Genomic DNA, 126,303 nt, shown 5'->3' on the forward strand with positions numbered 1-126,303 from the left:
GCTGCGGGTCGGGAGTGAGGGGCACTGGCAAGGCTGGGGGAGACCAGGGCTGGGCTGGGAGGGGCTGCGGGTCGGGAGTGAGGGGCACCGGCAGGGCTGGGGGAGCCCAGGGCTGGGCTGGGAGGGGCTGCGGGTCGGGAATGAGGGGCACTGGCAGGGCTGGGGGAGACCAGGGCTGGGCTGGGAGGGGCTGCGGGTCGGGAGTGAGGGGCACTGGCAGGGCTGGGGGAGACGAGGGCTGGGCTGGGAGGGGCTGCGGGTCGGGAGTGAGGGGCACTGGCAGGGCTGGGGGAGACGAGGGCTGGGCTGGCAGGGGCTGCAGGTCGGGAGTGAGGGGCACCAGCAGGGCTGGGGGAGACCAGGGCTGGGCTGGGAGGGGCTGCGGGTCGGGAGTGAGGGGCACCGGCAGGGCTGGGGGAGACCAGGGCTGTGCAGGGAGGGGCTGCGGGTCGGGAGTGAGGGGCACTGGCAGGGCTGGGGGAGACCAGGGCTGTGCAGGGAGGGGCAGTGTGACCGGAGTGAGGGGCACCGGCAGGGCTGGGGGAGACCAGGGCTGGGCTGGGAGGGGCAGTGTGACCGGAGTGAGAGGCTCCCAGCTCAAGTTGACAGGTTGGATTACATTTGCCCTTTGCCCTTTGCTGATTGGGGCAGTCCAGATAATTGATTGACAGCCCAATATTTACCCTGGGAGCAGGGGAGGCTGTAGGTCGGAGCAGTGGGGTTGGGAGCCAAGACTGTGTTGTTCCCACCGGACTAAGGTCCTGCTTCCCTTTATCTCACAAGACCCATTTGCCATATGCATCCCCATAATTGCTCCCAGATCCTGAACCGGGAGGGGGAGCAGGTGGGCACCAGCCAACCCCTCCCCAGACCTGTTCCACTAATATTGGGGAGGTTGGGGGGGGCATACAAATTGTATTGCTGAGCTCTGTTGGAGGGAGGGGTTGGTCTGTGATTTTATGAGGGGGGGGGGCCTTAGCTACCCCTCCCCATGTGCACACCCCCTGCCATAGCTGAGTTCAGTGGGACAAGTGGGAATGGTCGAAGGCCCTGCCCCTCACCCCCCCCCCCAGTCGGGCAGGAGTGAGGCACTACAAGCCTCAAGCTGCCCCTCTCCCCAATTCCCTTCTCGGCACAGCTGGAAGGTTCCTGTGCCCATTGCTGGGGGGAAGGGGGGGGGGGGCGCAGGCCTTGGGTAAACCCAGCTGTGGGTTTGCGCCAGCAGATTCGAGTGTGTGGAGCCGCAGCGGCTGAGTTGGAGTGTGCACAGTACAAATCAGACCCTCCCCCCCCCCCCAGACCTACAGGGCTCCCAGGGGGGAAGGGGCAGAGGGTGCCCCCCAGGGCAGAGGAGGGGAGGCTGGAGGGTGTGTGGGGGGGTCCCCGCACGGTGAGGGACTGCGGGGGCACAAGGGGCGCGAAGACAAAGCAGCCGTTTGCAAAGCGCCAGAGCCTGCCAAGTCGCTCAGAGTTGGCACCGTGACAAAGTCAGCTGGGGACGTTCGTGTTGGCGCGGGCCGGAGCCGTGCAAAGGGGAATTTTTCCTCAGCGCCCCATTGGGCCAATTGCCCCCAAACTTCACACACTTTCAGGGGGGCCCCGGGGCTGCACTGAGAATTTTTTGCGGATTTTTCCTGCCCATCCAAGGGGGTTTATTCAAGTGTAGAAAGTTGCGTGGGGGGAAAAAGACCGAACCTCTGCTGCTCACCCGGGCTAGGTTTTTTTTCCCCTCCCTCTGCACAATTGCACCAAAAGGGCTTGCAGCTCGGGGGGGGGGCACCCAGGGAGGGGATCCCCCTTTCTATGCACCCCCCCCCGACCAAGCAGGAGTGCACAGCCGCCGGAGGGTGGCTTTGGAAAGGGGACCTGCCCCATTGTGCCCAGAGTGGGGCAGAACATAGAGGGCTTTTTCCCAACCCTCCCCAGATGGATACTGATTTTTATTTTATTTTTTGCCAGAGGCTTTGGATTTGTTTGTCCCGGGGCGCCCGGTGGCACCCCACCCAACTCCCCGAGTATCTGTCAGGGCTAAGAAAGGAGCTGATACAAAACTCGGCCCCCGGCCTGGCAGCAGGTAAGTGGGTGCGCAGGGGGTGGCGGGGGGCCACGGGTCCCCACCTGGCACAGACCAAACCAGGGGAGCCTCCTGCTCCGCTTGCAGGGCGTGTGCAAGTGAGGATGCCGCTGTGTTGCTTGCTTGGGATTTGGGTTGGTGTTTTTTTTTTTTTTTATGTGCAAGGGGAGGAAAAAAAACAACAAACCACCCAGCAGTGGGGAAACCTGCCGGCAGCGAAACACCCCCAGTGTTTTTTTTGTATGGGGGGCAAACAGGAACCGAACAAAGCACCGGAGGGGGGGCAGAGGCATCGAAAAGTGAACAGATGGAAAAGACGGAGGATCGGCCCCCCAAAATGACGGCGAAAACCCAGAATCGTGCCTGCGAAAACCTCCTGGCGCTGGGCCCCCAAATCCTTTAGAATCAAGGGACCACCACCCTTGAAAGAGGACAGACATTGGCCTGAGGGGCCCCAGATTTGGTCTCACCCCGAATCACAACCAGAAAATCATCATTTTTCCAGAAAAACCCACCAGCGCCACCAGCCCCGAATCGGCCCAAGGCCTGATAGGCCTCCATGTCCTGGGGTTTCTTGCAGACAGGCCAGGGCAACAGCTTCCAAAAAACCCTCTGAGGGGCCTGCAGTAGCTGGGGCGGGGGGGGCACAATTCTACCACCATTTGGAATGACTCTTTCAATGACTCCCCCGGGGGGCTCACCCCAAAGTGGCAGCAACACGTGTAAACTGCACCCCTCCCCCTGCTGCTGTGCAGGGCTGGCCCCTGAATTGTGGCAGCAAGTTAAATGATACCGCCCCCCCAAAAAAGCCCAGCTCACCCCAAATAGCTTGAGGAGGATCAGAAGTGATTGGCTCCAAAAGCCCGTTCCTCCCCTCCCCCTCCCCCCCCCAGGATTTTTTTTTAGGAAGAAAAACTCAGTATTTGCCTGGACATGGGGGGAGGGGTTTTGTCCTGACATTTGGGGATACAGGTGCCATTTCTGCCTGTGTCACCCCCAGTTTGCTCCAGGGTGTGGCAGCTGGCTCCACTCAGGCCCAGGCATATTGCGGGGAAGGGACTGCTTAAATCTCCCCAGATTTACACAAGACAGCACTGCTCCACTGGCATCGGCCTGGCTGCCCCCCTGAAATCCTGTCGTGGCTTTGGGGCTCTGGGCCAGGGGGCGAATGAGCCAGGCACAAGGTGTGGGGGGGGGGGTATATTTTTGCATGGGGACAAACGGGAAACAAATGGGGATACATGAGCGGAGCATCAATCTGGCTTCCTGTCCTGCACGGCTTGGTGCATGCACTGTAGTTTGGGGAGCATAGCTGGGAGGGGCTCAGGTTTGGGGGGGCTGGGTGCCATGTATTGGTGTGAACTGCTGCCCTGGGTCATGTACCCCAAGCAAGCAGGCCAGGCTGTAAGCCACTCACAGGAGGGGGGGAGATTGGAGTGGGGAGATCTGGGCCCTTGATTTTACCCCAGCTGGGAAGAGGTGGGCACTGGGAGGGGTCTGCTCTGTCACACCCTGACAAAGACAGAGACAAAATGACCGATGGGTGGTGGGTGCTTGGGAGGGAGCCATTGTGAGGTTCTACCCTCCCACCCTCATTTTCAACTGTTTACCCACCCTGCACACGCACCTCCCTGGATGCAGGGGGATTTGCTGTGTTTGCTGGAGGGGGACCCTCGTCATGCAGGATGGAGGGGGCTTGCATTGGGCTCTGGTTTTATGGAGAGAAGGGTGATAAAATTAACCCTTCAGAGCAGAGCTTTTTTACCTGGGTGGGGAAAAGGGCCACGTCTTAAAGGGGGGGGGAGCCTGATGTCAAGAGGTGGCCCCAGAGACTGCTGGGAAAACTCTCCATTTTCTCACTAGGACCTGACTCCATTTTGAATTGGGTGGGAATTGGTGTGGGAGGGTGAACACCGTGGTGACTCCCCCACATGCAGAGTTGGAAGCCCCCTCGTTCACCCCCTCCAGCAATGGACCCCCACCTAGTCCCCCCACCTCCCCTTATGTGGTGGAAGAACACCCCCTCCCAAAAAAAATCCGGTCTGACCCTGGATTCCAGCCCACCTGCCCCCCCCCATCCCAAGCAGGCTGTGCTTGTTCTGCTGCAGATGCAGTCCCCACCCCAGTCTGGTGGGGCCTGGACACCTCTCCCACCAGCCTTCGCCCCAGCAGCACATCATGGTTTGTCTGGAGCTCTGAATGCACAAACCATTTTGTGATGTTACCGCGCGGGCCGGGATTGTGGCCATGGAGTGACACGCATACACACACGCCACCAGCCCAGCATCAGACCCCCGTGCCTGTCCCGCTCCAGCAGCACATAAATATTGGCAGCGTCCTGGGCATGCCTGCCTGCCAGTATTTCCTTGTGCTGCTCCAGCGGGGCCGGGCCACGCGCCACTGGACCCAGCCGCCTGCAACTGGGGGGGGGTTGACTGGGGGCAACAGCAAAACAATAAAGGGTTAAAAAACCAGGAATCTGCATGTGCTTGTGCCTGCTGGGGCCTGCAATGCAGCCCAGGGTGGCTGGTTACCCAGGGCCACCTCTGGGGCAGGGCAGCAGGTAACACAGGGACCCCTCGCCCAGAGCTGAGATGCAGCCACCTCTGGGGCAGGGCACCTGGTTACACAGGGACCCCTCGCCCAGAGCTGAGATGCAGCCACCTCTGGGGCAGGGCACCTGGTTACACAGGGACCCCTCACCCAGAGCTGAGATGCAGCCACCTCTGGGGCAGGGCAGCTGGTTACACAGGGACCCATCACCCAGAGCTGAGATGCAGCCACCTCTGGGGCAGGGCACCTGGTTACACAGGGACCCCTCGCCCAGAGCTGAGATGCAGCCACCTCCGGGGCAGGGCAGCTGGTTACACAGGGACCCCTCACCCAGAGCTGAGATGCAGCCACCTCCGGGGCAGGGCAGCTGGTTACACAGGGACCCCTCACCCAGAGCTGAGATGCAGCCACCTCCGGGGCAGGGCAGCTGGTTACACAGGGACCCCTCACCCAGAGCTGAGATGCAGCCACCTCCGGGGCAGGGCAGCTGGTTACACAGGGACCCCTCACCCAGAGCTGAGATGCAACCACCTCCGGGGCAGGGCAGCTGGTTACACAGGGACCCCTCACCCAGAGCTGAGATGCAGCCACCTCCGGGGCAGGGCAGCTGGTTACATAGGGACCCCTCACCCGGCGTTGAGTTGGAGGTAGCCCGTACTTCCTGCCAGGGACACCCTCGGCCTAGTTTTATGGGGTTCTATCAGCAGCACCTCCATCACAGAGCCAGATCCAAGGCGTAGCTGTACCCCCACCCCTATTGGCTCCTTCCAGGCAGGAAGTTGCTTTGTCCGCCCTCTCACTCAGCCCCACAGGGCCTTCCCTGCCTCAGTTTACCCTTTCAGAGCGTGCAGAAGCCTGACCCCTCTGCTTCATGGGGTTGGGCGTCCCCACTGGCCCCTGGGCTCTTGCTCCACCTGTCCAGCATCCTGCCAGTCTGGGGCAACCCAGGTAGTTGACCCATCATGCCCTGCTGGAGGTAAATGGGGGGGGGGCTCAGCCAGGCTGTACCTTCGCTTTCCCCTCTGCCCAATCATGCAGCTCTCAGCTGGTTCCAGCCTGGATTGCACCCTGATATTTAGGCGGGCCTTGCCCAGTGACAAAGCCAGCAGGATTCATACCATGCCACCCGCTGCCTCAGCGTCTCTCAGTCACCCCTGGGAGTGATGCAGGACGGGAGCCAAGGATTGGGCCCGTGTCTCTCACGCAGACAAGCGGGTGGTGGTGCAGATGATAAAAGGGGCTTGGGGAGACCTGCCAGCAGATCTGAGGCTGAAGTATGAGTGGGGGAAGCTCCCAGAAATGGTACTCGGGGAGGGGGGGTGTCCCTGGCCCGTGGCTGGAGAGGGGAGTGGTTTGCCAACTGAGTGCAGCCCCCAACCTGGGGCTCCGAGACCACATCCCACTTGGAGATCTGGCTTCTGGCTGGGAGTGGCTTTGGGCATGGCCCGAGGCCTGACTTCTCCTCAATCCCTAGGGTTGCCAAATGGTTTCAACAAAAATACCAGACACACTTGACATTCCATCACAATCTACATTACATCTTATTTAGGAAATACCGGACAGTTCTATTTCCTCAATTTGTTTCCCAAACAGAAAGCTCAAATACTGGACTGTCTGGTTTAAAACTGGACACCTGGCAACCCTATTAATCCCTAACTCCCAGTACCCCCTGAAGAGCCTAGCCCCTGTGCAGACTTGCCAAATCCTCCATCAGAGAGAATGGCTCCCTCTGGGGGAACTGCTGCCATGTCCAGGGAGAGGGGGGCAGGGAAGAGCTGATGTCACATGACATCTCCCCAGGGCAGGGGTCCTTTTTCGCCTCAGCATAGAGTTCCCAGCTGAGCCCCTGATCACCACCCAGCCCCCATCCCATTATGCCCAGTACAGCAACCCCCACTGAACCTCCACCCTGCTCCCTTGAGCACAGCACCCCCAAGCGCTTCCCCAACAACTCACAAGACACACCCAGGGGTGGGGGTGGGGTCGGGGTCAATCACTTTTATTTAAAGTAGAAAACAAACACAAGGAAGGGGAAGCAGTGGAAAGAGGGAGTCACTTGAGAGGGGTCAGCCCAGGATTGGGGGAAGCAAGGACACCAGTGACACCTCCCAGCAGCCCTGCCCCACCCCACCCTCCCCTGCCCTGCGGTCCCAACATATAGGGGCATGACTGGGGGGGGGGGGGGAGGAAGAGAAGAGGAGAAAAAAGTGACTTCTCCCCAAATGGGCAGGACTCCTCTCCCACTCACAGGGAGTCCCTGCCTCCCCAAGTCAGGGGCCTAGACCATCCGTCCGTTAGCAGAGGGGTGTCTCAGCGGGACAGCAGGGGCAGGTCACCAGGTGTCATCAGCAGCCCGGAGTCCAGGGTCAGACTGTCTGAGAGAGGGAGAGAGAGTACAGAGAAAGACTGAAGGAGACATAGCTTGCGCCCAGGGGCAGGGCCAATTCCAGGGGCCCCAGAGAAAATGAACAGAACAGAGCAATCCATCCTGTCGCCCATTCTCAGCTTCAAGCAAACAAAGGCTAGGATGCTATCCCTGCCCATTCTGGCTAGTAGCCATTGACGGACCCACCCTCCATAGATTCATGTAGCTGTTTTTTTAACCCTGTTCAAGTCTTGGCCTTCACAACAACCTCTGGCAGACTGTGCGTGGTGTGCAGAACTACTGCCTTTGGTTTGCTTTAATCCTGCTGCCTATTGATTTCATGGGGTGACCCCTGGTCCTTGTGTCGAGGAAATGTCCTTTACACCTTCCCATATCTACTTTCTGCACATCCCTCATGGTTTTACAGGCCTCTCTCACATTCCCCGAGATGTCTCTTTCCCAAGCTGAGAAGTCCCAGTCTGATGAACTCCTTGTACAGGAGCCAGCCTGCCCGCTCCATCAGCCGGGCTGCCCTTCCCTGATCCTTTGCCAGTAGGCTAGTTTCAAGTGGTGTTGCCCATGTCTGCAGGCAGGATTCAAGGCGCAGACACCCCAGGTTCTGATGGAAAATCTCAGTGTCTCTATCCCATTGGCTTTGGGAGATGGGCAGACACACCCAGGTCTCCAGGGAAGGGTAAGAGTGAACTTATCTCCCACCAGGGTGGATGTAGAGCTGGGTGTGTTTCCCAGTGGAATGCAGCAGGGAGAGGAAAAGGGCAGAGCTATCCCCCAGCTCAGAGACCACACCTGATCCCCATACCCTGGGGATTACACCCAAATACCCCTCTTTCCCAGCACACACAGCCTCCTGGGTGAACCTGTCCCTCTGCCCATACCTCCACAACTCCCAGCTCCTGTCCCCCACAGTGCAACCCCCCCAGCCCATACCCTGGTCGAAGTTGAGTTTCTTGGCGGGGGGAGCGTCGCCCAGCCCCTCGATGTCGACCAGGTCACTGTTGGCATCTGAGTCATTCAGGGCGCTGAGCGTCACGTCTGCCGGGGAGGGGTGAGAGAGAGGCTGGGACAGGTCAGCTGTGAGCACAGGGCTCAACCCCCACCCCTTGGCACCTCCATCCACAGACTGCTCCACATCAGCTGACAGACTGCCCCCCCATCCCAGGACACCCTCTATAGATCCCCACTCCAGGACAGCCACCCTCCCCAGCCTGTTGGAGGGAAGCCTGAGAGGTGTCTCTTACCTGATGCCTTCTGCTTTTTCATGGGCAGGGTGGGCGTGTCCTGCAGCCCAGCAGGCACTGGTGCCTGGTTAGGAGGGGGCAGGTTGGGTGCTCCCCCTGCCACCGTTCCACCCAGTGCATGACCCTTTCTGGGGCCCTTTTTGGGGGAGTCAGCAGGCAGGGGCACCCCGCTATCCTCATAGGCCTTACGCTTGGCCGTGGCTTTGATCTGTGCCCTGGGATGGAGAGAAAACGGAGGGGGAATCACTGCACTGCACTGACCCTAGGTCCCCCCCTTCCCCGTGCCCCCCCTTACACCGTCCGGTCCTTGATGATGGCGCTGATCCGGTTCAGGTCATCGCCGAAGCGCGTCACAGCCGCCCGCAGCATCTCGATCTCCGTCTCTGTCCACTTGGCCCTGGGGGGGGACACGGGTCAGGCCACCCTCCCCCGCACTCGGGCTCCTTCCTGCACCTGCTCCCCCGTGCGGGGCTGAATTGCCCTGCTCCTCACCCAAAGACCCCAAAACTCCCCCCCTTACCCGGCAGGGGACGAGTCAGCCACGGGGTGCAGCTGCATCGTCAGTTCCCCCAACTTGGTGAAGGCGGCGCCTGCCGCGGAGAAAATCTCGCCGACCTGCAGGAGAGGGAAAATGGTGAGACCCCCCCGCGGGGGTCCCCCCCCATCCCAGCTACCGCAACCCCTCCCCTCCGTATACCCCCCCCCTCACCTCTCCCACTGCAGGCTGGGCCCCTCGGCCTTATAGGACCCTGCCCCTTCCCCCACCCCGAGGGAGAGAGAAAATGGTGAGACCCCCCCGCGGGGGTCCCCCCCATCCCAGCCACCGCAACCCCTCCCCTCCGTGGACCCCCCTCACCTCTCCCACTGCAGGCCGGGCCCCTCGGCCTTATGGGACCCTGCCCCTTCCCCCACCCCGAGGGAGAGAGAAAATGGTGAGCCCCCCCCCGCGGGGTCCCCCCCCACCCGGCCACCGCACCCCTCCCCGGACCCCCCCCTCCACGCCGCTCCCACTGCGGGCCGAGCCCCTCGGCCTTATGGGACCCTGCCCCTTCCCCCACCCCGAGGGGCCCCGAAACCCAGCCCCTCCCCCGGGCACCTTAGTGGACGCTGACGTCATTGCAGCCCCTCCCCCGGGCCGCCCGGGGCTCACTCTGCGCCGCGGGGGATCCTGGGAAGGCGGCGCCGGTAGGGAATTCAGCGCGCGCGATGACAGCAACCACTTCCGGCCCCGGCGCGCGGTGACTTCTGGGGACTTCGCTGGAATCCAGCCCCTAGGCCCCGCCCTCGCGCCGCGATCCCGCCCCAACTCCGCTCAATGCTCTCCACCCGTCAGGCCTGTAGCTCCGCCCCTTCCTCATGGCCACCCCCCCCCCAGCATCTCCCCCATTCTGCCCTAGGGAGAAGCAGGGGTGCTTGACTGCAGCCCCCCATCTCCCCTACAGCCACCCCCCCACCCCATTGACCCCTGCGCGCACACACACACACCAGAGACCTCCAGCAGCCAGCACTGTACCCAGCCAGTTTATTGCACAGGAGCCCATTCCAGGAGCCAATCAGAGCAAGTTGAGCATCTCACAAAACCTCCCTCACACAGGGGCAAAAAGGGAGGGGGGGGGGAGAAGAGAAGAGGGACAGGATACATAAAGGCGAAAAAATAGACAACTCTACTGGGGGAGCACAACATATGACACTCCCTCATTCTGTTATCTGACAGACACAGAGAAGTTGCAGTCCAGCAGGCAACAACCCACACGCCCCACCTCCCCCACACAGGTGCTGATGACATCCCCACATACAGAAACACAACCCTCATTACCATTTCAGGGAAGGGTCAGCACCAGGAGGGGGATTTGGTGCCTCCTGGCACAGCCCAGGCAAAGAAGGGGCTCCTATATGGGTGTGGCCTAGGCAGAGCCCCACCTATGCCCCCAGCAGGGCAACTCCAAAGTAAAAGGGGGTTGGGGCTATAATAAATAGGGCAGGTCCAGGTGGGGGCAGCTGCTCAGGCAGGTCCTAGCGCACCATGTACTCCTTGCGCTTGTTCAGCCGGACCTGGCAGAAAGAGAAACCCCCAAGCAGCACGTAGAGTCCAGCTGCGATGAAGCAGTTATAGCTGACTTGCTCGTAGAGATGGTAGATCCTCTCCGGGCCGCTGGAGGGGGGCGGGGGGAGAAGAGGTAGAAGGTCAGTCCCAAAGCTGGCACTTCATTTCCCACCCTCTGAGCTAGCCAGTCCTTGCCCTAGGCTGGATGGAAGCCAGCACCCCCTAAAGGGGACAGGCTCTTGCTTCATTGCACACAGCAATGAGCCAGCCAGTCCCCTCCTGGGGGACAGTGGGATCCAGTGCCCCCTAGAAGCACTTACTCTTTGAAATCTTCCTCTGTGAAGGGAACATCTTCGATGAGAACAGCTGAGTGCACATTGAAAAAGATTCCCAGGAGAATCTATGGGGACAGACCAGAGACTGGGAGTGAGCAGGTGGAGCAGTTCTCCATGAACAGGGTATAGCCCCTTGTACAGGAAGGTGTACAACTTCCTCAGCCCAGTGCCCCCTCCCCCACTAGAATCTACACCCCATAGGGCAGCTGCTTAGGCCCAACGTAGGGGGCAGCAGCTGCAAGCCAGAGGGACCTAGCAGGGCATCCCCTCCCCTCTGGGAATCAAGATCTAGCCCAGAACCTGTTTACACAACACCGGACATCTCAAGTATCCCTGCCATGCCCTGCTGGCTCTCAGCAGAACCGGCCACGGGTCGGAGGGAACCAGCCAAGGAGGAAAAGCATGACCTTCCCAGGAACAGATCAGAGAAATGAAAGGACAGCCTGACTGGGTCAGAGCCAAGGTCCATCCAGCACAGTGCCCTGTCTACCCACCATGGCCACTGCCAGGTACCCCAGAAGGAATGAACAGAAACATCAAGTGACCCATCCCTTTGTCACCTTTTCTCAGCTTCTAACAAACAAAAGTAATAGAAATGTAGCCGTGTTAGTCTGGTGTAGCTGAAGCAAAATGCAGGTCAATGTAGCACTTTAAAGACTAACAAGATGGTTTATTAGATGATGAGCTTTCGTGGGCCAGACCCACTTCCTCAGATCAAATAGTGGAAGAAAATAGTCACAACCATATATGGTCCTGCATTTTGCTTTAACAAACAAAACTGAGGGACACCATCCCAGCTAATAGCCATTGATTGACCTATCCTCCATGAATTTAGTGCTTTTTCAAACCCTGTTAAAGACCTGGTTTTCACAACATCCTCTGGCAAGGAGTTCCACAGGTTGACTGTGCGTTGAGTGAAGCAGTATTGTTTGTTTTAAACCTGCTATCTATGAATTTCATTGAGTGACACTAGTTCTTACATAATGGAAAGGCTTCTTTATTCACTTTCTCCACACCAGTAATCTCCCAAGTGGAAAAGATCTAGTCTTAATAAAAAAAAAAAAACCTTCACAGCACAGCCATTCCAGACCCATTTGTTGCCCTTTTCTGACCCTCTGCTGATTCCAATAGAGGTTTTCTGAACTAGGATGACTATATTTCAACGCAGCATTCACAGGCTGGGTGCACCAAGGATTTATGTAGGGGCACTAGGATGTTTTCGTCTCAACAGCTATCCTTGTACTATAATCCTTGTACCCCACACTGTTAACTCTGGGGAGCCAGGCACAGTCCCGGGATCCAGGAAAGGGAGGGTAACTGCACAGGGCACTCCACCTCCAGAAGCACCCATGGTGACAGAGCCCATGCCTGAGCCACCCTGTCACTTTTTCCAGCTGGTGGAGGAAGTCATAATGGATGAGGAAGTGTGCATGGGAGCTGAGGTGTCCCCTCCCTGAGCCACAGCCTCCACTGGATCCAACCACTGTGGGCCCCTCACACACACACACACACACAGAGCATTCCCCATGTAACCCATCCAGGCCGCCCAAAGCCAGGCCTCTCTTCGGCCTCCTGCCCCCTGCCCCCTCCACCGCCAATCTAGAGCTCCCTCTACCTCCTTCACCCTGACAAGTTCCCAGCACTTCCTCACCCCCTGCCTCTCACACCCACTTGGTCCCACATCCCCCCAGGCATATCTAAATCCCCATCTCCGGCCCGACCCAACATCAGTTTCAGCTCCCTTCCAGCCCTGCACAGACCTCCCATTGCAGTAGTGTACCCCAAATCTTCCCTTCCCCAACCTGCCAAATACCCCATATTCCGCACCCCCAGGCACCCCAAGCCTCCCCACACCCGACATGCAGCTGAACCATCCAGCCCTGCACACCTCTCTGGACCCCATGTCCCCCAACCCATCAGGCGCCTCAACCCCCACTCCCATGCATCCCCCCGACCCACAGAAGCCCCAGCCCCACCTTTCCCTACTCCAACTCCGGCACCACAGACTATCCCTACCCCCCAAGCACCTACATCTCCCCCAGCAACTGCGCAGCCCACCCCTCCCCCCGCTCACCAGCATAATAACGCCCCACGCACTGAGCACGATACCGCAGGCGGCCAGCTTGGGCCCACAGCAGAGCAGGGAGGCCATGGCCGGACCGAAGGGGGGCGGGGCGGAGCGGAGAGCGGGCGCGTACAACTCCCGAGCTGGCCTGCCGCTGGCTGGGCCGTCGCAGCAGAATGAGACTACGGCTCCCAGGAGGGAGCGATCACGTGACTAGAATGAACCACTCGGCAAAGACTAAGGGTGGTACAGAGCCACTCCCCTTGTTGTGCAATAGAGGCGGCCGCCCGCTCCTAACTGCGCCTTTTTATTGGTCGAGACGCCCCGGTCAGTTCCATCCTCTCCCCTTGAAGGGGAGGGAGCCTGGTTCTGCTCGCGCCCCCAAACCCTTCAGGAGTGGGGGGGGTGTAAAAACCCCGTTGGCTGGGGTGGGTTCTTGAGCAACAATCTCTCCCCTAGCACAAATGGTACTGTCCAAAGAGCTGGATGGGTAGGGCGGAGTTATCACGATAGGGCCTTACCCTAGGCAAGGACAGTGTCACGTGACTGAGTAATGGCTGGGTCATATAAACAGGAAGGGCAGTCACGTACTACTAGGCCACATGACTGGAGAAGAGCAGGGTCACGTGACTCAAGGCAAGGTCGGGGTCGCAGGACTAGGGCTGGGTCACATGACAGAGCAAATACAAGGTCATATGGTTTTTCGGCAAGGTGTGGTGGTAGAGCCAGCTGCCTGGAGGAAGAGTCCCTGTGCCAGTGACACACACCCAGGTCCCCCACCTGCACCTCCCCTCACCATTCCTATGCACTGAGCATCCACACTGCAAAGCTGCAGTCCTGGGCCAGTAGGATAACCAAACCGGCCTAGTCCCACACCCTGCTGGCTGCCAGCCTTGGCATTCAGTGCAGAATTCAGCATCTGACCCAGGCCATTAGGAAACAGTTTGAAATCAAGCTAGATCCCTTCCATGTCTTTGTGCTGGCTCTGGAAGCCACTCCAGCCCTGCCCCTAATGCCGGACGTGGATGGATGTAGTGACATGTCCCTCATGAATGCGTGGGATCAACATCCCACAGCTGAAATGTGTCACGGGAGGAAGGGGAGCACATGGTCTGCACAGAAAAGTAATCCACAGCACAGGGTAGCTTCCTAGAAATTGGTCCCAGACAGAACCTGCTTCCTGTACTGTATTTATAAACCTGATGCTGGGTATTTGATCTCTTGAATGTATTTCACATCAAACCACGCTGTATACGCAATCATCACCATTCATCAAATGGAGCAAACGGAAGCCAAAGTTCAATTAGCACAAGTAATATTTTGCGGATGGTGTGCCCCAACCTTCCCTTAATGGCTATTACTTATATTTTTCTCTGGCTGGCTGCCACTAGCAACTTCATTATCAAATTGAACTCAGCAGCTTGGGAACTGAAGCAACCTGCATATGGGCTTTTTCTGTAGTTCTCGTCCAACTATTTTTCTAATCTCATCATGCAGACTGACCCACGGCTTGCCACGGGACATGAAAAGTTTGGTAGAACCTGAATTGTTTTCATTTTTCCCCAATTCTTGATGTTTTTGCTTTCCACTTGGACTTGACATCTTCAAAATCCTCAGCCATGTCTTCTACGTTTGGGAAGGCTTGGAAAACAGATGACCCAATTTCTTTGTACAATGTTCTTTGAATAGCTTAACCGTGTTAATAAATTACTCCCACAGTTTCTGTGAACTCTTCTAAGGAGTGTCCCTTTGGCAAAGACCAGAAAACATCTCAGGAACAGCCTTCTCACTCAGGCTGGAGACCTTCACAAAGACTTGTGCACACATTAAGAAATGAGCAGAAAATCTGTGACTGTATACATTGGTCAGTTAGGGTATGTCTACACTACAGCGCTAATTCGAACTAACTTAGTTCAAATTAGTTAATTCGAACTAAGCTAATTCGAACTAACGCATCTAGAACTAAAAACTAGTTCGAATTAGCATTTTGCTAATTCGAAATAGCATGTCCACATTAAGTGGACCCTGAACCAGGGTTAAGGATGGCCGGAAGCAGTGCCAGCAAGGCATCAGATGAGGACTTAGAGTGTGGAGCTGCTGTCTCAGGCTAGCCGAGGGCTGTGCTTAAAGGGACCCAACCCGCATCCCAGACAGACAGTTCTCAGGGGTGCCCCGCTTGCAAAGCAGTCCTGGCTTGGAGTGCCCTGAGTGCCCACACTGGGCACATCACACCACTCGGCCATCAGACCGGCTGCACTTGCCGCAGGCTGCCATCTAGGGAGAGGAGGCAATTGGGGGGCTGCAGGAGAGCTTCCACCCCCACAAGCCCGCAGAGCCAGCCCAGTCCTCCCCATTGAGGGCTCGTACCCCATTCCTCCCTCACCTCCTTCCACTTACCCTTCCCTAGCCCCCCTTCCTGATGTACAAAATAAAGAAAACGTGTGGTCAAAAATAGAATCTCTCTTTATTGAACAAAACTCAGGGAGGCTGGGAAAAGGAGGTGGGAGGGGAAGAGAGAGGGTGGGAGAGGGGAGAGCAACTAAAATGATCAGAGGTTTGGAAGAGGTCCCATATGAAGAGAGGCTAAAGAGACTGGGACTTTTCAGTTTAGAAAAGAGGAGACTGAGGGGGGATAGGATAGAGGTCTATAAAAGCATGAGTGGGGTGGAGAGGGTGCATCAAGAAAAGTTCATTAGTTCCCATAATAGAAGGACTAGAGGACACCAAAGGAAAGGAATGGGTAGCAAGCTTCAAACTAGTAACAGAAAGTTGATCTTCACAAAGCAAAGAGTCAACCTGTGGAACTCCTTGCTGCAGGAGGCTATGAAGGCTACAACTAGAACAGAGTTTAAAGAGAAGTGAGATAAAGTGATGGAGGCTGGGTCCATGGAGTGCTATTAGCCAGGGGGTAGGAGTGGTGTCCCTGCCCAAAGTTTGTGGAAGGCTGGAGAGGGATGGCACGAGACAAATGGCTTGGTCACTGTCTTTGGTCCATCTCCTCCAGGGTCCCTAGGGTTGGCCGCTGTCGGCAGACAGGCTACTGGGCTAGATGGACCTTTGGTCTGACCCAGTACGGCCATTGTAAGCTCAGGGCTCAGGGTCGGGGGTCTCAGTGGACCACCTTGATTTTCATGCACACCTGCTCCTGGGTGGCCAGGCTGGCAGCTCTGCTGCCCTAGACGGCCGCTTTCCTGTACCTAGAGCGGAGGTCGTGGACGAGGTCCACAATGTCCGCACTGGACCAGGCGGGTGCCCATCTCTTGCAGTCCCGGGCAAGCTCCTGGGAGCCGCCAGCCTGGTCCCGGGAAGAGGGGGAGGGCTGGGTGGCATCGGGTGGCTGGCTCGAGCCGTGCCAGGTGCAGGGTCTGCTAGCTGGGTGCTGGCAGGCTTGCACCTGGCACGGGCATCGTACCAGCCCGTGCCCCTTTAAGGGGTCCGGGGCCGGGAGGGGGGCAATAGAGTTTCCCTGGTGTTGGCCAGAGTGGCCACCAGGGAAAGCTGGGGAGGGCTAGCCTCCCACTAGTTCGAATTAAGGGGCTACACACCCCTTAATTCGAACTAGTAAGTTCGAACTAGGCGTTAGTCCTTGTAGAATGAGGTTTACCTAGTTCGAACTAGCAGAGTGCTAGTGTAGCGCCTATCAAAGTTAGTTCGAACTAAGATCCATTAGTTCAAATTAACTTTGTAGTGTAGACATACCCTGTCTCTACACTCTAGATTCTGGTTGTGATGAAGTGGGAATGTTCTTAAATTTTGTCTCCTCTAAATACTCTGGGTGCCTCGGTTTCCCTACTTTACTCAAGCATCCAGGTGGGATGATATGGGTACATGATGGGCACAGAGATGCCCCAGAGGCCTTGACTGCCCATGAGCACAGAAACCAACCAACATACTGTACCCAGGCACCCTACCCTGCACACAGCTGGAGAACAGAGAACCCAGGGGAACAGTTTGCCTAGAAAAGATACAAAGGGGGTGCAGGGGCAAGACAGAAGCTGAGCACCTGATTCGAGTCAGTCTCCTGGTTTGGGACTTTATCCTGCAGGTTCCTGTTCCCTATGCTAACAAGTTGTGCATATCCCTGCCTAATAACCTGTCACCCACTGACTAGGAATTGCTGATGGTTGCAGGTGGGGCCCTGTGGGGGCATGAGGCTTTCCCAGAAGCCCCCACTGTGGGAGTCTCATGGGGTGAGCGGGATGCCTTGAGCTAAGATCCAGAACATGCCAAAGCTGAGCAGGTTCCTTGCCTGGTTACAGGGGCTGCCCCCAAACCCCACCTGACTTCCTCTGGAGTGGTTCTGAGCCCTAAGCCTGCATTTGGGGCCCATTGTTCCCAGGAGCCTCAGGGTATTCTGAAAGAGCCAGGCTGGCAGAGAAGGGTCTGGTGGGAGGGCTGGGGTGAATGGAGAGCCCAGGTGTGGCTTCAGAGAAGAGGAAGTCACCCCATTATTGGCTCAGAGGTGATCCTTAAGGGTACATCTACACTACCTTATTTCAAACTAACTTAGTTCGAACTAAGCTAATTCGAACTAACGGATCCAGATTAAAAAACTAGTTCGAATTAGCGTTTTGCTAATTCGAACTAGCATGTCCACATTAAGTGGACCCTGAACCAGGCTTAAGGATGGCCGGAAGCAGTGCCGGCAGGGCATCAGAGGAGGACTTAGAGCGTGGAGATACTGTCTCAGGCTAGCCGAGGGCTGTGCTTAAAGGGTCCCGACCCCCACCCCAGACAGACAGTTCTCAGGGGTGTCCCGCTTGCAAAGCAGTCCTGGCTTGGAGTGCCCAGAGTACCCACACTGGGCACATCACAGCACTTGGCCATCAGACCGGCTGCACTTGCCGCAGGCTGCCATCTGGGGAGAGGGGACAATTGGGGGGCTGCAGGAGAGCTTCCACCCCCACAAGCCCACAGAGCCAGCCCAGTCCTCCCCATCGGGGGCTCGTACCCCATTCCTCCCTCACCTCCTTCCACTTATCCTTCCCTAGCCCCCCTTCCTGATGTACAAAATAAAGGACAATTGTGTTCAAAAATGGAATCTGTCTTTATTGAACAAAACTGGGGGAGACGTGAAAAGGAGGTGGGAGAGGGGAAGAGAGAGGGTGGGAGAGGGGAGGGCAACTAAAATGATCAGGGGTTGGGAACAGGTCCCATATGAAGAGAGGCTAAAGAGACTGGGACTTTTCAGCTTAGAAAAGAGGAGACGGAGGGGGGACAGGATAGAGGTCTCTAAAAGCAGGAGTTGGGTGGAGAGGGTGCATCAAGAAAAGTTCTTCATTAATTCCCATAAAGAAGGACTAGAGGACACCAAAGGAAAGGAATGGGTAGCAGGCTTCAAACTAGTAACAGAAAGTTGTTCTTCACAAAGCAAAGAGTCAACCTGTGGAACTCCTTGCTGCAGGAGGCTGTGAAGGCTACAACTAGAACAGAGTTTAAAGGGAAGTGAGATCAAGTCATGGAGGTTGGGTCCATGGAGTGCTATTAGCCAGGGGGTAGGAGTGGTGTCCCTGCCCAAGGTTTGTGGAAGGCTGGAGAGGGATGGCACGAGACAAATGGCTTGGTCACTGTCTTTGGTCCATCTCCTCCAGGGTCCCTAGGGTTGGCCGCTGTCGGCAGACAGGCTACTGGGCTAGATAGACCTTTGGTCTGACCCAGGACGGCCATTGTAAGCTCAGGGCTCAGGGTCGGGGGTCTCAGTGGACCAGCTTGATTTTCATGCACTCCTGCTCCTGGGTGGCCAGGCTGGCAGCTCTCCTACCCTAGCCAGCCACTTTCCAGTGCCTAGTGCGGAGGTCGTGGACGAGGTCCACAATGTCCGCACTAGCCCAGGCGGGTGCCCGCCTCTTGCGGTCCCAGGCAAGCTCCCGGGAGCTGCCAGCCTGGTCCCGGGAAGAGGGGGAGGGCTGGGGGGCATTGGGTGGGTGGCTCAAGCCGTGCCAGGTGCAGGGTCTGCTGGCTGGGTGCTGGCAGGCTTTCACCTGGCACGGGCACCGTAGCCAGCCCGTGCCTGTTTAAGGGGTCCGGGGCTGGGAGGGAGGCAGATGAGTTTCCCTGGTGTTGGCCAGAGTGGCCACCAGGGAAAGCTGGGGAGGGGTAGCCTCCCACTAGTTCGAATTAAGGGGCTACACACCCCTTAATTCGAACTAGCTAGTTCGAACTATGCTTAATCCTCGTAAAATGAGGTTTTCCTAGTTCGAACTAAGCGCTCCGCTAGTTTGAATTAAATTTGAACTAACGGAGCGCTAGTGTAGCGCCGATCAAAGTTAGTTCGAACTAACGTCCGTTAGTTCGAACTTTGTATTGTAGACATACCCTAAGAGACCCAGACCCAGTAGCCCCTCAGGGGATGACCTAGCAAACCCTTGCTCAGCTGGGTCATGAAGGTCCTGGCCTGAGCGTGGCACCCACGAAGGCAGGTCCTTGTGCCTCACAGCTGCTGGGGGACACAGACTCACTTGAGCCCATGCCCATGGCCCAGCCCTGGCAGGCATCTCTGCTGCCTCCCTCAGGACTATACAGATGCCCGCTAGGATCCCTCTGCTACCCCAATATACAGTCAGCCCACACACTCCTTTTGGGGGCACTGGAGTTGGAGGTTTGATACTGGGGGGGAGGGGGTGGCCATTCTGGGCCGTTGGCAGGGGGAGGCTGGGTCAGACAGGTAGTGGGGGTTACCCCTCCCCTGGAAGTGCAGTGGGGACAGATGTCCCAGCCCTCCCACAGAGTGCAGGGTCTGTGGGCAGTCATGTCCCCCCCACTCTGGACAGCTGGCAGGGTTCTGGGGCAAGATGAGGCCAAGAGGCACTCTGTGGGGTGGGTATGATTCCAAATGAGGGCTGTCAGATGGGGAGGGGCAGTGGGATGGAAGTTGCGGGAGCAGGATTAAGTGCAGCCCTGCGGAAGCTGGGGGCAGCAGGATGAAGTCAATAGCCTGTGGAGAGCTCTAGAGCTGTGGGGCACAACCGAGGGTTGTGGGGGTAGAGAGAACAGTCCTGGAGAACCTGCCGGGGGGGGGGGAGGGGCAGTACAGAACCCATCTGTGATTTCCAGTGGTAGCTCCACATAAAGAAAGGCTGAGAATGAGGGCATGAGAAGGGGGCCTTGCTGGAACTGCCCTGAACTGTGCCTCCTCCCCCCAGTAACCCCCCGACCTCATAACCCCTCACATGGACTGCACAGCCTGGAGGCTCAAGTTATTTATTGAATCATCTAACAAACTGGGGGGGAGGGGGGCTCCCAAGACTGCTGGGGTGGGCAGGCAGGTCAGGGGCTCCCTAGGGGCTGGGTTCAGGGGGCCCCTTCTCATCATCGGGGGGGCAGTCAATGAAGTCAGCCAGCATGGTCGCCGTCTCATCCACTTCTGCCTGTTGGGAGAGCAGGGAAGATCATTTAGGAGCCCTCACCCTAGGATCAGCCCCACCTCCCCCTACAAGTCTCTACCCATTAGGGATGTTAAAATTAAATTAATCAGCTAATCAAACAGTCAATGGGATTTCTATGGACTATTCAATTAGTCGATAAGGGCGCCTCTGCTTTGAAATGTAGCAAGAGCTGCCCGCTGGCCCTGGCCTTCACGCTGCATTTCAAGCTCTTATACATTTCAAAGTGGACGCACCGCTGGCCCCCGGTCCCTGCTGGGGCTCTTGTACATTTCACAGTGGAAGCGCCATGGAGCCTGGGGCCAGTGGGAGACTCCCTGCTGGTCCCAGGCTCCATGCTGCGCTTCCACTTTGAAATGTACAAGAGCCCCAGCAGAGCTGAAGCAGGGGGGATTGGCTTTTAAGCCAGCTCCCCCCAGCACCCTCCTCCTCCCCCGTCTTTCTGATAGATGCAGCAAGAGGTGGGGAAATGACCAGTCGATTAGTCGCTTACATCCCTACGACCCATATCTTTCCACTCCACACCAGGATCTCTGCACCGTAGCCCCTGCTCCCCGCCTCCCCCAGGGCCTCAAACCTTAACCTCCTCCCGCCAACCTCACCTCTTCCTTCCCAGCCACAGCCAGCTGCTCCTGCTCAAGACTGGGCTGGGTCTCCTGGCCACCCTCCAGCCCCTCGCCAGCACCATCTCCTTGCTCCATGCCAGGGGACATTCCTTCTTCTCTTGAGAGCTGCTCTGCCTCCAGAACTGGGGGCGGGTCATCCAGCAGTGGTGGCTCCTCCCCCATTTCCTCCTGGCAAGGAGGAGGGGCCGGGAGGGGGCTGGCCCTTGGGGGTGGAGTAGGTGGAGCAAGTGGCAGTTCCTTCCCCTCCTCCTGCTGCAGCTGGGAGGCTGGTGGGGAGCTAGCCTTCATCACCATCACCTCCTCCTCTTCCTCCTCCTCCTCCTCCTCAGGAGGTGGCAGCTCAGCTGCCTGGCTCTCCTCCACCTCCATGATAAGGTCATCTGGTTCCCTGGGGGCCTCCGGCAGCTCCTGGGCAGCAGGGGGTGGCTGCTCCTCCTCTGAAAGGGCCCCCTCCTCCTCCTCTTCATCTTCGGACAGGCCTTCCTCCTCCTCCTCCTCCTCGTACTCCTCCTCTTCTTCCAGCTCTTCCTCCTCCTCAAACTCTTCCTCCTCCTCTTCCTCAAAGTCCTCGTCCTCCTCATCAAAATACTCCTCTTCCTCCTCCTCCTCCTCTTCCTCCTCCTCCTCGGGGAATTCCTCCTCCTCCTCCTCCTCCTCACTGCTGTTGATGTTGATCACAGCTGGGTTCTCCTCCCCCAGGCTGGGGGGTGCCTCAGTGCTGGGGAGTGGGAGTGGGAGTGGCGGCGCAGGCACCTCCTCAGGGGACTGGGCGGGGGGTGGGGAGGGAGGGGCGGGAGGCGGCGGAGGAGGCGGTGGTGGTGGGGGGAGCTTGGGCAGCAGCCCTTTGGGGACAATAACAACACTGTCGTCTGAGTCGCTCTCTAGGGAGATCTCCACGTCTGACTCCTCCTCCTTCTCGTAGTGCACATAGACAGGGCGCCGGGGTTTGCCCCCTGACCCCATTGCCCCCCCTTCCTCTGTTCCCCCAGGAGAGGGTGGAGCCGGCAGCCGGGTCTCGACTGCCTCCCCGCACTCCTCCGACAAGGCCAGGCCAGGCATGGCTGGGGGGGGCAACTGAGACGGAGCTAGCCCCAGGTGGTTGGTGGCAGGTGGGGGGCGGGCGGGAATTGGAGCAGGAAAGGGGGGGACCTGGTGGAAGGGGGAAGCAGCCACCTCAGAGGGGGCAGGGCCAGCAGAGGGGGCAGGGCCTTGCAGGGGTAGTTGCAGAGAGGGTACACGGGGGCGCGCCAGGGCACTGCAGGTCACCAGAGCTTCGGCGCAGAAGGACGACACCTGCAGGGGTGAGAAAGAGGGAGGCGTTGGAGTCAGGGAAGGGAGACAGAATAATGGGGAATGCTGGAGCCAGGGAGCAGGGGCACTGGAGCTGGGAGAAGGGGTAATGGCAGGGAGGCACTGAAGCCACGTGAGGGGAACAGCAGGGAGGGTGCTGGAACTGGTAGAACAGCGGGACAGGAGGGTGGGCACAGGAGGTGGGGACAAGAGGCAAGAACAGCAGGTGGGATTCCAGCGGGGTCTCACCTGCAGACTGGGATCCCGCTGGCCCAGGGCAAAGGCCCGCAAGGCGCACTGCAGAGGCGGGGGGCAAGCAGGCGCAGGTGCCAGCAGCAGCGCCAAGAGCAGGCGATAGAGCTGGTGGCGACAGGCTGGGCTGGTGTAGGGGCCTACTGGGGACACATCACCCTGTGCCAGACGGAGTAACAACGGCACCACCAGCTCTTGCAGCTTCTGGAGGGACAGATTTGTGGGTCAGAGACAGCATAACTTAAAGCACATACAGCCCCTCCCCCCCTCGCCCTGTGCCCCTGAATCCCCGTCGTCGCATGCCTGTCCCACCTCCACTCCACGCCACCCCTTACTCACCTTGTGGGTCTCCTCCTTCACCAGGCTGCCTCCCAGCAAGATGGCCCGGTTCAGCACTGTGGGGAGATGGGACGGGTTCAGGAGGGAGATGTAGTTCTATGCCTCTCAGTCCCCAAACAGGGCAGCCCCCAAAAGATGGGTGGACCATGCAAACCTTGGGGGCTCCCATCCTGCCGAGCTGGAACCCTTCTGATGTATGGGGGGGACTTGTATGCAGAAGAGATGGCACTGTGTGTCCCCGGCTGTTACTGGTTTAACGAGGGGAAGGGGAGGGAGTTTGTTGTTCTAGGGATCAGCACAAACTGGAGGTCCCAGTGACTAGTGACCGGGAGACCCAGCTGGGATGGCACAGCCGGGTCTGGCCAGCAGGCCAATGGGCTGTGGGGAGAGGACCCCGGTGACCTGCCCAGGTCCTAGCGAGGAGGAGAAAGGACGGAGGAGAGGAGAGTGGAGAAGAAGGGGGCTCAGGCAACAGAAGACCGAGGCCAGTGAGGGGCTGCTGGGAAGGGATTTAGGGGCTGGGCTGGGAGGAGGGGGCTGCTGGCCTGGGCAGGGGGAGCAGGCAGAGCCCACCTGGCTGCAGGGGAGACTCAGACGTGCTGGGCTGAGGGGGGCCAGGCCTGCAGGCCTGAGAGTTCCTGTGCTGTGATCAGTGCTCAATGAACCCTCCTGTGTGCCGCTGGCGGAGAGTCGCTCCGGTCTGAGAACAGGGCTGCACTGGCCTCCTGCGAGTGGAGTCCCCAGGGATCCAGAGCAAGTGAACTTCCCTAGGGGGCCACGGCAGACAAGTGTGCTTGAGGCCTGAGAAATGTGGGCCCAGAGGTGAGGCACGGAACCTCTGGAAAGGAGTGACTGCCTGAAAAGGGGCTGTCATAATAGTGGGAGTTCCCCCAGGGACCATACAGCCCAAATGTGAGCATGATTGATGAGTCTGTGACACCCTCCCACACAACCAGCCAAGCCCTCCATGCCCCCGCCTCAGGGAGAGATGGGTGCCAGGCTCCCCCTCCCAGGGCCCCGTACCTTGCAAGGCAGCTCTGCACACATCGCTATTGGCCATGGAGTCCTGCTTGCGGTGGAGGGATGGGGCCTCACCTCCCTCAGAAAGCTTTGGCTTCTTGGGTGCACTGGGCTTCCCCTCCGAGCCTGGCCGCCCCACTTTCAGCTGGGGAGAACAGGAGGGGTTGGTATGGTGCAGGAGAGCGGCTCTGCCGGGGTGCTCTCCACAGGCAGGCAAGGCTGGCCCTAGGCCACATAAAGGGCGCTGTGGGGAAGGAAGACTGATAGGGGTTCAGCAGTGGGCTCTCTCCCCAGGTAGGCAAGGCTGGCCTCAGGATGGTGTTAGGGGGCACTGTGGGGCAGGGTGCACGGTGGGGGGCTCACCAGGGGGCACTCTTCCAGGTAGGCAAGGCTGGCCTCAAGATGGTGTTAGGGGGCACTGTGGGGCAGGGAGCGGGGTGGGGGCTCACCAGGAGGCGCTCTCTCCTGGCAGGCAGGACTGGTCCGAGTCTTGCACAGGGTCTGTCTAGGGGGTGCCATGGCACAGGGGATGGGGTAGGCTTACCTTGATGCTGTCCGTGGGAGGTGCGATGTCACCGAGCAGGTGGGCCAGAAGCGCCTCGCTGCGATGGGAGGGGCCCTGCAGCACCCCCGCACCAGCCCCGCCCACCTGCACCCACAACTCCAGCACCTGGTACAGCCGGGTGCGCACGGCGCTGCAGAGGGGGCAGGAGGTCAGGGCCTACGTCCCCTCAAAGCCACATGGCCACCAAGTAAATCCCATGCAGGGGCTCAGGGCTGCAGCAGGGAGAGATGCCTGTCCTCAAACCCCAGAGCCAGTGCGGTCAGGGGACCAGCACCCATTCCCTGGTTCCCACCCACCCCAGCTATGCCCACTCACCTGGCCCTAAGCTGCTGGGAACAGCCCTCTCCCCCCAATGCAGTCTGCATCCCAAACCCTTCATCCTCAGGCCCACCCCAGGGCCTGCATCCCCAGCCAGAGCCCTCACCCTGCACCTCCCAAAACCTCTTCCCCAGCCCTAAGCCCTCACTGGCCCTGTACTCCAGCCCACTGCCCCAGCCCTGAGTCCCTTCTTCACCCCAACCCCCACCTCACCCTGCTTGTTTGCACAATGACTTCTTGTACCACACAACACCCCTAGTGCTGTGCATAATACGTCAGTCCACATGGGTATGTCTACACTACCACCCTAGTTCGAACTAGGGTGGTAATGTAGGCAACCGGAGTTGCAAATGAAGCCCGGGATTTGAATTTCCCAGGCTTCATTTGCATCTTGCCGGACGCCGCCATTTTTAAATGTCCGCTAGTGCAGACTCCGTGCCATGCAGCTACACGCGGCACGGACTAGGTAGTTCGGACTAGGCTTCCTATTCCGAACTACCGTTACTCCTCGTGAAGCCTAGTCCGAACTACCTAGTCCGTGCCGCGTGTAGCCGCGTGGCACAGAGTCCGCACTAGCGGACAATTAAAAATGGCGGCGCCCAGCTTTATGCAAATGAAGCCCGGGAAATTCAAATCCCGGGCTTCATTTGCAACTCCGGTTGCCTACATTACCACCCTAGTTTGAACTAGGGTGGAAGTGTAGACATATCCCATGTGACTTAGAGGGAACCCTGGTCTGGGGAGTGGGCCCCGCTCCCAGCCCAGGACTAACCTGTAGGGCTTCTCCTGGCCCGGTGGTACCGCCTCCCTGCAACCGCTCCACGTGCCCAGCACTTGGGGGAAGAGCCGGCCCAGAACACTGCCCCAGCGCGCCAGCCGTGCCCCACACCTGAGAGGAAGGGGTCAGTACAGTGAGCTAGGGAACGCCCCTACCCTCACAGCCCATCAGCCACCCACTACACCAGGGGGAGGGGTCCTCATGGCGCCAGGCAGGTACCCCCACAGACTCACGCCAAGATCAGGGCTGCCAGCACATCTAGGACCTCCAGGTGGACAGAAGGCAACAGCAACATTTTCAGGGGGCCGTCGCCAAACCAGCTCTGGGGAGGGAAGCAGAGGGGCATCAGCCAGAATCCAGCCCCTCATGGTGCTCAGGGAGCTCAAGCATATGCCCTCCTGCAGGGAAGTCAGCAAGTAGCCTGAGGAGAAGGGGACAACCCCAGCCCCACACTCCAGTCCTGGGGGGGCACCACACTGCTCTATGAGATCCTGACAGAGGGCCCCAAAGCACCACTGCTTACAGGGCCAAGCACCCACACTGGAGAGTCCTTCTAACACTGAGAGGATCCCCGGGATCCCCGCCCCACAGAGGTTGTCCTCCCAGCCACACACCCCCTCTCCCACTCACCATGTTCTTGACGGAGATGTTCAGAGCCCGGCACACAAGATCCAGAACATCTTGGACCGGAACTGTCACGGGGGCCACAAATTCACAGCTGAAATGGGACACAACAGGGGAGGGGTTAGCTGGGGGCCTCCCCCCTTTGAGTCAGTACAGACCCCCCTGCTACAGCACTAGGGAGCGCCCTCCTGTAGGGAATCCAGCTGGGGGCAGTGACCACGTGACAAGTTCTTTAAGATTGTCTCTGACTACTGTGTACGTGCCTCAGTGTCCCATGTGTTACTCGAGTCTCGAGGTGGGGGATGGGCGCAGAGACGAGGCAGGTGTGGCTGCGAGGGGCGAACTGCACACAGAGACCAGCCGGGCCCGTCCCATGCATGGACCCAGCTGGAGCTGCTGGAGATCAGAGCCCAGGAGACCAGTTTGCCTGGGAGAGAGAGACAGTTTGGGGGAGGTGTGCTAGGGGTAACTGCAGTTAGTCCCAATCCGGTTCCAGCAGCCTAAGAGGGAGTCAGAACTGGCCCCAGTACGACACCGGGGCAGGGCGGAGCAGGGCTCGCTTTCCCTGGCAGCCAGGGCTGGCTGCAGAGGGATACTAGGGTCAGAGGTTCAGCGGGGGGCGCTCTTGCTACCACTGGGGAGCTGACAGGCCCCAGTGCCCATTGGCATGAGGCTCTGTAAAGCTGAGCCAGCCTGACCCCTTGATGCCCTGAATCTAAGGGGGATCCTGGGAGGTATCACCTATCCCCCAGTACAAGCACAGGGGCAGATGGGGAGCGAGTACAGTCACACCTGCCCACTGGGGTTACATTCCTAACATGCCATGCATCGACTGCACTTTCCCAGAGCCCCGTGAGGCTCTGGAGGGCAGCCAAGCCCCACTCAGCCAACCAACTAAGGGTTTTGCTGACGTTCAGGGAGGGATGCAAGAGCTGCATGCTTATCTTGGCGACTCCGAGCCCCAGGATCACTAATCCTCACCAGCCAGGGAGCGGGAATGTGGAGTCTAATGATTCAGGGAACCCCAGAAGCATCCTATCCCAGAGCCGTGCACCACAGGAGGGCTGAGACCACTGTGCTGTTGGGGGCCAACTGGGGGGCCAGGTGAGTACCTGAGCATAAGTTGCAGGCACTTGGCCAGGCCAGAGAAGCGGTTGCAGAGGTTCAGGACGAAACTGGTCTCCCCATCGGGTGGTGCCGGCGGCAGCAGCAACTCCACACCTGGGCCCTCGTAGGGCAGGGGCTCTGGGGGAGAGCCGAAACTGTCAGTGGCTGGTGTACCTACCCCTCCACAGCACCGGGTCAGACACCGGAGTTCCAAACTTCCCTCCCTGCAGCTTTTATACCTCCCCATAGACCAGAGAGTCCTAGGGAAAGGGAGTCCTGCCTTGCAGGATGACTGAGTTCACTGCCCCCCTACCCTTGCACTGGCTTTTGCCCCCGGAGAATGCTGAGGCAACCCCAGAGGGGACACCAATCCACAGGATGCCTATGTTCACTCCCCCGCCATTGGGGCACCAATCCACCAGACACCACCTGGGTTCACCCCCTCCTCCCAACCGGTTGCCCTATCACCTTACCGGTCTCGGCAGCCTCATAAAGGTTTCCCAGCAGGCTGTGCAGCGTGGCCAGCAGGGCGTGCAGCTCCTGCTCCCAGCACTCCCTATGCTTCAGCCCCTGAGTGAAGCCAGCACCCAGTGAGGGCAGCAGGGCATAGCATTCACATGCCAGCTGAGGAGGAAGACAGCGTCAGCAGCACCCAACCAGGGGGAAGTCCCAGATGCCTCGCACGGGCCCCCCACTGGCTTCCCTCCTCTCATACTCAGGGTAGCCCCTGCCAGCCAACCACAGCCACAGGATAGGTGATCCCCGCCCCTAATGCAGCTGTAACAAAGCCCCCAGCCCCTCTGCATCCCAGGGCCAACCAACCATGCTGTCCCATCTGCTCCCCCATGCGCTACCCCCACACACTCTCCCCATATATCATGATGGAGCAACTCTCCCCACACTCTCCCCAAAGTGCCACCCTTCCCAGCCAGGGGAAACCCCCCCAGTCCCTGCAGATCCCTGCAGGCCCAGATGAGGAAGGTGGAGATAACCACACACAGCTGACCGGGGGGTTCTTCCTAGCATGCCTTGGGCCAGCACATAGCATAGAGTGCTGTGCTAGCTAGCTAGCCCAGCCCAGCCCAGCCCCACACAGTACCTGCTGCAGCTGAGGCGAATCCGAGTCCACATGGGACAGGAAATAGGCAGCCAGTTTGCCCTGAGGGTGAGGAGAGAAAACGGGTAAGCAGCCAACCTCCAAGCCCCAGGCAGCCAACACTCCACAACACCTGGGGGCCCCAACAAAGTAGTCCTCCCCACAGCAGGGAGACAGACCTACCCGGAGAGAGCCACAGGCCCGTGGGTAAAAGGTCATGCAGGCCTTGATGCCTTCCAAAGCTGAGACCTGGCACTGGGGAGAGAGCGGAGATGCAGTCAGACACTGCCTTCTTTGGGGTGCCAGCTCCCACCTGGCCCCAGGGTAGGGACTGGCTGGCTCACAGGGGTGGGGAATGAAGCAGGGGGCCTGTCCCCTCTAGGGCCTCACTTCCACCTGGCCCTAGAGGGATTAAGCTGCAAGAGGGGTGTGGGCCACACTCACCTCAGGTTTGAGGGCCAGCAAAGATGTGAGGAGCCCAGGGATGTGGTTGGTGCCAATGTCCCGGGCCAGCTCAGGCAGCTGGCAAGAGTAGTGTAGCAGGTCACGCAGCACAGCCACCCCCAGAGCCATGGTAGAGGCCGGGTCCTGGGACTGCGGAATGGGGGCAGGTGTCAGGCCACACCTCTTGTTCCATCCTGCCCATACCTCCTGCTCTGCCCCCTTTCCCAACCTCTTTGCTCCCCACTCCCTGTCCCACACCTTTCACATTCCCCTGAAACTCCCTTCTCCTAAAAAGCCACCCAACTCACTCACAGCCCCAGCCCGCCCCACTGCATATCCCTCTCCCATGCTCCTAGCTCAGCTCCCAACCTCCTCACCTGGAGCAAGTGCTGCAGGCTGCGCAGCCAACTCAGGCAGTGCAGCTGGAAGGCCTCTGTGGGAGTCTCACTCACAAGCAGGGAGAGCAGGCACAGGCCCTCAAACCTGGGGGGAAGGGGCAGAGTAAGCACATGGGGGAAGCAAGGAGAGAAGGCTTGTGGAGGGGACCTAGGAGGGGCAATGAGGGAGATGGGTGGAGGCAGCTCCTGCTAGGAATATTGGGGGGGGAGTTCCCAGAGGAATAGGGAGTCTCTGGTATCCCCTACAAGGGAAGCTAGAGAGTGGTTCCTGGGAGGCTCAATAAGAGAGGATGGGGCGCTCCAATGTCCTCCTATAAAGGGAATCAGGGAGGGTTACCGGTAGGCGCCAATATCCGCTATAAGGGAAGCCAGTGGGGGCAGAGCTTCCGCAGGGGGCTCTATACTGGGGGCTGTGAGACTCAGATATCCTCCTATAAAGGGAACCAAGAAAGGTTTCTGGGGAGACCCCAGGATCTACTATAAGGGAAGCCAGGGGAGGTTCCTGGGGCACCCACCTATCCAGTGGAACTAGCTCTGGGCTTCCTTGGCCTCCAGAGCAGGATGTGTGTGTGGGAGGGAGCTCACCGTGTCTTGATGGTGCCCAGCCGGGCATTGGTGACCCCAATCAGGCCCCCCAGGGCCGGCAGGTTCTGCAAACACAAAATGAAGGAGTAGGGCGGTCAGTGAGGTGCCTCAAAAAGCACAGGCTTCCCCCTAACCCCACAAGTAAAGAAGCCAGCACAACATCCTGGCCCCAGCAGACAGAGGGAAACCCCTCAGAACCCTCCCACCTACCCTCCAGGCTCTTCTGCCCCATGGACTTCTACTCTGCCCTGCACCAGGCCCCGGGGTGTCAGAATGGGGGAAGAATGAGTGGAGACTGGAGGCACCACAGCCACAGAGGCTGGAGGCACCACTGCCACAGCCACATAGCTGCAGATCAGCCCCGGAGGCCAGAGGTGGACCAGAAGCATCGCTGCCATGGCCATGAGGCCTGGGGCCGGCCTCAGAGGCACTGCTGCTATGGCCATGCAGCCTCAGGCCGGCTCCGAAGGCTGGAGACGCTACTGTCACAGCCATGGGCCAACCCTGGGCTATCCCCGGAGGCCACTGCCACAGCCTCGCAATCCAGGGCCGTCCCGAGGCGCCACAGCCCAGGGCCAGCCCCGGAAGCTAGAGGCACCGCTGCCGCGGCCATGCGACCTGCACCAAAGGCACCGCAGCCACATGTCCTCAGGCAGGCAGCTTGGCGCCGGCCCCAGAGGCGCCATGTGCCTCCAGCGCCAGCCCTGGACTGCGTGGCCAGTGGTGGCACCTCAGCGCTGCCTCCTCCATCAGCTGTGTGGGGGAAGGAAGGGCAGGGCTGAGCTCCTTCCCCCAACATGTTGGGCATGCCTGTTAGGGGGCAGGGCCTGGAATAGCCTCGGGGGCTAGACCAAAGCCCTAGGCGGGCTGCTGAGAGGCTTTTGCCCAACCCTGCTCTAAGGAGTAGGGTGCTGATGAGAGGGCTGAGCTGCAGGGCAGAGAGTGGGGCCTGGGTAGGGCAGAGCCTAGAGCAGGGGTCTCCAACCTTTTTAAGCACAGGATCAGTTTTTTAATTTAAATGCAATCCAGGATCTACCTCAAACCCAAATATCCTTGCCCCACCTCCTGGCTACGTCTACACTGGCCCCTTTTCCGGAATAAGAGCCTCCGGAAAAGGGCACTTTTTCCGGAGGATCGGGGCCAGTCTAGACGCTCTTTTCCGGCTTTTTTAAAAGCCGGAAAAAAGCGGCGGACATTTTTATTTAAATGCCGCGGGGGATATTTAAATCCCCCGCGGATTTCCCTACGACGACTCGTGAAATTTACATGCCCCTTCCGGAAAAGGGGCCAGTGTAGACGTAGCCCCTTTGTGCCCCTTCAGCGAGACCCTGCCGCTGTTCACTCAGACCTCCTTCCCTCATTCTCCCTTCCTTTAATCAGTTAGGGGCACAGGCTCTGGTCTTGGGCTAAGGGATTTGGAGTATGGGAGGGGCTCTGTGCTGAGCCTGGGGCAGGGAGTTGGGGTACAGAAAGGGTTCAGGGTACAGGTGCTGTAAAAGTTTGGGTCCAGGGGGGCTCAGGGAAGGGGCTTGGGATGCAAGAGGGAATTCATGACTGGGGCAGGGGTTCAGAGCTGGCTCCACATGGATGTGGCTCCTGGGTGATGGTGCAGTGGGGCTAATGGAGGCTCACCCCTGCCCTGGCCCCACACCACTCCCAAAAGCAGCCCGCAAATTCCCTCCATCCCAAGCCCTGTTGTGCCCCCTCCGTTCTGTGGAGATAGAATACAGCAGTGGTCCCCAACCATTAGAGGTTGCCGGGCACCAGGGGGTGTGGCCGTTCGCCTGCCGGGCGCCAGGGGGCGGGGACACTTGTGCATATGGGGGGCGGCCCCCCCATAGCCGCATGCCCGGGGGCGGGGTCCCCCATAGCCACGCGCCCGGGGGCGGTGCCCCCTCCAAGCACCGCGTGCCCGGGGCCGGCGCTCTCCTCCCCCCAAGCGTGGCGCTCCCGGGGCCGGCACTCACCGTACGCCATGTGCCCGGGGCCGGCTCTGGCACCGCGCATGTGCCACGTGCCCGGGGCCAGGCCGGCCCCGAGCACTTGGCGGGCGCACGCAAATGCCCCCGCAGGCGCACCGTGTTGTGGACCAGGGGAATACAGGGCGGGAGAGGGGGCACCCTGACGTCAGCGCCCCTCCTCTCCCATCCCTGCTCTGTACCGCAAGGGCAGCAGACGCGCAGCAGTGGGGGGAGGGGCAGCTGCAGTGCTGCGCTTGATCATCTCTTGGCCAAACCAGGAAGGATCGATCCCCATCTACTGCTCGGTGACCACTGGCCTAGCGAGCCTGGGAGACGAGGAAGGGAGCCTTGCAGAACGGCTGGGCCCTGGCAGTGCAGCGGGTCCAGGGCAGAAGGGGCGGAGCCTGGTGACAGGGGCGGGGCCTGGCAGGAAGTGGGCCTGGGCGGGGCTCTAGGAAGGCGGGGCTCTAAAAGGCTTTAAGGAGCGAGCGGGATGCCTGGTGGGTTCTAAGCAGAGGGGGCGGGGCCGGGGCCCGAGCCCCGGGCAGAGGGGGCGGGGCTCTCACCTGCCCGCCGGCTCCGCTATCCCGCAAGCCGCGCACGAGGCCGGGTAGCGCGCGGGGACTGGGCGGCCGGACCCCACCCAGCGCCTCCAGCACCAGCCGCCCCGGGCAGCCCGCGACTCCCACCGCCGCCATGCCAGCACGCCGCCTGACGTCACCGCCTCGCGACTAGCGGCCCTGGAGACCGCCCGCGCGCGGCCGTGACGTAATTGCAATGCGACGGAAGGTGGGGCTTGGCAACAGCCTTGAGAAACTGTCTGGGCCGTGGGTGTGGCTAGAAACCGCCATGTGCACCCGATCTTAGTGGGGGGCCTGGAAACCGCCATGTGTGGCCTTTCCCCTGAGAAAGGGGACTGGAAACTGCCATTTGTAATAAATCCCAATGGAAGGGGGCTGGAACGGCCTTGTGTGACCTTTCCCAACTGAGGGAAGGCTGGAAACCACTGTGAGTGGTTCCTAATGGTGTTGAGAGACACCATGGCTCTGTCTACACTGCTTCTTTTGCCAGAAATATGCAAATAAGGCTAAGCATGGAATATCCCTGAGCCTCATTTGCATACCTAATGAGCCACCATTTTTACAGAAGAGGCTCTTGTGCTAGAAGGAGCTGGCTACACTGCCCCTTCTTGCACAACAAAAACCCTCTTGCGCAATGTCATTCTTCCTGAAAAGTAATCAGCGTAATGGCATTGCGCAAGAGGGTTTTTGTTGCGGGAGAAGGGGTAGTGTAGACAGCTCCTTCTGGCACAAGAGCCTCTTTTGCAAAAATGGTGGCTCATTAGGTATGCAGATGAGGCTCGGCGATATTCCATGCTTAGCCTCATTTGCATATTTCTGGGGCAAGAAGCCATGAGTGTAGACATAGCCCATTTGTGCCAATTCCCAGTGGCATCTAGACATCATTGTTCCCAATTGTGAGAAGGGATGGAAACCACCATATGTGACCATCCTGGTTGTCCCACATAGAGATTACGCAGAGCCTCTGCCTCAGTAGAGGAGTAGGCCCTGGATCTCACCCAGTGCATGCCTCACTGAGGTGGGTCACCAGAATACCACCAGGCACATGTGTCTCCATCAGAGGATCCTATAAACCACTGTGCTTACCTGTGGGGTGGGACTTGAAACAGCTATGCACACCTGGGAGATGGCTGTAGTGATGCAAGGGTAGCAGAGTTTGGGGTCCAGTCTTTCCTGATTGGGGGATGAGGGGCTTGGTAACCATTTACTGACCTGGAGTGGGGAGAGAAGTTTGGGTCCTGGAGCTGTCTAGGAAGGAACAGTGAGTGTCCCCTAGATGTAGGGCAGCCACGGACCTGAGCTGGGAGTAGCTGGGGGGGGGGGGGGAAGCTGAGCCACCCTACTCGGGGATGGTGAGCTGTACCAGCTAGGGACCTCAAACAGGTCTCAATCAAAGGCGTAATCCCAGAGAGACATTTCATAGAATCATAGGACTGGAAGGGACCTCGAGAGGCCATCAAGTCCAGCCCCCTGCCCTCAAGGCAGGACCAAGCTCCGTCTACACCATCCCTGACAGATGTCTATCTAACCTGTTTTTAAATATCTCCAGAGAGGGAGATTCCACCACCTCCCTTGGCAATTTATTCCAATATTTGACCACCCTGACAGTTAGGAATTTTTTCCTAATGTCCGATCTAAACCTCCCTGGCTGCACTTTAAGCCCATTACTCCTTGTCCTGTCCTCAGAAACCAAGAGGAACAAATTTTCTCCTTTCTCCTTGTGACACCCTTTTAGATATTTGAAAACCGCTATCATGTCTCCCATCCCCTGCCTGTGCCTGCCCTGTGCCCCAGAGATGGGGAGACACCTGTGAAATATGGGGATAGAGCTAAGTAACCCCTGAATAAAAGTCCATCTCTGCAGTCTTCTCTCACTTCTGCTTTCACAGTTGGTTGAGTAACTTCCGCCAGCACAAACCACAGCTGTCCCATTTCCAGGCATGGGGCAGGGCTCATGTAGAGCATGGGGGAGGGGGACGGGCCGGGCGTAGCAGGGTGCATGCAGGGCATAGGGGTGCTGCATGGGGCAGGACAAGGGGGAGCAGCCTTGAGCAGGGCCCAGGGGGATGGCAGGGACTGTGCAGGGTACTGGGGTCACTGCATGGCCCAGGGTGCCGCAAGATGCATTCAGGGCACGTGCAGGGGGGCTAGCTCCTCTTTGTGCTGTTGAACGCTACGTGCCGAGCCGCGGGCAAGGGGCTGTCTGGGCGGGGGGGTCATTCCCCTCGCTCGCCACAAGGTTGCAGCAACATCCCCCGCCCCTGACGGCTCCTCCCCGGCGCACCCTCGGATTGGCTGCGCCGCCACCCCACGTGACGCGGGCCTGGCGCTGGCCATGGCTTCACTCGAGTCCGCTCCCTCCCGCTATCACCCGGAGCCGGGACGTGAACCCCGAGTCTAGCGCGGCGCCTGCACCCGGAGCCGGCATGGGGGAGAAGGCGGGCACCAGGTGGGGGCTGGTCCGGCGCGCTACAGGGCGCGGGGTGGGGAGGGGGAGCTTGCATCCCAGCAGGAGAGGGAACCCAGGCGTCCTGGCTCCCCCCCAACCACCAGCCCCCACTCCCCTCCCACAGCCAAGGAGTCCTGACTCCCAGCCCCCCCCAACCACCAGCCCCCACTCCCCTCCCACAGCCAAGGAGTCCTGACTCCCAGCCCCCCCCCAACCACCAGCCCCCACTCCCCTCCCACAGCCAAGGAGTCCTGACTCCCAGCCCCCCCCGCTCTGACTCACCAGCCCCCACTCCTCCCCAGCGCTGGGGAGGGAACCCAAGAGTCCTGGTACCCAGCTCCCCTCCCCCCACTGACTCATCAGCCCCCTCTTGCCTCCCAGAGCTGGGGAGAGAACCCAGGAGTCCTGGCTTCCCTTGCATATGAGTGGGAAAGGCCTGATCCTGGTGCAAGGATGTAGGTCATGGCTGGGGGAGGGGCAGCTAATCCAGGAGTAAGGCAGCAGCACTGCCAGGCACTGGGGGTGGAACCAGATTACGGAGATATCGGACCCTGGTGCCAGCCCTGCCTCGGACGCCTGGGTTCCTCAGGACACCTTGGGAAGCTGTCATTTAACACCCAGATGCCTCGGTCCTTTGAGGCCTTTGGGAAGGGCTCCCTCCAGACAGGTGCAGGGACCTGGCCCATGATATGATATTCTCCCCCTGCCCTGTCTCTGCGTTGGGTGCTAGGGATAGGCTGGAACCTGGCAGCAGCTGTCAGGCATGTTTGGTCAGAGCGCTCTGGAGTTTATTGCCCCAGAGATAAGGGCAGGAGGCTAGAGAAGAGGGGGCCAAGGGCTGCCTGGCTCCACCACTCCTGCCAGTGCCCCTCACTCCCAATCCGCAGCCCCTTGGCTCTGAGGCTGTTTGGGATAGTGGGTCTCTCCTGGCGTGGGGGTGGGTCAGAAAGAGGAACTGGAAGCTGCGTAGCTCAGCAGGCAGACTGCAGAAGCTGCTCTGAGGAGCAGAGCAGATGTGGGGGGAGGGCTGGGATTGGGGGAGCAAAGGGATCCCAGCCCTAAGTTTTTCTTTACAAACACTTTCAGTCCCAGCCCTAGGGAGTCCCACACTCTGCATTCCGTCCCTGGTGCAGAGATGCAGCCACCTCTTGGGGGAGCGGAGAAGTTGTACAGAAACCTATGTTGAGGAGGGAGGGGGGCCCAACGCTGTCCCATCCCCTTGGGGCAGTGCTGTCCCTTCCTGAGGCCATAGAGAGGGCTCAGGATTAGGGCCAACTGGCTGAGTGCTGAACCGCAGGGGTGCACGGTGACCTCCCCCAACTGTCACCCAAGTGCCTCCCTAGGACTTCCTCACAACATCCTGTCTAGGAAACAAAACAGGAAACGCCACGTCCTGTTGGAGACACGTGTCCTAACCTTGTGCCAGCCCTGCCCCATGCCAGTGCCCCTCACTCCCAAACAGCAGCCCCTGCCAGCCCAGTCCTGGGCTCCCCTCAGCTCTGCCAGTGCCCCCCATTCCTGACTCTCAGACCCTGGCAGCCCAGCTCTGGACTCCCCCAGCTCTGCCAGTGCCCCTCACTCCCAACCTATAGCCCCTGCTACCCCAGCGCTGGGCTACTATGAGTGCTCCTCACACCCAACACAAAGCTCCCTACTGCTGTTTCTGTTCCCATGTGCTGGGTTCCCTGTTTACATCCTGGCACCCCATATGTCTGTACCTTCCAGGTGGGGCTGCTTCTTGACTCCTCCTCCTCAACCTGGTTGTTCTGAGGAAGGGGGCCAACAGCCAGTGGGGTCAAAGGTCAGCCTGGATCTTCCCCAGTGCATGAGACATGGGACTAGCAATTTCCATAGCAACCTGAATATGTAGGGGGAATCCAGCACTGAATCCTCCCCCCAAACTGTATGAAATGTTTGGGGAGATGCTCTTAGAGGGAGGCTCTTAGAGGGAACTGGGCAAGCCTGGTGGGGCAGAAGTTGGTTCTCTCCCCTTTCTGGAAAATTGGGGAGGGCTTTATGGAGAGCTGTGGGGGACCCTTCCCCCCAGATCCTGCCCCCCTCATTCTGAATCAGCTGGGTTGTTCCCCCTTCACTCCTGGGTGGTCCCTGAATTCACTCCTCCCCACCCCCCTGCTGCTCCTGTCACTATGGTTACACTGGGACAACCAGCCTGGATCCTGTTTCTGTGGCAACCAGCTAGACCTGAGGCAGACAGGTGGATTCCCCCCCCCTTTCCCCCAGCTGAGCTACTGCTTGGAAGGCAGAGGTCAAAGGTCAGCCTGGTGGACCCCTGAGATGGGGGGAGCTGAAGTTGGGGAGGCCCATGTCAGTCAGTTCTGACCTATGCCCCTTCCCCCACCCCTTTTCCTCCCCAGGGTCTTCAAGAAATCAAGTCCCAACTGCAAGGTGAGTGACAGCCCGGTGCCCCTCACTCCCAACTCGCAGCTCCTGTGCCCCACCTGACCCCAAGCCAACCTAGCCCCATCCAGTGCCTCTCACTCTCGACCTGCAGCTCCCAGCCACCCCGGCCCTGCCCGGTGACCCTCACTCCTGACCCCCAGTAGGGATGTTAAGTATCGGGTAATTGACTAGTCAATAGGACACCTCTGCCTTTGAAGTGTAACAACAGCTTGAGGGCTGTTGCTACACTTCAAAGGTGAAAGCACCAAAGCGCTAGGGTCAACTGGGGACTCCCCCACTGACTCCAGGCTCCATGCAGCATTGCTGCTTTGAAACGGCATTTCAAAGCAACAGCGCTGCACAGAGCCCAGGGTCAGCTGGGGAGTCCCCAGCTGATCCTGGGCTCCCCACAGCATTCAAAGCAGCAGTGCCACACGGAGCAGCTGACCCCACGCTCCATGCAGCGCTGCCGCTTTGAAGTACCCCCCCTTGTCGCCCCCCTTGCTGCCTCTTTCTGATAGAGCCAGCAAGAGGGAGGAGCAACTAGTCAACTATTCTGTCGACTATCCGATAAGCATTTGCTTATTGGATAATTGAATAGTCTTTCACATCCCTTACCCACAGCCCTTGGCCCCACAGCCCGGTGCCCCTCACTCCTGACTCACAGCCCCCCATTTCCCATCTGACGTGTAGACTCTGGCCGTGCCCGGTGTCCCTCACTGCCGACCCGCAGCCCCTGGCCAGCCTTTCCCTGCCTGGTGCCCCTCACTGCCGACCCACAGCCAGCCCAGCCCCACCCAGTGCTCCTCAATCCCAACCTACAGCCCCTGGCCTGCCCAGCCCCGCCCAGTGCCCCTCACTCCTGATCCGCAGTTCCCGGCCAGCCCAGCCTCATCTGGTGCCGCTCACTCCTGACCCGCAGCCCCGCCCCTCCCAGTCCTCCTCAATCCCAACCTGCAGCCCCTGGCCAGCCTGGCCTTGGGTTCTGGGTAAGAATGTTAACTGGAACAGCCATCCGCCCGTTGTGGGTGTGGGGCTGCTTCCGCTGTGGGCGGGGAGGGCAGGGTGCTCCAGCCTGGCCTGAGCAGCTCTTGTTTTTGTTTGCTGTGGGTCCAGCCCAGCCAAAGAAGGGGTTGCTCCAGCCTGGCCACGGGCAGGGGCTACCCTGCCCAAGTGCATTTAATAGGTTAACCAGTTAAACTTAATGTTTAACCAGTTAACTCATTAAATGGGATTTTACATCCCTAGTTCTGGGTGTTATGGTCTCTTCCCCCCCCCCCCCCCCCCCAACCTCAATGGTTTCCTCTTGCGGCTCTTCCCCCGCCTGGCTTCCTCCCTTGCGCACTGACACGGGGATCCTGCCATGTCTCTCCCCTCCCCCCATGGGCCTTTGCACACACTACTGAGTGCCCGTCCACGCAGAACTTGGCCTGAGGCTTGTGCATAGAGAGGTGGGGGGGCTAAGGTTGGGATGGGAGTGGGGCCCTGTATTGTCGAGGGGCAGAAGGTGCAGTGTAAGGGGGGCTCTGAGCTAGGGAAGAGTCATCCCAGGTTCTTGAGGGAGAAAGGGGGAGAGGCCCTGAGCTCCAGGCAGTGAAGAGTTAACCACCACCCACTTCTTCTCCCTCCTTCCCCCCCACACAGTTTGTTTACATTGGGTTTCCACACACCTGCCCCCCCCCCTTTCCTGATTGGCTGCCCCCCTCCCTAGGGCCCCCTCAAATTCCTAGGGGGCGGCAGAGCTGCAGATAAACAGACTCTGGAAGGAGCAGCGGGTGTGGGGGGGTGGTAGGTACAGTGAAGGTGCGTGGGGGGGCAGCAGGCGTGGCTGGGGCAGGGAGGGCATCTCAGGGTGGGGATGGAGCCCCTGGAGCTGGACAGGATTCGATGTGAGATGTCTGGGAGCCTCCGGGTCTTCAGAAAACAGCTGGGAACCCAGGTAAGGGGGTGCTAATTGGGGACTGACAGCTTGCATCAGAGCAGTCCTGATCTGGTAGAGTTCCCCCCCACCCACTGGGTGCTGCAATGGGCTATTTCCCCACGTGGGTGTGAGGATCTGTCTGTCCCCCTTCCCCATGTCTGTCTGTTCCCACAGCTCACTGTCTATCTTGGCAAGCGTGACTTTGTGGATCACCTGGACCGGGTGGACCCTGTGGGTGAGTTAGGGGGTTAGGGAGTGGGGAGGGTAGGGGCCTTAAAGGATTGGTGGAGGCTGGGAATTGGGGATATTGGGGGGCTGGCAGTTAGGGGGTCAGACATGGAGGAAGGTCAGTGGGGGTCTGGAGTTCAGAGGGCCGGTTGGCTCTAGGAGTGCTGGAGGTTGAGGGGCAGAGATGGCTGAGGGGCAGTGGGGTGCTAGGGCTGGAGGTGTTTGGGGTGCTGGGAGACCAGGGACTGGTTGGCTATTGGAGTGGGGTGGTGGTTACGGGGATGAGGGTTCAGGGTTAGGAGACATGGAGTAGGGAGTTAGAGGGCTGGTCAGAGACTGGGGGTCAGAATGCTGAGGTGGCTGGGGGAAGTCTGGGGGTCCAGGGACTGATTGGCTCTGGGGTGGTTGGGGTGCACAGAGCTAGTGGGGATCAGGGGATCCTGCCCAGTCTCACCCCTGCCCTGATTCCCATGCAGATGGAGTGGTGCTGGTGGACCCCGAGTACCTGAAGGATCGGAAAGGTGAGAGGGGCTGGGGGGGGAGGCTCCTGCTCTGAAGAGGGGTGAGATTCCAGGCTCCACCACTGCCCCTTTGACCCAGACTGGCTAGGGGCGAGGCTGAGTGATCAGGCTCCACCCCTGGCATGTCTGTTCTTGGGTAGGGGGAGGCATCTTGGGGAAAAGGAGGGTGGGAAACAGCTTGGGGAATTCTGAGTAGAGCTGTCTGAGGCCTTCACCCTGTCTTGCTGCCCTCTTCCCCACCCCTCTTCTGCAGTGTTTGTGACTCTGACCTGCGCTTTCCGCTATGGGCGTGAGGACCTGGATGTGCTGGGCCTATCGTTCCGCAAAGACCTTTTCGTCGCCACGTGCCAGGCTGTGCCCACCCTGCCTCAGGAGCAGTGCTCCCCCACCCGCCTGCAGGAGCGGCTGCTGCGCAAGCTGGGAGCCCATGCCCACCCCTTCTCCTTCACGGTGAGCGCCCCGGGGACTCTCCAGGGACCCTCAACCTTCCAGTGCCCTCTTTCACCTTCATGCTGAGCCCCCAGGAACCCCAGCACCCCCTAACCCTAGGGATGTTAGTGGCTAGTTGCCTAATCGTTTAACCAATATGCGATTGTTTATCAGTTAACAGTCCCAGTTAACTGCAACACACCCCTACGTGCTCTGCATTTAAAACTCGGACCAGCAGGTTTGCTCAGTCGCAGCCCATAGGTCCAAGTTTTAAATGAAGAGAACATGGGAGCCCCCTACCACGCCACGCTACTGCCTTTGAAACAGCTCAGAGCCTGCGGGGCAGCAGGTGGGAGTCGATACGTGCCAGCAGCTGGTTTAAAAACCAGCTCCAACCTTCCACCTGCACTAATGCCTCTGAATCAGCCTGAGCTCCTGTCCTACTCCTGGAGTCCTAGACAGGAGCTGCTGTCACCAACACGGAGTGGCAGGGGGCTCCCCAGGAGTAGGACAGGAGTTCACTGGCTGCCAGGCCCAACCTCAGGAGGGAGCATTTTAGTAACCGTGTACAGGGCGCCCCCACTCTAAGTCCCCCTGTTATACATCTGTTCCACACTGAAGTCGTTGCCACTTGTAGGAACTGATGCATTATAAATCCTCCCATTCCCTGCTCTTCGGTCATGCCAAAAACAAAACAAAAAACCCAATTTGAGCACATGGAAGTCATCCGTGGGGAACAATGCCCTGGTTTCAGTTTCACTATAAGTCCAGGTTTTTTTAAACATATCTTGGATTTATCGCAAGGCCGGCCTGTAACCACTAAGCACTGCTGACACTACACAATTACTAAAATAAACCATTTCTGACATCCCTGCCTACTCCCCCCATACCCTCTTTCACCTTCACAGTAAGTCCTCAGAGCGTCCCCTCATGTGGCAAAATGGGGATTTTATGCCCTTTATGTTGCTTGTTAGTTCTGGTGTCATGCCATGTGTTGCCTTCGTTTCCCTGGGCACTGTACCAATGCCTAGACGGGGCTGGGCATTTCAGTGTGACAGCCTCCCCCACATCCACAGTGGCTGATACTTTCTGGAAGTTGAGCCTGGGAGGGGTGCGTGTCTAAGTAACATCTTTACACCAGGAAGCACCACAAAGGCTGGAGGAGGGGCCTGGCTGGGACTACCCTGACTCTGGTCCCCCCTCTCCCCAGATGGATTGTACTGGCTGCTGCTGGTTTCTATGTTGACAAGTCTGTTCTACACTGTATCCCTGTCACCTACTAAACTTTCTGTTTTACCTGCCGGCTGGGAGTCACATCTGACGGCACATGGGGATGCAGGGCCCTGTGACACACCCAACCCCTAGTGCCCTATGAGGGGTCAGAGCCCTGCTTAACCTTCCCTGTGTCTCAGATCCCGCAGAATCTGCCCTGCTCAGTCACGCTGCAGCCTGGCCCAGAGGACACAGGCAAGGTATGGACTGTGGGACTGAGAGTCGGGCGTGAGGGGCACCAGCAACACTGGGGGAGCTTAGGGCGGGGCTGGCAGGGGCAGTGGGTCAGGAGTGAGGGGCACCAGCAACACTGGGGGAGCTTAGGGCGGGGCTGGCAGGGGCAGTGGGTCGGGAGTGAGGGGCACCAGCAACACTGGGGGAGCTTAGGGCGGGGCTGGCAGGGGCAGTGGGTTGGGAGTGAGGGGCACCAGCAGGGCTGGGAGAGCCCAGGGCTGGGCTGGAGAGGCTGTGGGTCGGGAGTGAGGGGCACTGGGAGAGCCCAGGGCTGGGCTGGCGAGGCTACGGGTCAAAAGTGAGGGGCACCAGGCTAACAGGATTTTTCTCCCCCTCTCAGGCCTGTGGGGTTGATTATGAGATCCGAGCTTTTTGTGCCAAATCCCTAGAAGAAAAGATTCATAAAAGGTACTAAAGTCCCCCATGTAGGGTAGAGGCTACAAATGTGCAGGAAGATCCCCTATCCTACCAGAACCTGGGAGAGAACCCAGGAGTCCTGGCTCCCGGTCCATCTGTCCCCATTATAACTCACCAGCCCCCACCAGGCAGAAGACCCAGGTATTTGGGCAGGCTGTGACTTCCCTTCCCCACAGGAACTCAGTGCGCCTGGTGATTCGAAAGGTTCAGTACGCTCCAGAGAAGCCGGGCCCCCAGCCCATGGCAGAGACCACCCGACACTTCCTGATGTCTGACCGGTCCCTCCACCTCGAGGCTTCACTGGACAAGGAGGTGGGGGCTGGCCAGGGCATGGATCTGGGGAGGGGAGAACTGTAGATCCCAGGGGAACGGTGGGGCAATGGAGCAGGGTCAGATGGGGGAGGGAAGTGGCACCAGTAGAGCTGGGGGAACTCGTTGCTTATCCCCTCGTGTCCTCCACAGCTCTATTACCACGGGGAGCCCATCAGCGTGAATGTGCATGTCACCAACAACTCCAGCAAAAGCGTCAAGAAAATCAAAGTCTCAGGTGCGTCACAGGGTGTGGGGGGGAGTTGAGGGGGTGCACTTGCTGGGGAGTTTTGACTGTGCATACCCAGTGGGAAATAGCTCACAAGTGCGGGGGGTTGCCCCTGGGCAGAGGGCAGCATGGGAAGGTGTTGGGGGGCTGCTTATGCCCCCGACATGGCTGACACCCCTCTCCCTCTGCAGTGCGGCAATACGCAGACATCTGCCTCTTCAGCACCGCCCAGTACAAGTGTCCAGTGGCTCAGATCGAGCAAGAGTGAGTGCTCCCCTCCCCCCACCCCAGTCCCTGGGGCAGAGGGGGGGTGGAGAGGTCCTGAACTCACACATCAGTGGGAGGGGCAGGCAGGGCCAGTAGGGAGGGATACATGGAGGGCTGTAGGGAGTCCTGATCAGAGGGGTATAACTAGCAGGGGCATCCATGGCTAGGCTGCAGAGAGGTACTGGGTATTCACAGGGGTCCTTGATGGGGTTTAGGACTCAACTGCTCACCCCCTGCCCACTCTGTGTCCAGTGACCAGGTGTCACCCAGCTCCACATTCTGCAAGGTGTACACACTCACACCACTGCTGAGCCAGAACCGGGAGAAGCGGGGCCTGGCACTCGATGGGAAACTCAAGCACGAGGACACCAACCTGGCCTCTAGCACCATGTGAGTGGGGTGAGGGGCTCATGTCCACATCCCCATAGCCTCCGCTGTCGTCCCCCCCACCCAAGTGGTGGCTGCACCTCAGGCTGCCCTGCCTGAGTTAGGTGCATTCTGACCTCATGCTCTGTTTCAGAGTCAAGGAGGGGGCGAACAAGGAGGTTCTGGGGATCTTGGTCTCATACCGTGTTAAAGTGAAGCTGGTTGTGTCCCGGGGAGGGTAAGTATCTGGCTCTGTTACCCTCCAACACCCCTGATCCTGGCCCCTCACTGACTCTCCTCTTGGCTCTTCTGCCCTTGCAGGGATGTGTCTGTGGAGCTGCCCTTCGTGCTGATGCACCCAAAGCCCCCTGAGCAGTTTGCATTGACACGGCCCCAGTCAGGTAGGGGTTAAATCGAGCCCCTTTAAACCAGCCACCACGCTCCAGAGGTGGCTGCATCTTGGAGCTGGAGGAGGGACACTAGGTTGCCTGGGGGAAATAACCCTCTTTTCATCTCTCCTCACAGTTGTCCCAGAGGCAGACACACCTGTTGACACGAACCTCATCGAATTTGAAACCAAGTAAGAGTCCTTCCCCGAAATTACCCACTCCAGCCCAGGGCATTGGGTCGGACAGCAGGCGGTGGTGTGCAGGGGGCCCCAGGGAGGCATTTGAGCAGCTGTATCCGTGAGGCAGCAGTCGAGTGCTATACCAGACTGTCAGAGGGGTAGGGATGTAGGTGTTTCCTGTTATGGCCCTGCTGGGTCTGACTCCACCCTGAGTGTTGGTAATGGTAGAGGGGCTCCCAGACACCCAAATATACATACTTGGGGAGGGGGCTTGTTTATGTTTGAAACCCTAATTGGGCCCCACAGGACATTTTGTGCTAGGGGCAAAAAGGGGAGGGGTGCTTACATTGGGCAGAGCCTACCCCCTTGTGGGTTCTGGGGCTGGGAGCAGGCTGGAGTCTATTACTCCCAAGCTGGCTGGGAGCAGCCCCCCTCATCCTGCATCCCTCCATCCCCCCAGCTACGGCCAAGACGACGACATAGTTTTTGAGGATTTCGCCCGCCTGCGGCTCAAGGGAGTCAAGGATGACAAGGACGACGACCATTTCTGATGGGGGGGGTAGGGGCTGCATTGCTGCCCCCCAGGGGCCTGGCCTGTGCTAGGGGGTGGATTTTAACGGTGTCTGCCTGGGCTTTTTAATGCTAGCCCCTGCAATGAGGGGGCTCCCTCCCCATCCCATCTCACTGCTGTAGGGCCCTAACCCAAACTGGGGTCTCGCTTGGGGAGGTCCCCATCTCCCCTCCCCCAGGAGATTTTTAACCTTGCTAAGCTCTGTAAGGGGTTGCCCCTCTGCTCCTGGGGCAGGGGCAACTTCCCCCCTCATAACTGCTCAGGGGGGACCCTGAGCAGCCCTACCTCCCATTAAAGCACTGGACCCCCTCCCTGGGCATTACTGCTGCTTGATCGCCTGCCATCTTCTTATGTACACGGTTTTTTAAAATTGTTTTAATCTGTGGGGTCCTGCCCCTCCTCTGCTCCACAAGCCCTGAGGCTGCTGGGATCCCAAATGGGGACCCAAGGTGGTCCTGCCTGGGAGCTGCAGCTGTGTGCGCTGTCTGTTGGGATTGCAGGGGATGGAGTTGTGGCTCTTGTGCTATAGCCATGTGTGACATGGGGCAGGGGGCTAAGGCTGAGCAATGGGCACAAGTAAAGAAAATATCAACCAGTGTCTGGTGTGAGTGATTTCCTGGGAGGGGTAGAGCTGTTCTACCTGCCTGACACTCAGCCTGCCCCAGAGGTGGCTGCATCTCAGCGCCAGGCAAGGGGGCTGCTGCAGGAACCAGTGTCTACTTGTCACTGCTGGAGGAGAAACGAGGTGGGGGAAGTGGTTCCCCATCCAGGGGAGCTGCTCTGTCAGTGAAGAGCCTCCCCTTTGATGCACTGGTTCTGGAGGACTCCCCAGACATAGAGAATGGCTGAGCGAGGGGGGGTGCTCTAGGCTCATTTGTGGCCTGGAGGACCAATGGCCACCTGCCTTAAGTGTCCCTAGTCCACTGTGTGCTCTAGTGAGCCACCCCCTCCCTGACCACTCTGCTAGCATAGGGAGCTGAGCTAGAACCATACAGTACTCCCCATAGAGCTAGAGCAATGCCAGCTTCAGGCCTAGTCAGAGAGACCCTACCTGGAGTGCTCTGCTTATGAATCTCTATGGCAAGGGACAGACTCTATGGTGGTACCTCTGGAAGGACTCTGCAAGGGTTTACCCCAGAAAGGCCACCCTAAAACTGTAGCTTTAAAACCCTGTCTATGCAACTCAGGGAGGTTCTCTAGCCTGCCTCTGTGACCAGAGGCCTGGAAGACCACACTAGGCCTCTGCCCATAGCATAGCTAGAGCATAGCTTCCCCAGCCACAGAGCAATCTCTACCAGGTACCAGAGTGTCACCCAGCATGCAGAGACTCCAGGAGATAGTGGCACCTGGTCATGGCTGGGGCAACTCGAGAAGCACATTCCAGGGGCAAGGCTCTATTTATGCAGATCATCCATGTACATTCAGATATACAGATCAGCACAACCGGTCTTTGCATAGAATGGCCAGTTTTCCTTCCCCTGCTCTCACAGCTTGGGGTGGTCAGTGGCTGGGCCCCAGCAGGGAGCAGGTGGAGCCAGACTTCCCCAGCAATAGGGGGCCCAGGCGCAACCACTTAAGGAGCTCCAGCGGTGGGTGGGAGCACTGGCTCTGGAATGACAAAGGGAGAGGTTGTTAGGGGGAAACAGCCGGCTGCGTGTTTAGGGAGCAAGGCAGCCAAAGGAGGCAGGCAGTGCAGGGATGCTGATCTTCCTCCCGTCTTACCTGGTCTCTCACCAGGCATCTCCTCTCCTCTACCAGGGGATGAGCTGCCCCTGAAGTCCAGTCCCTCCGCTGCCTGTTTCAGGGGAGAAGGGGGATGGAAGACAAACCATGAAACCCCATTCTCCTCTCACTGGGGACCAAACCCAGGCTTCCTGGCACCCAGCCTCTCCCCCCCCCAATCCCGGAACTGAGAGAGCCCAAGAGTCCTGGTCCCCAGCCTTGCCCCTACTCCAGATCTAATCACTAAGCCCCCTTCCCTTCTCACCAGCTCCTCGCAGGACGTGTTACATCTGCTTTCACTGGTCACCAGCTCAGCTCCAGGGGATCTGGGTGGGGGATAGGTATTAATTTGGGGGTGTGCACTCAGCCCTTCCCCACAGCCTGCTGGTGGGGGTGGTGCATGAAGTCTCCTCCCACCCTGCAAAGGGCTGAGCACTGAAAGTCACCCACACACTGCTGCTCTGCTGAGGTTGACTCATTATGGCACTCCCTTGCAGGGCAGTGTCAGGGAGCAAAAGACGTCATATGCTCCCCCTCCCCAGGCCCTTATTGACCAGGGGGCAACAGCGCAGAGCACTCAAAGTTTCCTCCCACTGCCAGGGGCACAGGTACCTAGAGGGTCTGCCAGCTGTTCAGAACAGCAGGTGGGAGGGGGGGAGAGGAGAGACTTTGCAAGCTCCCCCACCCCCAGACAATCAGGATCTGTGGGTGAAGAAGCACAGAAGTGTCTGGGCCCTGCCCCACTTGTGGCCACTTCAGAAATTTCTGACGTGGCCCCCAGTCAAAAATTATTGCCTGCCTCTGGCTTATAGGGAGGTGTGGTATACAGGGGCAAGGTAGGGGCCAGGCTATGGCTAGGGGGCCATGGTAGGATGGAGGTGATGTGTGAGGTTTGGGGGGGGGGGGGGGGGAGACCATTACCCAGCCATTGCTCCCAGCCGCATTATCTCCAGCTTCTGGTGCAGTCGAAACACCTGATTCTGGTACCTATAGGGGGTGCAGACATGCAGGTTGGGGTGGTTGCAGGGGGCAACTGGAGAAGGGGCTGCCAATGCTCAAGGCAGGGAGGGCTTGTGGGGAAACTGTCCCATGTGGGGGGCCATGACCAATGGGGGAATTATGGGAGGGCATGAGCCTCACCTTTCTTCCCGGACATTGGCCTCATTGACTCGCTGGGCCTCCAGTTGCTTCTCCTGCACCCACCGGGCCTCCAACTGGTCCCGTGCCTGCAGTGCCGCTCCCAGTGCCGTCCGCAACCCCTCAACCTCCTGCGACCGCTCCCACAGCTGGGCATGCAGCTCCTCACAATGCCCAGCCAGGCCTGCCAGCTCCCGGGCACAGCGCCCTGCCCTGCACCAGACATACAGGAGCATATCAGTTCCTTATAATCCCCTGGGGTGCCAGCCACTGACAAGGCAGCAACACAAGAACAAGAGGAGAAATGGGGGCAGCCCAGAAAGTCCCCAGAGGGTCATGAGGGTATGGGGGTACCAGGAGGGGTCAGGCATGCTGACAGGACTCCAAGGGGAGTCAGGGAGATGACCATTGGGCACCTGTGAGGTTGGAGACTCACCTGGCCCGTTGCTCCTTGCATTCGGCCTCACTGCGGTTCAAGGCATCACTCAGGTGGGCCACATGCTGGGCTAGCTACATGGGAGACATGGGATGAGGGGGGTTAATGGCACAGATGCAGCTCCCTGCTCCACTATTCCACTCCCCCCAACTTACCGTGTTCTGAGCCCCCCGCAGCTCAGCCAACTCCACTGCATGCTGCAGCCGAAGAGACGCTATCTCCAGGCTGGTGCTGGGGAAAATGGGGGAGGGCTAGGTGAGTTCTGCCAGTGCCCCTCACTCCCAATCTGCAGCCCCTGCTAGCTCAGCCCTGGGCTCCCCCCAGCCCTGCCAGTGCCCCTCACTCCTGGCCCACAGCCCTGCTAGCCCAGCCCTGGACTCCCTCAGACCTGTCAGTGCCCCTCATGACCTGCAGCACCCTTTCTTTGGAGCAGAGCATTGGGGGTCTCATCTCTACCTGAATTCCTGGGTTCCAGCCTCCAGATGCAGATTGGCGGCCAGTAACTGCTCCAGGTCCCTGCACGCTGAAAGCTTTTCATCTGTAAATCAAGGAGGGAAAGGGGGCTGGGAACCAGGACTCCAGGTTTATCTCCCTGGCTCCGGGAGGAGTGTGAGGGCTGGTGTGGTTGAGTGCGGGGAGAGGAGACTGGGACCCAGAACTTCTGAGTTCTTTCCAAAGTTCATCTGCCAAATTAATCCTGCTTAGGGATCTGCAGTGGCTAGGGGAGAGACATGCTTCTCCGACCCTAGCACCAAGGCCAGATTAAGAAAGGGGCTTTAGGGGCAGCAGCTTGTGAAGACCAGACCTGCCTAGTGAAGGAAACAGCTCTGTGCACTGTTGTCTCTTCCCCCAGCCCCAGCTGGAGCCTGGTCACGGAACACGAAGAAGTTCTGGTCCCCCCAGCTCCCATTAGCCAGGAATCACAGCCAAAGGGAGCTGGGGGAAGTGGTGCCTGCAAGTGAGCACAGACAAGATGGACCAGCTGTGCCCCACCACCACCAAATGGGAGCTGCACCCCAAGTCATAGACTCATAGGGCTGGAAGAGACCTCAGGAGTCCAGCCCCTGCCCAAAGCAGGACCAACCCCAACTAAATCATCCCAGCCAGGGCTTTGTTAAGCCCAGACGGAAAAACCTCTAGGGATGGAGATTCCACCCCCTCCCTAGGGACCCATCCCAGCGCTTCCCCACCCTCCTAGGGAAAGAGTTTTTCCTAATATCCAACCTAGACCCCCCCCTGTAACTTGAGACCATTGCTCCTTGCTCTGCAGCTATCACCACTGAGAACTGCTTCCTAGAGCCCACATCCCTGCGCCCTAACCCGTGCCCCCAGCAGCGTTTTGTGATATGCGGCTCGGGGGTCACTACACCCCGGACAAAGCCGCGGCGGGGCACTGGCTGCCTGCCGGCTCGGGAGGGGCGGGGCTGAGAGGGAGCTCAGGCCACGCCCCCACTCATGGTCATGCTCCAAGCCTTGCCGTCTGATCGGGCCCCACCCATCCCGGTAAGGCTCGGCCCACACTGGCAGCTGTGCCACGCCACGCCCCCGCTTAAGCCCCGCCCTGCTCACGGCTCTGCACCAATCCCCGCAGCCGCCGCGTTTCTCTCTCGCGCCGCTCTAGTTCCTGCCTCACGTGGCGCCTCCAGGCCGGGCCGGGTCCCGCCCTCTCCATCGCTTGAGGGTCACGTGGGTGGCGAGGGGCGCCGGGAGATGTAGTGCCGGGTGGGGCCGGGGCCGGGCGGCGCATGCGCGGCGGGGCGGAGGAGACGCATGCGCTAACACTGGTCGCGTGGGGTCATGGCGACTTACAGCGTTGCCAACGAGCGGCTCCGTGTGCTAGAGGATCTGGAGCGCGAGATCGGCACCTCGCTGCAGAGCGCGGGTAGGGCGGGGCTGGGGGCGGGACCAATGGCCAAGCGGTCTGGAGAGTGGTAATAGCTGGGGTTGGGGGGTGTGGCAAGGTCTGAGTGGGCGTGGTCAGTCTGGGCGGGGCTTGAGGAGGGACCCGCCCCCATTTCCTGTTTGGGTCCCGGGTGAGGGGTGTCCCCAGGCGGGGGGGGGGGTTGAGGAGAGATGGGAATCCCTGGGGCGGATAGGAGCCACTTAGCTCGCAGGGGTTTCCCCTCTGCTGCCAATGCCACTGACACCTCTTTCTGCTCCCTGGGCTCCCCGCCACTTGCCCTGCTGGGCCAGATCCTCTGCCGCCCCCAGACACGGCCCCCTGCAGAGCAGCACAGACACTGAACCACCCCGCTCAGCGCCCGGGAACCAGCTCCAACAGGGACTCAGACCCCAAACATCCACCATGGCTACGCTGACCATGCAGTCCAAATTTAAATGCTCTGTCCCGGTGCCGCATCAAGTAGTGAAATGTCCCAGAAAGCTCCACTGGACATTTCACTACTTGATGAGGACATCGGCTTGTGGGAAGAAGGGACGAAGAAATGGCTCCGTGTCATTGTGCCTCACGCAGCACAGCAGCCTCTCCCCCGCCCCCCTCTTAGCAAGGTATGTAGGCAGCTCCATTGGAGCTTTGCTGGTGGGCACCTGGGCCAGCTTCCAGTGGTGTGCAGCCCCACCCTCTCCCCGCAGGACCGTCTCTTCCACGCTGGGTCCCAATCCAGTGACACCATTTCCTCCTCTTCCAGGCCACTTGTTAGTACCACTGCTTCTGGGGGGCCAGGCAGGTCCAAGACAAAACCCAGTGGAGCTGCTCCCAGACCTCCATGCCATGGAGCCCCAGCAGGAGCCACACAGAGCCCGGCTCAGGCACTGCAGGGTGAGGCATGCTCAGGCTCAGCAGATGCCGAGACTGCATCAGAGGCTGCCCACAATGCTATTTTTACTGTGGCGGTCTGGATCCCCGCAAGTTGCCTGGCTCCAGCTGAAGTCAAATGGCAGCCACACAAGGTGCATTCCAGCTGGGGCAGCCTCATTGGAACAGGCCTCATGCAGCTGCTGTTTTACTCCAGGCCACCCACGGGGACTGGGACCGCGGTACTAAAATAGCATCACGGGCATCCTCTGCTCCCATCCCGGCATATGGTACCATCCTGGAATCAGCTGGGATCGGGCCCACAGTACTAAAAATAGCACTGTGGTCCCAGCTCCAGCCCCTGCAAACTGCATTGAAGACAGATGGTGAGGGAGGGGTGGGGGAGACCTAAGAGGCTGCGTTTAGACTGGCATGATTTTGCAGAAATACTTTTAACAGAAAAGTTTTTCCATTAAAAGTATTTGCACAAAAGCATCCGTGGCCAATCTAGATGCGATTTTGTGCAAGAAAGCCCCAATTGTCATTTTAGCCATCGGGGCTTTTTGGGGCAAAACAGTTCTTCCCTGTTTACACTGGCCCTCTTACGCAAGAGGGCTTTTTCCCGAGCGGGAGCATGAAAGTATTTGTGCAAGAAACACTGATTTTGTACATTACAAAGTCAGTGTTCTTGCGTAAATTCAAGTGGCCAGTGTAGACAGCTGGCAAGTTTTTGCGCCAAAATCTTGCCAGTCTAGACACACCCAAGGGGAAAGAGGGGTGAGGAGAGAAAGAGGCTTGTGCTGAGGGGAGGGCAGGCACGGCAGGAGAAGAAAGGAGAAGGCACCAAGGGGCAGGGTGGAGGATAGACAAATGCCAGGGGCCCAAAAGGAGGCAATGAGGAAAAGGGCAGGATGGGAGGGAAATATCAGTTAGGGCGGGAGAAGGGAGGGAACAGGGTGATGCTGGGTGAGGAAAGGGGAGGGACAAGAGGGCTGTGTCTAGACTGGCCAGTTTTTCCGCAAAATCAGCTGCTTTTGCCAGCTGTCTACACTGGCCACTTGAATTTCCGCAAGAACACTGACGATCTCATGTAAGATTGTCAGTGTTCTTGCGGAAATACTATGCTGCTCCCATTGGGGAAAAAGCCCTCTTGCGCAAATCATTTGCGCAAGAGGGCCAGTGTAGACAGCACAGTACTGTTTTGTGCAAAAAAGCCCCGATGGCTAAAATGGCGATCGGGGCTTTTTTGCGCAAAAGCGCATCTAGATTGGCATGGACGCTTTTGCGCAAAAAGTGCTTTTGCGGAAAAGCATCCGTGCCAATCTAGACGCTTTTTTCCGAAAATGCTTTTAAGGGAAAACTTTTCCGTTAAAAGCATTTCCAGAAAATCATGCCAGTCTAGACGTAGCCTAGGGGTAAGAGGAAGGAAGAGGAGAGGAGAGGGGAGGAGTGAGTGCCAGGAGAAGAGGGGTTGAAAGGAGGAGTGGGCATGAGGAAGGCAGGGGATGGAGCAAGTCATGTGTGAGGGCACAGAGGGCCATGAGGGGAATTAGGGCAGAGGATGGTGAGGGGCTGGGCACCAGGGAGAAAGAGGGCAAGGAGGGAAGGGGGAGGCACCAGGAGGGCTCACGGGAAAAGGAATGTGCAGGTGCCAGGGTATTCTGGGGGGTCAAGCAGAAGAGCAGACATGTGGAGGGGAGGGACAGGCACCAGAGGAGAGAGGCAGGGTAGATAGATAGAGGAAGGTGTTAGGAGAGGGGATGGGGAGGGGTAGCTACAGATGATCAGTGGGGCTAAAGGAGGAGTGGACACAGGGAAGAGAAGGGTTGGTGCAGGGCGGGGGGGGGCAGGTCCCCAAAGGGCTGAGTGGAGTTGTCTCGGCAAGAACCAGGACAGCAGAAGAGGAAGAGGGATATGGGGGCAGCAGCAGACACCAGGGGATCAGATGGGGTGAGGGGAGGAGACATGGCAGCAGAAGGAAAAGGGAGAGGTGTATAAGATATTTATTAATAACTTGGGTGCCACAGTGGCACACATCCAAGCAAGCCACATGAACTCAGTACTGGTGCACAAGACAAAATTCACTCTGCTCATGGGAGGAAGATCTTAGAGGGAACCTGCCCCATGTCTCCTTCCCCGTCCCCCCAAGTTAATGCAATGCAAGTTGGGTTAATGCAATTGCAGGATAGTTGCATGGGGGGGGTCCTATGGGGGTCAAACTAATCCCTATTGGTAGGAGGAAGGTGGGAGGCTATCTTAGAGGGGTCACATGACACCCTTTACTTATGGTTATGTGTCCATCTTGACCCCTTGTACTACCTCCAAGGTTGGGACTTGTTGTCGCAGGGGGCATGGCTAATGAGAGTCAGAGGTGTAGCTAATGTCCCTAATTTTGACTCAGAAAGTATGGTCACCATAACCATAGCCTCTGTAAAAGCTGGTATGGCCAACTCCCTTTATCAATGAAAGAGAGCTGTACCGTGGTCATCCCCCTCCCCAAAAAAAAAATCCATTAGTTACACTGGTTTTGATAATAAGCAAAAGTGTTTTTATTAAGTATAAAAGGTAGGATTTGAGTGGTTGTGAATGAAAATGGACACCTCAAAGTAAATTACTAATTGAAAATAAACAAAACAGGTCAGTTACATACAAATTCTCACCCTAAACAGCTGTTCTAATTCTCTCTTTCACAAGCTAAGCAGCCCCCCAGCTCAACCCCAACCCTTCCCCTGTCCAGTTTTAGATGTTTCCAGGAGGCAGTTGAGGTGGTAAGTGTGTGTGGCGGGGGTGTCTCCTGGCATCTGGCAACTGCCCCAATTGTTTAGTTCCCCCTTTTGCCCAATGTGGGAATGTTTTGTGTTCAGTTCAAACTTTTCTCACCTAAGGTAAAGTACCAGATCCAAAGTGGGTTTTGGCATTAGCTGGCCTGGCCACATGTCTTCCTAGGACCAACCACATTCTGGGCTCGCAGGACAAACAAGGCTATTCACAGGTTCTTGAAGTACTGAGTCCTTGTGTTTCCCTAGCCAGTAATGGCCCTCATTAGCATATTTAGAATGAAGACTAGCTCCACACTTTACACATCTAACCTCACATACAAGAATGACAGGTGCTCACAAATAGGAAGTACACGTTCAGCGGATTGTAACATTCAAATGACATGTCACGTAATCCGTTTTGCATAAAGTGCCTGAGTTATGCATTTTCATACTCAGACCAATTTTCATAAAGCGTGGGTGCAACACTGGGGATCCCCTGGGAGGAGGAGTGGCAGGGGTGGATCCAGGGAGAACGCCAGACCTGGAGGTGGCGCTTCGAAAGGGGGGGGGGTTAACTGAGCAACCCCGACTGCCCTTCCCTTCCCAGGGAGCGTGATCCTAGAGCTGTCGAAGGAGAAGCCCAATGAGCGGCTGCTGGAGCGTCAGGCCACCCAGTTCAGTGCCTCCATGCAGAAGGTGGAGTCAGAGCTGTCGGGCCAGATCCGCTACCTCACCCAGGCGAGTGGGCATGGTTGGGGGCAGGGCCGGGGGCAGGGACTGGGGCATCCGGATTCACCTTCTCTTTCTGCCTCCCCTTCCCACAGGTGGCAACAGGGCAGCCACATGAGGGGTCCAGCTACTCGGCACGCAAGGGCTGCCAGATGGCACTGAATCGCGTTGACTACGCCCGCCTCAAGCTGGGGGAACTGGCTCGCACCTGCGAGCACATGCTGGAGCAGTAGGGGGCGCCAACACCCCGCAGCCCCCTGCCGGCACTGGGTGCCACACAGGGCACATGGCAAGATGCAGAGAGAGAGAGCAAGGGGTACATATCCTGTGCACACTAGACAGGACGTGCTATGTCATGCCTGGGCCGGCCGTAGGCTATGTTTCAGACTGGACACACTCTGCTGGGGAGTCAGGTGCCCCACTGGACACATGCTAACATAGGACACGCCCCAGAGTGTGCCAGCCTCTCTGCTAAGGATCAGGCAAGCCATGGGAGGACACAGGACCCCAGACCGGCGCGACGTGGGATCAACACTCTCTGACACATGTTCCTGTCTGGGCACACAGTCTCTGTGTGCCAGGAACACGCTGCAACCTGCATGGCCAGCAGTGCCTGGCTCTCCCCACCCCTGTGGCTTAGCACCCTGGTGGGGTGGGGGGAGGAGGGCACCAGGAGGGGGTCTCTTTTTCTGCTGCCTGTGTTAAATACAAGGGAAAAACCCCAGATGACTCCAATCTGAGAACCTTTGTCAGGTGGTGTGGGGGATGGGGCTAACATGAGGGCTGTGTCTACATTGGCACCCCTTTCCGGAAAAGGGATGCTAATGTAGACTTTGGAATAGGCAAATCCGCGGGGGATTTAAATATCCCCCGCGGTATTTGCATTAACATGGCTGCCGCTTTTTTCCGGCTTGGGGAAAAGCCGGAGAAAAGCGCCAGTCTAGACGTTATTCTCCGGAAAATAAAGCCTTTTCTGGAGGATTTCTTATTCCTAGTAGGAATAAGAGATCCTCCAGAAAAGGCTTTATTTTCCGGAGAATAACGTCTAGACTGGCGCTTTTCTCCGGCTTTTCCCCAAGCCGGAAAAAAGCGGCAGCCATGTTAATGCAAATACCGCGGGGGATATTTAAATCCCCCGCGGATTTGCCTATTCCAAAGTCTACATTAGCATCCCTTTTCCAGAAGGGGTGCCAATGTAGACATAGCCGAGGGGTAGGGTGGAGAATGGTTAACCAGTTAACCTCACCTTAATGTGTGAGGCTTACCAGTTCCAGTTAACCAGTAAGGGCTGGAGCAGCTCCCCACCCACAGCAGGCAGGGGCTGCTCCAGCCAGCCTGTCCGTGGTGAGTCGCTCCAACATGGCCTCAGAGGTCAGGGGCATGAAGGAGGAGCCCTGAGTATGGGCAGATCTCACTGGAGGGAAGGGGGGAGCAGGTATATTCCCTGCTCTCTGGTTCCCCACCATCAACAAATGCCCCCCTGTTCAGGTGTGTGAGGATCCCAGGGGGACCAAGAATTTGGGGGGTGGGTCTGGGCAGCAGTGTCTACTCGCTCTTCCCCTTTTCTGTGCCTCCCCCTGCATGGAGCGGGGTGATCACAGCCCTGCTCCCGCCTCCACGCAGAGGAAGTGAAAGTGTCTGGTAGCTAAGGGTGGTTTCTTCTTCTCTTGCCCCCCCTCCTCTCCCATCAGTCTCTGGGGCCAAGGGACAATGCCCCCCTGCATACTGGGGTTTCAGGCTGGTTCCAGGTGCCCCCTGGCACAAAGGCGGGGATCTGGGGGCTGCAGGGAGGAGGACCCCCCCAACTAACCCCCATTAATAACCAGCTGCAGCCTATGCAAACGTCTATATCAAAGCACCGACACACCATACAAGGAGGGGATGGACGCACAGCCCCCCAGGAATAGATTAGTCAGGGTCTGGGTACCTTGCCAATGACTAGAGGTTAGTTTAGTGGGGGGGGGCAGCTTTGGGGGAGTCCCCCCTGGAGCCAGGGGGACTAGTCCAATGGAAGGCTGGGCATCACATCTCCCCACTACAAACTCTCCCCTCCATACCACACCCCCTGAAATCCCATGGGGCTCAGAGCTGCAGATTGAGGGGGCACCATTTGCGAGCACAGCCATCTCATCCCAGATCGCAGGGGTAGTACAGCAGCCCATTACCTAGGGGGGACAAAACGGGGGGGTTAAAAGCAAACTGATGAGACCCCCTCCCAACTCAGCATGGCCAGGGCCAGGTCTGGGAAGCTGTCCCGCCCACGGAGGAGAGGAGCCCCCTCCCTCAGGAAACAACCCACATGCACTGGGGTTGGGGGGACAGTGACTGGGCAGAGATGAGGCGCGGGGGGGGTCACAGCTCAGGAGTGGGGGTTTATTACACAGGGGTACAGATAGGTGATGGACTAGCCATGAGCTATGGGTAAATAGCTAAGGCCCCCCAGGAAAGCCAGGTCTCCCCAACCCTGCTGCCCTACTTACCGGGGCTTCTGTGTGGGATGCCAAGTACCTGGTGGGGCCTCCGGTTCCTCTGGCACAGCAGGTAAGTCACAACCCCCACCAGGGCCAGGGTGATGCCCAGCAGTGCCAGCACGGCCGTGGGGACTGAACCAAATTGCACAGGACGGGGCCCATTGCCAGCTCCTTCCCCCTGCTGGGGTGCCAGGCTGGGCCCCCCAATGGAATCTGCAAGACAAAAGGGGAGTGTTAACCTGGGGGGATGGATCCCCACACACCAAGGATACCCCACCCACAGGGGAGGAAAATCCCCACTGAGAGCTCACCAGTGGGCAGGTCTCCCTCTGTGGCTTGGGCCGAGGGTCCTCGCAGCACTGGGGGTCCGTGCAGCTCCGTGGGTCGGGCTGTGGGTCCGTGCAGCTCCGTGGGTCGGGCCGTGGGTCCGTGCAGCTCCGTGGGTCGGGCTGTGGGTCCGTGCAGCTCCGTGGGTTGGGCTGTGGGTCCGTGCAGCTCCGTGGGTCGGGCTGTGGGTCCGTGCAGCTCCGTGGGTCGGGCTGTGGGTCCGTGCAGCTCCGTGGGTCGGGCCGTGGGTCCGAGCAGCTCCGTGGGTCGGGCCGTGGGTCTGTGCAGCTCCGTGGGTCGGGCTGTGGGTCCATGCAGCTCTGTGGGTCGGGCTGTGGGTCCATGCAGCATCGTGGGTCCGTGCAGCTCCGTGGGTCGGGCTGTGGGTCCGTGCAGCTCTGTGGGTCGGGCTGTGGGTCCGAGCAGCTCCGTGGGTCGGGCCGTGGGTCCGTGCAGCTCCGTGGGTCGGGCTGTGGGTCCGAGCAGCTCCGTGGGTCGGGCTGTGGGTCCGAGCAGCTCCGTGGGTCGGGCTGTGGGTCCATGCAGCTCTGTGGGTCGGGCTGTGGGTCCATGCAGCATCGTGGGTCCGTGCAGCTCCGTGGGTCGGGCTGTGGGTCCGTGCAGCTCCGTGGGTCGGGCTGTGGCTCCATATGGTTCTATGGGACTGGGCGGCTCTGTGGGTCGGGCCATGCTTGGCATCTGGGCATGGGTGTTGGGGAGCTGCGGAGCATTGGGGGAGTTTGGGGCTGGCCCCCTGCGCTCCTGGCTGGCTTCTGCAGGGCACTCTGAGTTAGTGAGCTGGCTGAGCTGGGCAGGCCCTCTCCCCATCCTCACAACTGTGTCAGCTTCATCCCCCAGCAAACCCCTTGCTCTCCACCCCTCTGCCCCCCAGCATCTCACAGACGCCTCTGCCCCACCCACCCCAGGCCCTCCCACTCTCCCTCTGTGGGGCCCCAGCATTGCTCCATTGAGGAGGCAGCAGCTGGAGAGGGGGTCGGACCCACCTTTGCGTTTCAAGAGCTCGGAGAGTCGGATCACCCAGTCGGAGTCCTCCAGCCCGCAGATCTGCATGCGGGGCAGCTGGAACCTGGGGGGAGCAGGACAGGTCTGACTGGCCCAAGGCGGGAACTAGCTGGCCGGGGGCCAGGGAATGGGGCCTGGGACTTGGAGTGGGGGGAGACTGGCTCATTAGGAGGAAATCTGGGGGGATGGGCTGGTTTAGGGGGCAGGAAATAGGGCACAAGAGGATGGGGTGGCTGGCTGACTGGTGAAAGGATCAGGGGAAGATCTGGGGGGCTGACTTGGGGTGGATCCAGGGGGGCTGGTTGGCTGGAGGCAATCGGGGAGGAGCTGGCTGGCTGAGGAGTTTTGGGGGGGAATGGCTGGGGTGTGCGGGAAGGTTGGCTGGCTAGTGGGATTCTGAGGGCCTCTGGTAGGGGCTGGCAGGTTGGTGAGGGATCTGAGGGGCGGGGCTGGGCGTGTGTCTGGCTGGCTGGAGGGGAATGGGAGCAACAGGGGTTCAGTAGTTGGCAGGGAGAGGCTGGGAGTATTAGGAGCTGGCGAGGAGCACAGTGGCCAGAGGCGGAGCAGGAGCTGGCAGGGGGCACGTACCGAATGAGGTGCCCGCGGCAGGGCTGGTACCTCACCACTTTGGCAGCAAGGTCCAGCAGGCTGTTCCCAGGGACATTCATCTGCTTGTGGCACCTGCAGTCCCCGAGCGCACCCCCCTCGTTGGCCCAGACTGCATGGGGGAGACACCTGGGTTAGGGGTCAGCCATGGGGGGGCGTTAGGAACAGGATGTGGGGGAGCTGAGCCCAGATACGCCCAGCACCCCAAGGAGGGAGCAGGGGAGGTCCCAGCCCAGCTCCTAGGGGCAGTGAGGGTGACCCAGCCCTAGGGGGAAGGGGAGTTGGGGGCCCAGCCCCAGGGGGAGGGTCAGTGAGGGGGAGCTCAGCCCCAGGGGGTCAGTCAGGGGGTTCCAGCCCCAGGGGGAAGGGGAATGGGGGGCCAGCCCCAGGGGGAGGGGCTGGTGGTCCCAAGGGAGGAAGGCTCAGCAGATGGGGGCTCGCCCCAGGGTGTCACAGCCCGATCGATGCTGGCGGTATCGGGGTGCTAAGCGCAGAACCCCCCCCCCCCCAGCGCGCTGTCCCCCGCGAGCCGCAGGGTCAGATCGGGGCGGGGGCGCTTACCCGGCTGGAGCAGCAGCAGCAGCAGGGCCGGGGCCGGGGCCGGGCAGGGCGCGGCCGCCATGGGATCGGGCAGTTACTGACCGAAGCAGCCGCCGTCGCCGCCAGTCACGGGAAGTTTTGCATCCGCCGGGACTTTCCGGAGCGGGCAGAAGCGGAACGGCCGGGCGGGGGCAGAGCGCAGGCTCCCTGCTAACGGACCTCCGTTCCTTGGGGTGCCCCCGGGGCTCCAACCTCCCTTCCCCCGCTCCCTGGGGTTCCCCGGGATTCCACTCCCCCCCCCCGCTCCCTGGGGTTCCCCGGGATTCCACTCCCCCCCCCGCTCCCTGGGATTCCCCGGGATTCCACTCCCCTCCCCCCCGCTCCCTGGGGTTTCCCCGGGATTCCACCCTCCTCTGTCCTCCGGACCCCTCGGGATTCCACTCCCCGTTCCCTGGGGTTCCCCCGGGATTCCACTCCCTGCTCCCTGGGGTTTCCCCCGGGATTCCACTCCCCCCCCCCCACTCCCTGGGGTTCCCCCGAGGTTCCACCCCCCCTGCTCCCTGGAGTTCCCCCGGGATTCCACTCCCCGCTCCCTGGGGCCCCCCCGGGTCTCCAACCCCCCATCCCCTGGCATCCCCCTGGGACTCCATCCACCTCTGTCCCCTGGGGTCCACCCTGTACTCCAACCCCCCCTCGCCTCCTTGGGTCCCCACTGGACTCCAACTTCCCCCTACCCCCTTGGGATCTCCCCTGGGGCTCCAGACACCCCCAACACCTGGGGCTCCCTGAAGCTTCAGACACCCCCATTTCCTGGGGTCCCCTGGGGCTCCAACTCCTTCCCACTCCTTTGGGTCCCCCAGGGCTCCAACCCCCACTCCTGCCAGCTCCCCTCCTGGCCCCAGGGAACTGCTCCCCCGACCTTCCCTTCAATTTCCCATGACCCCAAACAGGCCCGCTGCTCCTCCCTGTGGGTGTCTGTTCAGAACTTGGCCATTGGTCGTAGTCTAGACTACATGCCTCTGTTGCCAGAGGCATGTAGATTAGGCTACCAGACATAGGAAAATGAAGCGGCGATTTAAATAATTTGTCAACCACCCAGGTATACCTCATCCCAGGAGGCATACCTGGGTGGTCGACAAATACCTTTGATGTTGACACCCGCACGTCCAGACTGATTAGCTGTTTGTCGGCTCAGCGTGGCAGCCATGTAAATTTAAATGAAGCGGTGATTATTTAAATCGCCGCTTCATTTTCCTATGTCTGGTAGCCTAATCTACATGCCTCTGGCGACAGAGGCATGTAGTCTAGATGTACCCTTAGTGTCTTGTTCAGAACAGTCTCCCATTGGGTTCGTCATTTGGTTTCTGATGGCTTTTCTGAGCCCTGGTGAACAGCCACAGACCAAGCTGGCTGTGGAGCTGGGGGGAAGGAGGGGGGCAGCTAGCATAAGAACATAAGAACGGCCGTACTGGGTCAGACCAAAGGTCCATCTAGCCCAGTATCCTGTCTGCCAACAGTGGCCAGCACCAGGAGCCCCAGAGAGGGTGGACCAAAGACAATGATCAAGCGATTTGTCTCCTGCCATCTCTCTCCAGCCTCTGACAGACAGAGGCCAGGGACACCATTTTATCCCCTGGCTAATAGCCTTTTATGGACCTAACCTCCATGAAATTATCTAGCTTCTCTTTAAACTCTGTTATAGTCCTAGCCTTCACAGCCTCCTCTGGCAAGGAGTTCCACAGGTTGACTACACGCTGTGTGAAGAAGAACTTTCTTTTATTAGTTTTAAACCTCTCCCCATTAATTGGGGAGCATGTGGAGTCATAAAACTGAGGCAGCCCCCCCGCCCTGTGCAGTGCCCCAGGGCTGCCCCGCAGACAGCCCAGCTAGCAGGGTGAGTTGCGGTAGTGATTGAAACCTGCCATTTCGATCATGGCACAGGACTGAAAGAGACCTCAATAGCCCACCTAGTCTTGTGGCCTGCTCCTAGCAGGACCAAGCACCATCCAGCCCCTCCTACCTGCTCTAATCATACTTTGAAGGAGATTCCACAAAGGAAATTTGTTCCAGGGCTTAGCCATCCTGACAGGCTGGAAGTTCTTCCTAATGCCCAGCCTGAACCCCCTTTGCTGCAGTTTAAGCCCATTGCTTCTGGTCCTATCCTCAGAGAGGAAAGAGAATCATTCACCTCCCTCCTCCTTGTGTGCTTGAAAACAGTCATGCCCCCCAGTGACAAAGTGAGGATTTACCCTTCTTAATTAGTATGGGAGTCTGCCCCCCCAGGTGTGGGGGAGTCACTGAACCCTGCACCCCCATCTGCAGCTGGTTGTGACTCTCAGATGGCAAGTAGAAGAGAAGGTTCATCAGGAGCCAGGGACACAGTGTGGAGCAGCCTTGTCAGCTCAGGAACCAGAAGCAGCCAGCATCATCCATCCTGGGGAGCGAGGGGCTCAGCCAAGGGCCCTGACCTCCTCCCTGCACCCCAAGCCCTCAGAGACTAACACATACTCACCAGCCCATCCCAATCCTGCAGCCAGCCCCTCCTCCAGTCTTTGTCCTGCTTCTGGGTCAAAAGGAGTCACCAGGTCACCTCCCTCCACCCCTTAGATTGTGGAAAACATCAGCCATTGTGTTCGTGGAGGAGGTCACCATCTAGGACAGGTATTGGTGCTGTGCCCTGGGAAACTGAGACACACATGGGCTACGTCTAGACTGGCATGATTTTCCGGAAATGCTTTTAACAGAAAAGTTTTTTGCGTTTTTTGCGGAAAAGTGTCTGTGGCCAATCTAGATGCGCTTTTCTGCAAAAAAGCCCCAATCGTCATTTTCACGATCGGGGCTTTTTTGCAGAAAACAAATCTGAGCTGTCTACACTGGCCCTTTTGCGCAAAAGGGACTTTTGCCCGATCGGGAGCAGCATAGTATTTCCGCAAGAAACACTGATTTCTTACAGTAGGAAGTCAGTGCTTTTGTGGAAATTCAAGCAGCCAGTGTAGGCAGCTGGCAAGTTTTTCCGGAAAAGCGGCTGATTTTCCAGAAAAACTGGCCAGTCTAGACACAACTATGGGGTTACTACAAGACAGTGGAACTCACACACAATGTAACAAGGGGAATAAAATCCCCACTTCATCACAGAATCTGACTAGTTTGCACAACTATTAAGTGTGCCTCAGTTTCCCTGTGTGTTGCACGAGGTGATAAAGATGAAGGGGTGTGATTTTTGTGGGGACTACTCCAGCTGCCTGCACGTATACCACAGCCAGCTCTTGGTAACAACAGCCTCAGAGAAGGGGGATGTGACCAGGTGATTCCTAGCCTGGGGAGCAAGACAGCCACTGCCTGGTGTTCTGGATCCCCTGGGCTATGTCTACACTGCAGGTTTCTTGCACAAGAGCTGTTTTGCACAAGAGTTCTTGCACAAAAGGTTTTACGCAAGAGCACATCCACACTGCCATGTGCTTTTGCACAAGAGCGTCCATGGCAGCATGGACACTCTCTTGCACAAGAAAGCTCTGATGGCCATTTTAGCCATAGGGGTTTCTGGCACAAGAATCCCCTGTTGCCCATCCACACTGCCCTCTTGTGCAAGAGGGCTTATTCCTCGTAGGGAGAGGAATGACTCTTGCACAGGAAGCCCTCTGTTCCAATGCTTTACTGTACTTGCGCAAGAACACGTGAGCAGTGTAGACGCTCCGCACGTTTTTGCCCAAGAACAGCCGTTCTTGCACAAAAAGCCTGCAGAGTAGATGTAGCCCTTGTGTCTCAAGCAGGACATCATGGACAGGGCTGGCCTTAGGCCAATTTGACTGATTCGGTCGAATTGGGCCCCGTGCCTAAGGGGGCCCCGCGTCCCTGCACCCGGAAGTGCTGGCGAGTTACAGAGCCAGGGCCCTGCTCCACCAATATGTGGAGCTGGGTCTCTCCCCCAGCTCTGCCTGGAATGGGCCCCAGACCCCTCCTGCCAGCCCCCCTGCACGTCCTCCCACCCTGCCCCCAGAGCGCCCCCCTCAGCCCTGGATCGTCCCTGCCATGTGTGGCTCAGCGTGGCTTCCCCTCGCCGGCTGCTGCTGCCTTGCGCAGTGTTGCTGGTCGGCAGGGAGGGCGCCCAGGCATGACGTGATGTCACAGCCCGGGTTCTTGAAACTCCTGGGAGGCACGTTGCGGGCTCCGGGTTCAGCCTCCGGGGTCTGAGTGCAGACTCCGGCCCCACAACGTGGAAGACAGAAGTTAGGGAACTGGCTTCTGTGGTGGCAGCGGGGGAAGGGAAAGGGCGAGGGGGAAGGGGCTTAGGCGGAGGGGGAGGGGGAGGAAGGAGAAGGGGCTTGGGCAGGGGGGAGGTGAAGGCACCAAGAGACAGGGTGGAGGAGAGACCAATGGCAGGGGGCCAAGTTCAGACAATGAGGGAAAGGGTGATTCTGGGAGAGGAGAGGGTAAGGGCATTGGGGGCTATAGAGGGAGGTGCTGGGAGAAGGCTTGAAAGAAGGGGTGGGCATGAGAAAGGTGGGGATGGAGCAAGTCGTATGAGGGCACAGAGGTGCAGGAGGGGAACGGGGCAGAGACGGTGAGGGGGTGGGCATCAGGGAAGAAGAGGGCAAAGGGAGCAGGGGCAGTGAGGGAAGAGGGAGGCACCAGGAGGGTGCAGGGCTAAGGGAAGGTGCAGGTGCCAGGGGATTCTGGGAGTGAAGCAGAAGGGCAGATATCTGCAGGGGAGGGACCAGCACCAGAGGAGAGAGGCAGGACAGGTGTGTAGAGGGAGGTGTTAGAAGAGGGGTAGCTCATCTGATCAGAGTGGGGCTACTGGAGGAGTGGGCACAGGGGGGAGAGAAGGGCTGGTGGAGGTGGGCAGGTCGCTGAGGGAAGTGAGAAGGGCAGGAGTCAGAACAGCAGAGGAAGGTGAGGAGTTAGGAGGCAGCAGGCACCAGGGGAGATGATGGAGCAAGGAGAGGAGACATGGCAGCAGAGAGAAAAGGTAAAGGTTTATAAAATATTTATTAATAACTTAGTATGCTGCCCACAGCCAGTTTGTTTGCGCCCCACGGTGCAGTTTGGGTTTATGTGGGGATCAACACGTGGCCGGCGAGTGGGAACCAAAACAAAAAAGTAGTCAGTGTAATGATCTTCTGTTGATATGTGTTTTAGTAGTTAAATTCTTGGACTGTCATTGCTCATGAAAAGTGCTGTCACCGGTAGAAATCGGGTAAATACTGAATTTTATTAATATCAGCAGAACTGACTTAAATGGGGCCTGTGTGTTGTGTAGTCTTGCTTTAATTTTTGTATTCATGCCTGTCAGTGTGAGAGAAGCTGTTTGTATATATTTGCTTGCATATGCAACCACACTTAAGTTGAGTCCCTCAGCATGTTCTGTAAGTATCAGTGTGGCCCCTGAGGCTTCCAAAGTTGAGTTGTCCTAGCTCATCCCTGAAAGGTGTCTGTCTAACCTGGTCTTAAATATCTCCAGTGATGGAGATTCTGCAATGTCCCTAGGCAATTTATTCCAGTGTTTAACCACCCTGACAAGCAGGAAGTTTTTCCTAATGTCCAACCTAAACCTCCCTTGCTGCAATTTAAGCCCCTTGCTTCTCGTCCTATCCTCAGAGGCCAAGCAGAACAATTTTTCTTCCTCCTCCTTATGATACTCTTTTAGGGTATGTCTACACTACAGCACTAATTCGAACTAACTTAGTTCGAATTAGTTAATTCGAACTAAGCTAATTCGAACTAACGCATCCAGACTAAAAAACTAGTTCAAATTAGCGTTTTGCTAATTCGAACTAGTATGTCCACACTGAGTGGACCCTGAACCGGGGTTAAGGATGGCCGGAAGCAGTGCCAGCAGGGCATCAGATGAGGACTTAGAGCGTGGAGCTGCTGTCTCAGGCTAGCCGAGGGCTGTGCTTAAAGGGACCCGACCCCCACCCCGGACAGACAGTTCTCAGGGGTGCCCCGCTTGCAAAGCAGTCCTGGCTTGGATTGCCCAGAGCCCCCACACTGGGCACATCACAGCACTCGGCCATCAGCCCGGCTGCACTTGCTCCAGGCTGCCATCTGGGAAGAGGGGGCAATTGGGGGGCTGCAGGAGAGGTTCCACCCCCAGAAGCCTGCAGAGCCAGCCCAGTCCTCCCCATCGGAGGCTCGTACCCCATTCCTCCCTCACCTCCTTCCACTTACCCCTCCCTAGCCCCCCTTCCTGATGTACAAAATAAAGGACAATTGTGTTCAAAAATAGAAACTCTCTTTATTGAACAAAACTGGGGGAGACTGGGAAAAGAAGGTGGGAGAGGGAAAGAGAGAGGGTGTGACAGGGGAGGGCAACTACAATGATGAGGGGTTTGGAACAGGTCCCATATGAAGAGAGGCTAAAGAGACTGGGACTTTTCAGCTTAGAAAAGAGGAGATGGAGGGGAGATATGATAGAGGTCTATAAAAGCATGAGTGGTGTGGAGAGGGTGCATACAGAAAAGTTCTTCATTAGTTCCCATAATAGAAGGACTAGAGGACACCAAAGGAAAGGAATGGGTAGCAGGCTTCAAACTAACAACAGAAAGTTGTTCTTCACAAAGCAAAGAGTCAACCTGTGGAACTCCTTGCCGCAGGAGGCTGTGAAGGCTAGAACTGGAACAGAGTTTAAAGGGAAGTGAGATCAAGTCATAGAGGTTGGGTCCATTGAGTGGTATTAGCCAGGGGGTAGGAGTGGTGTCCCTGCCCAAGGTTTGTGGAAGGCTGGAGAGGGATGGCACGAGACAAATGGCTTGGTCACTGTCTTTGGTCCATCCCCTCCAGGGTCCCTAGGGCTGACTGCTGTCGGCAGACAGGCTGCTGGGCTAGATGGACCTTTGGTCTGACCCAGGACGGCCATTCTAAGCTCAGGGCTCAGGGTCGGGGGTCTCAGTAGACCACCTTGATTTTCATGCCAACCTGCTCTTGGGTGGCCAGGCTGGCAGCTATCCTGCCCTAGACGGCCACTTTCCTGTGCCTAGTGCGGAGGTCGTGGACAAGGTCCACGATGTCTGCACTGGACCAGGTGGATGCCCACCTCTTGCGGTCCTGGGCAAGCTACTGGGAGCCGCCAGCCTGGTCCCGGGAAGAGGAGGAGGGCTGGGGGGCATCGGGTGGCTGGCTCGAGCCGTGCCAGGTGCAGGGTCTGCTGGCTGGGTGCTGGCAGGCTTGCACCTGGCACGGGCACCGTAGCCAGCCCGTGCCCCTTTAAGGAGTCCGGGGCCGGGAGGGGGGCAGAAGAGTTTCCCTGGTGTTGGCCAGAGTGGCCACCAGGGAAAGCTGGGGAGGGCTAGCCTCCCACTAGTTCAAATTAAGGGGCTACACACCCCTTAAATCGAACTAGTAAGTTCGAACTAGGCTTAGTCCTCATGCAATGAGGTTTACCTAGTTTGAACTAAGCGCTCCGTTAGTTCGAATTAACTTTATAGTGTAGACATACCCTAAGATACTTGAAAGCTGCTCTCATGTCCCTTCTCTGTCTTCTCTTTTCCAAGGTAAACAAGGTCAATTTCTTCAGCCTTGCCTCATAGCTCATAGGGTATGTCTACACTACAGCACTAATTCGAACTAACTTAATTCAAATTAGTTAATTCGAACTAAGCTAATTCGATCTAGTGCATCTACACCTAAAAACTTGTTCGAATTAGCATTTTGCTAATTCGAACTAGCATGTCTACATTGAGTGGACCCTGAACCAAAGATAAGGATGTCCGGAAGCAGTGTTGGCAGGGCATCAGGTTAGGACTTAGAGTGTGAAGCTGCTGTCTCAGGCTAGACAAGGGCTGTGCTTAAAGGGACCCGACCCCCACTCCGAACAGACAGTTCTCAGGGTTTCCCGCTTGCTTGTCTACCTCAATGAGGGACAGCAAAGCAGTCCTGTCTTGGAGTGCCCTGAGTGCCCACACTCAGCACATCACAGCACTCGGCCATCAGCCCAGCTGTACTTGCCGGAGGCTGCCATCCGGGGGGTCAATTGGGGGGCTGCAGGAGAGTTTCCACTCCGATGAATCCGCAGAGCCACCCCAGTCCTCCTCACTGGGGGGGCGTACCCCATTCCTCCCTCACCTCCTTCCACTTACCCTTCCCTAGCCCCCCTTCCTGATGTACAAAATAAAGGACACGTGTGGTCAAAAATAGAAACTCTCTTTATTGAACAAAACTGGGGGAGACTGGGAAAAGGAGGTGGGAGAGGGGAGGACAACTAAAATGATGAGGGGTTTGGAACAGGTCCCATATGAAGAGAGGCTAAAGAGACTGGGACTTTTCAGCTTAGAAAAGAGGAGACTGAGGGGGGGATACGATAGAGGTCTATAAAAGCATGAGTGGTGTGGAGAGGGTGCATAAAGAAAAGTTCTTCATTACTTCCTATAATAGAAGGACTAGAGGACACCAAATGAAATGAATGGGTAGCAGGCTTCAAACTAATAACAGACAGTTCTTCTTCACAAAGCAAATAGTTAACCTGTGGAACTCCTTGCCACAGGAGGCTGTGAAGGCTAGTACTAGATCAGAGTTTAAAGAGAAGTTAGATTAAGTCATGGAGGTTGGGTCCATGGAGTGGTATTAGCCAGGGGGTAGGAATGGTGTCCCTGTCCTCTGTTTGTGGAAGGCTGGAGATGGATGGCACGAGACAAATGGCTTGGTCATTGTCTTCGGTCCATCCCCTCCAGGGTACCTAGTGTTGGCCGCTGTTGGCAGACAGGCTACTGGACTAGATGGACATTTGGTCTGACCCAGGATGGCCATTCTAAGCTCAGGGCTCAGGGTCAGGGGTCTTACTGGACCACCTTGATTTTCATGCAAATCTGCTCCTGGGTGGCCAGGCTGGCAGCTATCCTGCCCTAGACGGCCACTTTCCTGTGTCTAGTGCAGAGGTCGTGGACGTTGGACGCCTCCCCCCAAACCTGGATGAGGTCCACGATGTCCGCACTAGACCAGGCGGGTGCCCGCCTCTTGCGGCCCCGGGCAGGCTCTTGGGAGCCGCCAGCCTGGTCCCGGGAAGAGGGGGTGGGCTGGGGGGCATCCGGTGGCTGGCTCATGCCATGCCAGGTGCTGGGTCTGCTGGCTGGGTTCTGGCAGGCTTGCACCTGGCACAGTCACCATAGCCAGACTGTGCCCCTTTAAGGGCTCTGGGGACGGGAGGGGGACAGCCAAGTTTCCCTAATGGTGCCCAGAGTGGCCACCAGGGCAAGCTGGGAAGGGCTAGCCTCCCGGGCATGGCTTGCTCATGATTGTTTCAGTCCTGTTGATGGGCCTCTGCCTCTTTCCTTCCACTCCCCCGCTTTGCTGTGGGGCTGTAGACTCTGGGGGAGAGGGGTGGAGGCAGGCAGAGGTGTCTCCCTGAGGCAGATGTAGACACAGCTCTGTATTAATCATTCTCTCATTGAAGTTTTTAGCTTTGTATCGAGTCCTTTTACATGGAAACTTTGTATTATGTCTTGGTAGAATAGTCCCTAGGACAAGTGAGGCAGAGACCGTCCCTGTGGGGTGAATGAGGTTGGAATGGATAAGGCGGAAAGTGAGCACCTCTGGGCAGTTGCAAAGGTTGGAGAGGGGCTGGAAGCCAGATCAATGAGCCCTGAGAAGTGGACCCATTGAAAGGAGACTGGATCTGTGGATGCCTTAGGGGTCTGCAGCAAGGACCTGCTTTGGGAAGCCCCCTCTTTGGAGGTAAATGTAGTAGCATTGAGACACCCCCCAGAAGCAGGAGCCCCAGACACTAGCTGCAGATTCATGGGATGGCTCTCTCAGATCTTCACATGCATAAGATGATAGATCTGCAGGAGAGGGGGCAGTGGCGTAGTGAGGGGGGCCGAAGGGGTTGTTTGCCCTTAGGAGAAAAATAATATAAAATTTAGTTAAAAATTTATGTCACACATTTTTTAAAAGAATCCCATATCTCCTGCCTTTTGTCTATTTTTGTCTCTTTAGGCCCCCACTTAAAATTTTCAAAAGCACTTGCGTGACTAAAGTCATTTTTGAAAATTGGACTTGGAAATCTAAGCTCAGATTTTCAAAGGTAATTAAGCTCCTAAAGAGACAGTTGCCAACTCGGATCTTCAAAGATCTGTACACACCTTTGAAAATCTTGTCATAAGTGTCCTAGTCAGTTCTGAACGTGAGATGTAGGAGCCCAGTCCTAATTCCTTCAGGCTTTTTTTAAAAAAAAATGAACATTTATCTACACTAATTCCCCTCCTTTCTTGTTTGCTATCCAATAAATGCATGGATCAAAATTATAGGAGCTTTGTGAATATGCTGACTTGAGAGTGGAAAGATTTCATATTGCCATGTATGATTCCTGGTAACCCATCTCAAATATGAAAAACTAGGTTGATACCTGTTCATATCAGGAGCTGTTGAATTCAGTTTACTATTTGCAGTATCTCATTCAGATGTTTAGTGGAGACGATATTGTGGGTTTTTTTATTTATACTGTGGGCAAAGCATGGACTCACAAGAATTCCTCCATTGTTTTACCACGAGTCTCAAAACATTTGGGGTGCGTCTAGACTGGCATGATTTTGCGCAAAAGCGGCCGCTTTTGTGCAGAATCTTGCCGCCTGTCTACACTGGCCGTGAGTATTTGCGCAAGAACACTGACTTTGTACTGTACAAAATCACTGGTTCTTGCGCAAATACTCCGACGCTCCTGCTCAGGGATAAGCCCTCTTGCGCAAGTATTCTTGTGCAAGAGGGCCAGTGTAGACAGCCAACTTAATTTCTTGCGCAAGAAAGCCTGATGGCTAAAATGGCCATTGGAGCTTTCTTGCGCAAGAGAGCATCTACTCTGGCATGGATGCTTTTGTGCAAAAGCAAATCTTTTGCACAAAGGCACATGCTAGTATAGACGCTCTCTTGCGCAAATACTTTTAACGGAAACACTTTTCCGTTAAAAGTATTTGCACAAAATCATGCCAGTCTAGACGCAGCCGTGGTGTTTTTCTAAAGGCCTGGAGTCAATTGATTATGTAGGAATCTCAGCTTTCATTTTAAAAAAGTTCTCTATACTGTACTTCTCGGCCTTACAGTTAAGTAGGAAAGCTTTAAAACATGAAGCCTAAGTACTCTATAAACGAAAGGCGAATAAAAATCCAACGTTTTATTTTTAAAAAATCTTATGATTTGTAGACCATTCTCATAACTTTATGTAGGCGTTCCTTGTGATTTTGGGGTTGGCAATACTGCTCTTTGACTGGTGAATTTAGAGAGGTCTCTCCCTTCAGTTTCCCTTTCCACCCTCCTTTTTTTGTCACAGGTCATCAGAGAAACATAGAGACAGTGGAGAGTCGGGTGAGTCCATGACTATGGTTAATGACTGGTCAGGGTGACTAACTGAATGAGCTATCTACTGCCATCAGTTAATCAACTGTAGGAAAAGGCACGAGCAGACCTTATTTATTTAGATATACCTACTTTGCCCCAGAGATCAGTAGACACACTTGCTGTGTCAAGGTGATCAATTTTGGCTCTTTTTGGTTGAAATTCACTTAAGACTTGGAACTGGGAGAATGAAATGTTGTTATCCATATTGTATGATTAAAAGGTTAAAGATCTGAACTTAATATGACCTGGCTTAGGGTCTACTATAACTTGAACACTAAGCAGAGGACAGTGAGTCACATCTAACTGAAAGTCACAGAAGATGGAAACAGGTTTTATTTCTGGTGGTGTAAAGTCTATTTGGGAGTCCTCAATTATATCTGACACTTTACATCCAGGCTACGTCTATGTAGTAAGTTGAGGGTCAGTAACATGGAGTCAGCAGGCCTAAGGCCTGCAACATGAAAACAGCAACAGGCCTGCAATCTAGTGAGCAAGACTTTGGTTCAGTAACAGGAGCCAAGAAAGAGGCCCTATTGATAACTGTGCGATTGTGTAAGTTAGGTCGAGCATGGAAGGACACAAGGAGGCACTGGGTACAGACTGTGAGCCAAAGGGGAGTATTGGAACATCTTAATAAGAAATGTCTTGGTACAAAAACTCCCTAAAAACTATTGCACATACCGACCTAGGTTCAGGACCAGGTCGGAACTGACAGCATGAAGGATAGTAAGTAAGCCCCCCTTCCGTAAGGTGAGGGGTGGTAACTAGGCAACAGAGGGTGGTAACTTGGTACGTAAAGAAATGATGTAAGTTGTTTGTACCTGTCTATAAAAGGACACCGCAGAGGGTGCTCTCCAACCGATCCTGGGGGGGGGGCGCACTAGGCGCCTGAACGGCAGGTGTCATTGCCTAAACTTACAGAATGCACAGTAGCTTAACTTTGACTAAGTGCTGTTAATATCTGATATATGGCAATAGGCCTGCCTGATGTTGGTACCTTGTCAACGTGGGCCATAGTGCCCAGTGGTGTAACATTGTATTGATCTCTGTTACCAACTGGTAGAGCTTCGCATTTGACAATAAACCTTCTCGATTGATTTCAAACCTTGCCTGCATCTGTCGTTTCCGGGGCCTCTCAGAGATCTCTTGTGTTGACCCAAGTGCACGGGGTCTAACACTCTAGATAAAGGGAGTACCTATTGTTACGCACGCAGCCGAGAGTTTAACAACGGAGTAGAGGTCCTGTCAGGAGCGTGCCAGGACAACCCTGACCAGACGACGCTGACACTGACAGTCCAGACCACCGAAGGTACCGAGGTACGAGAACACCGAGGTACGACAGTCTACACTGGCATGATTTTCCGGAAATGCTTTTAACGGAAAAGTTTTCCGTTAAAAGCATTTTCAGAAAAGAGCGTCTAGATTGGCAGGACGCTTTTCCGCAAAAGCACTTATTGTGGAAAAGCGTCCGTGGCCAATCTAGACGCGCTTTTCCGCAAAAAAGCCCCGATCGCCATTTTCGCGATCGGGGCTTTTTTGCGGAAAACATATCTCTGCTGTCTACACTGCCCTTTTGTGCAAAAGTCTTTCGGAAAAAGACTTTTGCCCGAACGGGAGCAGCATAGTATTTCCGCAAGAAGCACTGATTTCTTACAGTAGGAAGTCAGTGCTTTTGCAGAAATTCAAGCGGCCAGTGTAGACAGCTGGCAAGATTTTTCCGGAACAGCTGCTGATTTTCCGGAAAAACTGGCCAGTCTAGACACAGCCCCAGTGTTTAAAGGCAGAGCTGACTAGAATCAATTGAGAGTCCTTGTCGTGCAGGTGTCCATGCCGGGTTGCGAGTGGGGGCCAGTCTGCCCCCTACCCATCTGGCTAAGCAGATCTCCCCCTTGGGACCCAGAAAGGGAGCTAGCTACCAGACCTTTTTGCAGGGCCAGCCTGGTTCTTCACACCTTCCCTGCCCCTCCTGGTCCTCTGACTCCTTCAGTCTCAGCTCCAATCCCATCCATCTCACATCCACCACAGGAAACCTGGTGGAAAGCCCCCTCCCCCACTGGTCAAGGTCTTGGGGAGACCTCACTGCCCCCAGCCTGTCTTGGAGCCTCAGTTGGAACTCGCTTTCACAGCTCGACAACATGCTTCTCAAAGAGACGGTTCTAGCCCCATTTCTGTGCTGCTCCCAAGTTGTCACAGATTCACAGGCCCGTGATCTTGGTGGTCCCTGGGGGGAATCAGTCCTGGGGGGTCACAGTCTCTCTTGGGACTTAAGCCATAGGCTCCTCTGCTTCCTGGAACTGCACCTCTCTGAGCCTTCAGCATACCTGGCTTTCACTAATCCCCCTTCATTTACTACTCCCCACTCACTCACTGGACGGTGCAGCTGATCCCACTGCTCACACCAACTGTCCCAGAGGTATGGTAGCAATGCACTGGAACTGCTCTGTAGGAAGCCAGGCAGGGATCTGGGGCAGCCTCTTCTCTCTGAACTGTCACCAGGAGAGGGAGGTCCCACAGCTTCACCCTCCCTGGGTCTGACCTCCAAGCAGTCAGCATCCCCATCCACCCATTGTGTTCCCCGCAGTGAGGCTGCTCTGCACCCCAACTCTGCAACCAGCAGTGACTCAGCTGATGTGTACAATGGGGGGTTACTTGCTGGCAGGGATGCCGTGTAGAACAGAGTTTGTTGGCACCGAAAACAGGAGCATTCAATCAAGTCCATCTTGAGGGACAGGGAGCCCAGGGCCAGGGCCTTCCCCGCGTACCCCCATCCAGCCCACACTGACCTGCTTCCAGGTGCTTGGCCCCTGACTGGCCCGTTACTCCCCCGGCCTTTGTCTCACTTTGCCAGGAGTCACCTAGTCACCCCCCCACCCCCATGGAGTGGTGCAACACAGGGAAACTGAGGCACACTGTATTCATGCAAAGCAATCAGACTCACCTCCACTCACATACAGAATAAGAAGAGAAAATCCACTTTCATCACAATACCACATCTACTGTCTCCCTTATCCACAGGGCCTTACCCTGTCACAGAAAGCTATTAGGTTTTTTGCTTTGACCAGATTTGTTCTTGACAAATCCATCCTGACTGCCACTTATCACCTTATCTCCAGCATGTCTACAGACTGATTGCTTAGTTATGTGCTGTATGAGCTTCCAGGGCGCTGAAAGCCCCAATTCAAAAACTCAATATTTGGCACTGTGATAAAGGTGGGGTCCTGGCACGGGTGGCCCTAGAGTAGCTGCCAGCAACTGGTGCCCTAGGCGACCCATGCAATCGGCGCCCCCACCTCCAAACCCCTCAATGATATTGTGCCACCATTTGGCGCCCCATTTAACTTGGCACCCTAAGCAACCGCCTAGTTCACCTATATGGACAGGCCGCCCCTGGGTCTTGGGTAGGAATACACACAAGTAACTGGTTCCCCAGGAGCAGCCCCCCACAGGGCCACCTGCCTGCCTCAGGCTGGTGGCTAGGCCAGGAACCAGTCCCACGCAGCTGGCGGGGAGGCCCTGTTGGCGGCTGGGGCTGGGAGCCGGCAGCTTTTCATGGGACTGGGAGCTGGAGCCCTGTGGGGCTGGAGTGGTCCCCCGCCCAGGATCCTGCTACTGGGTTAACCAGTTCAATGTTAACGCTTAACCAGTTAACGGGTTAATCGGGATTTTACATCCCTAGTCCCAGGGGAGCCAACTGAGGTCACCGAAGCTCTGTCTACACTACCAGGTTATTTCAAAATAAGTTAATTTGAAAGGATAACTCCAAAAATAACTCTTTCGAAATAAGCTTATTCCTTTTCACAAGCAGGAGTTATTATTTCGACATAACAGGCTTGGTTGTGTGGACACTCACCTTGCTATTTAGAAATGACTCCCCAGTGTAGACGTGCCCTTGGGGAGCTCTGCAAGAAATGGGACGGCCCATCCCCAAAGCTGATGGTTGTTCCAATATTTAGTCACCAAGCCAGCACAGAACAGCTTCTTTGTTACTTTATTGGTCAATCAGAGCCCAAACCATGCAGTGCCCTTAAAGTCCCCAGCCACTGGCTGCCACCCCCAGTCACCCCACGCAGTCAGGGCAGGGCGCTATGGATGTCTAACATTCCAATCAGATAACGTCACAGGCGCATTTGCATTTTTCCTTCTTCGCCTGCCCTAGAGAGAGCTTTTTGCCCTGCCCAGGAGCTGGGCTCAGCTGTGACCAGCTGCAGCCTTTCCACGCTGTACTTGGCTCTGCTTTGGTCTAATCCCTCTGCCCGGCTCGATCACATGATTGTTGTGGCTGTAGGTTTATTGGATTCAGGCTAACAGGTTTGGATGTATCCTGCTTGGATACAGCCGGAGATCTGGAGATCCAGAGATCTCAAAGCACTTTCCAAAGCAGGTGGGTGTGTTTATGTCCCTTCCCTGACGGGGAAACTGAGGAACAGGAAAGCACCCCCCCCCCCATCCCTCCATGAAGGTCTCCTGTGTGCTCTACATGTGCACATTTAATAGTTACTACAGTGGTCCTCAAATTTTTTATCTCGCACCCTCCCTTGGCCCTTCCTGTACCCCCAACAACTCCTGAGTCAGAGAGGGGGGTGCAGTTCTGGGGTAGCTTGCAGACAGGTACAGGGGGACCGAGGCTGGTGTTGTGCTGCACGTGGGGGCGGGGAATGAGTTTGCCCAATCCCGGGCTGCATTTCATACCAAGAGCAGCAGCAAGGAAAGGAAGCCGGTGGTTTCCAGTCACAGGGCCAAGGAGCTCTGGAAATTCCTGAGGGGCCATGCTGCGTTGTTTAGGGGCTTTACATTCCTGTGAAAGTCTGGCCCCTGACATGTCATTGCAGCAAAGTCCCTCCCGTGTGGGATGCAGAGCCTGGTGTTCTGCAGTCCCCTCTCTGAGTCCCACACATGAGACTGACTGGCCCCTGCTGCCTGGCCTGCCACACGCCTACTGCTGCCTTCTCCTGGTCTTTGCCTGGCTTCCCTAGCAGCAGCATCTTGGGATGCAGGTGACAAAGGGCAGCAAGAGTCACCCCCCTTGTTCCCACTACCTCGGCACTAGTGCAGTACCTAGGGAAACTGAGGCACACACAGTCCTCATGCCAACCAGCCAGACTCACGGCATAACAAGGGGACTCACATGAGGTTTTGACAGAGCACAGAGCACACGCGCACCCCCCTTTGGGAGGCCAAGGCTGGAAGTCAAGGTGGTGAACGTGGAGGCAACATGTTCCCCAGAGGCACAAAATTGCCCAGGAGCCATGAGGGAGAGTGGCCGACTGGCCATAGAATCATAGAACCATAGAGCTGGAAGAGACCTCAGGAGTCATCAAGTCCAGCCCCCTGCCCTAGGCAGGACCAATCCCAACTAAATCAACCCAGCCAGGGCTTTGTCAAGGAGACTTAAACACCTCTAGGGATGGAGATTCCACCCCCTCCCTAGGGAACCCATTCCAGTGCTTCCCCACCCTCCTTGGGAAATAGTTTTTCCTACCAACCCTTTGCACCCAGAAACCCACGGCAAAGGGAACTGAAGAGTCTGGGAGGGGAGTGTGATGAAGTGGAGGATTTGTGGGGGAATTGAAGGGGCTGCCTGCAGTGTCCCCAGCTGTTACTGGTTTAATGATGGGAGGGGGAAGGAGTTTGTTGTTCCAGGGACCAGAACAGAACTGGAGCCCCCAGTAACTGGTGACCTGGAGACCCAGCTCATATGGCACAGCTGGGTCTGGCCAGTGGGAGGCCAATGGGCTGCAGGGAGAGGACCCTGGTGACCTGCCCAGCTGGTTCCAGCCGGGGGGGGGGGGGGGGGGAAGGATGGAGGAGAGGGGAGGCAGAGAAGAGAGGGGCCCTAGTGACCCTGGTTACCTGGGCAGAAGACAGAGGCCAGGGGAGGGGCTGCTGGGGAGGGATTTGGGGGGCTGGGCTGGAAGAAGGGGGCTGCTGGCCTGGGCAGGGGGAGCAGGCAGAGCCCACCTGGCTGCAGGGGAGACTCAGACGTGCTGGGCTGAGGGGGGCCAGGCCTGCAGGCCTGAGAGTTCCTGTGCTGGGTTCAGTGCTCAATGAACCCTCCTGTGTGCCGCTGGCAGAGAGTCGCTCTGGTCTGAGAACAGGGCTGCACTGGCCCCCTGCGAGTGGAGGCCCCGGGGCCCCAGGGCAGAGCCAGGCGCGCTGGGAGCTCAGAGAGGGGCGGACCCAGGAGTCAGAGGGGCTCAACCCCTGAGAAAGTGAGAGGAACCACAGGAAAGGGCGGTCACGCTGGAGGGGGCTCCCCCCAGGGACTGTATGGGCTAAGCGTGGGCATGACCTGGGAGTTTGTGACGGGGAGCAAACTGGGAGTCCACAACCCCCCACCCCCACTCCATGATTTCCAGCAGGTTTCCTCACTGCAATATGTACAAATGTTACTTAACACCCTCTTCTCTCCCCTCCTCCCCCAGCTCTCTTGGCTCCATACAGCCCCCCTGCAGTATAATAGCCTATCTCAGGCCTTGCTCTCCCAGCCTAGAACCACACCCCGAGCCCGGTTCTTTGTTGGGCCCATCCTGGTAGCACCCACCCCCAGAGGGAGTGATGCTCCCAGAATACCAACCTGCCAGGTGGGTTGTTGCCCAGCTGACCTGGCTCAGCCCACCAAGCAGGTGTGCTTCCACAGCCACAGCCACTACCCAGTCCCCATATCCTTTCTGCCTCTCTTCTGCCAACAGCTCCCCTAAGCCCCTCTCTTTCATCCTCCCTTCTGCTCCTCCTCTCCCCAGCCCTTTGCCCCCTCTCGTCCTGGACCCACTTCCCACCAGGCTGGGGGAGGTGCCTCCTGGTTCCCAGACTCTGGATCCCCCTGTAATCACTGCCTGGCAGAGTTGAACATGTGGCCTTTGGAGCTTTGTGTAGGAGACTCTATCGATTGAGCTATAAAGCCAGCTGAGTCTCAGCTTAGGCTGTAGAGCTCCCTTGTTCGGCTCTCTTGCTGCAAGTGGTCTAAGTGTAACTCCATGGGTCAGTGACCCACTGTGTTACACCCCCCTCTTCTGTCTCTTTTCTGAGGTCCAGGCTGCAGGGTGAGTTCACAGCTGACCCTTGGCAATAACAAACTGCCTGTCACACATGCCGCAGCCGGGGAAACTCAGGCAGGCAGACAGTGTTCCTGCAAGCCACAAAGGAAATTGCCCCTCATAGCTGCATCACAGGCCCCTTTCGTCCAAAACGAGCTGAAAAGAGGAACAATCCCCCCTCCCCCGCAAACACACACACATGCACAAAGATTAAACATGGCTTCCGCTGCTCAAAGGGGCCCAGCCACAGCCCACGATAGAAACTCGTCAATTTTAAAGGCCTGAAAGGGGGGGCTGTGGTCATCCAGTGGGGGTGGGAGGGTGACCGGCTGGGGAAGTATGAGGGACTGGCACCCTTTGCACTGCGAGAGACCAGGAGGAGAGTGCAGGGACGAGGGGAGTCACATGTCGGGACAAAGGTACATCTGGAGATGGAGAGCGGGGCTGCGTGTGTGTGCACCTTTAAAGGTCACTGTGATGTCATTGCCTGCTCTACTGTGACATCATGGCAGGCAGTCCCTCCCCCTGCACCCACCTAGGCCTCCCGTGGCTGGAGGCAGCCGATGGCAGCGTGGCAGCTGCTGCAGCTCCTCCTACTCGGGGCCACGGGGACCTGGGCGTCAGGTGCGTGCCAGGGAGCAGCTGCCCCTCCCCCAGTCATGCCCTGCTCCCCCAAAGAAGGGGGCCAAGTCATCCCTCCCATTGATTGGCCAGGGTGACCCCACCCCGGGTCTGGTGCTGTCCCTGCATGTGATGTCACAGCAGGCTCTGATATACACAGGGGCTGTGATGTCATCCAGTGAATGGTGATGGAGGGACCTCACACAGGCGTTAAATGGCCCACCTATAGAAGCTGCAGATGGGAAGGGCTGGGAGCCAGGACTCCTGGGTTCTCTCCCTGGGTCTGGGAGGCATATGGGGGTTGGTGGGTAGAAGAGGAGCAAATGTTTCTAATCTGGGTTCTTGTCACCCAGGCTGTGGCTTCCGGCCGGGATACGACAGCACTGGCCCCTCCTCTGCATCCCGCATCATTGGGGGTCACAAAAGCCACCCCGGGGAATGGCCTTGGATTGTGAGTCTCCAGATCCAAGGGCAGCACTTCTGTGGGGGGAGCATCATACACTATTGGTGGGTGCTGAGCGCAGCCCACTGCTTCCACGACACCCGGTAAGAGGGGCTGCAGGTCAGGAGTGAGCGAGGGCAGGGCTGGGCTGGCAGGGATGGTGGGTCTAGAGTGAGGGGCACTGGCTGTCCCCATCGTGCAGGAAATCACCAGGCCCTGCACCCCCATCTGCAGCCAGACATGACTTTCAGCTGGCAGGTAGAAGAGAAGGTTTATCAGGCGACAGGGACACAGCATAGAACGGACTTGTCAGCACAGGAACCAGAAGCAGCCAGCACCATCCATCTGGGGAGAGGGGCTCAGAGCCAAGGGCCCCCATTCCCCTCCTAGCACCCCAAGCCAGTGAGACTCACTCACACCCTCAGCAGCCTGTGTCAGCCCTGCAGCCTGCCCTGCCTCTAGCTTTTGTCCAGTTTAGAGGCAGGGGAAGGGTGTCACCTGGCTACACAGCCTGTCTCAGGCTCAGGTTGCAGAAAGCATCAGTCATTGGTGTACGTGGGGAAGGGTGTCACCGAAATTCCCATCCCCATCTAGTGGTCAGTACCCAGGGAAACTGAGGCATACACATGGGGTTGCTACAGCACAGTAGAAATCACATGAAATATAACAAAGAGAACAGAGCAAATACAATCCCCATTTTGTCACACTGGCAGGGCTGGGGGCTGGCAGGGGCTATGTCTTGGGAGTGAGGGGCACCAGCAGGGCTTGGGGAGCGCAGGGCAAGGCTGGCAGGGGCTGCAGGTCGGGAGTGAGGGGCACCGGCAGGGCTGGGGGAGCCCAGGGCTGGGCTTGCAGGGGCTGCAGGTCGGGAGTGAGGGGCACCGGCAGGGCTGGGGGAGTCCAGGGATGGCTTGTCAAGGGGCTGCAGGTTAGGAGTGAGGGGCACTGGCAGAGCTGGGGGAGCGCAGGGCAAGGTTGGGTTAACTGCGGGTTGGGAGTGAGGGGCTCTGTGATTTTATCCATGCCAGGCCACAGGACGTGCTGGTGGCAGCTGGCACTGTGACCCTGGGCATGGGCGGTGTCACCCGGCGGGTTCGGCAGATCCTGCGCCACCCCAGCTACAGCCGCAAAACCTACGACTCAGACCTGGCCCTGTTGCTGCTGAGCCGGCCCCTGCGCCCTGGCCGGGAGCTGGGTTTCGTGTGCCTGCCTGGGGAGCCAGACGATGAGGATGACAGCCAGTGGGGCAGCTGCTACGTGGCCGGGTGGGGCACCACGAAGTACGGTGAGCGAGGGCCCCAAGGCTGGGCAGCTTGTCTAGCCAGGGTGGGTCTGGTCTGGTCTGGGGTGCAGCCGGGTGGTGTCTGGCTGGGGTAGCTGGGTGCAGTGGCTTAGTGAGGGGGAACCAGCAGGGAGTTGCCCCTGGGCACCATGCTGGGAGGGGCGCCAATTTAGTCCTCTTCCACTCCCCCTGTCATCCCTCGGCTGGCCAGCTCCTCCTCCACCCGCCACTGTCAGTTGGAGCCACTTTCCCACCTCTCTGCCCTCGGCCTGGCTCTCCTCCATCTCCACCGGCAGGTTACTGTGTGCAGGGGCCAGGCCTCAAACTGGAGGGGGCGAGGGAAGACGTGGTACAAGCCCCCCAGGACTGGGCTCAGCTGTGTGCCAGGTTGAGGGCCCCGCTGTGCGGCAGCAGGCACAAATTTTGCCTTTGCTCCCACATGCATAACACCCTCGCTACACCCCTGGGTGGGTGTCAGGGGCAGGTCTGGCTGGAAGGTTGGTCTGGAGCTTGTCCAAACAAGAGTTCAGGGGTCCCCCGCATGGAGTGTGACAGGGCAGGGTCAACCAGGAGAGCAGTGGGGGTACTGTGGCTTCAGGGGAGCCATGCCCGGGAGGTATCAGGCATAGGTTCAGCCAAGTGGATGACAGGAGGAGGGGGCAGGGCTGGCTGGGGCTGGGTCCTGGTAGGGGGAGAGTCCCACAAGGCGGCAGGGTTGGCTGGGTCAAGTTAGGGGTGGATCCTGCAGGAGCGGTGAGGGGAGGGTCCCACTGAGCAGGGCTGGCTGGGAGCAGGTCCTAGCAGGGATGGCAGGGGGAGGGTCCCACAAGGGGCAGGGCTGGCTGGGGGCAGATTGGGGTGGGTGCTGGTGGGGACGGCAGAGGACGCCGGGCCGGGGGCGTGTGGCCGGGGCTGCAGCCACATCTCTCGCAGGGCAGGAGCGGGTGTCGAGGGCGCTGCTGGAGGTCGGGGTGCAGGTCGTGGACTGGCTGCGCTGCATGTGGTGGATGGGAGCTCTGACCCAGAACATGATCTGTGCCGGACACGAGGAGGGCGGCCGGGATGCCTGCCAGGTGGGGCACCCAAGCTCCTCTCCTGCCCTCCGGGACCCCCTGGCCCTTCCCTACCCACCCTGGTGCTCCCAGCCCTTCCCTGCCCTTTGGGACCCTCAGCCCTTCACCCTGGCCCCCAGAATCTCCACTCACTCCTCTGACTTGGTACCCCATTTCCCGCAGCCCCTCCTCCAACCAAGGCCCCATAAACCAAAAGCCCTCCCTTTGCCCAAACCTCTCCCCTCTAAGGGCTCGACAACTGCCCCAACCACCCCAGGGAGGACCAGGGCCCCCATATGCAGATCCCCATAAATCCCCAAACCTCCCCCACCCACACACTCTGGACAGGTCATACCCCTCTACCCCTCGGCTACCTTCCTTTTTGTCCCTGTCCTCTCACCCCCGGATTGCTCTTTGGTTCTCCTCTTGTCTTTCTTTCCTGCATCTGGCTCCTTTCTCCCAGTATTGCTGGTTCATGGCCTCCTTCACATCCTTCCCTCACAATCTCCAATGCCCCCTTCCTCCTTCGCATCCTTTCCTCATGGCCTCCAATGCCACCTTCCCTTATGGCCTCCTTCATGTATTTCTTCCTTCACTTCCTTTCTTCGTGGCCTCCTACTTTCCTCTTCCACATCCTTCCCTTATGGCCAGCCACGCATCTTTACTCCATGTTCTTCCTTCACAACCTTTTTTACATTTTTCCTCTTTCTTGGCCTTCCCTTGCAGCCTCCATCATCATATCTTTCCACCTTCACTTCCTGCCGTCATGGTCTGCTATGCATTTCTCCTCCTTGCATCCTTCCCTCACAGTCTCCTTCACATCTTTCTTTCTTCAGGGCCTTCCCCCTGCCCTGCTTCATGTCTTTCCTCCTTCCTGGCCTTCCCTCATGTCCTCCTATGCATTTCTCTCCCTCACTTTCTTCCCACTCAGCCCCCCTTTGCTTCTTTCCTCGTTAGTCACTTTCTGTCACGGCCTCCTTCATGTCATTCCTCCTTTGCTTCCTTCTCTCACACCTCCTTAACATATTTCCTTTTTCACAGTCTTCCCTTGTGGTCATCTTCACATATTTTCTACTTTGCTTCCCCCCCTCAAGGTCTCCTATGCTTTTCTGCTCCCCTCAGCCTTCCTTCTGTGATGTAGTGGGCGCTCTGTTTGGGCAGGCATTCACTGGTTGCTGTATTTGGGCTGTGGGTGACCCCTACTGGCCTGTGTCTGTAAGCACTGCCCAGCAGGGGGAGCTGCCTGAGATCACGTAGACCAGTGGTCCCCAACCATTTGAAGCTCCTGGGCGCCGGGGGCGTGGCCATTCGCCTGCCGGGCACCATAGGGCGGGGACACTCACGCACCCGGGGGCGGGGCTGCGCAAACGCCACACCCCCATGAGCCACATGCCTGGGGCCAGCAACCCTATGCGCCGCGTGGCCACGGGCAGGGGGGGGCGCCCATTCGCTGCAAGCCTGGGGCCAGCGTCCTCTAGAGCCACACGCCCAAAGCCGGCACCCCCCCTATAGCTGCGTGCCCGGGGGCGGGGAAGCAAATTCGCCGTGCGCCTGGGGAACAAAGCGCCCAATTCGCCGCGCTCCCGGGGCCGGCGCCCCCCATGCGCCATGTGCCCGGGGCCGGCTCCGGCACCATGCATGCGCCACGCACCCAGGGCGGGGGCAGCCCCGAGCACTTGGAGGGCGCAAACAAATGCCCCCACAGGCGCCATGGTGCCCACAGGCACTGTGTTGGGGACCACTGACATAGACAAAGACCCAACCTGTCCTGTCTGTGGAGGGCAGGGACTGAACAAAGGAAGTGAGTGTTCGGGGGAAGGGTCAGTTTCATCTGAGGGAATCCATGAAGGGGACAGACTAAGCAGAGGGTTGGGAATGTAGGGGCCTAAGCACCCCATCCCAAGGGGTCTGAGGCATTCCTGTCCCTGACTTCTGTAGCCATCACGTTTATGCTCTGTTGTACCCTGGAGAAGCAATAAACCCTCTCTATTCTACTGGCTGGCGGAGTCTGTTCTGGCTGCTACAGGGGTGCAGGATTGGGGGGAACCCTGACGCACCGTCACACCCTCGCAACCTCCTTTGTTGCTCTCCTCCTTCACAGCCTTCCCTCCTGGTCTCCTTCCTGTCTTTCCCCCTTGGCAGCCTTCCCTTGTGGCATCCATTGCATTTTTCTTCCTTGCATCATTCCCTCGGAGGCTCATTCATATCTTTCCTTCTTTGAGGCCTTCCCTCACAGCCCACATGACTGAGGAACTGGCCTTCCTATGCAAATTTGACACAATCTCCCAGGGATTGAACAATGACATGAACTGGATGGGCTGTTATATTCAACCCCCAAATTACATCAAAAGCTAAGTATGGGACACTTACAGCCCGCTCTATTAGCCTCATTTAACATGGGCACTATAATTGACTGTTTTTTTCCCTCCCCCTCTCCCTTCTTTTCTTCTTTAAATTTGGGGGTTCTCTACCTTTTGCTCCACTTATCTGAAGAAGTAGATTGTGCCCATGAAACCTCAAGTTACTTTCCTGATTCTCTCTCTCTCTCTCTCTCTCTCTATATATATATATATATAAAGTATAAATCATATATATAGTAGCCCAATGTCTGTGAGTCTGTAACGCAGAAATGCTGGCTGTTCCCTCTGGGCAGCCCATGCTGCATGGGGAGTGCGGGGCCCAAACAGCCGCTTGCTCCCCCCGTCAGCCTGGCTGAGTGGCGCAGAAGTCAGCCAAGTGCCACGGCGGGAGGGGAAGAGGGGCGGGACGGTGACATGCGGCGTGACAGCGGCTCCAGGCCCCGCCCCCTGGCCGTGAACATCACTGCCCCACTCTCCTTCGCCTCCCACTGTGGCACTCGACTGACTTCTGTGCTGCTCAGCCAGGCTGCTACATGCAGCACTGGGAGTGCAGAGCCCAAACGGCCATTTGGGCTCCACGATCCCCCGAGTGAGAGGCAGGAGAGGGAGGAAAAGAGAAAAAGAGAGACAGACAGAGAGGCAGGAGGCAGAAGACAGCTGAGAGAGAGGGGGGGGAGGCAGTAGGAGGAGAAGAGAGAGAGAGACAGAGCGAGAGACTGGATGCTCAGGAGAGAAGACTGACATGGATGAGAGGCCTGAAAATCCTGTCTTATGACAGGCTAATTGGCTAGTATATATATATTAGTCTCTGATATGCTACAGGACAATTAATTTTTTAAGCATCCTATGGTCTTTCCTCCTTTGTGGCCTTCCGTCACGGCGTCCTTCATGTATTTCCTTCTTCACTTCCTTCCCTCATGGGATCCTATGTGTTTCTCCTCCTCGCATCCTTCCTCTGTGGCCTCCTGTGATGACGCAGTCGGGGTTCCCCCATTCCTGCACCCTCATAGCAGCAAGAACAGACTCCGCCAGCCAGTAGAATAGAGGGGTTTTATTGCTTCTCCAGGATACAGCACAGCATAGATGTGGTGTGTTTACAGGAGTCTGGGCCAGGATACCTCAGACCCCTTGAGATGGGGTTCCTAGGCCCGTGGATTCCAGCCCTCTCCTTAGACTGGTTCTTCCATGATTCCAGCCCAAGACAGACTCTTTCCCCAACCCCCCAGATCCTTTGTTCATCCTCTTCCCTTAACTTGTATAACTGGTTTTAGCCACTGCCCTGGGGCAGTAAGGCAGCCTCTGCTGAGCCGTGCTTACAGACAGCTGCCAGTGGGGGTCACCCACAGCCCACAGCCCACAGCCAAGCATAGCAACCAGCAAGGAACTTACACTACACCACATCTCCTTTGTATCCTTCCTTCTTTGTGGTCTTCCCTCTTGATCTCCTTACTGTATTTCTTCTTTTTCATCCTTCCTTCCTGGTCTCCTTCACATCCATCCTCCCTCTCAGGGCCTCTTTGCATTTCTTCTTGCACCTTCTCCTGCATCTTTCCTCCTTCATGGTTTTCCTTCCTGGCCACCTCTATGTTTTTCCTCTGCAGCCTTTCCCTGCAGCCTCCTTTGTATCTTCCCTCCTTCGCAATCTTTCTTCACAGCCTCCTTCACATATTTTCTCCTACTCTTTCTTCCCCTGAGGTCTATTCATTTCACCTCCTCACATCCTTACCTCACAGTCTCCTTAGCATTGTTCCTCCTTCGCAGCCTTATCTCATGACCTCCTTAGAGTGTCTTTCCTTCTTTGCAACCTTCCCTCGCAGCCTCCTTCACTTCTTTCATCTTTTGAAGCCTTCCCTCACAGCTTCCTTTGTGTCTTTCCTCCTTTGCAGCTTTCCCTCATGGCCTTCTACACATCTTTCCTCTTTCATTTTCTTCCCTCATGGCCTCCTATAATGCATTTTCCCTTCTTGTTGTTCCATTGCAGCCTCTGTCTCATCTTTCTTCCTTCGTGGCCTGCCTTGCGGCCTCCTTCAGGTTTATCCATTTGCAGACTTCCCTCATGGCCTCCTTCATGTCTTTCCTCCTTCACTTCCCTCCCTCATGGCATCCTATGTGTTTCTCCTCCTCGCATCCTTCCCTCCTGGCCCTTCCTCACGTCTTTCCACCATTAAGGTCTTCCCTCGTGGCCATCTTTGTGTCTTTCCTGCATCACAGACTTCCCACACAGCCCCCCATTCATTCCTCTCTCTCATGTCCTTCTTTTGTGGCCTCTTTTCATCTTTCCTCCTTCATGGCCTTCACTCGAGGCTTCCTTCATGTCTTTCCTCCTTTGCTTTCCTCCCTCAAGGCCTATGCCTTTCTCTTCTTTCCCTGGTAAGCCAAGCTGGTTGCCTGCCATATTTGCTTTTCTTACTGCACATTGGGATGGTTTGTTCCTGTGCCTTCAATAAGGCTTTTTAAAAATACTGCCAGCTCTCCTGGGTTCCTTTTTCCTTCATGTTAGCATCCCAGGGGATCCTGCCCAGCAGTTCCCTGAGGGAGTCAACATCTGCTTTTCTGCAGTCCCAGTTTTGTATTTTACTGCTCTCCTTTCTTCCTTTTGTCAGGATCCTGAACTCAACCATCTCATGATCACTGCTGCCCAGGTTTCCACCCACACCTACTTCCCCTACCAATTCCTCCGTGGCTATGAGCAGCAGGTTGAGCTGACGATGGCCCCTGGTTGGTTCCTTCAGCACTTGTACTGGGAAGTTGTCCCCAGCATTCTCCAAAAATGTCCTGGATTGTCTGTGCACTCTTGTATTGGTGTCCCAGTGGATGTCAGGGTGATTGAAGTCCCCCATGAGAACCAGGGCCTGTGATCTGGAAGCTTCTCGTCATTGTCCTGGCCTTCTTTGTGTCTTTCCTGCTTCACAGACTTCCCACATGGCCTCTTACTTGTTTCTCCTTCTCATGAGCTTCTCTTCAGGAGTCCTTCATATCTTTCCTCCTTCTCAGCCTTCCCTTGCAACCTCCTTCATGTCTTTCCTCCTTCACTTCCTTTGCTCAAGGCATCTTATGAGTTTCTCCTCCTCATGTTCTTCCCTTGCAGCCTCCTTTGCATCTTTTTTACAGCCTTCTGTACTAGCTTCCTTAAAGTCTTTCCTCCTTCATCGCCTTTTATCATGCCCTCCTATGCTTTTCTCCTCCTCATGTCCTTCCTTTATGGCCTCCTTCATGTCTCATTCTTTGCAGCCTTCCCTTCTGGCCTTCTTTGAGTCTTTCCTCCTTTGTGGCATTCCCTCCTGGCCTCCGATGCATTTCTCCCCCTCACATCCTTCTTTCCTCATGGCCTGCTTCGCATGTTTCCTGCTTTGCAGCCTTCTGTCACGTCCTTCCTCACGTATTTCCACCATTCACTTTCGGCCTTCTTCATGTCTTTTCTTTTTCATGGTCTTCCCTCTTGGCCTCCTTTCTGTCTTTCCTACTTTACAGCCTTTCCTCTCAGAATCATAGAATCATAGAGGTCATCAAGTCCAGCCCCCTGCCCAAAGCAGGACCAGCCTGCTTCATACCCTTCACTTGTGGCCTGCTTTGCATATTTCCTCCTTCACATCCTTCCCTCATAGCCTCCTTCATGTCTTTGTTCCTTCATTTCCTTCCCTCATGTCTTTCTTCCTTTGCTTCCTTCCCTCATAGCCTCTTTCATGTTGTTACTCCTTCACTTTCTTCTCTCATGGCCCCCTTTGTTTCTTTCCTTCTTTGTGGCCTTCTCTGGTGGCCTCCTTCACATCTGTCCTCCTTCTCAGCCTTCCCTCATGGCCACCTTCTTGTTTTTCAGGCTCCTTCATGTATTTGCTCCTTTGCGTCCTTTCCTCACAACCTTCTGTGTGTTTCTCCAGTCAGTTTGTGGAACTCTTTGCCAGGAGATGGTGGAAAGGCTCAAACCATAACAGGGTTCCAATAAAATAAAATAAGTTCAAAGAGGTTAGGTTCATCAATGGCTACTAGCCAGGATAGGCAGGAATAGTATCCTTAGCCTCTGTTTGCCAGAAGCTGGGAATGGGATGGATCATGAGGATTGCCTCTTCTGTTTATACCTTCTGAAACACCTGGCCTTTGCCACTGTTGGAAGACAGGATACAGGGCTAGAAGGACCTTTGGTCTGAGCCAGGGTGGCCATTCTGATGTTCTTATTGTAGAGCAGAAATGTATCTTCCCCCTGCTATTACCCACTAGACCCCACTCCCCTTCCAGAGCTGAGGTAAAGCCTGGAGTCCTGATGGGGGTCTTTCCCTCGCCACAGAATTAGTAACAAAGTAAGATTATACATTAACATTTTAAGGCTAACTAGTGTCCCTTAAGTGACTTGCCACAAGATGTCAGACTATATTAGTGTTAGAGCTGAGTGGGTCTAATATTTATTTAATGTTCTTTATTTTATATAGGAATTACATACAGTGTTCCTGCCAGCTAACTGCTAAGTTGTCTGCCAAAAAAATTAGAATATTCCATTGCCTTAGTAGCCCCTAGATAGAGGTCATGTGAGTGTGGGATGGCAGATGGGATCAGTCCCCCTCAATTTGCTGTTTGGCTTATACTGAGCATGCTCAGTAACACTGCTAAAGCCTCTGTCCTCAGTCATCCCCCCCATCTGAAATGGTGCCCCTGCCTCTTATGCATTTCTCCTTCTCACGTCCTGCCCTCGCAACATCCTTCACGTCTTTCCTCCTTCACAGCCTCCCCTCATGGATTCCTTCACGTCTTTCCTCCTTCCCAGCCTCCCCTCATGGATTCCTTCACGTCTTTCCTCCTTCCCAGCCTCCCCTCATGGATTCCTTCACGTCTTTCCTCCTTCACAGCCTCCCCTCATGGATTCCTTCACGTCTTTCCTCCTTCACAGCCTTCCCTCATTGGTTCTTATACGCAGGAGCAGCCCTAGACTAGCTGCCAGCAACTGGTGCCCTAGGCGAACCATGCAATCGGCTCCCCCACCTCCAAACCCTTCAATGATATTGCGCCACCATTTGGCGCCCCATTTAACTTGGTGCCCTAGGCGACCGCCTAGTTCGCTTATATGGAAGGGCCGCCCCTGCCTACATGTCTTTCCTCCTTCCCAGCCTTCTCTCATGGATTCCTACATGTCTATCCTCCTTCACGGCCTTCCCTCGCAGCCTCCTTTGCATCTTTGCTCTTTTGCTTTCTTCCCTCACACCCTACTTTGTGTCTTTCTTGCCTTGCTTCCTTCCCTCATGGCCTCCTTCACAATGTTCTCTCATTTTCACTCACTTTGGGTATGTTTACACTACAGCACTAATTCGAACTAACTTAATGCAAATTAGTTAATTTGAACGAAGCTAATTCGAATTAGTGCATCTAGACCTAAAAGCTAATTGAGTGGACCCTGAACCGAAGTTAAGGCTGGCCGGAAGCAGTGCCGGCAGAGCATCAGGTTAGGACTTGGAGTGTGGAGCTGCTGCCTCAGGCTAGCCGAGGGCTGTGCTTAAAGGGACCCGACCCCCACCCCAGACAGACAGTTCTCAGAGTTCCCCGCTTGCTTGTCTACCTCGATGAGGGACAGCAAAGCAGTCCTGTCTTGGAGTGCCCTGAGTGCCCGCACTCGGCACATCACAGCACTCGGCCATCAGCCCGGCTGCACTTGCCGCAGGCTGCCATCTGGGGGGGTCAATCGGGGGATTGTCCAGATCCAGGAGGCCCTGCAGGAGAGCTTTTACTCCGAGGAGCCCGCAGAGCCACCCCAGTCCTCCCCATTGGGGGCTCGTGCCCTATTCCTCCCTTACCTTCTTCCACTTACCCCTCTCTAGCCACCCTTCCTGATGTAAAAAATAAAGGACACGTGTCTTCAAAAATAGAAACGCTCTTTATTTAACAAAACTGGGGTGGGGGGGGGGGGAATTAACCTCTGAGGAGACTGGGAAAAGGAGGTGGGAGAGGGGAAGAGAGAGTGTGGGAGAGGGGAGGTGGAAACCTGGGAGGAGGGAGCTGGAAGGGGGAAGCCAGGGAAAGAAGGAGGAAGGGAAGTATAAAAATATGGTACGCCATATCTTCAGTAGTGTGTACAGATGTGGCCTCCTCACCTCAAAAAAGATATTTTGGCCTTGGAAAGGGTCCAGAAAAGGGCAACTAAAATGATTAGGGGTTTGGAACAGGTCCCATATGAAGAGAGGCTACAGACACTGGGACTTTTCAGCTTAGAAAAGAGAAGACTGAGGGGGGATATGATAGAGGTCTATAAAATCATGAGTGGTGTGGACAAGGTGAACGAAGAAAAGTTCTTCATTAGTTCCCATAATATAAGGACTAGAGGACACCAAATGAAATGAATGGACAGCAGGTTTAAAACTAATAAGCGAAAGTTCTTCTTCACACAGCACATATTCAACCTGTGGAACTCCTTGCCACATGAGGCTGTGAAGGCTAGAACTATAACAGAGTTTAAAGAGAAGTTAGATAAATTCATGGAGGTTGGGTCCATGGAGTGCTATTAGCCAGGGGGTAGGAACGGTGTCCCTGGCCTCTGTTTGTGGAAGGCTGGAGATGGATGGCATGAGACAAATTACTTGGTCATTGTCTTCAGTCCATCCCCTCCGGGGTACTTGGTGTTGGCCACTGTGGGCAGACAGGCTACTGGGCTAGATGGCCCTTTGGTCTGACCCAGTATGGCCATTCTTATGTTCTTATGTTCTAAGCTCAGGGCTCAGGGTCGGGGGTCTCACTGGACCAACTTGATTTTCATGCAAACCTGCTCCTGGGGTGGCCAGGCTGGCAGCTATCCTGCCCTAGATGGCCGCTTTCTTGTTCCTAGTGCGAAGGTCGTGGAAGTTGGAGGCCTCCCCCCAAACCTCGATGAGGTCCATGCTCTCCGCACTAGACCAGGTGGGCACCCGCCTCTTGCGGCCCCAGGCAGGCTCCAGGGAGCCACCAGCCTGGTCCTGGGAAGAAGCGGATGACTGGGTGGCAGCAGGTAGCTGGCTCGTGCAGGGTCTGCTGGCTGGGTGCTGGCAGGCTTGCAACTGGCATGAGCACTATAGCCAGACCGTGCCCCTTTAAGGGCTCCGGGTCTGGGAGGGGGGCAGAAAAGTTTCCCTGGTTTGGCCCAGAGTGGCCACCAGGGCAACCTGGGAAGGGCTAGCCACCAATTAGTTCGAATTAAGTGGCTACACAGCCCTTAATTCGAACTACTTAATTCGAACTAGGCGTTAGTCCTCATAGAATGAGGTTTATCTAGTTCGAATTAAGCGCTCCATTAGTTCGATTTAAGTTCGAACTAGCGGTTTGCATATGTAGACCCTATGAAAGTTAATTCTAACTAACGGCTGTTAGTTCGAATTAACTTTGTAGTGTAGACATACCCTTTCTCATTTTCTTCTCATTAGTGTAATTGTCTGGTCTTCGCTATCATTGCTTTTCTCCTTTGATAATTGCCTTATTGGTTTGTTTCCCCGTTTTCTTGTTCATTTTTTCTCTTGTTCGTTTGCTCCTCATGGGCAGTTTTTCTCGCTTTTTTGGATTCCTTTCCTTGTTTATTTTTTTTCTCCATTTTTCATTCATCCATCTTCTCAGTTTCTTGGTTTTCTCCTTTGATCATTGACACTTTATCTCATTCTCTTCTCCTCTCTTCTGTTTCAGGGTGACAGTGGGGGGCCTCTGCAGTGCCAGGCTCCCCAGGGCTCCCGCTGGTATCAAGTAGGCATCGTGAGCTGGGGCCGGGGCTGTGGGAGTCGCCAGCGCCCAGGTGTTTACACCCGAGTGGCCAACTATCGCTCCTGGATGGACAAAACCACTGCTGCTGCGGGGAGACCACTAAGGCCCCCAAAAGCCAAACCCACTCTGCAGGGCTCTGTTGCCCAGAATATTGAGTCAGAGGTCACCGGAGGTGGGGGGCACCGCCCATGCCCGGAGCAGCCCCTTGGCCTTGCTGTAGCCCTGGCTCTGGGGAGGTGGCTGGGCTGAGCAAGACGCAAGGCATGCTAGGAAGAGGGAGGACTTGAACACTGCTGTAAGGGACTCCGGGAAGAGGTAAAATGCCACTGCTGCAGCCACCACAAAGGATTCTGGGAAGAGATGGCAACGTTGACAGCTCCGATTGGCTGGTGCTTCGGGAGGGAGGGGAAGGAGGGTGAAGGATCATTAAATATTACATTGTGAAATGGAGAGTGACTGTTATCTGGGAACATGGGGTGGGACCCAAGCCTCCAGGATGGTGGGTAAAGGACACGTACCTTTAGGGGGCCCCTAAGAATGTGGAGAATTCGTCCCACATCTCCGAAATAGCTGGGGAAGAGAGATGGGTCCCAGGAGTCTGGGACAGCAGCATGGGGTGCTTACCCCAGGGAGCCTGGAGAAGTGGGGGGGTCTTGGGGTGATGGGAGCTGGGGCAAGGCAGGGGGAGGGGCTCCCCAGAGAGCTGGAACCTGGTGATGTCACAGTGGAATCTCGGGGCACCCAGATATTTACCTTCAAAGCAGCCTGAAGGAGTAGGTGCCAGGGAGCTGGGAGAGGGGGGTGGGGTTGGAGTGGGGTAATGTTGGGGGCGGGGTGCTCGGATGGTGCTGGATTGGAGGTTTTGGGTAACGGGGGAATCAGAGGGTGGAAGGGCAGGTCCAGGGGACACCCTTGGAATCCAGGAATCAGGGAAGACTCAGCTCAGAGGTGCTAGGAAGGGGGTCAAAGATAGTGAAATAAGGGTGCAGAAGGTTGGATGTGGGGTTGAGGAGCCATGGGGCTGTCTCAGCCCCCCAGGAATGAATTCAGGACTCAGTACCAGGGTGTGAATGCAGGGTGGAGGTTTGGTGGTTCAAGGTGGACATAGAAGGGTGCAGGGTGGAGGTCTGGGGATGCAGATTTGGAGTGCAGGATAGAAGTTTTGGGGCACAGGGTGGACATTGGGGGTGCAAGGTGCAGGATTGGGGATGGGGGCAGGTTTGGGGATGCAGGGTGGAGGTTTGGGAGATGTGGTGGCTCAGGGTGGATGTTGCAAGCGCATGATGCAGATTTGGGGACAGGGAAATGCTTTGGGGGACAGGGTAGAGGTTTGAGGTGCAGGGTGGCTTTAGGGGATGTAGGATGCAGGTTTGAGAATCTAGGTTTGGGGTTTCAGGGTGCAGGTATGGGGGCAGAAGGTGAAGATTTGGGGGCAGGGTGGAAGTTTGAGGGTACAAGATGCATAGGGGTACAGGGTGCAGGTTTGGGGCAGAGTGGAAGTTTGGGGGTTCAGGCTGGATGTCAGGTAGTTGATGGCTCTAACCCCCAACTGGCTCCCAGATGGAGTTCGTCACTGGGTACCGAGCCGAGGTTCTGGACCTGGCTGAGCTGCTGCTGGGCTGGCACCGGCGCCAGGCAGGGGGGCCCCGGGATGGGCAGCGCCAACGCCGGCAGGAGGGGCACGTCCGGCGCCTGCCCCCTGACCCTGCCCTTTGGCTCCTGCACCTGCTGCCCAACCCTCGGCTGGCCCTGGGACTGGCCCTGCCAGGGGGACGCCAAAGGGGGTCAGTGGAGCCCCGGGGGCGGCTCTGCGGGGAGGATCCCCTGCAACTGCATGACCTGCAGCGGGCAGTCACCTTTCTTCGCCTGGATGAGGAAGATGAGGGGCCGGAGACAGGTACTCCCCAGACCCACTGAGAGCCTCCCCATTCCCCACGGGGCAGCCCTGTCTTCCCCTCCACCACACCCACTGACAGCCCCCCGCACCCGCAGGGCACTTTGTCTGCCCCTCTCCCACACTCATTGAGAGCCCCTAATTTTCCACAGGGCATCTCCTGTCTGTCCCTCCCCCTCACCCACAGGGCACTTTGTTTGCCCCTCCCCCATACCTACTGACAGCCCCCTGACCCCACAGGGCACCCCATCTGCCCCTCCCCCCCACACATTGACATTTCCCCTTTCCCCACAGGGCAACTCCTGTCTGCCCTCCTCTCCCAATCCAGAGTCCCCCCATCTCCTCCTTCCTCTATTTGCCCCCCCCTCACTAAGCACACCGATCCCTCCTCCCCTGCAGGCACCTGTCCCCACAATTCTGCAGGGCCCCTCCCCTGCCCATCTCCTACCCCCACTGGTCTCATCTTGGCCCCTACCCCCAGGCCAGGCCCTGCTGCACATGGAGCACCTCCTGCTGGTGACGGATGAGCATGGCACAGTGATGGGCCTGGATTTCCAGCTGGGGGCCCCGCCACCGGCCACAGCACCCACCCCACTGGAGCAGCTGGCCCTCAGCCTGCTGTGCCACAGCATGGCCTGCCCGCTGGGTGCCGGGGAGCCCCGCCGGCCTCGGCTGCTGGCTGTGGGGGACCCCGCCTTGCACAAGTGAGTGTGACCGGGTAGGGAATGGGGACTCTGTGCCTTTCCCCCGCCCCACTGACCCCCCCACTCTCTCTGTAGATCACTGGAGCCACTGCTGCCCCGGCTTGGGGTGCGACTCAGCCCGGGGCCTATGCGGGGCTGGGGGCCAAAACCAACCTTCACCTTCCCTTCCATGCGGGTGCGGGCCTGCCACGTCTGCAAGCGGCACAGCTTCCAGGGGCGACTGGTGCCATGGTGAGTGGGGTGTAGGGCACAGGGACCCTTCCACTGCACCCTTAGGCACATTCCCAGATGCCCCATGAAGGCTGCAAATGCCAGCCAGGGAGGGAAACACAGCGGGTGCCCGCTCTGTGCCCACTACTGACAGGCCAGTTCACACTCTCTCAGTGCTCACTACTGTCGTGTCGGCTCACACCCACTCCCTGCACTCTCTGCCACGCCCACTCACACTCAGCCTGTGCCCATATTGTCTTGCCGACTTACACCCACTCCGTGCTCACTACTGCCAGGCTGATTCATACCTACTACATGCCGTGTCGGCTCACACCCACTCCGTGCTCACTACTGCCAGGCTGATTCATACCCACTACATGCCGTGTCGGCTCACACCCACTCCGTGCACACTACTGCCAGGCTGGCTCACGCCCACTACATGCCGTGTCGGCTCACACCCACTCCGTGCACACTACTGCCAGGCTGGCTCACGCCCACTCTGTGCACACTACTGCCATGCCAGTTCACACCCACTTTGTGCACACTATTGCCAAGCTGGCTCACACCCACTCTGTACACCCTAGTGTCATGCCGGTTCACATCCGCTCCATACACTCTACTGCCGTGCAGGTTCACACACACTGTGTGCGCTACTGGTTGGGATGATTTTGTTGGGATTGGTCCTGCTTTGGGTAGGCGACTGGATTCAATGACCTCCTGAGGTCTTTTCTAGCCCTAGGATTCTATGATTCACACCCACTCCATGTTCACTACTACCAAGCTAGCTCACACCCACTCCATGCACACTACTGCCAGGCCCCCTCACACCCACTCTGTGTATGCTAATGCCATGCCAGTTCACACTCACTCTGTGCATGCTACTGCCAGGCCGGCTCGCACCCATTCCTCGCACATTACTGTCAGGCCGGCTCATACTCACTCTTTGCACACTACTGCCAGACCAGCTCACACCCACTCTGTGCACACTCTGCCATGCCAGGTCACACTCACTCCACGCCCACTGCTGGTTCATTGTGCATGCTCATGCTCACTCTGTGCGCACTACTGGTGCCCCGTGCCTGCTTCCACCTGCTCTGTGCCCACTGCTGGTGCCCAGTGCTGGCTCACACCTGCTCTGTACCTGTGTCTGGTGCCCCATGCCACCTCACACCCACATTATGCTCACTGCAGGCACCCCCATTCCACCTTACACCCACTCTGTGTCCTCAGCTGGTACTCTCTACTGGCTCACCTCTTCTCTGTGCCCAGAACTGGTGCCTCGTACTGGTTCATGCCCACATAATGCCAGCTCACACCTGTTTCATGTCTAGTACTGGTGCCTCATGCCTGCTCACATCCCTTGTGGCCGTGCCTTGGGGCAAGCTGATCTTCAATCCCTCTTTTCTCTCTCCAGCCAGCAGTGCCGAGCCGTGCTGTACTGCTCTGAGCGGTGCCGCACAGCTGACTGGGCCCGCAGCCCCGAGGACGCATCTCACTGCTCCTGGTGCCAGCGCATGGCTGGATACATGTCCCACGCCCGCCAGCTGGCCGATCTGCCCTTCACCTTCACCGCAGGTGCAGGGGGCGGGGGAAGGACTCCCCTGTGGGACAGGATCATGGTGTATTTATGTGGGAGGGCATGAAGCTGGCAGGAGCTGGAGGCCTTCAGGGCAAGGAAAGTTTTGATTGCGGGTTCACCAGATGTGGAGGGGGTCCTGGGCAGTGAGAGGCCACTGGGAAAGGGGGAACATGGGGCACTAGACATGCAGCTCTCTGTGGGACAGTGCTGAGAGGGGGGTAGCGGGCATGAGGCTCTCTGTGGGGTAGTGCTGGGAGCGGGGTAGTGGGCATGGGGCTCTCTGTGGGGTAGTGCTGGGAGCGGGGTAGTGGGCATGGGGCTCTCTGTGGGGTGGCGCAGGGAGGGGGTCCTGGGCATGGGGATCTGTAGTCGGGGCTGGAGGTGCAAAGGGGTGGAGGGCTGCACAGAGCTGGGGTTTATCGGGGCTCCTGGCCTCCCTGTCATTTGCAGAGGTGACGAGCGATGGGTTCAACAAGGAGGGCTTCCTGGCCTCACGGGGACTGACCCGGGGATACTGGGCCCACGAGAGCATGCTGGTCCGGGCCCCTGACTACGGCGTGGGGCTGGGGGGCAGAAAGGACTGGAGACCCATTCCTGTTCAGAGCGGTGAGCATGGGGGGCACTTCAGGGAGTGCCAGCTCCCACGCAGCCCCAGGGCAGGGACCAGCTGCCACAGCGGGTGGGGAGTGGGGGAGCTGTGGCTCCCAGCTCCACTCTGAAACCCCATTTCTCTCTCCTCCCAGGTAACCCCTTCGAAGCGCTGAGGCCAGAGGGGGGAGCTGCTCTGTCCCCCACCACGCCAGAGCCCCCTGCACCCAGGACCTATTTCAGTGAGATGGGGGAGGGACCGTCACAACTGGGAGGGTGGAGCCACTGGCAACCAGGGAGGGACTGGTGGCAGCAGCAGTAGGGAGAGGAGCTAATTCCAGCCAGGAAAGGGGAGTGGCAACCAGGAAGAGCTGAGCAGGGAGCAGTCTCAGCTCTTGGAGGGACTGGGGAGAGCTGGGGGAGGGGCTGGTACCAGACAGGGGGAAGGACAGTGAGAGCAGGGGGAGGGGCCGGTTCCAGACAGGGGGAGGGACAGTGAGAGCAGGGGGAGGGGCCGGTTCCAGACAGGGAGAGGGACAGTGAGAGCAGGGGGAGGGGCCGGTTCCAGACAGGGGGAGGGACAGTGAGAGCAGGGGGAGGGGCCGGTTCCAGACAGGGGGAGGGACAGTGAGAGCAGGGGGAGGGACAGTGAGAGCAGGGGGAGGGGCCGGTTCCAGACAGGGGGAGGGACAGTGAGAGCAGGGGGAGGGGCCGGTTCCAGACAGGGGGAGGGACAGTGAGAGCAGGGGGAGGGGCCAGTTCCAGACAGGGGGAGGGACAGTGAGAGCAGGGGGAGGGGCCGGTTCCAGACAGGGGGAGGGACAGTGAGAGCAGGGGGAGGGGCTGGTTCCAGACAGGGGGAGGGACAGTGGCAGGGTTGGCCCCATCTCAGGGGGCTGCTCCCCTGGCACTGATCCCTGTACTCCCTCAGGCTCATGGCAGGAATACTACACATGGCGGGGTCTCCCTCTGGGTTCCCCCTTGGCCGTACTGCTCACCTACCCCCTGAGTGTCTATTACATCGTCACCCAGCTGGCCCCCCAGCACTGTGAGTATGGAGTCTGGGGGGGGCAGGAATCCTCTTTGCAGAAGGGGGTGGAGCTGAGCATTGGGGGGCTTGTAAGCTGGGGTCACTGGTTGGGGGTGGGGAGCCCCAGTCCTGGAGGTCTTGGAACTGGGAGTCCCCTCCTCCATCTGATCCCCCACTGCTCTGCCCCCCCCAGTCCCAGAGCTGAACATCCTGAACAAACAGTCGCTGAAGATTCACATCGTGGAGACGGGCAAGGAGTTCCACATGGCCCCACTCTTCTGGGTGCGCAGGGTCTGGAGGGCAGGGTGCTGACAGATGTGGGAGGTGGGGGCTGCTATGGCTGGAGGATGCGGACAGGGGTAGTAGCCATGAGGCAGGACTGGCTTTTCTGAGGCACACGTGGGTCTGGTTGGGGAGGTGCCCAGGCACCATGTGTATGTGAGGCGGGCAGCTTGGGGTCAGGCCCCACTTCATGACCCCCTGCCCATTGTGCCCGCAGGAGCTGTCGGTGCTGCTGCCCCATGTGGCACTGGAGCTGCTGTTCATAGGGGGCGTGCTGCCCCCCGAGGCCGACGGCCAGCAGGTGCTGCTACAGAGAACGGTGAGGGGGGCGAGGGTGTGGGAGGAAGGGAGCCCCAAGCCTCCCCCCTCAGCTGATCCCCCATCTCCTGTCCGCAGGAGACGCAGGAGGTGCGCGTCTGGCCCGGCCCAGCCCCCAAGGCCAAGGGGGGACGTGGGGGCCTGCAACTGAAATTCTGTGTCCAACCCAGCCCTCTGCTACAGAGCCCGAAGCCTGACCTGGTCATCGGTGAGTCCCTGGGGAACTTGGGGGCTGCCAAAGGGATCCTGGGAGGCTGGCCAGGGGGGCCTGGGTGCTGCCAGGGGAATCCTAGGGGGCTGGCTGGGGGGAGGAGCATAAACCCACAGAGGCCCTGGGTCTTGTCTGGGTAGGCTGGCTGGAGGAGCTAGGAGCTCCCTGGGGGGAGGGCACAGGTTGGCGGGGTCCCAGAGGACTGTCTAGAGTGGTTGTGGGGAACCTTAGGCCTGGGGGCCAGTTGCTGTCCCTGGCTTGCCTGGATCTGGCCCATGAGGCTTGGGACTCATGCTGGTGAAGTGCGGGGGGTGGGTTTGTTTCTCACTTGTGTACAGCCCCTGACTGATTTTTCTGTAGGTCAGTGGCCCCCGACCCAAAAAAGGTTCCCCACCCTGGACTAGGGGAAAGGGCCCAGGTCTAGGAGAGCAGTGGGGAGCTGCCTGGGGGCAAAGGACTAGGCAAAGGGGCATCCTGGAGGGCTACGTACGGGGAGGGGCCCTGTCCAGGGAGGATGCTGAGGGCTGCCTGGAAAGGAAATGGGGCAGTCCAAGGGGAAACATGAGGAGATCCCCACTGCATGGGGTGGCAGTCTGGAGCTGGGGTCCAGAGCAGGGGAGGGCTGTCATTGTGGGAAGGGGCTCCCCAAGGGAGGAGGGGGTGCCCCAGGGGAACAGTGGAGGGTGTCCCTGTTTGTGGCTGAACCCAGCCCCCTTTTATTTCTCAGGGTTCAACTCTGGCTTTGCCCTGAAGGACACCTGGCTCAGCGTCCTTCCCCGCCTGCAGGTGGGTGCCCATGTTGCCCAGAACCTGGCCTCTGCCTGCAACGCCCTACTCTGAACCCCTAAACTGCCCCCTGCTGCCTCAAATGTCTCCCTTCTTGCTGTACTCCAAACTCCCTCCCCCCTCTGCACCCCAAATTCCCTTCTGCTGCCCCCCAGATCTCTGGGTCCCTCGCATGTGTGCTTCTACCACTCTGTGAAACACCTGTCTTCCAGGCAGCTCTTGGTCCAAATGCCTGGATCCTCAGCAGCTCAGGGCCCGGACACCTGGGTCCCGGCGGCTCTGGGCCCGTACACCTCAGTCCCCGGTGGCTCTGGGCCCGGACACCTCAGTCCCCGGTGGCTCTGGGCCCGGACACCTGGGTCCCGGCAGCTCTGGACCCGGACACCTCGGTCCCTGGTGGCTCAGGGCCCGGTCACCTGAGTCCCGGCGGCTCTGGGCCCGGATACCTCAGTCCCCGGCCTCTGGGCCCGGACACCTGGGTCCTGGTGGCTCTGGGCCCAGACACCTGAGTCCTGGTGGCTCTGGGCCCGGACACCTGAGTCCCGGTGGCTCTGGGCCCAGACACCTGAGTCCTGGTGGCTCTGGGCCCGGACACCTGAGTCCCGGTGGCTCTGGGCCCGGACACCTGAGTCCCGGTGGCTCTGGGCCCGGACACTTGGGTCCCTAGTTGCTCTTGGCCTGGACGCCTGGGTCCCTGGTGGCTCTGGATCCAGACACCTAAGTCCCCATCTCTCCATCTCTCCTGCAGGCCCTCCGGGTCCCAGCCTACTTCACAGAGTGCAGCGAGTACAGCTGCGCAGTGGACGAGGCCACAGTCTCCATGGCGACGGGAGGCAGTGCCAGCCCAGCCCACATCAACCCGTTCCGCTCACCCTTCCGCCAGGCCGGCATCGACAATGCCATGCCCTGGTGGGAGCTGGCGCTGGGCAGGGGCTGAAGAGGGAGCTGGGACAGGGGGACCAGGCTTGTGCGGTTGAGTTGGGGGCTGGGCATGGGTGTGGGTGGGCTTGGGCAGGGGGGCTGGGCACAGGGTTGCAGGGCCTGGGGGGGCTGTGAAGTGGAGGTGGGCAGGCTGAGCATGACGGTCTAGGCAGGAGGAGTCTAGGCAGGGCAAACTGGGCATGAATTTGATCTCTGACCGGCTCCTTAGCATGACCTCTGGGCTGATGCAGCCTTGTGCTAGCTGGTGATGTCTGACCTGCGCTGCCCCTTGTATTTGGGTGGCTTCTGACCTCGGGAAGAGTGCCCCTCTTATGTGTTAGCATGACCTTTGACCCCATCACATGTTGGGTGACTCCTCACCCATTCTCACTACAGTGACCTCTCACCCCAGATTTGACCCTGTCCTTTGTCTGATCAGAATGACATTTGACCCACATCTTTCTCCATTGGTGTGACCTCTGACCCCTGTGTTGCTGCCCTGTTGCAATGGCCTTCTGCCCTTCTTTATGACCTTTGACCTATTGACCCCCCATCACTTTATTTTTACCCTCTCTGACTCCTGAGCCATGGTGCCTGCCAATGCCTTTGACCTTTGACCCCTGTAGCATGGACCCCACTGCAATGACTCATGACCCTCATCACATTGCAACATCTTTTGATCCTGTAACCCCGTGGTCACCAACCAGTAGATCGCGATCTACCGGTAGATCTTGGAGGCTCTAAGAGTAGCTCTTGAGCCCTCTCTGAATTGCACACCTGCGCAGTACATTTACATTAGATTTCCTCATTTGAGGAGCAGCTACTCACCGAGCAACAGCACAGGTGAGTAGCTGCGAGGAATGATGGGAATTTTTTTTAAAGTAGCAGTATAAGGATTGGGGATAGCAAGTGATGGAGAGGAGGAGAATAGAGGGCGGGGCTTCAAGGAAGGGGCAGGGCGGTAGATCTTGGCTTGGTCTGTCATTTAAAAAGTGATCTTGGGTGTAAAAAGGTTGGAGACCACTGCTGTAACCCTTCTTTTATTTGTTCCTGGGATGAGATAGGACCTAGTGACACTAATGACCTCTGACATCAAGTCAATTGACATTAAGTCAAATGACCTCTGACCCTTTGCCTAGGTACTGTAAATAGCCTCTTGCCTCTTAGCCCAATAAGCTGTAGCCCCAGGTATATTGTTTCTGATGACCCCTGACCTCATCTCTGCTCTGGTGATCTTTGAGCTCAGACTACCTGTCCCCTGACCTCCCGTAACCATGACCTCTGACCCCTGCTGCCCGTCTTTGCCCTATTTCCATGCCTCTGATCCCTCCCCAGGTACTCCAACGCCTTCATCTTCCACCTGCTGTACAAGAGAGGGGCTGGGGGTGCACGGCGGCCCCCAGGGCCAGCCCCTCCCCCAGCTCCCAGCCTTGCCTCCCAGGGGCCAGAACCCAGCCCAGCTCGTGCCCACCGGAAGGAGAAACGGCAGAATCGTGGCGGCCGCCGGCGCAAATAATAAACCTGCCCCAGCGAATGGAGCCTGCGCCTCATTACTGTGCAAACTCAGGGTCCCCCTGCAGATGTTCCCATCCTGCCTCCACATCTGGTCCCGCCAGCTATGCTGGCATTGACATCACCCGCCCCTGCTGAGCCCAGTGCCACGCCCCCAAGGCCAAGCCAGGACTCTCTACCTGGCACCGGAGATAGGCGGAGACATCGCATCCACACCAGCCCTTTGCCCAGCTTATCACAGAGCAAACATCCTGGGCCAAGCAGATACAGCTGGAAACCCAATTCCAGGCAGCAGCTCCCCCCAGCTACTCCCTGCTCTAGGTAGCAGCTCCCCTCAGCTCTGGATCACGGCTCCCCGCAGTTCCAGGTAGCGGCTCTCCCCAGCTCCAGGCAGCAGCTCCCCCCAGCTCCAGGTAGCGGCTCCCCCCAGATCCCTCCAGCTCTAGGTAGCAACTCCCCCAAGATCCCTCCGGCTCCAGGCAGCAGCTCCCCCCAGCTCCAGGCAGCAGCTCCCCCCAGCTCCAGGTAGCGGCTCCCCCCAGATCCCCCCAGCTCCAGGTAGCGGCTCCCCCAAGATCCCTCCAGCTCTAGGTAGCAACTCCCCCAAGATCCCTCCGGCTCCAGGCAGCAGCTCCCCCCCAGTCTCTGGGTAGCAGCTCCAGGCCTTCCTGTCTGCACGATGTGCACGGGGTGCTGCTCACGGCTGGTGGGGCTGTCGCTAGTGCCCATGGCCCTGGCCTGCATCGTGGCCAATGTGCTTCTCATGTTTCCCAATGGGGAGACCAGATGGACTGATCACATCACCCTTCAGGTCTGGCTGATGGGCGGCCTCTGCGGCGGGGGACTCATGGTGAGTGGGGCAGCGTGGGGGAAGACTCCTGAGCCAGAGCAACCCCGTCTGTCCTTCCCTCTGTGCCACATCCCCTATGCTTCTTTCTGTGCCGTGTCTCTCTCTGCACGTCACCCATCTGTCTGTGCTTCCCTGTCATGTCATCCCATCTGCCTGGCCTTTCATATCATGTCCCCCATCCGTCCATCCCTTTCTGCCACATCCCCTGTCTGTCCCTCTGTAACATGCTCCCCTCTCTCCATCTGCCCATCCCTCCCCACCTCCCCCATCTCTCTTCCCTCTTCCCTGGCTCCTGTGGGCATGTGGGGAGGGGGGAGAGGGATGATGGGGTGATCAGGGGGGTGGCTCTGGGGGGGAGGGTTGCTCAGTCACCCTGCATGCTGCTGGATTCACGAGGACACAGCCCTGGCCAGTAGCCTTGTGTAACAAGGGGGAACCTCGGGGCATTGCTGAGAGGGTCAAATCAGACTGAATTGCTTAGACATTGGATTACTTGCAACCCAAAACTGGGGATCCCCCAATCTAAGGCACCAAACTAGCCACACAGAGCACTTCTGTTCAGCACACTGGCCAGCAAGGAGCCACATAAGCAATTCCTCCAGATACTCCCATTCTCCTGTGCGACAGCCAGCACCGCTCCTCACACAGGTGAGAGATTCTGAAAACCCATCTCACCAGCTCCAAACAGGTTCTTCCAACCCCAATGGACCAGCCACATCCTGGGTCAATTTATACGTCAGCTCCCCCCAAAGGAGCAGGCTGCGTTGATCCTTTGGATTCTAACCGCTAAAGGTTTATTCATAACCAGAAACTAAGGGTGAGAGAGAAAGTTGTTAAAGGGATCAAATCCACACACCAATTGCAGAGTTCTTGGTGCAGGTTTGCAGCAGAGATGATAAATATTGGCTTCTCTCTAGTCTCTGGAGCACATCTGCAGCTTAGATGCTGTGAAGATAGTGGATTGTGAAATGAACATACAAATCATTGTTGCAGCCACTGTTTTATGTTTGCACCAAACCTTGTACCAAGTGGGCCATGTGAGGTGTCTGTTGAAAGGTGAGTCACTAAATCTGTTTATACTATTTGTAGGCATGTCATTGCTGTATTTGAACCTGTGAGTCTTGGCTCTGTACACATATTGCGAATATTTGCTTCTGGGAGACACCAGCATGAAGCTGGACCAGCCTATTGTGAAAAGGCTACTAGTTCAGTGAAGTATTTGGCTGTCAATGGGCCTACAGCTGATGAACTCCTCTGTGAATATTCAGACCAGCATGTGAGCGATGGCTGCATGCAGGCATGAACAGTGACCGGCTCGTGTGACAAACTCCATCTTGCAGCATACTTTCATGCAGCATGAACAATTGGAGTCCATGCACACGGGCAAGGGTATTGAGCTAATCATTTATGAAGGATCTTTGCTATGAAGTGAAACCTGAAAGGATTTGGTGATGTGCTTGTATTGCAAATATCTGAGACCTTTTTTAAGACAGCGGTTTCTTCTTTCATTGCTACAAGCCTGCACCAAGAACTGTGCAATTGGTGTGTGTATTTTATCCCTTTAATAATTTCAATTTTCTTTCTTTCTTTCTTTCTTTCTTTCTTTCTTTCTTTCTTTCTTTCTTTCTTTCTTTCTTTCTTTCTTTCTTTCTTTCACAAACCTGTAGATTTTAGATTCTAATGATTTGGCACAGCTTGCTCTTTGGGTAAGATCTGAGATATAAATTGACTTGGGACTCTGGCCAGTCCTTTGGGATCTTTTTCATTTGGTGAGTTTGATTTGTTTTTCATAACCTCTGTCATGTAGGAGGTTTCTGGGGGCACCACTGAGAGGGTTAAATCAGGGTAACTTGCTTAAAGACAGGGCTACTTATAGCCCAAGACTGGGAGTCCTCCACTCTATGGCACCAAACAAGTCACAAAGGGCACTTCTGTCTGCCACACTGGCCAGCAAGAAGTCACACAAGGAACCCCCGTAGACATCCAGCTTCTCCTGTGCCACAGCCAGCACCTCTCCTTACTCAGATCAGAGGTTATGAAAACCCATCTCATCTGAGGATGTGGCTGGTGGACAAGAAACCAGAAGATCTGCCCAGCACAGGGCAGCTGGTGGATGAGTTTACAGACAGCCGGTCTGGAATCCCAGAGGCACCAGCTCACAAGAATGCCAAGCTACATCTGATGCCCTGCTGCAGAGAGAGGAGTCTGAACTTCCCCAGGTTAAAGTGATTCAGCTCAGTTTGGTCTTGAAGGGGGGAGAGATGTGATGAAGTGGTGTTGGGGGGATTTCATGCCCTTTGTTATGTTGCTGTCCTGTAGTAACCCCATGGGTGTGCCTCAGTTTCCCTGGGCACTGCACCAGTACCTAGATGGGGATTGGAATTTCGGTGTGATAGCCTCCCCCATGTACACAATGCCTGTTGCTTTCTGCAACCTGGGGTGTGTGACCAAATGACACCTTTTGCCCAGAATATAGGACAAAAGCCAGAGGCAGGGCTGGGACAGGCTGCTGAGTGTGTGAGTGAGTCTTGGCTGGCTTGGAGTGTAGGGAGGGGGCATTGATCCCCCTCTCCCTCCCAGGATAGATGGTGCTGGCCACTTCTGGCTCCTGTGCTGACAAGTCTGCTCCACGCTGTGTCCCTGCTGCGTAATAAACCTTCTCTTCTACCTACCAGCTGAGAGTCACATCTGGCTGCGGATGGGGTTGCAGGGCCTGGGAACTCCCCCATACCTCGGAGACTGAATATGAGCAGCATAAACGGAATCAGTAAATCATCAGCTTTCAATAGCTTTCAGCTCACTTTGCTCCTTTGTGTAGATTTGATGCAAACGTAACAGAGTAATGTCATACCCTCTAGTCTGTATAAGGAGTGGTCAGGAGAAGTTGGAGTGTCTAAGGGTATGTCTACATTACCCTCCTAATTCGAACTAGGAGGGTAATGTAGGCCTACCGCACTTGCAAATGAAGCCCGGGATTTGAATTTCCCGGGCTTCATTTGCATAAGCCGGGCGCCGCCATTTTTAAATCCCGGCTAGTTCGAACCCCGTGCCGCGCGGCTACACGCGGCACAGAGTAGCTAGTTCGGATTAGGCTTCTAATCCGAACTAGCTGTACTCCTCGTGGAATGAGGAGTACAGCTAGTTCGGACTAGGAAGCCTAATCCGAACTAGATACTCTGTGCCGCGTGTAGCCGCGCGGCACGTAGTCTGCACTAGTGGACATTTAAAAATGGCGGCTCCCGGCTTATGCAAATGAAGCCCGGGAAATTCAAATCCCGGGCTTCATTTGCAAGTGCGGTATGCCTACATTACCCTGCTAGTTCGAACTAGCGGGGTAGTGTAGACATACCCTAAGGGAATTGCTTGTGTGACCTCTTCTTAACCAGTGGGATGAACAGAAGTGCTCTTTGATAACTGTTTTGGGGTTCCTTAGAGTAGAAGACCCAGAGTCTTGGGGTAGCCCCATCACTAAAAAATTCTCCTTGATTTGATCCTCTCAGCAGTGCCCCCAGAAATCTCCTTTATTACAATGGGTCATTGAGTCCCTTGTTTAGAGCTTTAATTGGTAGCAAAGACCTTCTCAAGGTGAGAAGCCAGATTGAAGACAATATGGAGAGAGCCCAGGGCCCTTTACGCCCTCAGCCAAGTGGAGGGAATCCCATAGCTCTCGCTGTGGAAAAGTACCTCCCAAGATGGAGGTTGGAATCATGTGGGCAAGTCGTGTCCATACATAACTCAGTTATTTGCAGGCTCCCGTGCTGGTCTGAACGATCACAGAAAAGCTCCTCAGATGTGGATTGGCACCTCCCAAGGCCCATTGTTAGTCAAGTTCTGCTATTCAACCCAAATATCCCTTCACAATAGGCTGGCCCAGCAATACAAGCACGTCGCCAATACTCATAACTTCCAATACAGTGCTCCATGCATACGAATGGCACGGTCATAGCCAGCGAACCATACGCTTTCCATGGACACCTCACTTGGGCCACTTTGGATGAGATTTGTTGCAAACAGAACAGTGGTCACAACAGTGATCTATATGGTCATATTTTAATCAGAGAAGGCCACAGCTTAGTCTGCCTGGTCTGTCTCCACCTGTTGTGTGACCCATGGAGGCAAAGGAGTTGGTTTACCTCCCAAGGTGCCCATGGGCACTTGGAGGACTGAATGTTGCCTCCATTGGCCTCCTCTCCATGGGCATATGTGGCACAGATCCTGGGGGGGGCAGGGTTCATTGGTGGATATGCCAAAGATATGCCCCGCCCCGAGCCACCTCGCAGGGAACTTTCCTTGGCTTGGGTTCCACTGCAGGCCGATATCCCACTTCTCACACCAACTGCATCCCACCATGCCTTGTCCCAAGCATGCCCTCGCTCCACACCACTGCCTCTGGCTCACCAGCGCTGCCCTTTTGCCTCCTCAGAGCTTTCTGTTGGGGCCTCGACTACCAGCTGCTTCTTCTAACTCATTTTCCAGGGCCTGCAAAACCCCTCCTTGATCAATGCTGGCTGGCTTTGCAAAGTTCAGCCCCCTACAGTTAAGAAGGGGAGGCCAGGGTACAGCTGCCAGCCTGGGGTCCTTGGCTCCATGGCTCCACCAAGCAGCTGCTGTTCTCCTGGTCTCCAGCTGGGTCTTGCTCTTCCTTCAGGATCAGTCCTCCAGTTTCACTGCCTCCATGTCTGAGCCTCCGGCTCCCAGCCCTCTGCATGCTCTGCCCCACGAGTCCCCTGTACTGGAGCCCACTGCAGAATGACCTGTGATTCGCTACCCTGCGTCAGACAGATTTTTGTGTGTGGACAGAAGCGGGGAAGAGGCGGGTTCCTGGATCTCAAACCGGAGTGGATGCCAAGGCTTGGAATACCACATAGGCAGTCCCAGAGATCTCACCTCTTAACCCTGATCTCTTGGCAGCAGGTGGCTTGGTGGGGTGGTCGCCCCTAGTTTCTTGCAGCTCCTCCACATCCCACTGGACACTCAGGACACAGCAAGGCAAAGCCCAGAGGGAATCGGAGGCAGACATACCAATGTCTCCACATTCCCAGCCTCCTCACATTGGTCCTTTCCCCATAAGGAATGACATTGACGAGGGTGGGAGGAACAGTAGGAGGGGCAGCGTGTGGCAGGCAGGGGACTATCCCGACTCCAAGCAATGGGTGCGGGAGGGCAGAGATCCCATGCCAGGGCCTCTCCACATTAGCTTTCCTTTTCAATTAAGTGCACCCCATTGACCTTTGAGCTGGAGCTGCTGTTATCAGGGAGCCAGTGCTGATATGGGGCCTTATCAGCCAGCTGGGGAGGATGGTTATGCGCTTGCCTAGGAGGGGTCTGGGGAACTGCCTGACACTGGATAGGACTGAATGGGGGAGAGTTGTGGGCTGTAGGTTTTGACATGTATACTCCCCACTTCAGGTTCTCTGCCCCGGGCTCTCGGCCATCCGCGCTGGGGGGAAAGGCTGCTGTGGAGTTGGATGCTGCGGGAACCGGTGCCGGGTACGGACCCCACCCCAATCCTCCTTCCTAGGGGTAGGGATAGGGAAACTGGGGAAACAGCAGGAGGGCAGCTGGGGCGGCAGCATGAGGTATGGGAGGGGCTCTGGGGTGAGGAGGGCAGTTGGGGGACAGGCATCTGTGCCCTGAGCTCACCTCACCCTGTTTCCCCCCCAGATGCTGCGCTCTGTGTTCTGCTCGCTTTGGGGTGCCCTAGGGGCATTTTACTGCCTGGTTGTGTCCGCGACTGGCTTGGCCAAGGGGCCAAGCTGTGAGAACGCTGAGGGTATATGGAAGTCACACTTCGAGGACAGCAGGTATGCCCCGCCCCCATAATAACTTAGGGTATGTCTACACTACCACCCTAGTTCGAACTAGGCTGGTAGTGTAGACATACCCTTAGGGAGTCCCCCAGCCAGAGCCCCCTCCAAGCCCACCACAACCCTGACAGCCCCCCAAACTCTGACCCCCTAGTCCCACCTCTTAACCTCTCCCTTCTACAGCTCTGCCCCCCAATCCAGGCCCTATCCACCCACCCTGGGGTGCCCCATTGCACCCTCAGACCCTGGTGGAACTCTGCAAAGAAGGGGAAGCTCAACTGGTGGGTGTCTCCCCCCGACCCCAGAGGAGACCCCTGGAGAAACTGAGCAGGCATGGGGGGGATGTAAAGCTAATACCCAAACTCCCATGCTCCCTGCCCCCTCCCTGATCCTGCCCTCCCAGGGATCATGCTCCCTCACTTCCCTGGTCCCTCCAAACTAGCCCCCCCGCCCCCGATCCCCAAACCATGATCACCCTGACCATGCCTTCCTGCCGGCAGCAAGAACTACTTGGCGAACCGAACGCTCTGGGAGCTCTGCGTGAACCCCCCACAGGCGGTCCTGTGGCATGTGGTGCTCTTCTCCATCACCCTGGGGCTGGGGGCACTGGAGCTGGTGCTGTGTGCTGTGCAGGTGGTCAACGGACTGCTGGGAACCCTCTGCGGGGATTGCCGCAAGCCAGCCGAGCGCCAGGTGAGAGGCGCAGGCAAGCTGAGTAAATACCTGGCCAGAGCACACAGAGTGCTGGGTAAATACCCAGCCAGGGCATTCAGGCAGTTGGGTAAATACCTGGCCAGGGCACGCGGGGAGCTGGGTAAATACCTGGCCAGGGCACGTGGGGAGCTAGGTAAATACCCAGTCAGGGAATGCAGGGAGCTGCATAAATACACAGATAGGTATAAATCCCCACGTGCCGTGGGGAGCTGGGTAAATACTCAATGAGGGCATGCTGGGAGTTGGGTAAATACCTGGCCAGGGCATGCGGGCAGTTGGGTAAATACCCAGTCAGGGCACGTGGAGACCTAGGTAAATACCCGGTCAGGGCATGAGGAGAGCTGGATAAATACCCGGTCAGGGCATGCAGAGACCTAGGTAAATAGCCGGTCAGGGCATGAGGAGAGTTGGGTAAATACCCGGTCAGAGTATGCAGAGACCTGGGTAAACACTTGGTCAGGGCATGCAGGGAGCTGGGTAAATTCCCACTCACTAACTGGCTATGTCTCCTGTTCTCCTACAGGGCGAAGGCCTCTGAGTCACTGACACCCCAATGCATTGAAGGGGCCCCTTCTCCCTTCCCAGGGAGTTCCTTCTCACCATGCCATCACTCTACCCTCCCTGTTTGTCCATCCCAGAGAGCTTCAGGGGAGGGTGAAGCTCTCTGGGGCTCAGTGACTGCAGGCCAATTGGACCCCTATTGGGGGGCTCCAGCAGGGGCCCTCAGCCTGCACTATCCTAGTCTGAAGATCTCAGGACCCTTCGTAGATCCCCCAGCTTATTCCTCCCCCGCAATGGAGTAAAGACCCCACATGGCTCCCACCTGGTGCTTGTGGGTTTCATTGGGAGCACACTGGGGGGAGGGAGACCCGATTCAGAGAGAGGGCAGTTAGGAGGAGGGGCAGCGAGGGATTCAAACTGCTAGAGGTCTGTGTGACCTTCATCCCCAGGTCTTCATGGGAGGCAGATGGGGATGTGGGGCGGGGGATAAACCTTGTGGAAGAGGGTGGGATGGCAGGGGAAGAGGTTAGAACTGAGAGGATCAGGTAAAGCTGGGGGCTTAGGGGTGGAGCCATTCTTTCCACTGTGTCCTTGATGTGGGTGTATCATAGCCCCCTGTGCCCCTACCCCTGGCCCCAGATTTTCACTCACTCCCCAGCCAGTCAGTCCCTGCTCTGGGGCCAGGTGGGAGCTGGCACCCCCCACAGGGGACAGCCCCCAGGCCGCACTCCCTACCCTCCTGAGCCAGCTAGTCTGTCTGCGGGGAGGTCAGGGTATTGGAGACTCCAACCCTGCCCCTCCAATTCCCACCTTCTGTCCTTCCTTAGCTGGGGGAGAACAACCATCCTACTCCCCTACCCTCTCCAGCATTGCCAGGGTTGCAACCACCCAATGAGACACAGATGCCACTCAGCTCAGGACCAGAACAAATGCTTTATGGGGGGCAAAGGGGGCCACACACAGGGCTGGGCTGGCCCAATGAGCCCAGCTAAATTATTGTAGTTGTGGGGCTGTGGTGGTGGAACTGGGAGTGGTGCCCTGGGTGGACTGGAAAGTAGGGGTCTCGCTGCAGCATTTGAAGTAGACGTCGTTCAGTGCCGTGTTGTCACCTTTCTCCTGGGGGGCCTCTACCCTACTGGCCATGGAGCAGATGCCATTCTGGCCACAGGAGAGGCTCTGGGGACCCCACGTTCCCCAGCACCGCCCAGCCCCCTGCAGCTCCGTCCCATCCGTGCAGTAAAACTTGATGTTGTTGGCTGCTGTGTCATCCTTGAGACCCTGGCACTTCTCCACCCGCAGGCGGAACTGAGTCAGCCGCTTCCCCGGGGGGCATTTCTTCATCTGACTCCAGTGGCCCCAACTGGGAAGAGAGAACAGGTCAGCTGGGCACGGCCCACAGGAAACACGGCCTTCCCTCCCACCTTCTGCCTCTCTGACTTGGGGGCCTGCTGCCTTAATATCCTACTTTTGCCACCAGGATCCCACTATCAATCCCACAATCCTGCTGCTGCCACTGCTAATGCAATATCAAGACAACAAAACCACCACTGACACCACAATGCCACCCCTGCCACCATTAACCCACTGTAAATACCACAGTCCCACTGCTGAAACCATGATCTCATGACTGACGCGTCTAACCCATTGGCAATATCACAGTTCCACTCCTGACATTACAATCCCACCGCTACCACTACTATCCCATTGTCAATACCACAATCCCACCACTGACACCACCGTCAATAGCATCCTTCCATCTCTGCCACCGTTATCCTCCTGCCAATCCTTGCCCTGTTTGTGACAGCCACATTCCAGTAGTATGCATGGAGCCCACTGTCCATTCGGCCACCTGCCCACACCTTCTGATGGACCCATCCTTGCAGTACTCACGGCCCCACGTTGGACTGGATGGTGGTGCCATCGGAGCAGGACAGCCGGATCCCATTCAGTGCTGTGTCATCCCCAGTGAGCTGGGGTGTCTGTACCTGCAGGGGGTTGGGGGGCAGTGAGAATGGGCATTAGAGATTAGATTGTTCCCCGTCACTTCAGTACAAGGAGATGGGGGCATATGGGTGCGGGGAGGGAAAAAAGCAGAGGAACTCTCGGCTGTGGGTCAGGGAATCTGAGTTAGGGAGCAGGGCAGGGGGAAGAAGTCAAGGAATGGGGCAGGGAGAGCCCAGGAATCTTTACCTTAATGGCGAACCCATCGGCAAAGCTGCCTTTGGGGCAGGACTGTTCTGGGCCCCACGTCCCCCATTTCCCTCCATTGCTGACGGTGATCTTGGCCTGGCCCCATGCACCCTGCAGGCAGCCACAGAGTACAAGCACAAGCGTGGCATGCAGGGAGATGTCCATGGCTGGGTGGGTGAGCAGAGGGAGCCAGCTGTGGATGTGCAGCTCCTGGCATGGGATGGGGTGTTTTGTACTGGGGAGGGCAGGGTAAGCTGAGTTCTGCCCTGTGTGGGCAGTGCAGAGGGGCTGGTCTCTGTGTCTGTTAGTTCAAGTCCAGGGCTATAATTAGGTTAATCATGCCTCCACAGCCCCAGGGCACATGGCGCAAGGTTCCTGCTGCCACCCACCCAGGGCTCTGCTGCCTCATCGGCCTGACTCTCGGAAACACCCAGAGCAAACACGTCATGTAACAGCATCTCTGGCCTCATGCCAAACAATGCAACTGTCTCCTCTGGCACCCACAGTGCCTTTATGGTACCAGGATCCCACTGTTCCCACTTTGGTCCTGGTATCCAGCTTTTTGACATCACTATGCCGTTCCGGCCCCAGGATCCCATTGCTTACTCCACTGTTATGGCTTCAGACATAGTATCTCACTGCTAACACCATGATGCTGTTGCACCAGGATCCCATCGCTGAGCTCACTCTTACTGCTTTGGATGTAGTATCCCACTCCTGATACCTATGCTGTTATGATGACAGGATCCCTTCAATGACCCCAGTTGCAGTATCCCAGCAAGCCTTCTGCTAGCCCCCCGATACTGCTTTGGACATAGCCTCCCACTGCTGCCATCATGATATCAACTTCCCACCACACCTCATCTGTCCCTTCTGGCACCAGGACACCCCTATTGCCAGTTACATGGGTGGGGCTCACCCCCTGCCTTTATTTAACCCCTTTGTGAGATTGTCCCTTAAGACAGCCCACATTCACTGGATTATAAATTGGCTTACTGATTGGTGTCCCAATGGACCTGTCCGTGGGGAATCGTCAGTGAGTGGGAGTGTTCCCAGTGGGTTTCTGCAGGGTTCGGGGCTGGGCCCTGCACAAGTCAGCTGCTTCATCAGTCACCTGCAAGAAAACAATCTCACCCTGATAAACTTGCAGATGACCCAAACCTTGGGGGAGTGGGAAATATGGGGAGGAGCCGGTTCAGAGCCATGTGCATCACAAGCCAAAACTAGGTTTGAAGGTGGTTAAATGCCAGCGTATATTTGGTGCATCGGGCAGACGTAGGGCACAGGGGACTCTCCTGGGGAGCAGCAGCTCTGAAACACATCTGAGGGGCAAGGTAGCTGATAGGCCAAACCAGAGCTCCCGGCACGACACTGGAACCCAAGGGGCTCTTGCGATCCTGGCTGCATGAGCAGGAGCCTTGTGTCGGGGCAGAGCGATGATTTTACTCCTGGATTGGGCCCAGTTCTGGTACCCGCTGCTCCGGCATTGGAGAGGGACGAGAGATTAGATACCCGGCCTTCGAGTGGAACCAGCAATGCAGGGTCGTGTCAGAGTCTGGTTCAGACGACATTTCGGGGAGGCAGGTTAGGGTCCTAAGAGCTCTGGTCTGGGAATTGCTTTGGGGCTGGTGTCGAGCCAGGGGCTTGTCAGAGCTAAGGAAGGGTGGTAAGGTCACAGGGCTAGCAGTGCAGTCGGGATGACTCACACTAGCTCTCCTGGCAGAAGCAAACTTGCATTTTTCCATGGTCTCCGGGAGACCCATCTTTGGTTCTCCCTTCCCGCATGTGGCTGTGCCCAGGATGCCAGCAGGACCTGGACCTGTCTGCTCACACCTGGCCCCCTCATTGTCAGCTAATTGCCTTGGACCTCTGTGGGCATTCCCAGCAGCTAGGCAGCTGCTGCTAAGAGGTGATCTCCACTAGTATCTCCCTCCCCTGGGAAACGTCCCCCCAGCACCCACCAGGTGCTGAGACATAATGCATCAGGGAAACTGAGTCACACCACCAGTTCACACTAAGATTGCAGCAATTCCTGCCTTCTCCGCACCTGATATACAATTTCCCCTGTTGCATGACAGCTGCCCCACCTTTCCATTCCCCAGAAACACCCAGAACACGCAGCTCCCAGAGTCACTCACAGTAATTACAGGCTGTCAGGCTGACAGAGATCCTGGGCGAGGTACAGCCGCAGGTGACACAGGGACTCAATTAGCAAAGAATGTAAGGAGTGCAATGCGGTGCATGCGGCTCTGTGGGCAGAAGGCCTATGACACTGCCTTGGTGTGATTACTAACTTATGTGATCCAGGAAAGAAGGGCTGCTGTAATAATCGTAAAACCAGCGAGCAATCCTGTGGCACCTTAAAGACTTGTTACCACACACACACACACACACACACACACACACCCCCTCTTTACCCAGTTCCTAGGGCTCAAGTTTCAACCCTGTGAATTTACACACCCATCCTTACCCAATTCCTAGGGCTCAGGGTGTAACAACCCGCAGGTTGGCAGGATCTTTAGCCATTTGAAAGAGCCTCACACAGTAATATCTGTATCCTCTATTTATTGACAATTCCCAAACAAGCTAAGCACACAGGCTACGTCTAGATTGCATCCCTTTTTCGTAAAAGGGATGCAAATTAGACGTATCGCAATTGCTAATGAAGCAGGGATCTAAATCTCCCCTGCTTCATTAGCATAAAAATGGCTGCCGCTTTTTTCCAGGATGGAGCTTTGCCGGAAAAGAGCGCCAGTCTAGACGCGGATCTTTCGGAAAATAAAGCCTTTTCAGAAAGATCCCTTGACTCCAGGCCTTATAGTAATGGCTGCTATTCTTCAGTCTGGCTGCAGAAGGCGGATTTGGTTCAGGCCTAGCACAGACATTCCAACATGGCTACGGAAAAGCCATATTGTTACAGACTAACCAATTTATCTGGGCACAAGCTTTTGTGGGCAAAGACCCAGAGGCCGGTGAGGTGTCTGGCTTGGTACCACACAGCTTTTGGGTTGAAAAACGAGACTGATCTTAAACAAACCCAGGGCGCATCAAACGGATTTACAAACTTGCTAACTGATAGATCTCCAAATGACCCTGAAAACGGAAACAACACCAAGCCAATCTGTTTCCAGTGGGGTTCGATTATCAAAGAGCTGAGCTGGGAGGAAACATAAATCGCCCTGAGAAATGTTGCAAATGACCCAGAAACTTGGGGGAGCGGGAAATAGCGAAAAGGGTGTGGCATTTGCTCACAGCAAATCAATACAGGCAGTCCCCGGGTTACGTACAAGATAGGGACTGTAGGTTTGTTCTTAAGTTGAATCTGTATGTAAGTCGGAACTGGCATCAGCCGCTGTTGAAACTGATCAGTTCCACTTACATACAGATTCAACTTAAGAACCCCAGGCGTCCCCAAGTCAGCTGCTGCTGAAACTGATCAGCAGCTGATTCCAGGAAGCCCAGGGCAGAGCAACTCTGCCTCGGGCTTCCTGTAGTCAGCTGCTGGTCAGTTTCAGCAGCGGCTGACTTGGGGACGCCTGGGGCAGAGCAGCTCGGGTGCTGCTGGGTTGGTCCAGTAGCGCGGCCGTTCCTCGGCGCTACTGGACCAACCCAGCAGCAGCCCAGCTGCTCTGCCCCAGGCATCCTGATTCAGCCTCTGCTGAAACTGATCAGCAGCGGCTGAATCAGGACGCCTGGGGCAGAGCAGCTGGGGTGCTGCCGGGTTGGTCCAGTAGCACCAAGGAGCGGTGCTGCGGGACCAACCGGCAGTGCCCCACCTGCTCTACTACAGGCCCCCAGCTTTGCTCTACATCTCCCTGGTCTGCTGGGGGGGCACTAGCTGCGTCCCTCCCCCAACAGACCAGGGAGACGTGGAGCAAAGCGGCGGAGGACCCGGGCCGGACCACGGCGCTTCCAGATCAGCACCGCGGTCCGGCCCGGGTCCTCCGCCGCTTTGCTCCCTGTCTCCCTGGTCTGCTGGCTCCCTCAGCAGACCAGGGAGACGGGGAGCAGCTTTTCTCGCCCCGGAGGAGGCAGGCGGCGGGACCAGGCGTCCCGCCGCTCCAGTCCTCCGGGGTGAGAAATCCCCGTTCGTAACTGCGGATCCGACATAAGTCGGATCCGCGTAACTCGGGGACTGCCTGTACTATGTTTTGAAGGTGGCTAGATGCCAATGTAGACTAGGAACGAAGCCAGTGACCATACATATATGTAAGTGGGGGAATGGTTCCGCTATTGTGGGGAACTTTCCTGGCTTCTATACACCCCGGTGAAATTGACCAGCGAAAAGATCTGAGTCCCCGCTCCCACTTCCTTTACCCCACAGCTCCCCTGATCCTGAGGGCTCCCCTTCCACTCTCCTGAGTAGCAGAGTCCTCGAAACCCCAACAAGGCTGGGCCCAGGTTTCCTGGGGCTTAATCCCTGACCTTGTAGTCACTAGGGGCAGGAGTTAGGGTGTCCCCACTCCGAGGTGCTCTCTTTACACTGCAGGCCTTCTTGGCCCAGTGATCATTTCATCAGGTTCAAAGCAAATACAATTTATTAAACATCAACTGATTAAAGAGAAAAGAATAAGAAAAAAATGAGAATGGTTAAATGAGAACACACAGCCCTGCTCTGTAGCACAGGGACATCAAAACAGCAGCCTGCAGAGTGTAAGGACAGTTCACAGCCTCTTCCTTAGAGGCCCTGGATGTGCTGCAGGGGGCTGCAGGCTGGACACGCTTGCTCTGGCAGTGACCACACAGCCTCAAGCTCTAAGTGGCCAGACCCCTCTCCCAGTCCAGAGCCTCTCCCCACACTTTGCAGTTCCCAGCTGCTCACCACACCCAGCTGCAGGCTGTGCTGCTTGGCCAGCCTCTAGCTCCTTGCCTTGCTTCTCTGTTCCTTTTGGCTCTCTGAGCACTGCCAGTCTGCTGCTCAACACAGGGTCTGTGCTCCTTGAGCTGTGTGTATCTGGCTCTGCTGCTGCAAAAACTGCCCCTCAGCACAGCTTGCACTCCTTGGGCTGTCTCTCAGCTCTCTCCTTGCTCAGAGAGACCCAGAACAATCCCAGCTCACACGGAGGACGGGTCCTGGCCTCTTGCTTTTCTCACTGGCCTGTCCAACTTGTCAATCAGGCTGAGCTGGAGTGTTGGCTGCTTTCCATTGTCTCTGGGGTCTGTCAGTCGCATGGACCCTTCCCCTTTTGATACTGGGAGCTGGCAAGCCAAAAAACTCCCACAGAGTTTCAGTACGGGGCTAACATCCCCTTACATATAGGACAAGGAGATCTCTCCTGGGATGCAGCGGCTTTGAAACAGATTTGGAGGGGCCCGGTGAATAATCAGCCAGACGCAACACCGTGGCCAAAACAACTAATGTCACCCTGGTCTGCATAAATGGGAATTTCATGTAGGAGTGGAGACAGTCTTTGGTGTCTGGTTAAAGGATCACAAAATCTGCCGTATGCCAAGAGACACCAGGACAGGGGTGGGCAATTATTTTCACAAGGGGGCCACTTAATGAATTTTGCTATGTGGTTGTGAGCCAGCGCCACCCTCAGAAGGGGCGGGGCGGGGCGGGGCCTGGAGTGGAAAGGGTGGGGTTAGGGACTAGCCTCCCCCAGAGTTGTCTGGGGTCAGCGGCTTTGCAGTAAAACACAGCAAAGGGCTCTCGGCTTCCAGCCCCACCACTACTGCCTTGCCTGGGTTGCTGCGACTATTTAAAAGGCTCTGGCTCTGGCCCCTGCAACCGGGAGCCAGGAGCCATTTAAATGGGATCCTGCTGCCTGAGCCACTGCCTGGAAACTCAGTGGCATGGGCAGTGGTACATGAATAGAAAGTGGCCAGATGCAGCCACGGTCGGCCCGAGCCATTTTGGTGCCCCAGGCCCAGACACACGGTGCCGCCCTCAGGCGCACGGTGCATGCGCTGCCCAGCCCAGCCCGGCCACCGCTGCTGGCATGCAGCCCGGGGCAGGCCACTCCTGGCTGTGCAGGGCCCCGTGGCCGTGGGGGAAAGGGTGCTGCTGGCCGGGACCACAGGGATGGGGGTGGGCGGCACCTGATGGCAGCTATAAGGGATGCTGCAGGCCCCTTACAGCTGCCATCAGGCACCCCCCATTGGTTGGCACCCCGGGCAGCTGCCCGTCTCGCCCACCCCTTAGTCCGGCCCTGGATGCAGCCCATAGGCCAGATCAAAGAGTTAGATGGGGCCGGATACGGCCCCCAGGCTGCATCTCGCCCACCCCTGTGCCAGGACATTGAGCTAACAGAGAGAAGGTCCCAGACTCCTAGCTGGTGCCCATGCTTGGCCCATATAGTCCCCGAGGAAGCCCCTTCCACTGTGACAGCCTGGTGGGCTCTGCCTGCTCTCGGGCCCCTACCCCTCCTGGCAGCCCGGTGGGCTCTGCCTGCTCACCTGCCCAGTCCAGTAGCCCCCTCCTTCCAGCCCAGCCCCCATATCCCCCACTTTGTCAAAGCTATGTAGGGTTCATCCAGAAACGGGTCTATTTTATGCTCTAGATCCTGGCCCTGGAACAGCACCTAAGGCCGAACCCCTTCATCCGAAATCTCACCAAGACACCAGTGCCTACTTCCCAAGAAGCGACTCAGTCCCCAGCACCTACTTGAGGAGAAATCTGGTCTCTTCAGTGCCACAGCTTCCTCCAAAAGGTGGCAAAAACTCACAAAATTCCCTCACAGCGTTTCTCCCAAGACTGAGCACTTGCTCGCATGCAAGGAACTTCCCAGAGGAACAGTCTGGTTGATGCCACACTGACACTGGACGCAGCCTTCTCCTTAGCCATTCCTATCATTATGCTGTGTGGCTTTGAAACTGGTGCTCTGGGCCCAGAAGTGCCCCCTATGTCAGGGCTAAAATCCCACAGGGCTGGGTGCAGAAAGGCAACCACTCTCCTTCAGCCTTGAAAGCCTTCCTGAACAGATGGTAAGTTGAGGCACAGCGGGAGGGAGGCGACCGTTCTGCGGGGTGGGGGACAAGCATGGAAGGGGTTTCAGAGATCAGCTAACGTGTATTCAGGGCCGGGCCCTGGGGCGGTAAGGGCCAGCGGGGAGAGGCGGGAGCAGGGCTGAGGATGGACTGAAGGCTGTGACAGATGCCGGGAAGGATTGTCTCACATGACCTGGAATGCGCATGACAGCCAGAGCCAGCCTCCATGGCAGGCAGTGTTAGAGGCTACTGGTGCGGATCCTCCCCGCTCCGCTTGGCCTGGAGTAAAATGATGCTTTCTCCAGGAACTGGAGTCACTCAGCTAATTAACTCAGCAGGGAACTTGCCTGGGGAAGTTGCAGTCTTGGTGCAAGAGCCAGGACCAGTCTAACCAGGTTCCAGGTACTGGCTGATGAAGCAGGAGAGGCTGCAGAGAGCCAGCCCTGCCCTGGCCAGTCCGGTATCATCCAAGAACTTCCGGGAGCCGTGTTGGGCTCTTCAGAGTCCCTGGGGAGCCAGACACGTTCTGAAGCCAGCTGGGCTTCGACAGGGGGAGGGGGAGGGGGAGGGTTGGTGCCACTGCTGGACAAAGCCAGGAGCTGCCAGGGGTAGCTCAGTGAGGGCAGGAGCCAGCAACCAGACTAGGGGGAGAACATGGGAGCCACCCACAGAGGGGGCCTCTTGCAGAGATCACAAAGGATGGGCACATCAGGCAACTCTCTCAGACCCCTGCCCATTCCCCAACCCCTCTGAGCCAGTCAATCCCTGCCTTTGGGCCAGGTGGGAGTGGGTGTCCCATTCTCTGCCCCCCTGAGCCCCTGTGGTACGTCTAGACTACATGGCTCCGTTGACGGAGCCATGTAAAATAGTTTACTCAGCATAGTCAAAGAAGCAGGGATTTAAATAATCCCCGCTTCATTAAAATAAAAATGGCCACCACGCTGTGCCGACAATCAGCTGATCTGGCACAATGCGGCAGTCTAGACGTGGCGGGGTTGACAAGGGAAGCCTTTGTCAACCACTCCTGTCAACCTCATTTCACAAGGAATTCCAGAGCAGTTGACAAAGGCTTCAGATCAGCTGATTGTCTGCACAGCACGGCGGCCATTTTTATTTTAATGAAGCAGGGATTATTTAAATCCCCGCTTCTTTGACTATGCCGAGTAAACTTCTTTACACGGCTCCATTGATGGAGCCATGTAGTCTAGATGCACCCTGGCTGTGTCTACACTGCATCCCTTTTCCGCAAAAGGGATGCAAATTAGACACTTCGCAATTGCAAATGAAGCGGGAATTTAAATCCCCCCGCTTCATTTGCATAAAAATGGCTGCCGCTTTTTTCCGGCTTGGAGTTTTGCCAGAAAAAAGCGTCAGTCTAGACGCGGATCTTTCGGAAAATAAAGCCTTTTCCGAAAGATCCCTTATTCCTCACTTTAAGAGGAATCATGCCTCAGTTTCCCCTATCTTGGGCCAGAGGTTCTGGCCTACCCCTTTGTCATGTTATTGGAATCTTAGGATCACTGTTGCAACCATGGTGGGGGTTTCCCCAAAAGTCTGTACAAAGGGGGCCATGTGAGATGTCACATGAAAGCTTCTGTTCTACTGATTCTGTATATGGTATTCATGTACTTGTATAATGTCTGCATGTGGAGTTATAAATATGTACTCTTTATGGACGCTGGAAGGTTCTCTGTCTGAGGCAGAGCAATGGGCAAAGAATGTTCAGCCAGCGGCTATGCTAATTAGCGAGGAGACAATGAAGCTCTAGGTGCCAATACACACCTCATGAATGTGACTGATACCTGCAAACCAGCCAAGGATCAAGGGCAGCCAATGTGGGACACAGGGATAGGTCATTGGACCATGTGACCTGCAATGACCTGTTCTGGCCAGAAAGATGCCAGGACAGGTATATAAGGGTATGTCTACACTACAGCACTAATTCGAACTAACTTAATTCGAATTAGTGCATCTAGACCTAAAAACTAGTTCGAATTAGCATGTATTCTCCTTAACAACCTCACTCTCATGCTTTTCTTTCTTTTGGTAATAAAACTTTAGATTTTAGATTCTAAAGGATTGGCTCAGCGTGATCTTGTGAGTAAGATCCAGAGTGTAAATTAATTAGGATCTGTGGCTGGTTTCTTGGGACCGGAAGAACCCATTCAGGGACAGTGCCAGGGGGCTCTCTGTGCGCTGAAGGCGGCACTAGTCCAAGGCCCACAGCTGGTCAATCCGGATTTTAGCAAATCCTTCCTGGGGTTCACCCAGCCCCAGAGCCCAGGCTGGGCGTGGTGCTGATGCAAACTGGCCTAGTGGGGAGAAGCGCCCCACTGTGCACTCAGAAAGACGCTACTGCGCCAGGATAGACGCTACTGCCCCGGGAACAGCCAGAGAAGCAACGCCTGGTCCCGGGCTGGGCCCTTCCAACGCTGCAGCCCTGTCTGTTTGGGCGGAGATTCCCAGTGTGCGCTGACCCCGCCCCCTGACCTGGCTGCACCAGGTGAAAGGGGCCAACGCCGAGCTGCCGAGCTGGGGCCTGCTCCTGCGGGATTACGACATGGAGGTGGGTCCACGTGAAGGGGAGTGCTAACGTCACAGCTGATGCTTTACCTCTGAACTTCCCCAGGCCACTGGCTGAGTGACCCAGCTCAGTTCAGACCAGAAGGCCTCGGCATCGGGTATGTAAAGTGGGGGAAGGCTCTGCCCACATTCCGCCCCCAGAACATCTGCTGCAGGCACTAGCCCCCAGCACTAGCCCTCCCGGTTCTGCAGGTGAGAGGCCTGGCTGGGCTCAGCCCACGGTGTGCATTCCACCAGGCACAAGGAGGGTTCAGTGAGCACACACATGCCCGCTCTCCTCCCCTTCCCTGACCTCCCCATAGTCGGAAAGGGGATCATTCACGTGACACGCCACCCCACTTCCTGGGGGTGGGAAAGGGGTGGGGACAAGCAAAAGGGCAGAGCTGGAGGTGGGGCTGCGGCTTGCCTCTCCCAGACCTGCTTTCACCAACCACCCATGCTTGAACAGGAAAGAGATGTGAGGAAATGGAGGGCTTGTGGGGGTTCAAAGGGGTTACCCACAGGGGGGGCACTCAGTGTTCCCGGCTGTTACTGGTTTAACCAGGGGAGGGGGAGGGAGTTTGTTGTTGCGGGACCAGCACAGAACTGGAGCCCCCAGTGACCGGGAGACCCAGCTGGGATGGCACAGCCGGGTTTGGCCAGTGGGAGGCCAATGGGCTGCGGGGAGAGGACCCAGCTGGTCCCAACCAAGAGGGACAAAGGACCTAGGAGTGGGGAAGTAGAGAAGAAAGGGAGCCCCAGCAACCCTGGTTACTTGGGCAGAATCATAGAACCATAGAGCTGGAAGAGACCTCAGAAGTCATCAAGTCCAGCCCCCTGCCCTAGGCAGGACCAATCCCAACTAAATCAACCCAGCCAGGGCTTTGTCAAGCCAAGACTTAAAAACCTCTAGGGATGGAGATTCCACCATCTCCCTAGGGAACCCATCCCAGTACTTCACCACCCTCCTAGGGAAATAGTTTTTCCTAATAGCCAACCTAGACCCCCCCCCCCGTCATGATTATGAGGGTTAGCCAGCAGCCTGGGGATTAAGAGGTTAACTACACCTAGCCAGGTGGAGTGACCAATAGGAATGTAGGTGGGATTTTTCAACCTGGGACAAAGGAATTTGGGTTTTTTTCCTTTCTCCCTTTTGTCTCTCTGAGGCTGTGTCCAGACTCCATGCCTCCGTCGACGGAGGCATGTAGATTAGCCAGCTCGGAAGAGGGAAATGAAGCCGCGATTAAAATAATCGCGGCTTCATTTAAATTTAAATGGCCGCCCCGATCTGCCGATCAGCTGTTTGTCGGCAGATCGGGAGAGTCTGGACGCGATGCCCCGACAAAGAAGCCTTTCTTCATCGACACAGGTAAACCTGGTTTCACGAGGCTTACCTGTGTCGATGAAGAAAGGCTTCTTTGTCGGGGCATCGCGTCCAGACTCTCCCGATCTGCCGACAAACAGCTGATCGGCAGATCGGGGCGGCCATTTAAATTTAAATGAAGCCGCGATTATTTTAATCGCGGCTTCATTTCCCTCTTCCGAGCTGGCTAATCTACATGCCTCCGTCGACGGAGGCATGGAGTCTGGACACAGCCTGAGGGACTTCTCTGCAGCTACAGAGAGGGACAAGCATGTCTCTCTCTCTCCAGAGTGGCCACCAGGGAAACCTGGGTGGGTTAGCCTCCCACTAGTTCGAATTAAGGGTCTATACACCCCTTAATTCGAACTAGTAAGTTTGAACTAGGCTTAATCCTCGTGGAATGAGGTTTACCTAGTTCGAACTAAGCGCTCCGTTAGTTCGAATTAAATTCAAACTAACGGAGCGCTAGTGTAGCGCCTATGAAAGTTAGTTCGAACTAACAGACGTTAGTTCAAACTAACTTTGTAGTGTAGACATACCCTCTCTCCATTCACTCCTCTTCTCTGCCCCCCAGCACAGTTCCTAGGACCACCTATCCCCAGTCCTTGCATCTACACATTCCTCCCTCCCCCCCATGCTCATCCCCACCCCTTCCAGCTTCTCTCAGCTGTTTCTGGGCCCCAGCCCATGGGGAGGGGACTGTCTCAGAAAGGGACACAGGGTGGGGGCCCAGTGCAGGTGAGGGAAGGGCTCCGTGCAGTGGGGCAGCAGGACCTTGGTGTCTGGGATTCACTCTACCACGCTGGAGAGGAGGCTGGTGCTGTCAGAGCAGTGCAGGCGGATCCCGTTCAGCCCTGTGTCTTCCTCCTCCAGGGCATCGCCCTGGTAGGGGGGCGCCTGTGGGGGCAGAGATGGGCTGAGGGGTCGGTGAGGGGATGTTGGGGGTGGGAGATAAGGAGGATGCTGGGGGCAGCAGGAAGGGATAGAAAGGGGGTGTCATTAGGGGGAAGAGTGGCTACCTTTAGGGCGAAGCCGTTGGCATAGGTGTCCTTAGGGCACATCTCCATGGGCCCCCAGGCCCCCCGCGAGCCCCCGTGGGGCACCATGACAACCTGGTTGTAGAGCCGGGAGGTGGGTGCCTTCTCCTGGGCCCCCAGCATGGCTCTTGGGACCAGCAGCAGGCAGAGCAGGACACTGGGCAGGAGCTGCATGGTGGCTGGGCCTGGACTCTGAGCCTGTGGGCTGGGCACTGTGGGGAGGCTCATCCCTGGACCAATGCCAATGCACACAGGGGCTTTATCACCTCGGTCCTGGGTCACGGCGACCCAGGCTGGCTTGTGCCCCTCTCTCTGCACTATGGCCCCAGTGTCACTACTGCAGGGGTGCCCCTCGCTCACGGCCCACAGCCCCTGCCAGCCTGGCCCTGGCTCCCCCAACCCTGCCCCTCCCCCAATGAGCCTGTGGGCTAAACAAAAGGTTGATGGTCTAATATGAGCTGCACTAGCTGTTGTTACCATGCTGGGGGGATGCTGGCTGAGGAATGGGGGAGGTGCACAGGGGGGTTAGGCACCCAGAGAGGAAGCCTGTTTGCCTAACGGATATTGCAGCTGAGATCCCTGCTCAAAGGGGAGTGAAGTGAGTTGGGGGTAGGGAGAGGCCAAGTTGAAGGCCGAGGGCTGTGGGGGTGGAGTTGGGACGCGCAGCATGTGGGGGATGGATGAGTTACATGGGGACTGGAGGATGAGGCATGGGGGGGTGCATCAGTTTTGAGCCATTTGCATGGGGGCTTGGAGGGGAGAAAAGGGAGGGGAGGGGGCCTGGAGGCTGACACGCAGGAACAGAGATGGGGGGGCACGTCTGGGTCTTGTTATCTCTGTTTATTCAGAGATAATATGATCTCTGCTCATTTCCTGATAATGAGATGGTGCGATAAATAGGCCCCAGCCATGAACCACTTCCCCCCAACACACGCCTTCCCCGCCCGCTCCCTCGTCCCTACTGAGCGCAGAGCAGAGACCTGGCCAGGAGGAAACCACAGAGATGCAGATGGGTGGCAACCGGTGCACAAGCACTGCTCCGCCATGTCTGACCCCACTGCCCCTCCCAGAGCTGCAGCTCCCCTCGGGGCCAGGAACACCCCGATGGCTGAAAGAGGCCAGGAGCTCTTCCAAGTGGCCGTCACCCCCGGGGCTCTGGGCTCATCTCCCCATGTAACTGATGCACTGGAGCACCAGTAGCAGGGTTTTGCTCTGCGTCTCCCTGGTCTGCTGGTGCGGCAGGAGCGAGCCTGCAACCTTTCCATGGCCTCCCTGATTCCCGACACTGCATCCTCCCCTAGAGCAGCCGCTGTATTTGCTTCCTTGCTGGTGGGAGTATTTCTCCTGAGATGCTCTGAGCCAAATGAAAGAGGGCAGGACTGGTGCTGGTTTGGGCTTGGGGCCAGCAGGGCATATGCAAGGGCATTTTTCTGCCTTTGTGCCTCACCCTTTGGAGCGTGTACTGCCCAGTATGGACACGCTCGGGTCCCTCCTCCCCGAGATGGCTCTGGGGTAATTGGCAGAGTGAAGTGTGTATCTGCTGCCCCTTCCTTCCTGGGGGATGCATCAGGCACCAGCCTGAGTGAAATCCTCCGGCGATGAGCTTAGCATCCCCCGTGGGTGGGGACCAGGAGCGGATGAGCCCCCATCACACACATGATGAGGAGGCTGCTGTTTGGGTCGGCCTCGGCCCCGGCCCTTCTCTGGTGAGCGATGGGCTGCTGGGGAGGCCACCAAACAGCAGTGCAAGGGAAGGGCCAGAGCATGTGGGTACAGGGGGTATCTGGTGCCCAGTAGCTTTGCCTGGATAGCTGTAGAGAGGATGAAGCCAGCTTCTCACTCCCCATCCCCCCAGACCAGACCCACAGCTGCAGCCAGCACAGTAACTGCCTCCCCTCCCCCGATCAGCCCCAGGGAGGAGAGGGCTGGGGAAGCGGTGGTCCTAGAAGGCAGGGTGGAGCTATGCCCTGCCAGGCTGGGGGAGGGGAGAGAGAGGTTTGGGTCTCTCTGATCACACCTGGGTCCCCTCTTGGAAGTGCAACAGACACCAGCCAGTCGGAGGGGAGAGAGGGTGAGGAGAAGCTGAGCATGTGAGTGCCGGTGTAATGGGTGGCTCTCTGTGTGTGAATCTGCTTACACAAGTGTGTGTTTGCACAAGTCTGTGAATCTGTTTGCAAGTGTGTGAATTGGCTTGCACAAGTCTGCATGTGTTTGTACATGGGTGTGAATCTGCTTGCACAAGTGTGAACTTGCATGTGGGGTGTGAATTTACTGGCATATGCATGTGTTCATGCTGGGGTCTTAATTGGCTTTCATACATATGTGTGATTGCACGTGAGTGCACAAAGGAATTTTGTCTCTAACAAGCTGACAGCCCTGTCCAGCAGCCACAGCCGATTGAAGAATGAGGTGTAGCCATCTGCGTGGGTGCTGAAGGTCCTTCGTCTGTGATCTGTCACCACTTGAGGATGCAGGATACTCGCTTCTGTTCCCAGCTGACCTTGTGTCAATTCCAGCAGCCTTCTGGGCCTCAGTTTTCAGTCCCCAAGGTCTCACATAAGCCGTGCAGCCCATAAGCCGAGGTGATGGAGGCGGCAGAAGGCCTGGGAGGGAGTAGTGAGTTGGCGTATGTGGTGCCTGGAGGTGGGGGATGGGCCACTCCGCTAGCGCCTCTGACGTCAACCACACCCACTTGGTGGGGGTCAGGAAGCGGGACCCAGCGCACAGCGCCATCACAGGGCAGAGCCGCCCGGGACCCAGGCGCCATGGAACTCCCCGCCAGACTTTCCCTCCTTGGGCTCTGCTTTGTGGGTGAGTGGAAGGAGCCAGGCAGGCTGGGGTGTGGCGCAGGAGATGCCCGGGGGATGAATGTGACCAGCACGGGATGGCAATGCAGAGCCATAGATGCACAGAGGAACTAGGAGGGTGGCTGGCAAATGGGTGGGAAGGGACAGACAGAGGTGGCTCGATGGGATAAATGGGGCCAGATGGAAGGAGAGGTGTCGGGTAGACTGAGGGTGCATAGAGTGGGAGGGATGAAGGGTGTGAAGGGATGGAGAGTGTGAGGGGCAGGAGAGATGGCGGGTGTGAGGAGTGGGAGGAATGGAGGGTGTGAGGGGCAGGAGAGATGGAGGGTGTGAGGAGCGGGAGGAATGGAGGGTGTGAGGGGCAGGATGGATGAAAGGTATGAGGGGCAGAAGAGATGGAGGGTGTGAGGGGATGGGGTGTGTGAGGGGATGGAGGGTGTGAGGGGCGAGAGGGATGACGTGTGTGAGGGGATGGAGGGTGTGAAGGGCAGGAGGGATGACATGTGTGAGGGGATGGAGGGTGTGAGGGGATGGGGTGTGTGAGGGGATGGAGGGTGTGAGGGGATGGGGTGTGTGAGGGGATGGAGGGTGTGAGGGGCGAGAGGGATGGCGTGTGTGAGGAGATGGAGGGTGTGAAGGGTGGAAGGGATGACGTGTGTGAGGGGATGGGGTGTGTGAGGGGATGGGGTGTGTGAGGGGATGGAGGGTGTGAGGGGATGGGGTGTGTGAGGGGATGGAGGGTGTGAGGGGATGGGGTGTGTGAGGGGATGGAGGGTGTGGGGGCGAGAGGGATGGCGTGTGTGAGGAGATGGAGGGTGTGAGGGGATGGGGTGTGTGAGGGGATGGAGGGTGTGAGGAGATGGAGGGTGTGAAGGGCGGGAGGGATGACGTGTGTGAGGGGATGGAGAGTGTGAGGGGATGGGGTGTGTGAGGGGATGGAGGG

At 57.2% G+C, this 126,303-nt stretch overlaps 11 protein-coding genes across 26 annotated transcripts; 5 read left to right on the plus strand and 6 right to left on the minus strand.

Moving 5' to 3' along the window:
* Positions 1–6,610: 6,610 nt before the first annotated feature.
* BACC1 (BPTF associated chromatin complex component 1) lies at positions 6,611–9,540 on the minus strand. 4 transcript variants are annotated; one of them, XM_006116339.4, is made up of 6 exons: positions 9,348–9,525; positions 8,772–8,866; positions 8,547–8,648; positions 8,252–8,466; positions 7,941–8,045; positions 6,611–6,998 (listed from the first exon to the last, which is right to left on the minus strand). In XM_006116339.4, exons 1-6 carry the CDS (start codon positions 9,366–9,368, stop codon positions 6,994–6,996), a joined length of 543 nt encoding a protein of 180 aa, XP_006116401.1. In that variant the 5' UTR covers positions 9,369–9,525; the 3' UTR covers positions 6,611–6,993. The 4 variants fall into 4 exon arrangements, with proteins under 4 accessions (XP_006116401.1, XP_006116400.1, XP_075764503.1 ...); XM_006116338.3 differs by having other exon boundaries at positions 6,611–7,002; positions 9,348–9,521; XM_075908388.1 differs by lacking the exon at positions 9,348–9,525 and adding an exon at positions 9,108–9,251 and having other exon boundaries at positions 6,611–7,002.
* A 206-nt stretch (positions 9,541–9,746) lies between these two features.
* RNASEK (ribonuclease K) lies at positions 9,747–12,920 on the minus strand. The gene is made up of 3 exons (XM_075908389.1): positions 12,705–12,920; positions 10,616–10,695; positions 9,747–10,403 (listed from the first exon to the last, which is right to left on the minus strand). Exons 1-3 carry the CDS (start codon positions 12,780–12,782, stop codon positions 10,265–10,267), a joined length of 297 nt encoding a protein of 98 aa, XP_075764504.1. The 5' UTR covers positions 12,783–12,920; the 3' UTR covers positions 9,747–10,264.
* Positions 12,921–19,881: 6,961 nt separating this feature from the next.
* Positions 19,882–32,220, minus strand: PELP1 (proline, glutamate and leucine rich protein 1). Of its 2 annotated transcripts, none has more exons than XM_075908386.1 (17): positions 32,047–32,220; positions 29,520–29,584; positions 28,914–29,019; positions 28,537–28,686; positions 28,276–28,347; positions 28,096–28,155; positions 27,470–27,620; positions 27,002–27,134; positions 25,896–25,983; positions 25,499–25,587; positions 25,260–25,376; positions 24,149–24,299; positions 23,608–23,749; positions 22,585–22,640; positions 22,243–22,449; positions 20,680–21,996; positions 19,882–20,062 (listed from the first exon to the last, which is right to left on the minus strand). In XM_075908386.1, exons 1-17 carry the CDS (start codon positions 32,176–32,178, stop codon positions 19,973–19,975), a joined length of 3,126 nt encoding a protein of 1,041 aa, XP_075764501.1. In that variant the 5' UTR covers positions 32,179–32,220; the 3' UTR covers positions 19,882–19,972. The 2 variants fall into 2 exon arrangements, with proteins under 2 accessions (XP_075764501.1, XP_075764502.1); XM_075908387.1 differs by having other exon boundaries at positions 29,450–29,584; positions 32,047–32,187.
* A 2,135-nt stretch (positions 32,221–34,355) lies between these two features.
* On the plus strand, positions 34,356–44,838 carry ARRB2 (arrestin beta 2). Of its 2 annotated transcripts, XM_075908457.1 has the most exons (15): positions 34,356–34,510; positions 36,886–36,916; positions 39,006–39,066; positions 39,536–39,580; positions 39,834–40,030; positions 41,422–41,481; positions 41,856–41,923; positions 42,109–42,244; positions 42,395–42,479; positions 42,662–42,734; positions 42,990–43,127; positions 43,258–43,341; positions 43,425–43,504; positions 43,629–43,683; positions 44,132–44,838. In XM_075908457.1, exons 1-15 carry the CDS (start codon positions 34,488–34,490, stop codon positions 44,220–44,222), a joined length of 1,227 nt encoding a protein of 408 aa, XP_075764572.1. In that variant the 5' UTR covers positions 34,356–34,487; the 3' UTR covers positions 44,223–44,838. The 2 variants fall into 2 exon arrangements, with proteins under 2 accessions (XP_075764572.1, XP_075764573.1); XM_075908458.1 differs by lacking the exons at positions 34,356–34,510; positions 36,886–36,916 and adding an exon at positions 38,264–38,849.
* Positions 44,839–45,620: 782 nt separating this feature from the next.
* LOC102451572 (autophagy-related protein 16-1-like) lies at positions 45,621–49,284 on the minus strand. Of its 2 annotated transcripts, XM_075908459.1 has the most exons (9): positions 49,107–49,284; positions 47,994–48,075; positions 47,693–47,768; positions 47,538–47,611; positions 47,105–47,314; positions 46,886–46,951; positions 46,230–46,290; positions 45,965–46,037; positions 45,621–45,850 (listed from the first exon to the last, which is right to left on the minus strand). In XM_075908459.1, exons 1-9 carry the CDS (start codon positions 49,282–49,284, stop codon positions 45,816–45,818), a joined length of 855 nt encoding a protein of 284 aa, XP_075764574.1. In that variant the 3' UTR covers positions 45,621–45,815. The 2 variants fall into 2 exon arrangements, with proteins under 2 accessions (XP_075764574.1, XP_075764575.1); XM_075908460.1 differs by lacking the exon at positions 46,886–46,951.
* On the plus strand, positions 49,275–54,509 carry MED11 (mediator complex subunit 11). Of its 2 annotated transcripts, XM_006116335.4 has the most exons (3): positions 49,275–49,419; positions 53,659–53,789; positions 53,876–54,509. In XM_006116335.4, exons 1-3 carry the CDS (start codon positions 49,335–49,337, stop codon positions 54,011–54,013), a joined length of 354 nt encoding a protein of 117 aa, XP_006116397.3. In that variant the 5' UTR covers positions 49,275–49,334; the 3' UTR covers positions 54,014–54,509. The 2 variants fall into 2 exon arrangements, with proteins under 2 accessions (XP_006116397.3, XP_075764576.1); XM_075908461.1 differs by having other exon boundaries at positions 53,659–54,509.
* Positions 54,510–54,889: 380 nt separating this feature from the next.
* Positions 54,890–59,031, minus strand: LOC102451333 (uncharacterized). 5 transcript variants are annotated; one of them, XM_075907251.1, is made up of 7 exons: positions 58,769–59,029; positions 58,190–58,319; positions 57,583–57,665; positions 57,189–57,351; positions 56,563–57,158; positions 56,261–56,464; positions 54,892–55,945 (listed from the first exon to the last, which is right to left on the minus strand). In XM_075907251.1, exons 1-7 carry the CDS (start codon positions 58,827–58,829, stop codon positions 55,908–55,910), a joined length of 1,275 nt encoding a protein of 424 aa, XP_075763366.1. In that variant the 5' UTR covers positions 58,830–59,029; the 3' UTR covers positions 54,892–55,907. The 5 variants fall into 5 exon arrangements, with proteins under 5 accessions (XP_075763368.1, XP_075763369.1, XP_075763366.1 ...); XM_075907250.1 differs by having other exon boundaries at positions 56,563–57,351; XM_075907252.1 differs by having other exon boundaries at positions 56,563–57,351; positions 58,190–58,336.
* An 18,599-nt stretch (positions 59,032–77,630) lies between these two features.
* On the plus strand, positions 77,631–90,998 carry LOC112544366 (serine protease 55-like). 2 transcript variants are annotated; one of them, XM_025180426.2, is made up of 5 exons: positions 77,631–77,730; positions 78,081–78,273; positions 79,198–79,454; positions 80,385–80,524; positions 90,490–90,994. In XM_025180426.2, exons 1-5 carry the CDS (start codon positions 77,670–77,672, stop codon positions 90,811–90,813), a joined length of 975 nt encoding a protein of 324 aa, XP_025036211.2. In that variant the 5' UTR covers positions 77,631–77,669; the 3' UTR covers positions 90,814–90,994. The 2 variants fall into 2 exon arrangements, with proteins under 2 accessions (XP_025036211.2, XP_075763912.1); XM_075907797.1 differs by lacking the exon at positions 77,631–77,730 and having other exon boundaries at positions 77,982–78,178; positions 90,490–90,998.
* Positions 90,999–91,299: 301 nt separating this feature from the next.
* ZMYND15 (zinc finger MYND-type containing 15) lies at positions 91,300–100,621 on the plus strand. 4 transcript variants are annotated; one of them, XM_075907274.1, is made up of 14 exons: positions 91,300–91,337; positions 92,125–92,461; positions 92,940–93,162; positions 93,238–93,393; positions 94,787–94,947; positions 95,402–95,557; positions 95,695–95,781; positions 96,471–96,587; positions 96,763–96,851; positions 97,069–97,170; positions 97,248–97,377; positions 98,108–98,166; positions 98,915–99,075; positions 100,423–100,621. In XM_075907274.1, exons 2-14 carry the CDS (start codon positions 92,125–92,127, stop codon positions 100,601–100,603), a joined length of 1,959 nt encoding a protein of 652 aa, XP_075763389.1. In that variant the 5' UTR covers positions 91,300–91,337; the 3' UTR covers positions 100,604–100,621. The 4 variants fall into 4 exon arrangements, with proteins under 4 accessions (XP_075763389.1, XP_075763392.1, XP_075763390.1 ...); XM_075907276.1 differs by lacking the exon at positions 91,300–91,337 and having other exon boundaries at positions 91,934–92,461; positions 98,915–99,138; XM_075907277.1 differs by lacking the exons at positions 91,300–91,337; positions 95,402–95,557 and having other exon boundaries at positions 91,929–92,461.
* A 208-nt stretch (positions 100,622–100,829) lies between these two features.
* On the plus strand, positions 100,830–108,592 carry TM4SF5 (transmembrane 4 L six family member 5). Its single transcript, XM_075907278.1, has 6 exons — positions 100,830–101,045; positions 101,191–101,449; positions 106,859–106,939; positions 107,114–107,253; positions 107,757–107,949; positions 108,494–108,592. The coding sequence occupies exons 2-6, from the start codon at positions 101,279–101,281 to the stop codon at positions 108,506–108,508; spliced, it is 600 nt and encodes a 199-aa protein (XP_075763393.1). The 5' UTR covers positions 100,830–101,045; positions 101,191–101,278; the 3' UTR covers positions 108,509–108,592.
* A 793-nt stretch (positions 108,593–109,385) lies between these two features.
* VMO1 (vitelline membrane outer layer 1 homolog) lies at positions 109,386–110,892 on the minus strand. The gene is made up of 3 exons (XM_006114627.4): positions 110,662–110,892; positions 110,362–110,456; positions 109,386–109,831 (listed from the first exon to the last, which is right to left on the minus strand). Exons 1-3 carry the CDS (start codon positions 110,824–110,826, stop codon positions 109,465–109,467), a joined length of 627 nt encoding a protein of 208 aa, XP_006114689.2. The 5' UTR covers positions 110,827–110,892; the 3' UTR covers positions 109,386–109,464.
* Positions 110,893–126,303: the final 15,411 nt, after the last annotated feature.

Source organism: Pelodiscus sinensis, chromosome 24 (genome assembly GCF_049634645.1).
Source record: "Pelodiscus sinensis isolate JC-2024 chromosome 24, ASM4963464v1, whole genome shotgun sequence".
Taxonomy (NCBI): Eukaryota; Metazoa; Chordata; order Testudines; family Trionychidae; genus Pelodiscus; species Pelodiscus sinensis.

Coding starts and splice junctions, on each gene's coding strand:
- BACC1 (XM_006116338.3), bottom strand. CDS start 9,368: ATGACGTCAGCGTCCACTAAG. Junction 8,867..9,347: donor TGACGTCAGCGTCCACTAAG/GTGCCCGGGGGA, acceptor CCTCTCCTGCAG/GTCGGCGAGATTTTCTCCGC. Junction 8,046..8,251: donor GAAAAAGCAGAAGGCATCAG/GTAAGAGACACC, acceptor CCTCCCCGGCAG/ACGTGACGCTCAGCGCCCTG.
- RNASEK (XM_075908389.1), bottom strand. CDS start 12,782: ATGGCCTCCCTGCTCTGCTGTGGGCCCAAGCTGGCCGCCTGCGGTATC. Junction 10,696..12,704: donor CGTGGGGCGTTATTATGCTG/GTGAGCGGGGGG, acceptor CTGTCCCCATAG/ATTCTCCTGGGAATCTTTTT. Junction 10,404..10,615: donor ACAGAGGAAGATTTCAAAGA/GTAAGTGCTTCT, acceptor GCCCCCCTCCAG/CGGCCCGGAGAGGATCTACC.
- PELP1 (XM_075908386.1), bottom strand. CDS start 32,178: ATGGCGGCGGTGGGAGTCGCGGGCTGCCCGGGGCGGCTGGTGCTGGAG. Junction 24,300..25,259: donor GGCCAGGAGAAGCCCTACAG/GTTAGTCCTGGG, acceptor CCCCCTCTGCAG/CGCCGTGCGCACCCGGCTGT. Junction 21,997..22,242: donor AGCGGGATCCCAGTCTGCAG/GTGAGACCCCGC, acceptor TCACCCCTGCAG/GTGTCGTCCTTCTGCGCCGA.
- ARRB2 (XM_075908458.1), top strand. CDS start 38,769: ATGGAGCCCCTGGAGCTGGACAGGATTCGATGTGAGATGTCTGGGAGC. Junction 38,850..39,005: donor GAAAACAGCTGGGAACCCAG/GTAAGGGGGTGC, acceptor CTGTTCCCACAG/CTCACTGTCTATCTTGGCAA. Junction 43,342..43,424: donor CTGGTTGTGTCCCGGGGAGG/GTAAGTATCTGG, acceptor CTGCCCTTGCAG/GGATGTGTCTGTGGAGCTGC.
- LOC102451572 (XM_075908459.1), bottom strand. CDS start 49,284: ATGCGCCGCCCGGCCCCGGCCCCACCCGGCACTACATCTCCCGGCGCC. Junction 47,769..47,993: donor GCTGGAACCCAGGAATTCAG/GTAGAGATGAGA, acceptor CATTTTCCCCAG/CACCAGCCTGGAGATAGCGT. Junction 47,315..47,537: donor TGCAAGGAGCAACGGGCCAG/GTGAGTCTCCAA, acceptor TGTCTGGTGCAG/GGCAGGGCGCTGTGCCCGGG.
- MED11 (XM_075908461.1), top strand. CDS start 49,335: ATGGCGACTTACAGCGTTGCCAACGAGCGGCTCCGTGTGCTAGAGGAT. Junction 49,420..53,658: donor CACCTCGCTGCAGAGCGCGG/GTAGGGCGGGGC, acceptor TTCCCTTCCCAG/GGAGCGTGATCCTAGAGCTG.
- LOC102451333 (XM_075907250.1), bottom strand. CDS start 58,829: ATGGCGGCCGCGCCCTGCCCGGCCCCGGCCCCGGCCCTGCTGCTGCTG. Junction 58,320..58,768: donor GCTGCTGCTGCTCCAGCCGG/GTAAGCGCCCCC, acceptor TCCCCCATGCAG/TCTGGGCCAACGAGGGGGGT. Junction 57,666..58,189: donor TGCCGCGGGCACCTCATTCG/GTACGTGCCCCC, acceptor TGCTCCCCCCAG/GTTCCAGCTGCCCCGCATGC.
- LOC112544366 (XM_025180426.2), top strand. CDS start 77,670: ATGGCAGCGTGGCAGCTGCTGCAGCTCCTCCTACTCGGGGCCACGGGG. Junction 77,731..78,080: donor CACGGGGACCTGGGCGTCAG/GTGCGTGCCAGG, acceptor CTTGTCACCCAG/GCTGTGGCTTCCGGCCGGGA. Junction 79,455..80,384: donor GTGGGGCACCACGAAGTACG/GTGAGCGAGGGC, acceptor CATCTCTCGCAG/GGCAGGAGCGGGTGTCGAGG.
- ZMYND15 (XM_075907274.1), top strand. CDS start 92,125: ATGGAGTTCGTCACTGGGTACCGAGCCGAGGTTCTGGACCTGGCTGAG. Junction 93,394..94,786: donor CAGGGGCGACTGGTGCCATG/GTGAGTGGGGTG, acceptor TTCTCTCTCCAG/CCAGCAGTGCCGAGCCGTGC. Junction 96,852..97,068: donor ACATGGCCCCACTCTTCTGG/GTGCGCAGGGTC, acceptor TTGTGCCCGCAG/GAGCTGTCGGTGCTGCTGCC.
- TM4SF5 (XM_075907278.1), top strand. CDS start 101,279: ATGTGCACGGGGTGCTGCTCACGGCTGGTGGGGCTGTCGCTAGTGCCC. Junction 101,450..106,858: donor TCTGCGGCGGGGGACTCATG/GTGAGTGGGGCA, acceptor TCCCCACTTCAG/GTTCTCTGCCCCGGGCTCTC. Junction 106,940..107,113: donor GCTGCGGGAACCGGTGCCGG/GTACGGACCCCA, acceptor TTTCCCCCCCAG/ATGCTGCGCTCTGTGTTCTG.
- VMO1 (XM_006114627.4), bottom strand. CDS start 110,826: ATGGACATCTCCCTGCATGCCACGCTTGTGCTTGTACTCTGTGGCTGC. Junction 110,457..110,661: donor CCGATGGGTTCGCCATTAAG/GTAAAGATTCCT, acceptor AACCCCCTGCAG/GTACAGACACCCCAGCTCAC. Junction 109,832..110,361: donor ATCCAGTCCAACGTGGGGCC/GTGAGTACTGCA, acceptor CTCTCTTCCCAG/TTGGGGCCACTGGAGTCAGA.